The sequence below is a fragment of the Solanum dulcamara genome, chromosome 11 (genome assembly GCF_947179165.1).
Source record: "Solanum dulcamara chromosome 11, daSolDulc1.2, whole genome shotgun sequence".
Classification (NCBI taxonomy): domain Eukaryota; kingdom Viridiplantae; phylum Streptophyta; class Magnoliopsida; order Solanales; family Solanaceae; genus Solanum; species Solanum dulcamara.
In genome coordinates, this window is record NC_077247.1 from 62,568,079 (window position 1) to 62,689,039 (window position 120,961).

Consider the following 120,961-nt stretch of genomic DNA (forward strand, 5'->3'; position numbering starts at 1 on the left):
CCAAAGAGTATCACCTGAAGTGTAACATTAGCATATAAATATAAAAATCAATGTCCATCACGGCTTGTGCGGAGGCTTTTTTCGTAGGCCGAACATATTTGACAAAATGTCATAAATAGTCTCTTAATTATAGGAGTAGGTCTAAAATGGTCTCTTATTTATATACTTACTAGATTTAATCTTTTAACTATTTAAAAACTTATTATGTTTGGTCTCTTAATCATACACTTACCGATTTTAGTCTTTTAACTATACACTTACCGGTTTTAGTCATTTAAGTATTCAAATAGCTATCAGGTTTGGTCTCTTATTCAATTTTACACAAATTTAGGTAGATATTAACGGAATCTATGCCTCAATAAAATTAAATCATTAGCCCATTTTTTTAGTTATTTCTCTCTCTCACTATTTTTTCTTTAAACTCTTGTGAAAAGAACCTTACCTCAACGATTCAAAATAAAATTAATAAGAAATAAAATATAAGCCATAATTTTATTCAATAGAGGATATGGTGAATCATATTACTGCTACTAATGACTTGAATATATTAAAATTCATTATAAAAATGAAAAAACGAAAAAGGGCTTAAAATGCCTCAAACTATTGAAAATGGTTCAAAAATGTCCTCATTCATCTATTGAGCCTAAAATGCCCTTGACATCTACTTTTAGATCCAAAAATGACCCTTTCTTTAATGAAAAAGGGCATCTTAGACCCAATAGATGAATGAGAGACATTTTTCTACCACTTCTAATAGTTCGAGAGCATTTTAGGTCCTTTTTCATAATTAAAATTCTGTTAAATAAATTTTAATTTATAATTAATTTTAAATAATTAAATTGTAACCAATAGATGACCGCCACGTGTTTAAAAAAAATATTTAACTAAAATTCTGTTAAATAAATTTTGATTTATAATTAATTTTAAATAATTAAATTGTAACCAATAGATGACCGCCACGTGTTTAAAAAAATTATTTAACTAAAATTCTGTTAAATAAATTTTGATTTATAATTAATTTTAAATAATTAAATTGTAACCAATAGACGACCGCCACGTGTTTAAAAAAAATATTCAAATTAATTAATTAAAATTCTGTTAAATAAATTTTGATTTATAATTAATTTTAAATAATTAAATTGTAACCAATAGATTGCCGCCACATGTTTAAAAAAATTATTTAAATTATTTAATTAAAATTCTGTTAAAAAGAGCCTAAAATGCCCTCGAACTATTGAAAATGGTATAAAAATATCTCTCATCCATCTATTGGGCCTAAAATGCTCTTTTCCGTTAAAGAAAAAGTAATTTTTGGACCTAAAGGTGGATGCGAAGGACATTTTAGGCCCAATAGATGGATGAGGGATATTTTTGTACCATTTTCAGTAGTTCGAGGGCATTTTAGGCCCTTTTCTGATGAAAAAATTATTACTCGTGAGGTGTGGGAGATATTTATTTATATTTAATAGAAACGAATTTCTTATAGTGAGAATAAAATTAAAAGATGTATTCTCACATTTTTTGATTCCAAAATTTGTACTCCAAAGACTTTATTGAAGGGAATTTATTTAATTATTTAGAAGTTGAAATTTCTAAAATGGTAGATTTGCAACTTTTATTAGTTTTCTAATTTTGAAATTGAGCGATTTTATTATTCTTTTCGTTTTATTTTACGTAGAGAAATTTGAGTAATAAGATAAAATCTCTTGTTTTTTTTTGTATGAAAAAAAAATTAAAAAATTCGTGAGGATTATGCATCGTTAACCGCTTAAGAAAGGAACACATAATATTCAAGTCATTAGCAATAATAATATGCTTCAGTTTATCCTTCATTGAATAAAATTATGACTTATATCTTCTTTCCTCATTAATTTAATTTTGAATCGTTGAAGTTATTATTCTTTTCATAAGAGTAATTTGAAAAAAAAAGTAGCGGAAAGGGAGAAACAACTGAAAAAAGGAGTTAATGATTTAATTTCACGAATGCATGAGTTCCGTTAATATAAATTTAAGTTATTTGTATAAAAAATGGATAAGAGACCAGAATCTGATAGCCATTTAACTACTTAAAAGACTGAAACCTGTAAGTATATAGTTAAAAAGCTAAAATCGATAAGTATATAATTAGGAGATCAAATATGATAGATTTTTAAATACTTCAAAAACTAAATTCGATAAATATATAATTAAAAGACCATTTTAAATATACTTTTATAATTAAGAAACTATTTTCTCGAAAAATATTTCCACGGTTTCATGCAATAATGGAATGGTGCTCGATCTTTCCATGATTTAGATGACATGTCATTTTCCAATAATAACTGAAAGATGCCAAAATCAGAGATTATTGTAAAAGAAAATCCCCCACAATTCCCAAGATTTTAATTATTTAGACCACAAACATCCCTTGTTCAAGCCAAGTTGGACCTCGTAACCTAATCAGACAGGCTGTACAAAAGGGCCCTCTTATGGGCCATCTGTCCTTTTTCAGTCGGCCCAAATTCCAACACTTTCACCTTACTCCTCTCTGTTGTAAACCGAAAAAAGAAAGGATAAGAGATACTTTTGTATTTATTAGTATGTTCTTCTTTAACTCCCATCTCCTTTTGATCTTTTATAACAATAATAGTAACTATTTGATATGATCTCAGTCACTTTCCCTGAGAAATATATATATATTTTAAAAGAACTGTGTGTTTTAATTATCTTACTTTTAAAGAACGATTTGAATCTCAGTCTCAGATGATTTAACAATCACGCGCCGTATCACTAATCTAAATGCTAAGGAACAAGTTTCAACGCTGACTAGTGACTGAAATGTTTGTTTTATCGTATCTTTGAACATGATCACTTCACTTCTTCAAAACGAATTTAGTATTTAAAATTGAGGTGAGTCATTTGATTTTAAATTTATCGTATTTTTTAAAATTAAAATTAAGTATAAATTTCTGTTAAAAAAAAATAAAAAAATATGTTTGAATCAAAAATATAATGGATCAGCATATTTAAACCGAACTATTATATGTTCAAGTTATATGTCCGATACGGTTAAACATTTCTAGGTATTGTGTAAAAGTTCTTTTCATTGTACATGCAAATAGAGCTCCAAAATAGAAGGAAATTTCCAGTGGGGCTGGGTCTCTCAAAGACTAAAACTTGCAAGTACTATGAGATATAGTGGGAGTGTCACAGTGTTTTTCTGAGACACTGTATGAAAAGAGAACCGTCACCATTAAAGTCAGAAACCTCAGAAAACTTGCATTGGTCCCCTGTTTTTTCTCCTTGACTTTCTCTGCATGCATCACTAAATGCTTTTCTCATTTGTCAACTACCCTCCATTTCCCCTCATCTTTCATTTCTTCTAACTCCATCATTTACCTACACATCCATTTTATACTTCTTGTTTTTGCTTTTCTCTTCCCTAAGGGTTAATCTGTCCCCCCTCTTTTTGTTCTCTGTTTTTTTTTTCCCTTTCAATCTTGTTCTGCTCCCAAGAAAAAAGAACATTCCTTTAATTTGCAACTATAGGAGTATTTATTCGCAATTCTTAACGGGGTTTTGGCAAGACTGTAGCTGCATTAATTGTTCGGTAGCTCAATCTTCACATTTAAACGTTAATGCTTCTTATCTTCACTGAACTGGGAAAGGTCCACCCATGACATTTTTTATTCATTATTAGCCAAGAACGTAAAATGGGTTGCTTCAAGATTCTTGGAAATTTGGCTCCATTTTGAAGTCATTGTTAAATGGGGTTCTTCAAGATTTTTGTGATAGTGTTGGTTATTTGCGCTTTCTTCATAGAAAATACTCATCAGTTACAGTTATATGAAATTCAAGCTCTTCTTCAGTTGAGGAAGCACTTGGAATATCCAGTTCAGCTGGATGTTTGGGAGAATTACAATGGAGATTTTTGCAGCTTGACTTCAACACTTCATATGAGCATTACCTGTCAAGACAACTCTGTTACTGAGCTTAAAATTAAAGGAGATAAGTTGGTTAAGTTGAATGAATTTCATGGATTTGCAATTCCAAATGAAACATTATCTGAGGGTTTCTCCATTGATTCTTTTGTTACTACTTTGACAAGGTTAAGTAGCTTAAAGGTTCTTACTTTAGTTTCTCTTGGTATTTGGGGACCCCTTCCAGATAAAATTCATAGATTAGCTTCACTTGAACTTTTGGATATGAGTTCAAATTTTCTATTTGGTTCTGTTCCTTTTCAGATGTCAAGATTGATAAAGCTTCATACTTTGACATTAGATGGCAATTTTTTCAATGAAACTTTCCCTGATTGGTTTGATTCATTACACAATCTTACTCTATTAAGCTTGAAGAACAATAGGTTGAAGGGTCAGTTTCCTTCTTCAATGTCTAAAATCACAACCCTTACTGACATTGTTCTGTCACACAATGTGCTTTCTGGTAAATTGCCAGATTTAACGGCCTTGTCTAATTTGCTTTTATTGGATTTAAGGGAAAATCATTTGGATTCTGATCTGCCACCCTTGCCAAAGGGAGTTACCACAGTTCTTCTTTGTAGTAACGCTTTTACGGGTGAAATCCCAGTAGAATTTGGCACACTAAATCAACTTCAACACCTTGATTTATCGAATAATTCTCTCAGTGGAATGCTGCCTGCTGGTTTATTCTCCTTGTCAAGCATCAGTTACTTGAATTTAGCATCTAATGTTCTTAGTGGTTCACTTCCTAGCCATCTCAATTGTGGGGGTGAACTTGGTTTTGTTGATATTTCTGATAATAGATTAGTTGGTGGGCTTCCTTCGTGCTTGAACACTATTTCCGATAAGCGAATTGTTAAGGTTGGTGGAAATTGCTTGTCTCTTGACACTCAATATCAACATTCGGAGGGCTATTGTAAACAAGCGAATTCGGATAAGAAACGGATCACAGGAAAAGAAATAGCATTATTAGCGGGTGTTATTGGGGGAATTGTAATTGTTGTGGTGTTTCTGTTAGTTGTGCTTCTTATCTTCCGTAGAAGACCACATGTGCGTAGCATGGTGGATCAGCACATGCCTCCGAAAGTTGTGCAACCTAATACACAACCTTCTGAACTCCTAGCAAATGCCAGTGAGTTGATTTTGATTATTTTTTTTTCATTTTTAATCAGTTTGATTTTATATGAAGGAAATGTTTCTCCAGAAAAGCTTGAACTCAATCTTCAAATCCTCAGGAGTCATTTCTCAAGTGGCAAACACAGGATCACAAGGTGCCCCATCATATCGGGTGTTCTCCATGGAAGAATTGCTAGAAGCAACAGAAAATTTTGATCAGTCAGCATTACTTGGTGAAGGTTCAGTTGGCAAAGTATGTCTTCAAAACAATTTTTATGGTTCTCATTGACAGTTATTTATCTTGATGTTTTCCATTCCATGGTCACACTAAATTTTCTCTCAAAGTTATATACTTGCTTAAAATCTATAAAATAAATGAAGCAGGACATAAGTTTTCTCTGTTAGTTTTGCTGCATAGACCATGTCCGATGATGATAATGCACTGGATGCACAAGTTCACCAAAGTACAAAATGGATTTCGGAGTTACTTTTCTTTATTTTTCAAGTGCTTGCCTATTCGATTTATATTCATTTTGATGATAAAAACTGGTGGTCACCAGTAATATTTTTGTTCATTTGATTTGATATCTAGTGAACACATGACAATATTCATAGAAATATATAGAATGCCCTTAAAGGCAAAACTAGATAGTCTCATACTTTGAGTTGACATCTCTTCAATTTTTATTGACGTAAACAGGTTTCGGCCTTATTATGTCTTGCTTGAAAAAGATAATTATTTTCGTTATCAACAACTCCCTAAATATTTATCTCCATTTCAGATTTACAAGGGAAGATTAAAGAGTGGAGCTTACATTGCTGTAAGGTCATTAAATGTGTACAGAAGATACTCTAATCGGAACCTTAAACTACGATTGGACTTACTGTCAAAGTTTCGTCATCCCAATTTAGTTAGCCTTCTGGGTCACTGCATTGATGGTGGAGCACCAGATGATTCAACTGTCCCCAGAATTTTTCTCATTTATGAATATGTCTCTAATGGAAACTTCCGTGCTCATCTATCAGGTCAGCGATGTAAATCCTTTAGGATGAGCGTTGCATGTGTTTTGATGCTTGGTTGAAGATGGAAATAGTGTATGCACATATGGTGTGCTAGTTTGATTCTTTTTCTCCGATAAATGATTGGGATACCCTTGTTGATGAATCTCTATGGAGCATAGCAAGTATTTTTGCTATGTATGAACTTGAGGAAAGCTTCTCTCACTCTGCTATATCCAAGCATTAGACATCTTAATCACCATATTGATTTCACACATATATAGTGGTATTCAATATGCAATTAATGTTAGTCGATTGAGCAACAATGTAATGATTCATTTACATGAAGTTCTGTTGGTTGACATTGACATTCATACTGTGAAACTGTTGGACCTTTAATTTTTATCTTTATTTTTGTTGTTATACACTTTCATTTAACCCTGCATGTCCAATAAGCTACAGAAAATACAAGAGACACACCATTATGTGTTCAGCTAATCTTAAAACACTTGTACTTGCAGACAATAGTCCAAGAAAGATTCTCAAGTGGTCAGACAGGTTGTCGGTGCTGATTGGTGTTGCCAAGGCTGTGCACTTTCTTCACACAGGCGTACTTCCTTCTTCATTTAGCAACCGCTTGAAGACTAGTAATATATTGCTTGATGAGCATAACTTGGCAAAACTAAGTGATTATGGGATGTCCATTCTTATGGAAGAAAGTGAAAAGGTGCATATTTAAATATTTTGTTGAGGAAGGTGAAAATTCAAAATTTAGGATAGATGGTAATTTCTCATACTCAATATGTCTTTTTTCAGGCAAAAGGAGATGACGTCACCTCCTGGTATGAAACTCTTTACTCATATATTCTGTTGCGTGCCTTAGAAACTTCTTTTTGCTAAGCCAACTGGGATAGATTTTCCCAAATCCTATTTCAAGAATGTCAAATATATCTACTATAGCTGTTTTCAGGATATAGAGGTGGTGACATTTTATACTTGTGTAGGCATATGACAAAAAAGGAGGACGATGTTTATAACTTTGGTTTCATATTACTGGAGTCGCTGGTTGGCCCTTCTGTCAGTGGAAAAGGAGAAGCATTTTTGATTAATGAAATGGTATGAGACTGCTATATTGTTATGTATGCAACTCCTTTGTCATCAACAGTAACGTACAGTACTCTTCAGCAATTTGTTCCTTTTAGTATCCTAAACTTTCTTGCAATCTTGGATAAGTAACAATTTTTTTTATTGTCTGCAACCTAAATTTACAATCACTACTAATATGGATTAGCAGAACTACACAGAGTATTCAACTTTTTATAAGGTAAACCTTCTGATATACAAATACCATAGGAGAAAAGTTGAGCTTGTTATACAACAGTCAAAAGGCTTGATTTTTTCACTGGTGTGTTATATTGATATCTCTGGGAAATGACACTTGGATTTTCTCTTTGAATGACAGGCATCCTTTGGTAGCCAAGATGGTCGACGCAGAATTGTGGATCCAATAGTGCTAACCACTAGCTCCAATGAGTCTTTGTCAATTGTAATATCCATCACCAACAAATGCATATCTACAGAGTCATCAACTCGCCCCTCGTTTGAGGATGTTCTCTGGAACCTACAATATGCAGCTCAAGTCCAAGCTACAGCTGATGCAGATCAGAAATCTGAGTCTACTTCGCCATCATGAGCTATTTCAGAAGACCATCTGCATCGAATCAACGATATTTGGTCTTATAGCATGGGGGAGAATGTTAACTGATTAATTTCATGATGGTTGTGAGGAGTACCAACCGGTAGGCTCAAGTTTAAGCTACAGGTCCTCCCTCATTGTCTTTATTTTGCAATAGAATTGTAAATTTGTTGATTCTAGTAATAGGTCATGTTGACATAGCATAGGCCCTCAGTTTAAATTCTATCATTGCAAGTAGGCAATTGAACTCGTGGAGATCTAGATTCAGACAAGTATTTTAGTCATCATATGTTTGGTGAAACAGAAAAAATATGGATACCGTAAATGCAAGACATGTAAGACATTATGACTAGCTATGCCATCAATTTTTTTGGTGCCTGCTGTTTGGAGCAGTTGGTTGAGCGACCGGACTAATATAACCTGCACACAAAACTACAAAATTGAAAGGACAAAATAGGCAATATGATTATCAAATGGTAAGTTCCGAGTTCGTTAATGCCATAATTACCCAACGGAAAGAGGAAATGATTTCTTAGGTTCACATAATTTTAATTTAAAAAATATTGTTTTTAATATTATTTACACATCTTATGTTTTTTGTTTTTTTTATGGTAATTGCAACTAAAAATAACATTTGGAATGGACCACAAAATTAAATCTCTGCGGAATGAGGTGATAAATAAACAAGTGATAATGATTTTTTTTATGAACACCTACAAATTAAATAAAAAAATATGACTCTTTCAGATCTCTTATATATATAAATAATTATTATTTTTTTAAAAAAGAATAATAAATTAAAAATAAATTTGTAAAGCTATAAAGGGCTACAAAATCAAATCCGTGAATGAAAATTTTCATTTCTAAATTGAGAAAGAAAAGTTATGAGCAAAAAGAAGAAGAGGGAGGATAAATTAAACATTATTATATTAAGATAGGTCGTTGCAACCAACATGTATTGTGGTGGAGAAGTAGAACTGTTTCACGCTTAATTAGATGTCTCGGGTTGGAGTTTTAGGAATGAAAAAAATCATGTTATGAACACCATCCCGAATGGGCCCTGCAGTGCGCGATTTTGATTTAGTCGGAACTACATCGAAGGACACCGGATTGAAAAACAAAAAAAAAAAAAAAAGCGGTCGTTCTAGTACCAACAAGGGTCATATTTCGTTTTATCATTCTTTAATATGGACGTGCTACCAACTAAAATCTTGAACCCATTTACCAAATCTTCATTTTCCTATTTCGTGTTTTGGTGGTTGTATTGCGTAGCACAAATTTATCAATGTCCTCCACTTATTTTAAAAAAATTAAATTATATACACATTGTAATTAATATTTACATAACAATTATCTCACTTATAAGATAATTATCACAATTTGTTTTTACCAATAATCATCAATAATTGATAACATGAAAATGGTAATCAACCAGCTTGCTATATGCATTTAAATATATATTATAGGAAGTATATAGACTAAAATTACTTTTATTACATATATATTAATTTTTAAATATTCTAAACAAAATTTTTTACTTCACCATTAGCAATATTTTATCTCTTTATCGACTACAGACGATCGATAAAAGACATCTCTGATCTACTGATTTCACCTAAATTGAATTTTTTTAACACAAATTCGAGCTCTAAAGTAAATTGAGTGAGAAACTAAAAGAATATTTTTGATAAGGTACTAACTAGTATCTTGATAAACATACTAAGAAGAAAACTGTTATTAATTAGTATATAATTGTATATTACTTCTAGTAGTTCACACTATTTAAGAAAAATATTTAACGAAAAAAATTAAGGATTATTTTTTACTATTATAATTATTATTATTTTAAAACTATTTTACTAAAAATTAAAATAATTAAAAACTTCATTAACGAGAAGAGTAAATATTAAAAGAAAATCTCAGCAATTCTCTCAAATTTTAAAAGATTAACTACTAGGAAAAAATTCCATGATAGAAAGTACTCCCTCGTTATTATTTACTTATCAAATATTTTTTAATTTAATTTTTTTTTTTACTTGTTAATTTTGATAAATTAAGAAAGAACATTTTTTTTCTTCATATAGTTTTCTTAATTTATTAACATGGAATTAATATTTTTGAAAAATATAGAAAAGTAAATATATTTAAAATTCTTTCAATTAATAATAATAAAATAATAAATTTATTATTTTATTAATAGGTGTGTCAAGTTAAAATTTTATAAAAGAGAAACGAACGGAGCAGTATAATAAACTTATGTAAATAGTGCTTGGTATAGAGCTGAAACATGAGGAGTTGGCGTATGACCCCAATGTCGGCGGAATCATTCAAGCACGTTATACATCATAGCTGCACGCGCCTTGTCTGATACATTAATCCCACGCCCTAACCTTTTCAGTTCTTTAGCTGTATGAAACAAATAAATTTATTACTATCTCAATTTATTTTTACTTGTCCTATTCAGAAGGATTGATATAAATATGTATTCATATTTATTGGCATTTAGTCTTAAATTTGAAAATAAATAAATAACTAATACTAAAAATAAAATATAAAAAAGTTTTTATATCCTTAATTTATTGATGTGTTGAAACTTTTTTGTTAATGATGTTTGTTTTGCACCTTGTTAATTGCGAGTAGAACTTGCGTATTTTCAGACAGCCGGAAAGCACCATTCATTTTTGAGAACAAATCCATCAGCCTCCACCACAGACGTTTGCATTTTCCATGCTTATTTCTTTAGTTTACTTGCTTGTTTTTGTTGCTTCAATATTTCCCAATTTTCTATTAGAAAACACATTCTTCTCACTGCTCACTCCCTCACGGCCTCTGTCGGCAACCACTCCAATGTTGTATGCCTTTCTAGTCTCCTCAGTATGTCTCCAAATCTTCCAATTTTTGTGTATTAATATATGATTTTTGTGTGTGTAATGCTTCATTTTTGTACTCTGATTTGCTTTTTCCTCTTTTCTCTACTTAACTTGACTAATAGTTTCTATTGAGCTTCATTTCATACACATTTGATTTTCCTTCTACTTTTTTTCCGGAAAGAAAAATGTGCTCTTTTGAAGGCTGACAATGATATGTCATGAAAATACAAGCTTGATACTGTAATCACGTGAACTCATTAATTCTGGAAGTTCTACTCACCTACTCATGCTACTTTTTTTCTTTTTTTTTTCTGTTTTCCTTATTTATTGTGTTTAACAATATATTAGGCCAGTTTAGAAAAGATAGAATCAATGTACTTTGAGAAGGTAAACAAGTTAAGTTGGATTTCTAGCTAAAATATTTTTGTAGTTCAAGTCTCAAGAGTTTTGTTTTAGCCTTTGCAGGCTTTGTTATAATTCTACTGAAGACACCCATTTTACATTTGTGTTTCGGAAATCATGGTTTCGGGAGTGAGGGCGAAAACTAGGAAAGGTCCCTCAGTTCAAGTTGATTATCTAATTCATATTCAGGAGATCAAACCTTGGCCTCCCTCACAGTCCTTGAAGTCGGTTCGCGCTATTGTGATCCAATGGGAACATGGAGATAGGAATGGCTCTACTAGTCAAGTTGCCCCATTTTTAGGTTCTGGTGTTGGTGATGGAAGAATTGAGTTCAATGAGTCCTTTAAACTACCTGTGACACTAGTGAAGGAAATTTCTAATAAAGGGGGAAATGGAAACACTTTCCAAAAAAATTGTGTTGAGTTCAACTTGTATGAACCCCGACGTGATAAGACAGTGAAAGGTCAATCATTGGGAACTGCTATTATCAATTTGGCTGAATATGGTGTTGTTAAGGAGGGTTTGAATGTAAGTGCCCCTATTAACTGCACGCGGGCTTATAGGAACACTACACAGGTCCTTCTCTTCCTGAAAATCCAGCCATTTGAGAGGAGTCGTGTGAGCTCCTCATCCTCAAGTGACATTTTAACTAGAGAAGTGTCAATAGACCGTAATGGTGTTGAATCTGTGTCTACATTGACAAGCGAAGAATGTGCTGAGGAAGCTGAGATTGCCTCATTCACTGATGATGATGGTTCCTCGCACTCATCAGTTGCTGTTTCTTCTTCAGCTAATGGATCGAACTGTGGTTCACTACCACAAGGAGAGGTATAATGCTTACTTTTCAATCTAGTTTTGTACTCTGCAGAATGAATTCACCTTATGAGATACGATTTACGAATACTTCCTTTCTGTTTCTTCCAAATTGCGTGATGCAAGGAATTTTTTCAGTTGTGTGTGTTTGATATACACACTTTGTATAGGAGATGGGAAGTCACTCCATGATATCCCTCTCCATATTAAATTCAACTGTTCCTTGTGCACCTGTGCTTCACGTAATTTATGGGTAGTTAATGCATGGCATTGCCAATGCTGTAAACAAAAATACAAAATCCTGAGTAGCTTGACACCTAGGAACATTGCAGGATGAATCTGAGGGAGTGAAAAGTAATCCTGGACAACATGAAGATGAACATGTCCTACATTCAAAGAAAAAGTCTGCAGATTTGGATGAGAAGCAAGTGGTGAAATCATTGTCTGATTCGAAGGAAAGTTCATCTCACTCTTCAACTGATTTGTCTTCTGATCTGGCGTGGCTCTCAAGGAAAATTGGTGGTAGCGGTAGCAACAAATTCTCAATATCAACTGAGAGTGAAATAACCGAAAACTCTCAGAATCTGTATGTGATGACCAAACATGCTGAACCAGTACAACAAATGGAAAGAATACTGGTTAACCGTGAAAGTTCTGGTGAAATATATACTCCGCAAAGTTCTGAGGAAGGGAGGATCAATAGTCATCTAGATCAAGAAGGCTTTCAAATTTCACATATTACAGATGAGAGTATGAGCTTTATGAACTCAGCACGTCATTTCTCCAGCTCTGAGAATGGTTCTACTCCTGTTGGAAATAGGCATGAGGATACGAGAGCTGTTGTTTCCAAGAATGGTTCTTATGAAGGTGAAAACAGTGAGAGTTATCAAGAGAGGAGGCAAGAATCTTTTGTCCATAATAGAGAGAATTATCAGGAAAATGAACAAGTAAAAGAAATTGTCAAAGAGGAAGAAAGTGAGGATGCTATGAAGAATGACTCAGAAGAAATAGACGTAAATTCTACCGACTCTGAGAATGCTTCTACTCCTGTTGGAAATAGGCTTGAGGATGCGAGAGCTGTTGTTACCAAGAATGGTTCTTATGAGGGTGAAAACAGTGAGAAATATCAAGAGAGGAGGCAAGAATCTGGTGCCCATAATAGAGAGAATTATCAGGAAAATGAACAAGTACAAGAAATTGTTGAAGAGGAAAAAAGTAAGGATGCTACGAAGAATGACTCAGAAGAAAGTGACTTAAATTCTACTGACTCAGACAGTTATGGAGCAAAGAGTAGTATCCTGAATAATGAGAGATTAAAGCATGTAAAGTCAGTTAGGTCATCAGCAGAACCTAATAGGATAAACGGGTCTGTCAGAGGCAATCGCCTTTTAGCACAAGATAAACAGACCAGTGCTCAAGGTTTAGCAAACGGGAGGAAAGATCAAAAGGCGCATTCAACAATTCTTTTGGAAAGCAAACTCCAGAAGTTGGAGCAAAGAGTAAAGATGGCAGAAGGAGAACTGAGAGAAGCTGCAGCAATTGAAGTTGGCCTATATTCGGTTGTTGCAGAGCATGGAAGTTCCACAAATAAGGTTCATGCTCCTGCTAGACGCCTGTCGAGGTTCTATTTCCATGCTTGTAAAGAAGACTCTCTATTGAAAAGGGGATCTGCTGCTAAAAGTTCTGTCTCTGGATTAATTTTGGTTGCAAGGGCATGCGGAAATGATGTTCCTAGGTACTTCCTAGTTTCCAATCATTTTTTGCATCCAAGTAGAAGTTTTGTATTTTTCATCTCCACACACATATATGATGACAAATTCTTACTAGAACAAGTTTTCAATAACAAGTACTCCCTCCGTTTCCATTTGTTTGTCTGATTTTTACTTAACATCGAATTTAATATAGTAAAAAAGACTTTTGAATCTTGTGGTCTTAAACATGTCACGCGGAAAATTGGAATTAAAGAGTGGCCAAAAAAGGAAAAAAAGGTATTCTTTTTGAAATGGACTAAAATGGAAAGTAAGAAAAACAAATTGAATCAGAGGGAGTATTTTTATATGAAAAACGTAGCTGCAACTATTTGACAGTAGTCATCTCCAACACACTTTGCAGACCTGTGATGGCTTATCTCTTAGTCGTAAGTCCAGTACAACAAACTATTTTTCAAAGGCTTACAGCGTATTCTTATTTTATGTCTGAGCACAGGTTAACTTTCTGGTTATCAAATTCAGTGGTGCTGAGAGCAACTATAAGCAAATTCCAGCGGCAGCAGTGTTTTCCCCATGCTACTGAAACTAAGCTTGGAAAAGCTGTTTCCAAGGACAAGAAAAAGATATCTTCTCCACTTAAGTGGGAGGCTTTCTCCAGCAATGGTATTAGGGATGATGATTGTGAAAGTTTTGGCAATTGGGAGGACCCGCGTACATTTACAAGAGCTCTTCAGAGAACAGAAGCTTGGATATTCTCCCGTATCGTTGAATCTATTTGGTGGCAGGTCTCTCTTCCAGGTCCAATTGAACTTTAAAATAGAAGAATATATTATCCAATTAATTAATATGACTGCCCTTTTATGTTTCCAGACTCTCACTCCACATATGCAATCTGGTGCTGCAAAAGAAATCCGCGAAAGTATGCATTCTTTGATAAGCAAAGTTTATAGAAGGACAGCAAGTTCAGATAATGAAGAGCGTGGAAGTTATTCTTCAGAGCTTTGGAAGAAAGCCTTCAAAGATGCATGTGAAAGGATTTGTCCTGTTCGAGCTGGAGGGCACAGCTGTGGTTGTTTGCGTTTTCTATCTAAACTGGTACTAGCTGGCACATTGTCCTTCAATGTCTATTTTACCTAATTATTACATGCAATATTATTTGTCTGAGTAAAACTTCACATGCTTGATATTCTAAAACATTTCTATCTGGTTGCTGAGAATGTCATTCTTGTAACCAGATAATGGAACAATGTGTAGCTAGACTGGATGTAGCTATGTTCAACGCAATCCTTCGAGAGTCTGGTGATGAGATTCCTTCAGATCCTATATCAGACCCTATTAGTGATGCTGATGTTCTTCCTATTCCAGCTGGAAAGGCTAGCTTTGGGGCGGGGGCACAACTGAAAAATACAGTAAGAATTACAGTTAGATTTTGCCCGGTGAAATGAAATATTAGAGTTAAGATGTGATGATAGATTGCTACTTTCCTGTTGTTATGAAAAGTATTGTCACATTGCAGAAAAATTATATTTCATTAACCTTTTCTTTTATTTATCAAAAATAAATCAGCCACCTAACGTTTCCCTTGTTTTGTATCCAATAATAAAAAAGGGAATTTTCAAAACCAATCATGCCTCATTCAATTACAGACTTGTTTACCAATCTACAAGTCTATTATTTTTCCTAACTAATTTTTCCCCTATTTGTACATTCAACCCCTAGTTTTCTGCATGTGCATTCCAATGGACATCACGTAGATTTCATGGGCAATGTTTGTGAAAAATTATTATTTATCCTTTGATAGAGATTTAATTTTTTTCACGTGGATCACAGATTGGGAATTGGTCCAGATGGCTTACAGACCTTTTCGACATTGATGATGGGGAATCACTAAAAGATAGTAATGAAGAGAATGGGTGTAAAGAACTTGAAACCTCTGCAAAGTCTTTCTACCTTCTTAATGCATTGAGTGATCTTATGATGCTTCCAAAGGATATGCTTTTAAGCAGGACAATGAGAAAAGAGGTCAAACTCAGAACCCCAACCATTTGATCTATTCTTTGTTTCTTTCCCTCTTTAATATGGTGCTGTTTGTTTCTTCAGGTATGTCCGGCATTTGGTCCATCGCTAATAAGAAGGGTTCTTAATATATTTGTTCCAGATGAGTTTTGTCGTGATTCAATACCAGAAGCTGTACTTGAAGTTCTTCTCTCAGAGGTAAGCTCATCTATGTCTGTGTTCATCTTGCCAAGCTAGAGTTTCAGCTTTATCTTTAGAAAAATATTTGTTGTTTATTTTCCAAGCTGGAAATTGATGCTATGGTTTTAGCTGGAGTATAATGTCAAGCATTTTATCACGATGAAATAAGTCGTACAATTCATATCTGCTTTCACATTTTTCTTGGCTAGGAACCTTCTGAGGCCGAGGATGATTTTGTTACAAACTACCCATGCACAGCAGCTCCTGTGGCTTATATGCCACCTCCAATAGCTTCAGTAGCTGGTATCTTGGGTGATGGTTATACCTATTCTATGTTGACGAGAAGTGCATCTTCAGTGCTCAAAAAGTCATACACAAGTGATGAGGAACTTGAGCTATTGGATTCACCGTTGAATTTAATCATTAACGATGGCACTGAAGCTTCACAGTCTTTAGCAAAACAGAGTTCGATGCCAAAAAGCAGTGGAAGGCAGAGGTACCAACTCCTTCAGGAGGTTTGGAATAACAGTGAATAAACTGACTAGTTGTGGTGTTAAAAGATTGTTCTTGCTTGCATCTGAAGGAAGGTAGGGATCTACGATGAGAGGTATGATTTGTGGATATGAAAAGCACTTGTTATGTATCTTCATGTGTAGATATTGAAGGAGTTAGGTGTCTGTTGAAATGATTTAATATACTTGAATGGAAAAAAGCCCTTCCTCCTTCCATTTTGTGATTTAATACATTCTACTGCAAAGTTTTAACAAATTGTTGTCACAAAGGTTTCAAGTCATTTGATATTCTACTGCAAAGTTAACAAAGCAAAACACACTCAATAGATATATAGATAATAATATTTAACAAACCCTGTTTTCTGCTAGAAATTCATTGCTACTACATGGTTACACTCGTAAACAAGAATGAAACAAAAACTAGCTCTACATTCCCGCTCAAAACTGATTTTGATACTCATATTGCTGCACCTAATATACTTGCAAAAAGAATAAGTATCACATGACAATCAAATCAACATCCTGCAGTCAACTGTGTCGAACCAACTGCACTCATCATGTTCTGAAGTTGCAATGCAGCCAGAAGGCCTTGCCATGTTTCTGCAGGCCCTCCTGCTACTTGAAAATCGAGGAGTTTTTTCTGCTTCCTATAGTACTCTTCTAAGGGTTTGAACTTCAAAATAATATATACAGAACAATGACATGTATTAGTTGCCTTTGTAGTTCAATTGAGAAAACAATGAGTAATAACCATCCATGACTGTTACAATATGTCAGATAGATACCTGCTCATCTTGAACATGTTGCTTCTCTCTCCAGGCACCATCCATGACCGTTGAAGACATGAAATTACCTCTCTTGAGGAGTTGATCTTCACCTGAATAAATTCCATTGCTTCTATCACTCTTTGACACGTAACAATCGGAACACTTGAGATTCAGAACTAAATCTAAGATGAACCCGTTTTCACCCCTGCAATAACCTTCTTCTAGCCTCTTTGATAACAAACCAAAAATAACTTCTTCTGGAACAAGTTTTCCCTCATTCACAGCACTCGCTATCTTCAAACAACAAAATACAACCATAATCATTTCAAACAAATTATAGAGACAAAGCGTTGTGTTCCACTAATTTCCTTTTTAATTAGTCTTTTGGCAACTCTTTAATTTCAATTTTTCACGTAACGTGTTTAACACTACAATATTAAAAGACATTATGATGTATCTTTGAGTTCAAAAACACAAGATTCAAAAATGGCCTGTGGGGAAATATGAAACTCCCAGGAAATTACTCAGCATTGACATGGCCTGTGGGGAAAAAATAAAGGCTAAAGAAGAAGAGAAGATGGCGGTTGATTAAAAAAAGGTGGGAATGATGCTGAAAATGTGTAGGATTTACGTGGATGGCATGAATGACGGGAGTTGACCAAGAAATAGGGTGGATGTTTTCACTAAACTCGGTCCTATTACTCCTATTTTCTTTGAGCTAATCAGAAGCCAATCAAATTAGCCCGATTTAACCTTTTAATTTATTTTTATTTATAATTCTTTCATTTGAGCTTTTGGCGATCATTAAAGAATGTTATTAGTATGTATATATATATATAGAGAGAGAGAGCGCTTAAGACCATAAATTTAAAAATTAACTTTTTAAACACTAGATAAACAAATTCAAATAAAGAAATATCAGATTTCGTTTATTGCGAATCAATTTGACTATCTTTAAAATTAAATTGAATTAGATCATGATAATATTTGATAATTAAAATTTAAATATTTTTAGAAATTATATATAAAAATCACTATTCTCTTTGTCTTAATTTATATGGTACTTTTCATTTTTTGAGAGTCAAGAAGTTTAAGTTTGACCAAATTGCACATGAAATCTTCAATTTTTTTGAAATAAAATTTAAATATTTGTAAATCATTAAAAATATATTATAAATCACAATAATTGACGATTCAAAATATTTAAAAGATATATGAAAATTTTACCGTAAAAAATAGATTTAGGAAGTATGATTATAACTTTTTTCATGTTAATTTAATCGAAATACATATTTAAAATATTAATTAAAATCCAACTTTTAAAAATGAAACAAGATAACTTAATTGGAAATAACAGAGTTGGTGGGCGTGGGGCATGGTAAAAAAATTATAATCGCCCACTGTGGGGTTCGAACCCACGACCACCTACTGATCTAGACGGGCTTATTTAAAAACCTCTCGAGTTTTTATTATTTGAATAATCAGTGTAAATTGTATCCTTTCACGACCCCCCTCTCCTCAAAAATATAAAGAAGAACCTTTTGCCTGGTGACGTAGCGCCATCACAATCACAAGCAAGATATTCACTTATCTTTTATTAATTTTTTTTAGTTACTTATTTTATCCGTTTTATGTCTCTATTCAATTTTTTTCAAAAGGAAAAGTCACGTCCTTTCATGGAAACACACCTATCAACTTTATAATTGCCCATGCCATGACAAAAACAAATCTCAGCATAAATCCCTTCAAACCCAAAAATTGCTTCCCCAAATTTGCGCTAAAAAGGATCCAAAAACGCTTCCCAAATTTCCCCTACATGCCTATCAATCTCCTTCCTAATTTCCTTCTTCTTAACACCATCGTACCTTTGACATTTTTACCATTAAAGATCAGAAATTGTTATTCACAAATTACCGAAGACTGTTCGATTGATGTTGTAAGGTTTCTTATAGGAAAATATTTGTCCTTCACTTCGCCGGAGCATATTCCTAAAGCCATTCTGAAGGAATTCGATGTCGTTTTGAAGAAATTTTTGCTATTAACACCTTACCACACTGTAAGTATTGAGGCTTCTTTTATTTTATGGGTGATAACCATCTTTAAGTTTTGTTCTTTTTCTTTCATTGTAGAACTACGAGATGACACATATCTCCTTTTCAGGGCATTTACCAAGAAACATTTATAAACATTATTTACATATTTAAAATAAAATAAATATGGGCCAAACAACCAATAACATTGCAGCATGAAATCATTTGAATAAGAATGAAATGAAAAAATGCTCCTAATTAGTACTTTCTGTTCACTCAAAAACTCAATTCTTTTTACAAAATTGGTTAAATGAATAATGCAAATAAAAAGTAATTATCAAGTAAAAGGTTTCACTACATTACAACTAAAACTTAAACATCAATTAAAAAAATAATTGTAGGAATTTCCACAAATCATTTCAATCCCTGGGAAAACATAAATAACCCATCTCCACACATTAAAAACAGTTGAAAGCAACAAATTTGAGAATCGTAAGTCCAAACAGGCAGAAGAGTACCTACAATGCAAGTCAAAATAATGTTGACAAATAAAAATAAATGAAACAAGTACATGCACCAAGAGACCCACAATGAGAAAGATAACTATAAAAGGACCTGTGAATAAAATGTCAGCTAATTACCAGAGACTTTTCTTTTGAGAAACCTAATTAAAAAGGACTTTCGATATTGCACCAGGACTAGAGAGCCTAATGATCAAATGAGCAATAGATTGTGTGATAATATGCTTCTAAAGTCCTCTTTTCATACTCAAAATTGTGTTATTGAGATACTAACAAGCTTGCTAAAATGGATTGCGCATTCTGGAGATCTACTTTTTTTCTGATTTTTTAAATTTATGATTCAACTTTGTTTTCTTTTTCTCCTTCAAAGCATTTACATCGTGTTCTTACAACCAAGACATATATGGTTGTCTTAAAGATTATTTACATTTTGATTAACTACTATGCCCAACAATTTTTATTTAATATTTTTTTAATTTGAGCCAAGAGTCTGTCGAAACAACCTCTCTACCTCTTAAAGATAGAAATAAGGTCTACATACAACCTATACTCCCCAAACTTCACTTGTGAGGTTTCATTAGGTATATTGTTGTTGTTGTTGTTGTATATTTTTAATTTGAAAAAAATTGGTGAATTTTAATGTATGACCAGATTACAAGTAGTCTTGAGAGTAAAGGTGCAATTGAGAACTTAGAGACGAGAATCTCCAATCTGTAAAGGTAGTTATGTATATCTGTTGAAAATCGCTTATATCATGTAAGATGCAAATGTAAGTTCCTTGCTCTTATTAAATTGATGGAAGAAGATTTCTTATCAAGAAAAGGATAAATTCATGCAATATGTGCTGATCTTTTTTTTTTACATCTCTAGAGACAAGAATTAAGATTTGATTGACATGATTTTGAATTGTAATAGACTTATCAGCATAATTATTTCTTCTTATCTCAGGACCTAATGGTGGATAGGCTTGCAATTAATTTGTTTGGGCCTGTCCATTAAAGCCATCGCCACTTTCCACTCTCGCTGGAAATTCGATTGGCGAATTCAGTATGTAATAATTTTTTTTTTTTTTTTTTATTTTTTTTTATTGGGAACAGACCCTACACGAGGCTCCCACCTCTCGTGCACAGTCAGGGGTTGAGCATCACCCCCAAGCCTTACCATAAATAATCAAAATAAAATACAAGGAGGGGGACATAAACCTTACCTCCGATCCTATGGTGGTTCATAAGTCGGCTAACCTCTTAAGGTCGGCTAACTCATCCCCGATACAGAAAGAGACTAACTAGAACTAGAAAGCATTAAACCTGTGAGAGGACTCCTCTCGGTACAAATCAACTAAGAAAGCATAAATGAGGGAGACTCTCCCCTTCCATGAGAATACAAGAAAGTAGCCTACACTAGTCCTATTCAAGAACAAGTATACGAACCTTCTATCTCACATGGGTTGGGGAAATTCTTTTCATCTTTGCTTTTTTTAGACATTTCGTACCAAGTAGGTCCAAGGAAAATTGCAGCAACACCAATCGTAGCCAAGTTGGTAAAATTAGAGATAAACATGTTCAAGAAGGTTGTTTTATCCTTTTTAATCTTCTTCTCCTGAAGCTTGCCATTCCTATCTTGTCTAGCTTTATGTAGCCCTTGGTTTCTTGTGGAAGTTGTTGAAGGTTGTAGAAGTGTTGTGTATTATCAAGTGTATGGCTGTACTTAGATAATGTATCAGCTGGAAAATTTGCTTCCCGAAAAACATGTTTGCATTGGAAGTATTCTAGCAGTCGGACCAGTTGTTGGAGTTCATTAACGTAGTTTTGAATGTTCCAGGGTGGTTTGATGTCCAGATTCAGCCACTTGATCACAAGTTCCGAATCTACTTCCAATATTACTCTATTATAACCATGTTGAATGCACCAATTAATGCCAAAACTGGCTGCCTGCACTTCCGCTTGATTATTTGTTCCAACTCCCAAAGGAGAGGCAAAAGCATATATCAAATTACCCTTATGATCCCTTACTATTCCTCCTGCTCCTATCTTTCCTGGGTTGCCTATGGCACTCCCATCAGTGTTAAGTTTAACTATGTTAGGGGGGGTTTGAGCCATTTAACCTGGGTTACTTTTATGTCATGCTTACAGTTTTCTATCCAAATAATTAGATCTTTCCAAACTGGTGGCCATTGGATATATGGAAAAACTGTGGTAATAAGCATGTATATTTCTTTGATTATATTGAACTTCACCCTAGTAGTACTAGATTTCTTTCCTCCATATTTACTTGCACACCTGTTCTTCCAGACATTCCAGCAAATAAATATAGGGAGGGCTTGCAACATGAGTTTATGTACAGCATTGTTTGGTTTGTAGGTCCACCATCTCATCAAGATGTCTCTAATGGAGTTGTGGTCCTGCCTGATTCCCCCCCAGTTGGAGAAATATGTCCAGATGTGTTTAGCAAAGCTTCCAGAGACAAATATGTGTTCTATGTTGTCCAAACCAGGCCTGTAGCAGCATGAGCACTCTGCAGTTTCTCTCCCAAAAGAAATCAGTTTATCATTGGTTGGCAGTTTGTGTCTCAATGCTCTCCAAAGCAAGAATGAAGCCTTGAAAGGGATGTTAGTATGCCATGTCATCCTATCTATCAATGTCTTGTTTTTTTTCTTTCTCACATTTTCCCAAGCTGATTTACAAGTGAAATTTCCATGTGATTGCAGCTTCCATTGAACTTGATCTAATGTGTTTTGTTGGTACATGATTTTAGTATTGAGAATTGTGTGTATCATGTGTTGAGGGAAAATAAGTTGCATTACTTATTGGGAGAAAGGGAAAATAAGTTGCATTACTTAGCGTGGAACTATAATCACTATAATTATTTGTTGAACTCTAATTTTTTTTTGAAAATAGACAACAGGTAATAAACTATTCTAGCCTTGCTGATTTCAATCCTCAAGTAGCAATGATTCACCTAGAGGTTTGATGCATTAGAATTCAACCAAAGTCATTATGGGAGCCAGAAAGATGAAAGTCAACAAGCTAAATATCCTCAAGGAAGCAACAATTATGATACAAAGTTGTAACGTATTTAGGAAATGAAGAACTCAACTATTCTGAGATACATTTTTCTCCTTTGAGTCAATTTGTGGCATTTCATACTTTATGATGTAGCAATATCTATAAAGATTAGATAGAGTAGATATTTAATTAATTATTTTTGCTACTTTTTACCATTATTTCTTTGGATTAACAACCAATAAATGTATGAATAAACCTGATTTAGTTGAAGGAATTCTGTTGTCTTAGTGTATTTTATGTATCAATATCTATCTTCTCGATTTCAACAATAGATCATTATGCATTAATCAAATCTATCTTTGGAGGCGTTTACTTTACCAATTTGTATATAAGAGGTTGTAGAGCCGGTAATATGTGTGTGCACCAATGAAGGGGTAATAGTGTTGTGTACAAAACATATTTTAGAGTCTTGCATACAAAAATATATTTTAGATTTACAGTAAAACCTCTATAAATGCATATGCTTGAGCCTTGAAAAAAATATTTATTTATCGAGATTATTAGTTTATCGATAAATGCATAAAATATTTATTTTTCGATAAATAAATATTTATTATTTTAGAGAGTATTTTACAGTAAAATTCAAATATTTTTTTTCTAAAATAATAATATGCAAAGACTATTATTTAAATTTAGAAAACTAAAAAGTGTAGTCTTTGCATATTATTATTTAAATCTAGAAAAGCTAAACGAATTTAGTGAAGTTTAATATTTCTAATTGTATTCATGTATATAGAATATGAAGAGATTTTATGTTAACTATAAAAGGAAAAAGCTAGATGTTTAAAAATCATAATCCAAGTATAATGTCTTTTTATCATTTGAAAGACGTACAAAAATTATTTTTACCAATAAAATAAGAAACGCAATACGTGAGCATAAGAAAGAGAATCCAACTATTAGCCAAAAAGATTTGCAAGCATGGGTGAAACAAAAGTTTGATTTGACTATTAGTCAATCAACAATATCGCACATTTTCAAAAGGTCGGCAGAGTATTTATCAAATGATAAGAAAAATAGCAATGCCAAGAGGCATAAACTGGCAAAATACAATCAACTATAGAATCATATTTTAAAAAAAAATAGTTATTTGTCTAGTATTATTGATTGATTAAATATATATAAATTTTTGATGTATTCTAGTAATTATTATTTTATATTTTTTCTAAATTTTTAATTGTTATCTAATGTATTTAGCGAGAATATCACTTTAATATAAATGGCTAAAGTCCAAATCAAAAAAAATAATTTATTTAGCGAGATTATTATTTTATTAAAGTTTTACAGTACTATCTTCTCTTATGAATTGACCAGTCAATTAATAAATGAGTAAGAGCTTCGAGAAAAAATCTATTCCTCCTTTGGGTTTCTAGTCTCCTTCCCCATGACTTGGTACATTAGAAGCAGCTTGTTCTAGGTTTCTTCCCAATTTGTCTATTAAACCTAATCAACGGTACACACCTGAAAGTCCGTCTTACAATTTCCACCCGCTGCCTTACGCATGCCACACGGATTCTGCCACTCTCAATATACATATATAGGGTGTCAACAATTTAGTTCCTTACCAATTCTATTTGTCTTTTGGACAATCTCATAACACACCAGGACAATTATACATATTTTTTCTCTTGATTGATCATAAGACTAATTCATGGCAGAATACAAACAGCACCAACGCCTATTTGGCCGTTTTGATAAGAACAGAGACGGGAAAATATCAGCCGAGGAGCTTCAACAATGTGTCCACTTGATCGGCAAAGACATGTCGTATGAGGAAGCAAAGGCTGCAGTTGAGCTCAATGATTCGGACAATGATGGCTTGTTGGATTTCGAAGATTTTGTGAGATTAATTGAAGGTGGAAGCGAAGAAGAGAAGACGCACGAGTTGAAGGAGGCGTTCAGGATGTATGAATTGGAAGGATGTGGATGCATAACGCCTGAGAGTTTGAATAGAATGCTTGCTAGATTGGGAGAATCAAGAACAATTGATGAATGCAGAGGAATGATTTGCCGCTATGATATTGATGGCGATGGGCTCCTTAATTTTGATGAGTTTGAGATTATGATGCGTTGCTAGTAATACTGAGGGGTTGGTTTCTCAATTTTTCACGTTATTATCTCATAAAGTCGTCTTTCTTTCTGATTTCAATTTCCGAAAATGACTTTCTGAGATAATAATTATTAGTCGAGTAACCATTGAGAAATCACTCTATACTAGTTAGAGACCTAGTTGTTTGCCCTTGCTACTTTGTTTCTGCTTTCTTTGATTCTTCTATTCTTTCAGTATTTTGGTTGATCTGTGGATGACTCATTCTTTCTGTATATTTGTAACAGATTACACATATATATTTGTTATTTTTCTCCATTAAATCCCACATTTTGTGCTTGATAACACTGCCACTATGATCTGTAATATACCTTTCGTTTTACCTTTTGGGGTGTCCTTTGAATCAAGAACTTTTTATTAGAAAGTCGGAATATATTTGGGAGATGAACTGAAAATTGATTGATAACAGTAGCTACATAAGAAGATTACTGTTGATTAAAAGTAGCTATATAGTTGCTCAGTAAGTACATACTATTTACAAGTAACAGTAACAATAAACAGAATAAACTCTCTTCTCCTATATTGCCTTGAGTACATAGGACATAGGAAATCCAGAAATTATGACTCATAAAAACCTTACAACAAGTTAAACACCTGAAAAACTAGTCACTTTACACTTCACAAAAATCACATGGTAGTACTGGTGGCTTCAGCCTTGAACAAAGGTTTGCAAGAGCTTTCAGAGAGTATGAGTTGCTCCTCCCCTTCCAGTAATTCTTCAACCAATCTTGACAACTTCTCCACAATTTCACCAGCATTTGGTCTTAATGACGGCTCTTCCTCCACACATGCTCTAGCCAAATTTGCCAATGTCACCGCTGCATCAAATGAATAATTCTCTCCCAATGCACTGTCTACCCATTCCCTTAGCTCCTCTGCGTTCTCTGACTCCAAAATGACCTTTATTTTCTCAGAGAGTGCTACTTCATCTTCTCCTTCAGTTCCATTGCAACTACTTGTAGGTGTTTGGCCTGATAACACCTCAAGCAATATCACCCCGAAAGCAAAGATATCAATGCTCGGGGCAATGATTTCTCGTTTCAGACACTCTGGAGCCAGGTAACCTTTTGCAACATCATCTTCAACAAATCGAGACATGCCAAAATTACCAACTTTAGCCTTGAATTCCTCATCAAGAAAAATGTTCCGGCTCTTTATATTTCGATGAACATAAATAGGATCCATGATATGGTGCATAAATTGCAAGGCAGTGGCTACATCTAAACAGATCCTTAGCCTCTGATTCCATGTCAAGAAACAATCACATGAAGCAATGAATTGGTTTTTCATTGCTAGACCACCATGAAGCCAGTCCTTTAATGAACCATTTTTCGCGTATTCAAACACCAAGAATGAATCAGGGCCCTCTGTCACGCACGTCCCTAAGAGCCTAATGATATTCGGGTGATGATGAATCGCATCATTAAATAACCCAAAATCTACTTTTGATATACTGCAAGTCTCCATCTGTTTGATTGCCAAATTTTTACCACTGATCCGGCCATGGAATACAGAATCCTCGATAAGGTTTGAGGAATCTAATTCCTCTGTTGCCTTCTTTATCTCCTCAATAGTATAGGTCTCAACCAATAGCTTATGTGAGGTGGCATCAATAATCTGACCATCAAGATCATTTTGTGACCCGTCGAATGAAACTTTCTTTTCACTCGTAGTTCTCACACTCAAACTTAACTTTTGTAGCTCCGTATCTCCTTCCTTACGCGAATTATCCCTTTTCCTCTTGAGGAAATAAAACAGGAGAACTGCTGCAAGTGCGACAATTGCCACGAAGGCAACCACAGCAACAGCAATATAAACTCTCATCATCCTCATTTTGGACTTCTTTTTATGTATTTTGGATGACGCGATGCTTGCTGCTGGATATCCCAAATTCGGTTGCTGAGGTTTCGTGAATGATCCAAGTTTGGGTTTACCTGTTGAGGCATGATATGGTTAAGTAACTAAATATGTGCTTTCTAACAACTTAAACTTGTTACACAAATTCAACACGTTATCAGAGCAGACATGGGACATGTAAGGAGGCATGTTTAGACATAATATAATTAAAGTGTGCTCGCTCTAATTAAATGTAACTCACCTTCGAGAGGAATCAAAAGAGTTGAAGCTGGTGAAAGGCTAAAACTCCCTCCTCCTGATTTTCGATTGACGTCAATTATTCTTTCAGCAGTTGTATTGAAGCTGATTGCTAAAGCTGCAAGCGTATCGCCTTGCTTCACGGGGTATGAGAGCAAAAGTTTCGTCTGCAGACTAATTTCATCTGGAGAAGGACAAGCACATCTCAATGGAATCGACAATAGAATTTTCTCAGAGAGACCCCAAGGAGTAACATTTGGGTTTTTCTCCTGAATTGCTTTGCAAGTTGTTAAACCTTCTAAAGATTGAGCAATGCTGTAAAAGCTCTCACCTTTAATAGTGGTTTTCGTTATCTCTGATTCAAATAAACCACCAATGCATTTACAATCTAATGGAATTATTAAAGGCTGATCAATTGCAAGAAACTCTGTATCTGGAGAAAATCCATTTGCTTCTCCAAGAACGTATCGATTGATACCCAAATAAGAGCTCAGATTGAAAAGAGAATAGTAAAATGAATTAGTCCGAAGAATTGCAAATGTCCCACATTGTAACGGATGCACGTTACGGTCACATCGATAGCCAGAAGCAACTGGACATTTCGACTCGCAGCTTAGTAAGTCCTCTCCAAGAGCAGAAAGAGTAACAAAGAAGAAAAATAGGATAGCCCGAAATTGAAGATCGACTATCATAGTTTAACTAATTAAGTCAAGTGAAGGACCACTCTATGGCAAGGCATAAAAAGGTTGGTCTATGGCAGGGCAAGTAAATGAATATTTTGGATCTTTACAAATCGGCGTATAAAAAGGTAGAATATTTCGGACAAGAGTCTTGGATGCTGTAATTCTTGTTTATATTTTAGAAGGGTCTGCACTTGTTTGTGGCTACTTTTTGAGGTTGTTTGGTCGCTGGTTAGAATTTTGCAATTAGTTATGTATTTTTTGTAATATGAGTGTTAGTTATTTCATTTTCTACTCCTCGTAAGATAATATACATCAATTCTCCATAACTTATATATGTATTAGTTATGTGGTTTTTAAATTAAAAATCAAACATTGTATTAATTTTATAAATGAATAAATAAATACATAAGGGCCACCAAACTTAAGTACATTTTAAATGGCTATCCGTCATGATTATCCCCTCAACCACCTTCACAAATTCCTTTTGGTTTTCGAAACTTCTGTATTTATTTATGCGCATACATGAACTTGGAAAAAGGTCATCTTGCTTTGGAAGAATGTTGAGCAACAAATGAATCATGAATGTACATGCATTGGGGTAAGAAAATCAAATGAAAATCTGTTAAAAGTTTAGAAAACCAAGTTACTAGTAATTTAATGGACCAGTGGGGCGGTCGGGAAGACCCCTCGTATGGATAAATATATGTTTGTTATACGAGAAGACAGGGAGGGGGATATCTGATGGAATTTTTCTATATTGAAGAGTTTGACTACATGTTAGGGTATTAGTGTTGGAATGTATGCGTCCACTATATTAAGGGATCAAGTCCCTTTGAACTAAAACATAATAATAATAAGTAGAATACAGAAGTAATTAACACAAGATTTTTATGTGGAAAAACTCCTCGCTCAAGGGAGAAACAACCACTACCTGTTTCACAGAATTTCCTCAACCATTCTTCACTAAGAGGCAAGAGCAAAGTAATCTATTATAACCTACTGTAACTAGATGCTAACCCTCTCCACCATCCCCTGACTTTCTACAACTCTATCACAGAATTTTGAGCCTAAGCAATACAACTATCGTCCACTACACAACTACAGCTTAGTTAATATAGCCTGATCAATGTTTCTTTATAAGTTAGAAACTGATCTTACAAGGTTTAATTGCTCAAATACAATAACACCTAAGGAAAACTCCACTATACGTGCTCGATCAGGTCCCTTGAGTGCAGATATTGTATGTTGTTCCTTGAGAGAATAAACTGATAGATCTTTTTAATAATTCTCAAAAAGCACACTTGTTTTTTTTTTGAAAAGTTTCTTTTTAGTTGTGCAATGAGAGAAACCTCGACATCTCTCATTGGTGCAGTAGTGTACAGTCCACAGAACCAACAGACACCTTTTCACCAACCTGTCAGACGTTACAGCTTGAAGTTCATACGACCTGAACTCTCTATTAGTTCCCATGGTTTGTTGATCATCAAAATATAAAACAACAATTAGATTAGTAGCCAAGAGGTAATCGTGTGTAGTAGGTTAGTAGGTAGTTATGTGCTGTCTCAAAATTTGTTAAGTGAATATATATATCTTATCATAAATATATTATTTTGGACAAAGTTAGCTACTGAGTTCTCCTTTTTTTCATTTTTGTGGGGAAAATGTGGAAGAAGAAAGAAGGTGCACGTGAGACCACATGCCCACCACCATTCTAGATAAATAAATAAAGAAATGAAAAAGGCCCATACATACAGAGGTGAGAACTACGAGATCAGTTGTCCGAGTTCTGCGGCCGAAGGTAAAAAAAAAAAAAAAAAAAAAGGTTTCTTTTGTGATAGACCCACATGACCAAGCTAGTGCTAGTAGTAGTAATAACATGTATATGTTAAAAATTTGGAAAACGAGTTTTACTAATTCACTGTTCATGAAGAGCATCTCCTTCATTTCACCATCGAATTCCAAGTGTTACAAATATGAGGAATCAAAGTTATTAGGGGTCTCAAGTTGCTAAGTACTAAAATTAGTTCATGATTCGCGCAAAAATAACTACCTAGAGTTATAGCTCATTCATTAGCTTTTTTTTTAGCTTAGACTCATTTTGATCTGTTCAATTTAATTCATTTAAAAGTTAGGTTGCATATGTTATTTAAATTAATAGATGAAAATATTTTTTATCAATTGCATATGTTTTATATATTAGATATTGCCATAATAATAGGGAAAAAGTTTATTTCATAATTAAAAACATTACAAGAGTAATGGAACCTAACACTTGTAGTAATGGAAATTGGGCAGCTGAAACTATGCATCAACCTTGAGAGTCTAGTGTTCCTAGAAGAATGCAACTTAGGTCAAAACAATAATGACTGATTTTCATCGGAAAAATACCAACTTCAGCTGATGGAAATATATTGTCATCACAGTTTGTATCTTTTTCAACTCCATCTGGACAGGCTTTTCATAACTTTTTGTAGTGTCAGGCTGGCTAATTGGAGTCTATGCCTCCTAGTTTAAAATCGAGACGTTTTACCTAAGTTGAGAAAGCATAAATCAACACGATTTTTTTAAGTTCTGATTTCTGAATTTATTAAATAGAGTAAACTCAAAGGAAAATAAGCTAAAATAAAAAAATAAATTAAAGTTTAGTTAGCTATCATCCCACTCAGGAACTAGAATGTAATTTAATCATTTTGCAGTGTATTTGAATATTAAAACTTATAATGTTTGCAGAGTTATACTGAAGCAGCAGCCACATCAACAATTTTTTATAGGTCACATAAACGTCATTAACCTACAAGAATACAAAACTTATGCGCATGAAAGTATATATTGCTAATTACACATGTATCAGTTCAGCCCATGGATCCAAAGGGAGGGCCCATGTCGTTATAGGCTTATAGCTAGCCCACGGAAGTAAGAGAGCAGACCATGATAAAGTACAAATATTTTCTATGATATAAAAATGCATCTACCCTATTCTACCAACAATTAAGTATTAACTATTTTAATCCTGTTTTTTTAAAAATAATTTTCACTCACTTTTAATGACCGGGAAAAAACTAAGATAATCTTTGTCATATTCTAGTGGCAATGAAGGAAAGCCACATAGGACTAGTTCGCATCCAAGTATGCTGTTATTTATTATAAATATCCAAAATACACAACAACAACAACTAAAATTGAAAAATAATTGTCGGGGTTAAGAGTTAAGACAAATTGAATTGAACAAGCAAAAAAGAGGCGTGGGGTTCATCGTGGCGCTAGCAGGCAAAGGAATTGCCCGTTACCCAATTAAAAAAAGAAACGAACACGACAAGTTGTTTTTTTTTTTCCTTCTGTTGATTAATGAAAGCTCTGTGTTCATTTCCCATCACATTAAGCATCTTAGACACTGCTTTTAATTCAAAATAATTATCGTTTTTATTATTTATTAATTAAAAGGGATGTTTAACTATTTATTTTTATTATTTCTGTCTCAAGATATAAATATTTACTTTAGTTATTTATCATAATTGAGAAATCTTCAAAAACAATTACTCTTTTTATTTCAACTTTCATGTTATTTGGTTTATATTGACTTGACACACTAAAGTGTATATATATAATTCACTAAACTAACCTTATTGATGATTTGAAACTCTAAATCATGCATTCACCAGATATTTTCAGTTCTTTAAAATTTTGAAAGGCTTTAAGTGTAGAATACCACCAGGGACGGTTCTATGCCTTACAAAATAAGGCACTTGCCTTATGCCCTAAATTTGAGGGGTCTCATTTTTCGCAATAGTAAAATTATTATAGGTATTTTTTAAAATAAAATAAAAATTATATTGTCCGCTTCAATTTCTATCTTCCTCTACAAATGCTTTTTTCATGGGCATCTTCTATTCAAAAGGATCTTATTCAATTCAATAGAAACTTAACTTCTACCCCAATTTTTTTTCTTTTCAGGCTAAATTGTTTTTAGTTTGATATTCAAATTTATTTATTTTATTAAACTTCAAAACTCCATGTGAAGTTAAAATCAGACAAACAAATTAAAATAGAGGGAATACTATTTATAGAAAAAATAAAATTTTCCTATAAAAAGAAGATTAAAAAACAATTTTGTATCTCAAAATATATAAATTAAAATTATAATTTTGCATGTTTAACCCCCCAAGAAGAATAGACTTTCAATTAAACAAATACTAAATATTATTCAAAATTGACTTTAGGTCATCAAAGTGATTAAGCCGCCCGATAATACCGCGAGTCCACGACTTGGGAGTTCATCTTCTCATATATACATAACAAGGCAATTAACTAACTATATTTTATTCTCTAAATCTAAAGAATGGAAGACAAACAGTTTCTTTTCACTTGTTCCTCTACAGGTACATAGAATAATATAATTGAACTGCTTAAATATCGACATTTTGGTATTGTGGGACAAAGAATTCAAGAAGGACCATTCCTAAAAAATTAGAACAGGTTAAGGGATTTTGTGTGTGACTACAAAGTCCATGGTAACAATTAGATGCAATTGGAAAAAAGGAACGTGCATAAACAAAAGAGTCATTTTCAGTTTCTGATAAGTCGACGAGTTTCATTTTTAAAATGATTTTAATCAGTGGGTGTCAGCATCAAAGTTTTAAGTGTTAGCATTAGCATGGCACTTGCATCTTTTTTTGTCAATTTAGTCGTCTTAAATGTTGTCCCTTTCAAAGTGCACGATAATGACATTAACAGCCCATTACGTTTATCAATTGATGATCCAAAATTAAATCGACTCTACTAATTAGATGACTCCCCTTCCAAACTCACCAAGCGTCGAATATCCCCACAAAGTTTACCAAAAATACATTATAGTTGATTATATTTAAGACCGGAGTAAAATCAATTTTAATACTATTAAAAACTTTAATTTTATTTATTTATCTTATACCACTATCCACGGATCCATCGTTGAGGATGCTCTAAAAGCATTTAAAACAAATAGTAGCTTATATGGAGTATTACCTTTCATTTGTTCATTATCACTATTACAAGGAAAAATGATTGAATTGGGCCAATTTGTTAATGAACTGGTGATTTTCCCTTATATAGAAGAAAAGAATGGATAACTAATCAAATAAGTCGATACTGATTGATTGCGCTTGAAAATCAAATTAATGACATATTACACGTTAATTAGGTGCCGACGCTTAATTTGCCTCCAATCGGAATGGGTCACGAATAAAGAATTGATCATTTTCTCTCTAAACTATTAATTATTTCGTCTTTTGCATTTGTTTCTTTAGATTTAGGCTAATAGTACTTTTGGTCCCTCAATTACTTATAAATTATTATTTTAATTCATATGATATCTCACCAAATATATTAAATCTTCAATGAATTTAATTGTGAGCTTTTGGTCCCTTTGCTAGTAAATATTTAAAAATTTATCATAATTATTAATCTCTAAGTCCTATATCACAAGGATCAAACGTAAAAGTTACAAATAACTTAGCGACTAAAATACTAAGTTTATCCCTTTATTTAGTTTTTTGGTTATGCATGGCTGCTCCGTACTAGTTTGAAAAATCCAAAACATAATTTATTTGAACTTGCATATAGAACTAGGGGGTTTGCAAATTGTTAATAATGAATTGTCAATATTATCATTACCGATGAAACAGAAAAGTTGTCAATATTATACTACAGTTCCCTGTTTTAGCATTTTAGAATCCAGAACAAATCAACATATATAGTTGCAATTGGAACGAAAAAGAAACGGTCCGCAATTTATTTGAAAATGCATAAAAGGCCACTCAATTCTGGACTTAATTAATTAAAATGGACATTTCGCTGGGAGGTGAACGATAATAATGTGTGATTTAACCAAAAGAAAATACTGCACTAGCAGCGAGATGATTATTTTATTTTTTTAGAAAAAAAAGCACTTCGCTACACTAGTAGCGAGATGATGATAAAAAGAAATTAAAATCGCTAATCACTGAGCGAGATGTAAAAAGTATACGTTAAACAAACGACCATTATAACACACAACATTATCACTCACTTCCCAGCAAAATGTCCCTTTTGGTCAGCCCAAAATTGAGTGGCTCTTTATGATTTTGGAGGAAAAAAGTGAGTATTTTAACTCCGAACTCAAGAAAAACACTTCTATGTGAAAAAGAAAATATGCCAAAAAAGTGTTCAAATCTTGAGTTGTAAAATTTCCTTTTTCTATAAAGCTAAAGTTAAAGACTAATTATTAGGATGAGCAAAAGATTGGACTTGTCTTAGAGTAGTTAAAAACTTTTAATTTTGATAATCTTCATGTTCTTTCTGTTTTGTTTTGTGTGCGGTGGGTTTGGATGAGGATATAGAGTCAGTCAATACTGTCATTTCATTTCCCTTGTCAAGGAATAATAAAGTTCAGTAGGCAGGAGTATGTGTCATCAAAACTTATCTAAAATCTATTCTTTCTTATAACCATCTGCTAATAGAAATTTAGTGATGTGATTAATTTTAATTTATATTATATCAATAAATAGTGTTTCGTTATTATTGCTTGAAGTTTTAATATACATGTTTACATATAGAGTTTCGAGGGAAATCTCTAAAAAAAATAATTCTAACTTGTATCTTGCCGTGTGATTTAATACTTTAGAAAGTTATATTTGCATAAATTGGTAAAAATATCATTTTTACATATAAATGTTTTTGAATCTTTTGATAGAAGGGAAGCTTTAAATGTAGCTATAAAGGGAGTTCAAAAATTATTCTCTGTCACAATTTCAAATAATAAGCGCAACATATGTGTATTTTTTTTCAATTCCTTATTAATAATGATACCTGGCTGGCTGACGACTCCAATTAGAATTTCCTTTTCCTTTTTTTCAATAAAAATTAACTAGTTAATTTTTTGGTAGTTTTATTTTGAAAAATAAAACATCAAGCACATCTATTAATTAGTTTCGCAACCTTAACTATAATAAGGTAACTCTCAAATCAAAAGGCAATTCGGATTAAAACATTTCATCGCGCAATGGGAAAATAATTAGAATATGGATATGGTAGTTAAATATTTGTTAATTTCATGCGCGTTCGAGTTGTGTCTAAATATTACGCATGTTTTACACGGATAAAACAATATATTTATAGCGAGAAAAAGATAATCCAAGAAAGAGAAAATAATACTTCCACGAAATTTCATATCAGTAGTTTGGTTTTGTTTTTGCTGGTACCTACTCTTTGACTTGCCACATATCCCCATTCAATTATTTCAAGCCAAAGCATTCTGTATTTATGTACATTTTTCTTTCCAAAGTCTAGACTTTAAAAGTAGTTTGTGGTTCTTTCTAAGTTTTTTGAAACTATTTATGATGAAGAAAATGTACGTGAACACTTCTTTAATGGAGTAACCTTTTAAAGAATGCAAACAAAAAATAATAGAGCCAGGCATGCACACACCTTTTTTGAAGAAAAAAAAACCAAAAGAATGCCTAAACAAACTAATTCCTATCTCTTATAAAACAAACTAACTTAACAAATTAATAATAAAAAGAGACACTAAAAGAAAGAGAGAGTTGAGAGAATATCAGTGTAATGACAATCTTCAAATCAGTGTATGTATTACAATCTGCGTAAGGCTATTTATAGTCTGAAAAATTATGAAGATAAAGGGAGATAGCCATGGCAATTTGTCATTAGTGGGTCCCTTAAAGAAAGTGGAAGATCCACTACTTTTCTTTCATAACATTCTCCCTAGGATGTTCACGTGTAATGTGCCTCATTAAAAACTTTATAAGAGACAATATAAATAGTTACCCTGAACACTCAGAGATATTGTGCCTTGTTAAAAACCTGACTAGAAAAAATCCAATGGGAAAAAAACAAGTGAAGAAAAAAGAGTACACACATCTGGTAATACGCCTTGAGTCCTGCCTCATTAAAAACCTTACCAGGAAAACCCTGTGGGACAAAATCTTGGTTAAGGAAAAAAAAGAGTACAGTGCGTATTTTACTCCCCTGATGAAAACTTCATTTGATATTTTGGAGACAATGCATTCCAATCTTATATCTTAGCTTCTCAAAAATTGATGTTGGTAATGCCTTTGTGAATAAATCTGCAAGATGATCACTCGAACGAACTTGTTATACATCAATATCACCATTCTTCTAGACATCATGTGTGCAGAATAATTTTGGTGAAATATGTTTCGTCCTGTCTCTTTTTATGAAGCCACCTTTCAATTGAGCTATGCATGCAACATTGTCTTCGAATATAACTGTGGTACTTTGACATTATTTTTCAGGCCGCATCTTTCTTTGATGAACTAAATCATTGATCTCAACCACACATATTCTCTACTTGCTTCATGAATTGTTATTATTCAGCATGATTTGAAGAAGTAGCAACAATAGACTACTTTATAGATCATCATGATATAGCAGTTCCTTCGTATATAAATAGATAGCCTGTTTGAGATCGAGATTTATGTGGGTATGATAAATAACCTGCAACTGCATAACCGATAAGGTTTGCACAACCTTTGTTAGTATAAAACAAACTCATATCAATGGTACCCTCTAGGTATCGCAAAATATGCTTGATACCGTTCTAATGTCTTTGTGTTAGGGATGAACTATAACTTGCTAGTAAATTAATAGAAAATGTTATATTAGGCCTGTTGCGTTGGCCAGATACATATGTGCACCAATAGCATTGAGATATGTTACTTCAGGACCAAGAATTTCTTTATTCTCTTCTGGAGGTTGAAATGGATCTTTATCCACTTCAAGTGATTGAACAACCATTGGAGTACTTAATGGATGTGCTTTGTCCATGTAAAATCGTTTTAAGATTTTCTCACTGTAGGCAGATTAGTGGACAAAGACCCCGTCTGCTAAATGTTTAATTTGCAGACTCAGACAAAATTTTGTCTTTCCAAGATCTTTCATCTCAAATTCTTTTTTTAGGTATTCAATCGCCTTTTGGACCTCTTCAGGGGTTCCAATGAGATTTATGCCATCAACATAAATGGCGAGTATAACAAACTTTGATTTTTTTTCTTAATAAAAAAATATGGACAAATGACATCATTTATATAACCTTCATTTATCAACTACTCAATAAGGCGATTACACCAAATACATCCTAATTGTTTCAGACCATATAATGATCTTTGCAATTTGATTGAGTATATCTCTCGAGACTTAGTACATGCTTCAGGAAATTTTAATTCTTCTGGATTTTCATGTAAATTTTATTATCAAGTGAACCATAAAGGTAAGCTGTAACTACATTCATTAGATGTATTTCAAGATTTTTATGTACAACCAAACTGATGAGATATCAAAAAGTTATTCAATTCATAACTAGTGAATATGTTTCTTCATAGTTGACCGCGGGTCTTTGAGAGAATACTTTTGCAACAAGGCGTGCCTTGTATTTTACAATTTCATTTCTCTCATTTTGTTTTCGCACAAAAACTCATTTATAGCCAACTGGTTTTACACCTCTAGGTGTATTTTGGCATCTAGTGCCCATGATGAGTAGCCTTTTTCAGATATATCAAAAACAATAAATTCAAGTTTAGAGATATTAGACATTTTAAGAAAATAAAATTCTTACCCTTTTGTTAACCTTTTAAAATAGCTCGAAGTGATGAAGTCTCGTGTTGCTAACGTGTTATAAAACAAACGAACTTAGCAAATTAATAAGAAAGAGAGACAGTAAAAAAAAAAGAGTTGAGAAAATATCAATGTAATGACAATTCTTCAAATTAGTGTATATATTACAATCTACGTAAGTCTATTTATAGCCTGAAAAGTTATGAAGATAAGGAAAATAGCAATGGCAATTTACCATTAGTGGATCGCTTAAGGAAAGTGGAACATCCACTACTTTTCTTTCATAACACTATTCATATTTTTATTTAATTAATAAATAACAACAAAAATAAATTATATAATTTCACAAGTGAAATCTGTAGAATATAGAATATAAGCCTATTTTATTTCAGATCTTATCCTATAAATCCTCTACTCAACAAATAAATAAATTGGTAAATAGCAATTGTCTCTGCTATTCCTTTTCCTTTGTTTGACATTTCTGTAAATCTTCCACGCTATTAACAACGTTGTAATAAATAAATGACCACGTTGTGCGTGATCGATGCTTGAAAATAAAATTCAGATGAAAAAATAATCATACTGCAATATTGACAGCTGTGTGAGCTTAGGACAAACCTGAATATATAAATATGTCATTTAATTTTAATTTATCTCATCTAACTTTAGTTATATATAAATAAACACTTAAATTGTACAATTATGTGGCATAACACAGGTAAGACGTTACGTAGAATGGTCGCATCGAATGTGAATTGTCACTTCGAATGTCAAGTAGAACGCGTGTCAACTTGTTCAACTATATACAAATTTAAATATTTATTTATACATATTTAAAATTAAAAAATTAAATAAGCCAAAATGAAAAAGTACATTTAGGTATTATGCCAATTTAAATACTAGCAGAGAAAGGTAATTTCCATTCAGAAATGGGATTGGGAAGGGGAAGCACGTCTTTATATGGATCAGTAATGCAAATTAAATTGGTTGCATGGACTTTCACATGGCTATAGTATTTTTTTTCTTAAACAAATAGAGTCAATCATTCAATAATGATATGCCATTCCTCCATGCTGATACGAAGGAGAAGGTAATCATAACATTTTAGAGTAATGGATAAAAGTGTCACAACAATGAGTAATTAATGTAACACCTACACAATAATGCCTTTGTATTATGAGTACTTCATTGACAAATCAACTCTAAGAAGTATTGCCTTGATTCCATTCATATTATTTGTTCTTTTAAGATCGATGTTGCATTATTTTAAAGATTTACTTTAGCAATAATTTTTTTAATAATCTTCATTATATAAGTATTTATTCTCTTTATCTTAAATTTTGTGATATCTTTTTACTTATTGAAAGCTAATTTAACAAATTGTTCATAAAATTATCGGAATCTCAAAAATTAAAATAAAAATAGTATCAAAATTTTATCTCTCTCTTTGTTTTTTTTAAATAAAAAATGTCATACTCAACTAGCTTTTTACCTCCGATGTAGAAATACTTTATTCTTTCAAGAGGTTACTTTGTGAGATCGTTATACTGAATAAATTTGTTGACGTGTGCTAAACTAATAAGAAAATCAAACGAGAGTAATAAATAATTCCTTATTTTCAAAATGTCAGGTATTTGATAAAATGATTAGTATTATATACAAAATGAAGTAAATAATTTACCAAAAAAAATGATTCTGATTTCTAAATAGTCAAAAAATGCTTGTTTAGGAAAACTCAAAGCAGAATTAATTGGAGGGAGAGAATTCAAACACGGAGTTTTATGCCCACGTCAATTACAAACTTGCAACTAAAATCGAGACACAAAAAGTGGAATTCCAAAATTCCCCCACTATCTTTTTACATTATTCTTTTCGGATTCATCTATTTTTATTATTGAATTATGCTCAGTAGTTGGTTTAATAATAGCTCTAATATCTTCTATCCATAAATTAAAAAATTCGATTGTTATCAAAATGATTCTCTTTTTGTTTTTTCTTAACCTACCACGACATCTAAAGAATTAAAAACGTAAATACTCTATATTTCAGCATATTAGTACACGTTATGAACTCGTAAGAAAAGCCAAAACTCATTTAAATTATTTTAATTTATTTATCTAATTTTAATTATTCATAAAATTTTAAAAAATAACTGAATTTTTTGAATTAAATAATCTCAAATTAAAAATACATAGAATAGATCATAATATTAATTCTAAACTTTTTTTTATTAAGTAGACAAAAAATAAATAGCGTATGAGGTCGTAAGAAAAGCCAAATCTCAACTAAATTATTTATTTACAATAATACAAATCTTTTTAGGTAGGACCCACCCACTTTCTCCATTACAAATTACGATAATTTGGTATTGAAAACCTCCACAATTTTGATATAATATTTTGCTCTACTCTGTTGTCGACGGATTTCAACAATTTGTCCCTTCTTTGCCAAAGCGTAACGCCCCCTTTTTACTGCATTTTCTCCTTCGACTGACTGTCTTCTTAGATTCTCGCGGGGCAAATCAAGTGTTTTCTGTTAGCAATGGGTTCGTCTGCTTCAGTGCATAAAGACCCAAAATCAGCAATGAAGTTCCGTCTTGTTTTTGCTTCTAAAACTGACAAGCTCATCAGTCCTTCACCCATCAAAGATAAACCTCTTGATAATGCTGAAATCAAACTCCCTCATCCTCAAATCAAATCACAACGTTCACCGGTCGTACCCGTAACTAGTTTTAGCGACTATGGTACGATCTTTTTGCTTTACCTTTTTCGTTTTCCTGTCGGATTACTTTTTTTGGGTTTCCGTTTTTTATATATTTTGATGTTGATTTCACTTTCTATTCGCCGCTTTTGTGTGGGGTTTCTGGTGATTAAAAATAAAAAAAGGAAAATTGATGCTTTTCATGTGAAACACTTTTTCTGAAGTTCAAATTTTGAGTTAGTCTGATGTTGCGCTGCTAGTTTCTTCTATTTGTTAAGGAAATTGGTAGTCCTAATGAAAAATTATCTGTTTTTTCTTATGTTTTAGAAAATTATAGAGATGTTCTATTTGATCTGAAAGTCATGATTAACATGTTGATTTCTGGTACGATCATTCAACTAATAGTTACTGACTTTGAGATAATAACTGTAAGTTGGAGAATGACCATCAACTCCATGATTAACACAATTCCTGTTCAAATTAGTTGTTAATGAAACTGAGAAAATTACAATTTTTAATAATTTAAGTATGTTCTTTTTCTTTTTATGTCTGCTGTGTATTCCTTTATGCAATTACGGAAGATTGACTAACGAGCTATTGTTAAAATCATGTGTAATGCCAAAATTCTCTTATTGGTGGGGCCCATCTGCAGCACATGTTGTCGTGGCACTACTATTTTTTATTTGCTGGAGACGACCTCTCAAAAAAAGAAAAAAAGAAAAGAAAGAGACACCCTGTAGCTTAATGTGAAGAATTCAATAGAAGAGTCATTGTCAATATTCTTTATATTCAATCCAGATGGGTTTGTCATTATAAAAATGGATGTATAATATATGTGTAATCCATGTATAATACGTGTATAATCTGTGTATACCGGCTAGGACAAGTAGACAATGAATACTGGCTGCTATTTGTGTAAAGATCCCATTTTACAGGGAAAATTGGCTGCTTGTCTCATTTCATTATCTCTGCAAGCAGTGCTAACCTCAGTTGAGATTGGCATGTTTACTTCAGCGACTTTTCTTGTTTGGTAGCTCTAGTATAGTCCTCTAAGATTAGTTTCATATTGCCAATGGTGTTGCATGTAATTCCCTTCTAGTCATGTTTCGTTATGATAGTCGAGGGGATCTTTCATTGACTACTTTCAAGCTATCCGATGCAGCGCCTTGTTTTCTGGAATATTTGTCTGGTAATAACCCTCTCTATTTAAAATAAGTTTCTTTTGTACATCTTATGCCAATGACAAAATGTATTGCAGTTTTTTACTGCAAAGACCGATTGCCTACTAGTTTAGTTTGCTCAGAAGTTACTAATTAGTTCTGTTTCTTGTCTTTTTGAGATGGATGGATTTATTTTGAATGTGATGTGTTGGGATTGTGTTGGAATAATGATGAAAAGGACATGATCTATGCTTTCTTTCAGTTTTCTTCTTTTGGTTCTCTAGTATCCTCAAGCTGATTTCACGAAACAGAGCCCACATTGCAAAGCTTTCAATAAATTTATATGCCTGGGCGTTCATAGATGAATTGCGATCAAGTTTTTGTGCATTGGTCATTATAATTAGTAATCTCATGATACCTTTTGTCTTTTCTAATAGCCTGAGGCATTCCTTTGTTTAGGTAGCAAGGAGGAGGCCTTCTTTGATTCCCAGGCCTGGTTGGAGTCAGATTGTGATGATGACTTCTTTAGTGTTAAGGGAGGTGAGACAGACCTTCGATACATGATGCTCTTTCCTTATTCTCCCTCCATCTTTCTTCTCGTGTTATTATATTCATATATTTGAAAATGTCTATTGCGCATTTCAACTGAGTCACTAGTAACTATTGACAAGACAATTTGAGAAGACGGATTCTACAAAATCTGGTATGGAAGGTACATAGTTTTTGCTAAGATAGGGATCAAAGTGTTAGGAACACTTCTTATTCTTGTTGGGAGCAGCCACCTTCTATTTAAAGTTATCATCATCGTCATTAATTCTTATAATCTATCTGTCTTCAATGCAGATTTTACACCATCACTTGGAAATACTCCTTCGCATGGAAATACACCTGTGCATCGAGGTTTGTTGGCTAGTAATTTGCTAGGGAACAGAACCTCTTTTGGAGAAAGACCTCCTGTTTCTTTACCGCAATCTTCTCCAAGACATAAGAGGAAAAATTTACTTGAGCTTTTCAAAGAAAGCTCAAGAAACCAGAATCCCATTGAGCAAGATGCTGGAGACAACCAAAATGGACAGGCTGTTGGTCTACAGCTACCACCTAAATCCACATCTAGCACACCTTACGTGCTGGTGTCTAGCGGCAAGAGCACCCCCGCAGGAAAATTCAAAAGTGAGGCCAAATCACTGAGGTCAGTACAATGTTGTCTTCCCAGGTTGAGTGGAAGCTTTAGGGAAAAGAGGAAGAGTATTGAGTCCTGCAAATAGCGTTGGCTAATAACTAGAACCCGGCTTTCATAAGTTCTCTATGTATGTATGTGCAAAGTGCACAAGGAATTGTGCACCTCTTGAGATCTGCATTTTGACCCTCAGTAGCCAATGGAGCTTGAGGGCCATGAGGTCAGGAGTGCATTGGCACCCACTTACTGTGTATAAACTTATAAAGAACAGCTTTGTTAATAAATTAACAAGGACGTACTCTATTTATGTATATGTTTCTTCTCCTTTCCTCTGTGGTCTGATTGATATTTCTCTTTTTTTGATGAACCAAAAAGAACCTAATGATGTTATTTAGTAAAACCTTGCATTTATTTACATATGGTGGGACTTCCCTTTCCTCAGGAAACTTCAATTTTGGAATTTAGGACTACTAGGCATAAAAACTAGAAAGGGGCCTGGATGATTGTTCATTTCTTTGTACAGATACAAATAACAAAGTAGGGGGTGTAGCGCATGGATACTTAGTTTTGACGCTGTCATTTATCTTGTATCAGCATTTCAAAAAAATTGCACGTATTACTTTATATGTACGGTGTTTGAAGTTTGTCTTGACAAAGTTCTGCCAGTTTTCGGTTGAACATTGGCCATGTGTGGCTGAAGTTCAGTTATTTTAGCTTGATTTTAGCCATTTTGTCCAAAGTTAATGTGCATACGGCTGAAGTTCAAACAAACAGATTGCAGTCGATCTATTTTTGGCGGAACTTCAGGTAGAATTAGATGAACTTTACTCATGTAACTTTAGACACTGTGTCTGACGTTTAGTTTTCAGACACCACTATTTAAAAAGGCTGGTATAGGATAAATGTGTCAATATAGGCTATCTTGCAAAAAATTACCAAAGTAGAGGGTGCATTTCTCTCTTAAATGGCCCAGGGCGGAGGACAGTGAACACTCCCAAGACTAGGTTTTGAGGCCCAAAAAAGCTCATACCCATCAAAATTCAAAAAGGGAAAATGGTCCATTTTATGGTCCATCAACCTATAAAGTTTTTTCGAAAAGAAGCTTTTATCAAGTTAAATAATAGGGACAATTTCAAATATATATAATAAACTAATTAATTTACAATAGATATAGCCATATTTTATTTACATAAAAAATAATCAAAATCATAGAAAATATACGGTGATTATACTCTGACTATACAATATAGATTACTTATACATGAGCTATACACTGAATATACATTATGATACACTCAAAAACTGAATATAGCTTGACTATACATAAAATATACACTGACTATACATGTCTATACAACAAATGGTCCTTTTTTTTAGTAATTACTTTGGCCGAATGGCTACTGGGTGTAATTTTCCCTAAATAATATCTCATCACCATGTTCCTTATAATTTAAAGTCCTCAATTGTATCTGAAAAGGATTTCTCAATTTACCCTCTTTTGTGTAAAAGGGATTTGAACCAACAACAATATATTCATTGAAATTTCACAAGCTAGGTCTGAAGAGGGTGATGTGTACGCAATCTTATCCTTACCCGATGATCTTTCCCAATTTATTGCGTCACCCTTTCAATGGGTTTTTTATCTCCCTTCTTTTTTTCGTATAATATGGGCTGCCTTTACAGCATGCAACTGTTAAAGCCGAGCAACAACAATATACTCTCTCCGTCCCTTTTTAATTGTCATGATAAGATTTGACACAATTCTTAAGAAAAAATTAATTTGAATTGTCGTTGGACTAATATATCCCTTATTATTAATTTAATTTTTATCTATATATGTGCCAAATTCTAGAATAATTAATGCTAAGGGCAAAGTCGAAAAAAAATAATTCATTTTCTCTTGATTGTTTAAATTGATAATTATTTTGGAACAACCATTTTAATATACATGACAATTAAAAAGGGACGGAGGGAGTACGTTTTAGAATTTAAGTAGTCCTCACTCCATCCCAATTTAAATGTTTTACTTTACTTTTTGGTTTGTCCCTGTCACTTTCAATATTTAATAAGTTTTTCAATTTCAATATTCTACACAAATTTAAAACCACGAGATTTAACAGACTAACCTCATCTTTAATTCAAATAACAAAATTCAAAATTCATCATTTATTTATTAATTTTGTGTCCAATTAAATTAAAGCGCCTAAATCGGCACTTTAACTTAACACTTACTCATTTTACCTGAAATGATTTATAGCTAAGTGGAATTAGTAAAAGCTTACGTGCAGGCGCTATTTCCTAAACAAGTGGAAAACCTTACAACTTGCAATACTTATACCAGTCTTGAGATTATTCAGCTGAATTTGGGGGCATATCCAAATCCAAAGATCACAAATATAATATGCACATTATAAACTATAAAGCATAGCATTTTATAGCGGAGAGATTTCGCAAATAATTATTATAATAAATTTAATTAGGTTTTTTTAGTTATAATTTACATATTTATCGGTTGTAGTTATAGTTTAAGCTGCCTCATTTGTATAATTCGCGAATTTGTATAATTCGCAGGTTTGTATAATTCACGGATAATTGAGCAATTTTTGTATAAACTCGAAATAACGAATTTATACAAACACAAACATTTGAACTTTAAATAGTTATACAAATTATATTATACAAAATTACATTCTACAAAAGTTATACAAATTTCGAATTATACAAACTCGAACTGTAATTAATATTAAATATTAATGACAAATTATAAATTAGGTAAACTATAACTATGTTAATTAATTAACAAGTATATATTTACTTATTTGTGTTATTTTTCCTTATATAAAAGAAGCCAAGTAGATAATTTATAACATGTGTAACAAGGGAAAACGTAGCCCATGTGATACACAAATGCTGCAAAGTGCAATCCCAGTTAAGTCTATTAAAATTAGCTTCAAAATATTAACAGTAAAAAGAATTCTTTACATGTGCATGTCACTTAAAACTGTAACAGTAAATCGTTGAGCTTCAACATCAAGAAATCATCCCATTACTACACATCCCTTAGCTTGCATGTTGATGTCATCAGTTACGTTGATCGAAGAAGGCAACGTATAAAACATCCAAATTTAGTGGGCCTTCCAAATTATCAATTCTTAGTACAAATTACTGGCAACAGAATTAAGTGGCAGCAGAAAGGCAAAAAGTGACAAATTCTCCATTCTTTTTTAGAAACTCTAGAAATCAGAAACAAAAAGAACTGAGAAGAAGGCGCAAAAAGTTAGAAATCGTTTTCCCACCGCTCTCTGTTTCTAATTTCCATCTATAAATAATTTAGAAAGCATAACACAAATTACAAACACCAACTGAATATAATGATGTTCCACAGATTATTCATGATTGTGCTAATCTCAGTGTTTGTGAGTCATACAGCATTTGGTCATTTTGGCTTTGTTACTGATGATAATGCTGCAGCACCAAGTGACATGTGCGCCACCTTTGTGACTATTCATGGTTATAAGTGCCACGAATATGAGGTACCTAATTCCCTTGATTTCAGTATTACAACTCCCTGTCTTTTTTTTTTAAATGGCTTTGTCCATCAGATTTTTTATTTTATTTTTTTTGTGTGTGGGGGGATTTTCTTCAATTTATGAATTTTCAGGTGACTACTGATGATGGATACATACTGAGTGTGCAAAGAATTCCGGAAGGCCAAGTAGGTGGTAGCGGGCAGAACAGGCAGCCAGTTTTATTACAGCATGGAATACTGGTGGTAAGCATGCATGTTGCAATAACTTTTTAGGAATGGAAAAAAGCACTACACTCTATTAATCCAATATCTATCATAAATTTAAAAAAAATGCGTAAGTGTAACTCAGTCTATTTAGAAAGGTTATGCCCTACTTCAACAATTTACTCAATTGACCGAGAGCCTGTTTGGATTGACTTATAAGTTACTTATAAGTTGTTTTCAGTTTTTCTGAGTGTTTGGCTGATCAATTTAAAGTCATTTTGTGCTTAAAATAAGCCTCATATAACATAGGCGGTCTAACCACCACTTTGTAGAACTTGCCCTTAAGTTGTGGTGGCACCTTCTTGTCACATAGCACACCGGAAGCGAGTCTCCATTTCATCCACCCTGCCCAATACGGTGGGTGACATCATCGTCAATCTCCCCGCTGCCTTGCATGATAGACCCAAGGTATTTGAAAATACTTTTCTTTGGGATGACCTGGTTACCAAGCCTAACTTCCGCGCTAACCTCCTGAGGTGTCTCACTGAACTTGTACTCTAATTACTTTGTCTTGGTCCTACTCAACTCAAACCCTTTAGACTCCAAGGTATGTCTCCAATCCTCCAGCTTAGCGTTAACTCCACTACGAATCTCATTGATCAGGACTGTGTCGTCCGCGAAAAGCATACATTGTCGAAATTTACACTCGGTATATAATATAAATTTTAGATTCATGTTAAAATGTTTGTGTATTTGCATCTAAAAATGTGGCCTCTTGATCATAAAATAAGTATAAGTGACGAGAGACCTTAGTTTAAATTGCATATTTTCATTAATTTGTTTTTTATTTTTTAGTAAACAAAGTTAATAAATATTTATAATTGATGGAAAATAAGATAAAATAGTTGTGAATCTGCAAAACATTGCATGTTGTTTGGGTAGGTCTTGCTTAAAAGAGGTCTTTGAGTACATACGAGGGATTTTAATATTAAAAATGAATACATACAAAAATATATGTACACGTATGGTTAGGATTTCAGAATTAGACAAATTTGTTATTGCAGGATGGAGTAACGTGGGTAATGAATTCAGCAGAACAATCACTGCCAATGATTTTAGCAGACAGTGGCTTTGATGTTTGGATTGCCAACACCAGAGGAACAAGATACAGTCTTCGTCATCTTAATCTTCATCCTTATAATGGCGTATCTCCTTCAAATCTTTATTCTTAATCTTTAAAATTAATTCTATAAAAAATTATCTTATGAATCTAAAAATTGTGGTACACGTACAGGACTACTGGAATTGGTCATGGGATGATCTTGTAGCCCATGACTTACCCACTGTCGTTAACCTTGTCTATGAGCAATCTGGACAGAAAATTCACTACGTCGGCCATTCATTGGTAACTTCAGAAGACTTTCATAAAAGATATTCCCTCCCTCTTAATTTATTTGTCTGATTTTGATTTGACGCGGAGTTTGAATCTTGTATTGTTAAGTTAAATATATACTCCATATATAAAATGTATCAAAATGCCTTTTAATCTTGTAAAATTATACTTTCAACATTCTTTGATACCCTATTTTATAACTAATCAATTACTATATGGAAATTAATGCAGGGAACTTTGATAGCTTTGGCATCATTCTCACAAGGAAAACAAGTAGACAAGATAAAATCAGCAGCTTTGCTCAGCCCAATTGCTTACTTGAGCCATATGACCACAGCACTTGGTGTCGTTATGGCTAGATCCTTTCTTGGCGAGGTAATTAATTAATTAAGTGCAAAGTTAGGTCATCTTTTTAATTCTCTAAAATTAAACTTGATAACGATTATTATGTCAACAGATCACAACTATATTTGGTCTTGCAGAATTTAATCCAACAAGGTACGTAAATCTCTTATGACTAGATCCAACTATTTTTTTTTGTTCTTCTCAATTATAATTTATATTGATGACACATTTTGTTTTTCAGTGCACCTGTGTCTATTTTTATCAAGTCCTTGTGTGCTCAGCGTGGGATTAATTGCTATGACTTCCTCACAGCACTTACCGGTACTAATTTAATTAATTAAACACGTTCTTCAATAATTAACGAAGGATCATTTGCATGTCATCACAATTCTTAATTACTTTACATATGGATGCAGGGAAGAACTGTTGTCTAAATGCCTCCACAATCGATGTTTTCTTGAAGAACGAGCCTCAACCTACATCGACTAAGAATTTTGTGCATTTGGCTCAAAGTAAGTCCTCTTCAATAATGTGTACTGAGACGGAAAAATCAGGCTGAATAGACAGTTTTGGGAGTATTTTGCTGCCACTATTTGAAATAACATAGTTATTTTCCAAGGCAAAGATAAAATCTAGATAAAAATATCCCTAGCACAATTTGCTAGAAGTTCTAACTCGCGGATAGAATTCTTGCCTTCTTAGCTATAGAATCATGAACTCAAAGACTCTTTATCTTGAGTTCTCACTTTGACAAATATAAGTAAAATTTTGTCACTTTACTCTCATAATAAATGAATTTCAATCAGTCTAATATGACAAATATCTTTTGCGATTTTACTGTTATAATAATGAGTAAAGTTCAGTGATCATATGTAAAATTAATCCCTTAGTCATAGAACTTAATTACTCCACAAATCATGTTGCTACTTATCTTAACTAACTGCAATGATGAATTAAATGCAGCTGTTAGAGATGGAATCCTTAGGAAATACGACTATGGGGGCATTATCAATAATTTGGCACATTATGGTGAAGCTCAACCTCCACAGTATAATTTGGGAAATATCCCTCGAGACCTTCCCCTGTTTCTCAGCTATGGAGGCCAAGATGCACTTTCTAATACTAAAGATGTGGAGACATTACTCGATCTCCTCAAATACCACGATGTCGGCAACTTACATGTTCAATATGTCAAGGATTTTGCTCATGCTGACTTCATTATAGGAACTACTGCTAAGGATATTGTCTTTAACCAAATTGTCACCTTCTTTAGAAACCAACACTAAGCTACATATATTGATGGGAGTTTTTGTATTGTACTAGGTCAGTTTGCATGCGCCTTAAGTGTTAAGAAGTTATGAAAATTTTAAATATCTTCTATTTTCTTTCATAATGATCTTGACTTTGCGCCTAAAGGAAGATAAGATTAAACAGGCAGAATGTGGTATTACGATTTGAAAAGGGTCTTGCATTGGCCTAAAATGCAAGTCTTAATTTCAATCACCTACTAAATCTAATTAAAGTACTGTTGGCAAAATTCAATTTCACTTATAATTGGAAATAAATAGCACCTAACTGACACATAATCAAAAAGAGTAAAGTAGTAACTTAGATTAAAACCCAAGTCACCCAAAAATCAGGGGACCAACCACAATTATTTGCTTAGCATCCCCTGTCACACTCAACACGTAGTGGCTAAGATTCCATTTGGACATGAGTTCTTTTTTAAAATAACGTTTGGTTATATATTGGATTGATTTTATTTTACTTTTCCTGTAAATACTAGTATTTATTTTTTCAAACATCACATTTTTACGTCCAAAAGCCTTTGAACAGGCTTATTCTCCTATTTTCAGACAATCAACACCAAATAATGTAAACAGCAAGCAGAAAAATGTAGTTATAAATTAACAATGGTTATCATTCCATGCAGTGCACCAACAACTAGACTTATTACAAAAGAAAGTTGAGAAGTATAAACATTCTTTAGTTTCAAGCATTGTAGGTACCACCTACCAAATCAATAAGATGGCAATCATATATGTACAGCTGTTGAACTTCTCCTTGATTGCTAAACATTGAAGGTCAGGTTTATCTTTAAAAGACTAGCTAGGCAAGTGTGGACAAAATCAATTTGTTACCAATATGGAGTCTCTACGTAAGTCTTTGTTAATTTTTGTTATTGTGACGGTAATGATGCAGAAATATGCAATGGCTGCCCAACATGTTGTTGGTGGAAGCCAAGGATGGGATGAATCTACTGATTTCAATGCCTGGGCTTCTGGTCAAACATTCAAAGTTGGAGATACACTAGGTTTGTTATTTATTTCTCTTCTCTCCTTTAGGCTTTAACCAAAGTTTGGTAGAATTAAAGTTGCCAAATGGACGGTTTTTCTGTCAAAACTTAGGTTGCATTTCGATCGATCGGGTTATACTATTTTGATCTATTTTACCCACGAATTTGAATTTGGGCGTGTTGGCTGAGTTACTTAAAATGGATTAATTTTTTTCACCTCTAGTAGAAATTCTAATATTTCACTATTTCTTGCAGTATTTAGGTACAATCCAGGCCTTCACAGTGTTGTAGAACTGGAAGGTGATAGCCCATACAAGAGTTGTGATATAAGCAGTTCAGTGAATTCGATGAGTGCTGGTAACGATGTGGTTAAACTAAACAAGCCAGGGACTAGATACTTTGCTTGTGGAACAGCAGGTCACTGTGATCAGGGAATGAGGCTTAAGATCACAACTGTTACTGGAAGTGCACCTTCTAATCAGGCAGCTTCTTCCACGCCCAGCTCCTCTTCTGCAACTTCTCCTTGTTTTTCCACCGCGTTCTTCACTTTCATTGCTGCAATTTTGACTGTACAAATGGCTCTAGTATTCCTGTTATAAAAGACATATTTTTTGCTTTATTGATTCAATAGTTTGAATAATGTCGTTCATTTGTTTCTTCCCAGGAGAAGAAAGGTGTTAAGATTTTGACAGCAAAAGAAATATAAGTGACTTGAAAGATCAATATTTTATTGATCATAAGAAACTGATTATATACATCATAGCTTAACTAAATTACAGTAGAGTATTGCTAAAAATCTGCTAAACAGATTTTACTGCTCTCTGAAAATAAGGAACTTAACTAAAAAATAGCTAACAGACTTGTAAACAAACTAGAGAAGAGAGAAACAGCTAAAAACCGGCAACTTATTCTGCTGTGCACCTTTTCAGCTTTTTCAGTCCTACGTTATCTATTCTACCTTGAATTTAGGGCTTGTAGACACCTATGCACTCCAGCTAAACATTTGAAATTAACCTGCAGTTCTAGAGACAAACTGCAACAAAAGGTTTAGTTTTATGTAATTGAATTTTATATAAATGACTATTGATAGATCTTATAAAAAAATTCTGTCAACTTATTTACATGGTGAAGTTTAGGCTTCCTGTCGTTTACTTCTGCTGTATCTCTTCCTAAAATATTGGAAGAAAAGAAGGGATGATTGAAAATAAATCTACAAAAGAATGACCGTAGAAAAGTTCAGTGACCATTTTTGCTACTCTTAGACTTTGCCAGATGGGGGAAGAAATTCAAAATGTTGCAGGCCCTTAGGTCTTGTCTAGTCAAGATTCCGACCACTGGAAATACCTACAAGAGAAGTGAACACAAGTTAGTTATACTATTTGCGTTGCAAAATAAACGTAATAAGCTCTATTACTACCAACTTGTTTGGGACTGAGGCATAGTTGTTGTAAAGAATCTTATATACTCACCCCTGCTGCTTGATATTTGGGCACGATGATCATGTGTCGAAGCCCGACTTTCCTGAAAGCCACCATTGCCTTTGCTACTGACATGCTTTCCACCACTGTATGAGGGGTTGTGTTGATCAAGGGATGCAAATCAACATACATCTCCATTTCATCCTTTGTAACAGCAATATCTTCAATTTTACCCCACCTTTCTGCTAGATCAATCCATGTGAATTTCTCCTCTACTTCCCATTCTTCTGTTCTCCTTCTCTCATTCAAGAACCACTTTTTCTTGAGTACCAAAAGAAGGTGAGTTCTTAAGACAAGTCCATGCAATTCGGGTATCATGACTCCGTCTACAACAGGGAATCCATTGTGTGTGGTGTATTTTAGAACCTCTACGATTCGTCTCACTTTCTCAATTCCCTGAAGTGTAACTACAGCTGGCTTTACATCAGCAAGCTCACCAACTGTGATAATCCTCATCCATGCCTCAGGATGTGCTTCCAAGAAAGGTAGACCTTTTAGTTCCAAGATTATTTCATAGATACTTGGGTTGAAGCAGTCTGCCACGCTTTTACTAATTAGAAGGACAAGCATTGTTATCGGCAGAAGAAGAAGATTGTTTGTCAGCTCAAGAAATATGACACAAACAGTAACTGTCATTCTCATTGAACCAGCCATAAGGGAAGCTGCTCCAAGAACAGCATACAACCCTTGATCAATTTTTGCATAAGGTCTCATGGCAATGCCAAGCAAGCGACCATAACCTGAACCCATGAAGACGATTGGGATGAAGATACCAGATGGCACAGCAATCCCAAAAGTAATAACTCCCAAGATGCAATACAACAAAAAGAAGATGATAAGTGATATGACTTGAAATTCAGTGGCAGTGTTTAGGGAGAAAATGTTTCTGATTGCGTCCTCCTTTGTTGTAAGGAGAAGAGTGGCCAGATCATTGTAATAACCGTTTGGGCAGTTGAATTGTTTGAAGTTTCCGGTTTCTCCAGTGCCAGGACAAGACTCTGATAGGGATGAATCACAAAGCTTGCATTTAGCAAGAAAAGGAAGTCCATATATGCAAATGGAGGTGAAGAGGGAAACACTTAGAGCAAGAAGCAGCTTAAGTAATTTTCCCTTCCTGCAAGATAACAGATGGATCAATGTTAGAGCACCCATATTTAGAGTTCAAAAAGGTACAATTTGCATCAAATGGTTTAACTTTTGAGAACAGAGTTAACAGATGATAACTTGGGAATATGAAGGAATTTTTAACTCAATCGAGAGAGCTTACTCGTTAATGAGATTATAGAGCCTGAGGACCTTGTGGAGGACATGATTGTAGAGGCTCCCAAGGAGACCACCAATGACTCCAATAATTACAACAGGGATGATGTCCACAACATGGTACCTCACAATTACACCACTCACATCAAACATAATAAGTCCTCCTCTTCCAAAAAGTCCACAACTACCAGATTTGCAGTATTCCATGAAGACCCTTAGTACTACCACAACAACAGCAGTGCTAAAGAAAGTTCTCCAGATGAGGGCGCTTCTCCACCATGTTGCCACTTCCTCTAATGCAAATAGAACGCCAGCCACTGGAGCATGGAAAGCAGCACAAACACCTGATGATGAGCCATATGTGATGAGATCTCGCTTGTCCCTATCATTGTTAAAGTAACGGAGCCAATGCGAACTAAGTTTGTAACTGTCTGATCCACCTTGACCTAATAAAGAAGCAATGCAACTGCCAATGTGAATCAGTGGCTCTTGTTTCCCAAGATCTAAGCCAGCTGAAACTGCTCCAATGCTTCCAATGATCTGTGAAGTTGCATTGAAAAGATTCAATATTGTTTAGTAGAAATTAATAAGAGTTTTGGAACATTTTTATATGCCCCTGCCTGAATTTTTGCTCAAGTGATTGAACACCTACACCATTCGAGTCGTGCTAGAGGGTAATTGGGAACACTCGTGATAAAAATCAGTATTATTAATAGATGCACCTTAACAAAGAGTGTAGTTGCTCCGAACATATTGGGAGTGTCTACACCATTGAGATAGGCTTTGATTTCAGGAACTCCAGGACCGGCAGCCGTAGGTGCAAAATAAACAGTGAGAAATGCAGCTACCAATGTCAGCAGAAAGTTAGCACCCGCAAAAAATGCAAATCCCATAAGGTACCTACATAATTGTTTTATGAAATGTTAGTTGTCTCATTGGAGTTAGTAACATAATTGTTCAAAATCATCAAGTAATTAAATGTCATTAGACCAGAGGAGTTGCTCGGGGTAAAAACAAAATCAAAAATAAATGTCATTAACCTTTTTTCATCAATATAGTTCACAGTAGAGCGAAGTTTGTAACCAGAGATATTTTCGATTGAGAGACTGATGAAGGTGGTCACACCTCCGGTAAGAAGGCCGACTAGTAATGCCAGTGTCCATTTGATAAAGACATACTGTAATGTTTGAACTCTGGATCTTTTTCTCCAATCATGCTTGAAGAGATCATTCTCGTTGATCCTAAATCATCAGAGTCACATAAATACACAACTGACATGACATGTAAAGACAACTAGTTAAATATTTCTTGTAAAACAGATAAGCTTTAGTATGTGTGATTGTTCTTACTCATAATCCAAACTTTCGATGTGGGAGACCTTAGCTCCCACTATGGCAACTGAAGTGGAGGACAGTGTTCGGTTCCTCTTGAGCAGAGAGTAATTGCTCTCTGTCTCTCTTTCTTCTTCATTATTGTGTTGTCCCTCCATGTCATTTACTGTTGCTACTTCTGCAAATTGATTTGTCTCCTCCATTAAACAAATACCAGAAGTGAAGCTTGTCTAGATATATACTATATACTAGTTGCAAAATTCAGATATTGAAGCAGACGAAAAGAACAAGAATGGATGCAATTCTTTGTGTTTTTTCAAGAGAGAGATAAAGGAAACGTGATCTAGTTGTTTAAGTAGTGCTTCCAATTTACTACACATTTGTTTGACATTCAAATTTCTAATTTTGATCCGAAGAATATTAATAATCACAATAATTAATAACTTAAAATATTTAAAAGACATAAAAAATAATTAAATTTTTTTTATTGACTCTCGAAATTCAACTATATCATCCTAATTTTAGGACGGAGGAAATATAATTTATATCTTCGTATGCTTCTTTGGGTGAGAAACGAGAATTAACATGGATAATCATTGCTATAGATTGGAGACTCTTATTGGTTTTTTTTTTTATTGAACAAATTAAATGTGACTAACGATTGATAGGAACATATTTTGGGATCAATATTAAATTGTAAATGTATTTTAATAAAATTTGAACCTAGTCAGCATGATTGGCTGGAAGATTTTTTGGGTATCACTAAAGAAATTATTCATCTGACATGTTTCTATTACTTGGTCCATTCATTATATAATATGATGACAATAAGGTAAATTAAAGGCATTTGTGTTCGGTAATGAATACGAGAACTATCCATATTTGATCTTCCTAAAGGTACACCCCTTGAAATTTGGATGGTCAATGGAGAGTACGTTTGGGTTGATGTTCGCTCTTCTTTCTTTTTTTTTTCTACCCCTCTCGCATTTTTAATCTCGTAATAATTCGTATTATGTGAAGCGTCTAACGTATGGAAAGGTATAAAAGTGAGTGTCATTTTAATAGGAATTAGTATGTGACAGAAATTACTTGTCTTGATCTGCATGGACACATGGGCTTCACCACTTCAGAATCTAGGAACTGTGTATTGTCAATTCATCAACAATTAAAATGTGTCATGATTGGCGTTCACCCATGTTATCTCTTTCAATTCGACAGGGAAAGCACCAATCAATCAGAGAGCTAAATTCATTTGGCTGCTCCTGTACTACTCTTATACATGCTATACAATATACTGAAGATTAAAAATTTAAATTATCATCAGAATTTAGAAATTGTGTATTGTCTATGGTTGGTGAAGGGGTTAAAACTTAAAAGGTAACAAATAAGACCTAAAATTATATGGAAGGAAGTAGCTATAGTCTCAAAAGACTTTCAAATGTTTGGTATTGATACAAATTTAGCTAAAAATATGACATAAAGAAACAAAAAAATGATTTAGATAATAGCTATTGGTTGAGGATATAATACTCCTAACGCATTTTTTGATTTTATTTTATTTGTTATGATGATGATATGATATGAGGTTAAATGATGAATGAGAATTTATATAGCCGATTCTAACTTACTTATGATTGAGACATAATAATAATAATAATAATAATAATAATAATAATAATAATAATTGTATTTGTATATAAAATTAAATCCTTTAAATAATTGATGAGCATCATCTTTATTCGCATCACAAATAGCATATTTTGTGTTATATGCGTTTGAAATATATTAGGCATGACATGGGTATCATTCTAACGTACTAACTAGGGGAGCCCCCAATGTACGAACGTGTTGGATAGATATATTAGATTATATCCACTTACATGTAAATCAAGTTCAAAAAATAATAAAATTATGTTGTTGTCCACTTATCTCCACAAAAAAAAAAAAAAAATTGTGTGATTCAGGATTTAATACAAATTTTAATCCTCCACAAAATTTTAACAAAATCATCCTCTTTCTCCCCCAACTTGCTCGTTTAGACCCCACGAATAATGTTACAAGTTTCATAGGAAGTTTGTTGTAGATTGTTTGGATGGTAATTACCTGTTTTATTGTATTGTCATTTTAAATGTAATTAATATTTATTTTTGTAATTATTCAAATTTTATTATATCTTATTATTAAAGCTATGAAATGATGAAAGTGTATTTATGTAGCGATTAACTTAGTATTATCACATCATTATTATTATTTTCTCATTTTATCTTTACGTATTATTTAATAATCTTATTTTATCTTTTTAACTCTATTTTCTTTACAATAACTCCACATGCTCCCTACTTTTTCTTTGAAATATTATAAGCTTCAATTGTTGGTATTGGTATGTGGCATTTTAAAATAACAAGAAATGATATGATTTATTGAATATTGTATTCATCAAAATGATATAATACAATACATGATGATGTGATAGGTAACAAACATCCAACAAGCTATTTATACAGAAGTTCTATAATAAGGAAATATTTATGTGGTTTCATGTGGAGACTCGAAACGTCAACCAAGACAAGTAGTTGTTGGATCAGATTTTCCATATCCACTTCCATTTTAATTTTCTTTATTGTTCCTTTCACCTCATTTAAGTTTTGTCAATTCTTAGATTTTTTTAATCGGATTTTATTTGAATTTGCATCACACAAAAGAAAAAAGGAAAACGAGATTTGGAGTTTTATTCAAGAAAATTATATTATATGTATATAAAAAAAGGAATTTTTGCAACATTATATATTGCTTTAAATAACTTCTCTTAGATTTTTTTAATCGGATTTTATTTGAATTTGCATCACACAAAAGAAAAAAGGAAAACGAGATTTGGAGTTTTATTCAAGAAAATTATATTATATGTATATAAAAAAAGGAATTTTTGCAACATTATATATTGCTTTAAATAACTTCTCTACTGAACTGAAAACCTATTGATTACCGTTTTTTTATTTCATAAAGATAAAAATAAGATGTGTGTACATCTTCTTCTTTATAGACTCCACTTATAAAATTATATTAAATATGTTATTTTTTCTATATTTTCCAACCACCCCGAACACACACACAAAAAAAATGTTTAACAATATTATGTCTTGGATGGCCACGTTTGCAAGCACCCAATATCCTAATCTCATTTGTACTGTTACTGGCATCTTTTAGTTTATTGCAACAAGATAATGGAAAAGATAAAAGTTTAATTTTTATATGAGATGACCAAGAATGCCAGCCCCCCTCCATTTACTTCAAATTTTTAATGCTATGATGTGTCGTTTATTGATGGGAAATGATGTTTTAGTCAACGTACGTATCTCCAAGGATACTGGGGGCATATAACACGTCAAACATTATTGTTTCGACCACTATTCAATTTTACATAAAATAAAATAAAATACGGTGCGGCATGAAACATTGGAAAACCTATTTCCACTTTCATTTCCATGTTCAAAACGAAGACTTTGCATTACAACGAACAAGGGAGTTTTTAAAACAGAAACGTGATCATCAAATCATTGTTGATCAAACAGCAATGCTTGGGTTTCTGAACTAAAAATTATTTTTCTATATGTTTCATACACAAAGTTGCGCGCTTCTATAATTATTTTTCTATATATAAATAGATAGAAGGTTTTTTTTTTTGTAACTCACAAGATTTAATTAGATGTAGTAAAGATGATATAATTTCTTTTGATTATATTAAATAAATTGATTAATGAAAAGAATGAAGGAAAATAATTTTAAAAAAAGGAAAAAAAGATAAATATGAATGGAGGCCATAAAGGGGTGCCACATCACCTTGTCTATGCTCCTCCTTTATATATACTAGTTTTAGGCACGTGCGTTGCACATGTGTCCCATGTTAATTTGTGTCGATTCGTTCAAATAATATACTATACATTCTATGAAACACATTCGTGTAATGAGTAATATAAAATGTTTGTACTTCCTTTTTATCTTTTATCTATTTATATACTACTAAATAAATAGTTGTGCTTCCATTTTAGTGGAGCTCTAAACTGAATATCTATTTTCTGGCGAGGAACTATATATTATAACTACGAAAATTTTCGAAAATGAATAAGCTAGTGAATGGAAGTTGCAACCCCGTCAAAGCAATATTTGGAAGAGTCCTATCATTCCTAGAATATCAACATTATAAATTATAAATCTATCAACAAATCTGTGTTTAATATAGATCAATTAAAAAGGAACATACCTGATAATTTTGTGCTTTCTTCAAATGTTTCTTATAATGGTGAAGACTTAGTGCATTTCCATTTATAAGTTTTTTATTTAAGATAATAAATAGGAGAATTCAATAACTTTTAATAACTGAAGAAAACCAAAAGAGAATTTATTGGCTCTAAATAAATTATTTCATATATATTAAGTAATTTTTTTTAATATAAACATAGAATTTAAGAAATAACTATTAAATTCCATCGAATTCGTAAGTTGTATATGGGCTCCACCCCTGATTATCATATACGAATATCAAAAATAATATTCTCAACAACTAATTAAAAAGAAGATGCTCTCCATTCAATTAAAATTCAAGCAAATCACTTAATTCCATTATTTCAAAAAGTAAAAAAGACAAAAAAAAATCATGATTTATAGTAATTTAAAACAAATCACATAAACCGTGACTCTCAGTCATCTATCTTCTTTTCACCAACATATTTCAAAGTGAACAATATAAAAGACAATAAACCTTATATGCACTAATCAATTGTATCTTTTTGTCTTTATTTATCCCTTTTCACCTAACCTTGAAGCACTTGTTTGAACCATAAGTTTCTATATTTACAGTAGTAAACAATGTCTCTTTGTATTTATTTGATAATTATCATATGAATTTGGTTAATGCTAATTAATAAAATATCCAATGCAGCTTTTTAAATTCTTCTCCTTTTAGTGTACTGATAATAGAAAGTTATAGGAATTAAAAGATGTAACTGAAGCTGGATAAACCTCACATAAATATGGAGGCATACGTTTATCATGATAAATTATGGGTAAAGGTTTTAAAATAAATTAGCTACATTGAAATACCAATAATTCTAATAGATCGATACACCCTTACATATTTTCTTAATAACTATTAGTTAGAATATTATCTTTTCCTATTCCAACTATATCATTGATTTGGTCCTCTAAGTATTTACTGTTACAAGAGTAATATTTATGACGCAATCTTTACTCATAATATCATGATAATCAATTAGATAATTAACTGGTCACTTCGTAACTTACAGATGAATATGGTCACTTTGTGACTCTTTAGCTTGAAATTAAGTTAGGAGGCGAAAAGATTGTGAAAATATTTTGATTAATTAATAATTAATTTATTAGATATTTTATAACATTTTGAATTAGAATAGGGGTATTACGTTAGGAGATGGAAAGGCTGTAAAAACATTTTGATTAATTAATATTTAATTTATTAGATATTTTATAACATTTTGAATTAGAATCGGGGTGTTACGTTAGGAGATGGAAAGGTTGTGAAAATCAGGGTAAGAACACTAGGAGGGGACTCGGAACACTTCCCAGTGGTGATGGGGTTACATCAAGGATCAGCTCTTAGTCCTTTTTTATTTGCCTTGGTGATGGATGGATTGACGCGACAAATTCAAGGTGAGGTACCATGGTATATGCTTTTCGCGGATGACATAGTCCTGATCGATGAGACTCGTAGCGGAGTTAACGCTAAGCTGGAGGATTGGAGACATACCTTGGAGTCTAAAGGGTTTAAGCTGAGTAGGACCAAGGCAGAGTACTTAGAGTGCAAGTTCAGTGAGACACCTCAGGAGGTTGGCGTGAAAGTTAGGCTTGATGCCCAGGTCATCCAAAAGAGAAGTAGTTGCAAGTATCTTGGGTCTATCATGCAAGGCAGCGGGGAGATTGATGATGATGTCACACATCGTATTGGGGTAGGGTGGATGAAATGGAGGCTCGCTTCCGGAGTGCTATGTGACAAGAATGTGCCACCAAAACTTAAGGGCAAGTTCTACAAAGTGGTGGTTAGACCGGCTATGTTGTATGGGGCGGAGTGTTGGCCAGTTAAGACTTCTCATGTTCAAAAGATGAAAGTTGCCGAGATGAGAATCTTGAGATGGATGTGTAGGCATACCAGGAGCGACAGGATTAGAAATGAGGCTATTCTGGACAAGGTAAGAGTGGTCTCGGTGGAAGACAAGATGCAGGAAATGCGACTGAAATGGTTTGAGCATGTGAAGAGGAGAGACACAGATGCCCAGTGCGGAGGTGTGAGAGGCTGGCCATGGATGGTTACAAAAGAGGTAGGGGTAGGCCAAAAAAGTATTGGGGAGAGGTGATTAGACAGGACATGGCACAGTTACAGCTTACCGAGGACGTAACCTTAAATAGGAGGGTGTGGAGGAACCACATTAGGGTAGAAGCTAGTACATAGTCTTGTTATTCTTTCCTATTCGTAGGCACATTAGCGCATTACAATTTCGTGTGCTCTGATTTCTGTTATTTCTGTTATTATTTATTACTTTCTATACTTTGGTTACTCTACTTTATCTGTGACGCTTTCGTTATTTATTTTTCCCATATCATTTTTAATTTCTTAGCCTTATCTGATATCTTTTTATGCTTTTATTGAGTCGAGGGTCTCCAGAAAACAGCCGTCCTACCTTGGTAGGAGTAAGGTCTGCGAACACTCTACCCTCCTCAGACTCCACGTTGTGGGATTTCACTTGGTTGTTGTTGTTGTTGTTAATATTTAATTTATTAGATATTTCATAACATTTTGAATTAGAATAGGGGTAAAATAATATTTTAACTTTTAACTTTATAGCTTCCCACTTTTAGTATTATATGATATGATATAATGATATATAGATTCGTATATCTTTTTCTCCATCTTTTAGGTTTTTCACTTCATTTTTTTCATAGATCATGTGGTTAATCATCACAAGAGAGGACATAAAAAGGTGATGTGATAATTACATGATTATCACTTGGATGAAGATCATAAATATATTTTTCACATTTTTTTCTTGTGTTATAATAGCCAAATACAATTTCATCAAGATTAAGAAAGAAGTTTGATGGCGATGAAAGATTCATCAAAGAAAACGGCCACATTAATTTGGTACAAATTCATCAAGATGAAGAAAGAAGTTTGGCTATGCGGATATCCTTAACAAGTTGAACCAAGGATAAAGAAGACGAATAGAAGTGAAGACAATTATGATCTGCATCCTTAGAGGGGATGTGGAGAGAAAGCATTTTTTGGGAACTGAGTTGTTTTTGGGGCATGTGCAGAAGAGGGGTGTCGACGCCCCAGTTAGGAGGTGCGAGCGGTTGGATTGGGGGCTATGCGGAGGGGTAGGGGTAGACTGAAAAAGTATTGGAGCAAGGTGATTAGACAAGATATGACACTACTCCATATCATTGAGGACATGACCTTACATAGAAAAGAGTGGAGGTCGCGGATTAGGATAGTAGGCTAGTAGGGATAGAATAGTGTCTTGCCATGTGTAGGTTTAGGGTGGTCGTAGGTCTAGGTGTGCCTTCATAGCTGTGTTGCTATTGCCTTTGATTATCGCAGTACTTTGCTATAATTATAGCTATTGTTATTGTTCGTTTCTTGTAAATTTTGCAATGCATTTTATTTTTATTTTTATCTATTTATTTATATTTATTTTATTTTTTATTTTATTTTATGCTATATAGATTGTTTTTCTCTCGTACTTGAAACTGTCACTTTTGAGCCAAGGGTCTTTCAAAAACAGTCTCTCCACCTCCATGAGGTAGTGGTAAGGTTTGCATACATTTTATCTTCCCCATACCCCACTTGTTGATCAGATGGATTTTGGCATGATTGAGATGTTTCTTCTTAAAATAAGATTGAGAGTAATGTATTCCAGAATTTTGAGACGCGATTGAAACAAACAACTGAATTCATAGGTAGCCTGCTCAGAATGTCCATAATTATCTCCTCCATGAACCAGACAGATATGCAAAAAACGAAGAGCAAATTAATTAAGACGGAGGAAGAAAGCTTATAATTAATGCTTGCTCCATGGAAAGAAAAAAAAACATACATCAAGTGATTTTATTTATGACTATTCCCTCTATTTCATATTAAATGAATTTGTGAGGCAATGTACACATATTAAGAAAAACATTCAAAAACATAATTTGAATCATATTTTCCACCATTGCTCTTTGTAAAATCATAAATATAACTTTGCAAGTATTGTGATTTATTTCATAGAAAATATACAACTTCAATAAATGATAGGTATATGGAAAAAGTTTCAAAAATCTATCTTGAACTTTGAACAATTCAATTATTTTAAACAATGAAAAATCCCTCAAAAATTCACTTAATATGGAATGGAGGGAGTATTGTATTAGAATCTCCTAGTTGAAACAAAGGATTCCTTTCCACATTCTAATAGGAATGTTCACGTTTAATTAACCTCAATAAATGAGCTATTGAGATGGAGCAAAAAGCTAACACGGCTTAAAAACAGATTGATAAACTGAAGAAAAGATAACGAGTTCTTAAGTTTGATATGTAGTATCTTATTTACTTTTCTTTTCTTGTTTTGTTAGCTAGTTCAATTTCTCTAAAGAATCTCCATTGAGCATGGTCATTTTGATCAAAAGATAGGCAAGAAAAAGAAGACAACTTGGAGGATGACATTGCTAGGAGCTTTCTGGCTTTATTTGGAAAGAATTGACTTCTATTATATTTATCTTTAGAGCAAAGAGAGGATTCCCTTTTATATTGTTATGATAGAAGTTTGATTGTGAGTTTAGTTGAGCAACAAATCTATTTTGTATGGTAGCTGTGCGCTTTATTAACTAGCTAGTAACCGTCGAAGTATTCCAGATGTATGTATAACTCTGCCAAGTTCATAATGTAAACCAAATCCATTTTGTATTACTCTAGTTTTGTAAAATTTAAAAAAAAAAAACATGAAAAAAGTGTGTTCAAGCAAATAACAATATAGTAAGTAATGAGAGCCATAATTGTTTAACATTTAGATGGCCAATTACACACCCAATTTATTCACCCAGTTTTGGAGAGATAGACTCTCCGTATAAACAATATCATCCTCATTAATGGTAACTGCATCAATATCATCATAATCTAGAGGCCATATTTGATTGCTTAATCCAAATGATCCAACAGATATTATCCTATATACAAATCTTGCATTGTTATCACATCTAATTGAAAATAGAGTAAAACTTGATCATCTGAGAATGTATAAATCGGTATGACTCTATATATTCCGGTGCTTGGTGTAGTGAACAATTTCATCCAAGAATCTTTAATGTCTTTCATTACCCATAAATTAAAAGCTTTGTCATCCTTATAATAAACACCAAGCATTCCCCCCAACACTGATACGCCCACATCAACTTCAACTTCAACTCGGGACCTAGATAGAGTGAGCACACGATCTCTGGCAATGGTATCTCTCGGTACACCTCAGATGAAATATTGAATGAAATCACACACAACTTTGATAAGATACCAAGCCAATGAAATGCTCTAACTACAAATGCCAAATATTCCCCACCAGACAACATAGAACAATCTTTTCTACCTGGTGAGGAGGTTTCCTCAATAATTCTCCAGGAACCATTTATCAGTGAGAATTTCGTTTACGCCATCCACGGACATGTCCATCCTAAAGACTTTGTAGTCATTATTAATAGAGTCATAACCCAATCCATAAGAAGATCTCACATCATCATCATCATTATCATTATGTGTAATCCCTACAAAGAAGTGATTAGTTTTGAAATTGTGGATTGTTTACGAATAGTTGCCGTAAAAATGATCACCATTGAGCTGAAAGTGGAAGCCCAAATTAAATAATATTACACTTTTAACGCCATTTGAAAAATTGAAACACTTCCAACGCATGAAACAAAGAAACAAGAATATCATAAAGATTATTACACACATTAATAAGTTGCAGAAGATGTCATTGAAACACATACAATATTACAAAAAGTCAGTTGAATAACAATGTGATGGTCAATTGAAATGCATGTATACGTAAATACAGATTCAAGAGACTGTAATACAGACACGAGAAGATAAAAATGTCCTAGAAAGTCCTCGAGTATTTTCTGATCTCATACATTATTGATGAAATTGAAACAAGATCCTTGTTCAAGGTAGAACCACCATTTATCCTCTTTATACAATCTGAAAGCCTCGTATAATAGAGAAGAAGTTGAGTTAATGCAGCTCTTAGAATGTCCATACCACACAGGAAATTGCTAAAAGAAGTAATCACATCATTGTGCATAAGCTCAATGGCAGCTTTCCATCTGCTTGCAAAGTCTTTTACAATTGGCTCGACTTCAGCAATAGTTATAGGTCTTTCAGTGCCAGTACCTGGATCCTCAGCTGCAATAAGATAATAATCAGGGCATCTGAGAAGGTTTGAGACAAATTGATATACATAGCATTAACACTTACACCCTCTCGTCTTTACAAACTTGATGAGATTGTTAAAATGCTCCAACAACAATTCTTCCTGCAATAACATCGAATGTAAGAACAAACCGTTCAACTGAAGTTTATAATTGTTAAAAATGCTAGAATACTTGTACAATCAAGAAGAAGAGGCTTGAAAATTATTCAAGAGCTCTCCAACTGATGTTGATTCAACGTTGATTACAAATCCTACTTATTACATCCGCATTAAGAAAACTCATTTAGGAAAAGGCATCCACTATTTGGGATTGCAATCAACACCAAATATTTCTCTTGAACTCAAGCACTCGCAACAAATATAGATGCGCTCAGTGTTATTGGTTCGTTCTATTTCAAAGCTGATGTTTACTTGAAGAACATAATGAATTTTATTTTCCAACAGATCACCTAAGTCTACTTCACCACCTGACTGAAACTGACAGTCAAGCAATTACAGAAAAAGTGGGCTTGGTTTTGTCAGAGAAACATAGCTATAATTAACTCAACAATCTCGGAATGCAAGAATTGAATTGTGTGCTCACCACGAATATGGCTGTGTTATTCTTTAGAAGCTCTTCAAAGTGCTGCTGGATTTTCCCACCATCTGGACCAGCTTCCTAGAAGCAAATGAGAGATTATTTGGTGTTTCATATTCTCTAGCATTAAATGTTAGTATAATTTAGACTTCTAACTTGTATAAAATCTGCTGCTAACAATTGCATCAAATGTTTAGATAGGAAACAGTCAATATTGTTATGCTTACAGTTAATGATTTGCTAAATTTCAGAGTAAAGTAATTAGTGTCACTATCCAGATTTGCAATGTAATAAGAACACGAATCATGACTTCCGTATCTCTTTTCATTTGACAGACAAGAAAACCACAGAAATTGTCAGATAGACCCCCATTTTCCTTTATAATTCATCTTTCTTTCGTTGGACACGTATCCAACTAGCATATGAGCATTACCCATATAAATCCACGGCAATGACTTGCACTTTTCTTGATTCATTTATTGTTTATCAGAGAATAGAAAACTATAGTAATTTCTTACCTTCAGAACCGATATTATCATGTCATAGTTGTTTATAAGGAATACTGTTTGCAACTTTTGTTTAGCGAACATTTGTGATAGCTTGACAAGCAAGTCATCAACAGCCATTCTGAGTCTCTCAAGATTCAGTTCAAGCTACAAAAATTAGCAGTAAGTATTAAAGCCAGTCTGGTGCAAGTACACCACAAAGTAAAAAGTGGACCTTCATATTCTCCAACCTGGCCATCTTTGTATTCTACATTAAGGTGAATAAGGGAGGCAGAAAACTCAGCATAACGCCTTATGACATAATGCGGGTGAACATCATCTTCCCAGAGAGTCCTGATATTGGCATTTCGCAGGCTGTGGAGGTGCAAGTCAAAGACCATCTTGAAACGTGGCCATAAAGCAATATTGACCTGCCAAGATTCATTAAGAAACAAGTGGAAAGCACAGTCCATCATAAAGGAAAGATAACTACAAGAAAACATTTTATTTTTTATTTTATTTTGGTTCCAATGTCATCATGTTGAACTTACTAAAGACCTTAGGGGTGGATCGTTTGGTTGGGAACAAGTAATCTCGGGATTAACCATCCCGGGGATAAGTTATTCCACCATGTATATGGGATAAGTTCTCCAATCACTACGGCAAAAATGGAGGGATAAATGATCCAAAGACTACCTAATACCTCCAACCAAATGTGGGACAAAATAATCCCACATTTTATCCTGGGATTATTATACCTCACACAAAATGACTCCTTAAGGAGTTGTGTTACATTTATGTTCACCTTTGTTGGAACTTTCTATAATTATGAATCATAATTCCTTTTTTTTAATTTTAAAATGGTCCACCTGAATATATTCTATTAGCAAGCTGTTTAACTCTCTTTTGTCTGATGTTATGTAGTCCTGCCAAACATCATGAGTCCCAAGATGAAATTTTATATCCCAAATTAATAATATTATATACTTTCAGAACAGGAAACCCGGCATGCCCTAGCTATGCTTGTGCAATTGTCCTTTTTCCACATCACAGTAGCAACAAATGGGGGAAAATATAAGGACATACATGATAAGGCAACAGATGAATAAGTATCTGGTGAAATTAACAGTGCTTTAAGTTCCCTTGTAAACAAATAGCTCACATGCATGTGCAAAAGGCGGGAACATGGATATTTGTCATTGATGTTGATGACTTAGGTGGTAAAGTGAATTAGATGATACATACCTTGTCTAAGTATGAATCCAGGCATGGAATTCGGCGCCTGGACATTACAAGCTGGGAAATAAAAGCAAGCATTCGATAAGAAAAGATTCCAGCAATAATTAAGGGTCTTAACCAAACATTTGATGTGAAGTTCATAAACAAAATTTGGCATGCTATTGGACCATCACATGTTCATTAAACACATGATTCCTCAATGAATTTTCTAATAATCAAATACTTTTTTAAGCTTTAAAAGATTAGAAGGAAAAATTAAAAAAAAAAAGGAATATATGACATATTTCATTTACTTTTCATCTTTGAGATTGTCTCCCGTCGTGTAGCATTTTTACCTCAGTACGCTTCAATTATTATTATGTTTTCTTTTTCTTTTGAGCTAAAAACTAAAACTTCATTGAAATACTTTGAATTCCACTAATCAAATTTCTTTAGCAATATGTATGAGTATGACTAACTAGTATGAAGAGGATGATAAGTGCAACAGTGATATGAACTTAAAGCTCAAGTGGGTAAGATTGTTTTAACTTGAACAAGTTTGAAGAATCTAATGTAATTAGTTTTGTCATTTTAGCATTTCGTAAGGAATTTTGGATATCTTTTTGTCTATAGTTTAGAGTCTTCTAGTGTCTCCCAAATTTTGCAGCATGCAGTACTTTAGACACCAAAATAATGAAAAAACTAGAGCAAGTTTGACTTAGTAAAAGCTGTCAATCAACTAGTAAAATCAACCAGTAATCCTTGCTTTTCGAAGTTGCTGCCAAACATTTACTACAGTTATTAGAAAGATCTAGTTTCCCTACTATATTTTCTGCAATTTTTTCATAAAGCAATGGCATATGAATCTGTTGTGTTTAAGACGGATTTGAATCAACAAAATGTTGTAAAACCCAATCATATTTCTTCTGTTCTTCTCCCCTACACCCTTTTTCTCCAGTTTATTTTTTGTTGTTGTTGGATAACCGTGATCAAGTGAATCTTGGAACTTTACCCATACGCAAATTTCCTCTTATAGGATTTTAATACCAGCTGTGTTTTCTTTGAAAGGTAATACCAGAACAGAAGTTTAGGGGTATACCTGGTGCTGGTGTATGATGCGAATCATGAGCATTAAGCCAATTGCATCAAAACTATTAGGAAGAATTGTACCGAAATGCTCATCAATTACTGAAAACGGGCCTGATATCACACAAATGTTCTTCATTAATCTCATTGAAAATCCAAGAATTTGCATTATTCCTATCAAAATTAATATTTGCATATTTCAGCATGTGTGAAGAAGCTTTAGTGCTCTGGGCTGCCCTTTTTATATTTCAGCATGTATTGTAGGTGTTTGAAAACTATAATAATACAGATTGGGAGGAGGAGATCTCTACTTAATTTAACGAATTAAAGACAACATGAGATTAGGTTGATAGTCCGGGGAACTGCATATACAACTTCTGTTAAGCAGGTTGATCTGGAGTTGTCAAGATACTTTTGAAATCTGATTTTTATTTACCAACAAATACTTTAAGAAGCACAATCATGACATTCATCTGCAGCAAGGTACATAAGGAAATGTTCATTCTGACTCACTACTTTCCATACCAGCAAAAATATCATGAAACATGGTCTGTTCTCCAAAGAAATCATCACAGAAAAGGTACCTAATCAAATAAAAGGAAAAAGCACGTTAATACATATTTAACAAGGAAAGACACCACTCTGTTAGTAAGAAAGCTGCACTGTTTCAAAGTGAATTACAAATCAGGCATGGTATTCAAATAGAGAATATCGTAGAGTACTCAGAAGAAGCAGTATCCATGAGCAGCTTGTGCAAACTCCTGAAAAGGACCTCATACGGGTATTTTTTTGAGCTGGCTTCAGCAATATGTGGAATTAATGGAGGCTCATCAATCTCCTGAACACAGTGGAAAGTATATGCCATAAATACTTTCATCTAATCATCATGAACATTGCTACAACATTTCTCGTATCTCCTATGAATGGGACCAGATCAAGAGTTAATAGAAAATCGAATAAGTATATAGTTGATTCTTGGAATAGATAATTCAACCACTTTTACTTGGAGTAGCATTTTTTGTGCTAGCAGAGCATAAGTAGTGGTCTTTGTGCAACACAAGAAAAGGCCTTGATATAATGGGATTATTTGGATTGTCACACCCTCTAGCAGATGGCATCAAATTGATTATAAAAGAGCCTTATTTCACCAAGTAGGGCTGATTTCTCCTTTTTTTAGAATGGCTCCCATGACTAATATATTGAAATCTGGTAGCTCCAGGTCTTGATGAAATTATATAGCAAGTTCTTACAGTAATATGTTGCATACATTCAATTGCCTTGATACTTGGACCAATAGATTGAAAATAGGTCAGTGAAGCAGGTATTAAATGATCTACCCATACATGTTCAATTCAGGCTAAAGTTTGCATAGAAATGTGACATGGAATGAAGCCAGATGCAACTCTTATGGTTCTTGGAGCTACATTTGCCTTAGTCTTCATAGAACATTTCAAAGAGAACTTCCTCCTTAACAAGAAAAAGTAATACTTAAAAATATGACATTTTTTATATGCATTTTTTTAAAAAAAATGACAGTGTACAGAATAAAAAAATGCAAGAACCAAAGCAGCACAGGATATATGATTTTCAGTATTAGATAGGTTCCTTCAGTTACATGTCATCCTTGAATACTTATGATTTATAGAAAAGTGTCTTCACCTTATCTCCATTAAGTATCTACTGTATAAGAGGTGCTAAGACCATACACATCTGAAGCTAGGTCTGATGAATTAGTCAGTAGTCATAGATATTCATTCCACTCATCAAGCAATACATCCTCCAAATGCACTATATCAATGTTTTCAAACTAAAAAGTAGTTCTACCAGAGTGAAATTTACAGATACCTTTATACTTGAACAAGCACTAACATTCAATCAACCACAAAATTCGTAATCTCTGCACTCTGCAGACTTATACAGAGACAATCTTTTTGGTCATAAGATCAAGGCTTAAGGAAAGAAGATGAAGACCTTGAGAATGTTTATCCTTTCTCCAAGAGCAAAAACTGCAGACCTGTTCTTCAATGGTTCTCTTCCTCTGGAAAAAAGACCTGTGCTTCTGGTCTCAACACCTATCAGATCATTAGATGTTGCTATATCCAACTGAAGCTTTTCTAAAGCTTGAATATAAGCGCGGAACTGTGCACTTAGAACCTGGGACACAAATTTTCGCTTTAGTATTCATGAAAGAGCACAATCTCTTTTTTTGAGACTGGTAACAGTATGTATATATTAATAAAGCACCACGGCAATGAATGCCATATGTACAGGGTAGGATAGATCAGTTGATCTACCTTAGAACTACAAAAGACCTAACATGTCGACCAAAGATTCTGTGTCTTCTAAATGACTTTCTTTACACCAAAAATGAAATGAAAGAGCACAATCACTTGTTAGCCAAAAAGCATATCAAGTCTGTTATCACCTGTATATGTTATAACTGTGATTGATAACATTCTTTTAGAGTTTACGTGATGAAAGAGAAGCTCCAATACTAAATATAGCAATAAGTTATAGCAACCCAGAGTTATGATAATAGCTTAAGACTAATTAGACTAAAGGTATACCAAACATCAGGCAAAACACCAAATTAAGTCATGTAGTCATGTCTTTTCTCGAGAGATATAAGGTGTTTTACCCGCTTATATACAACACGGAAAAACATTTAGACCTCAATCCTCATACACAAAAATTTAAATTTTGAAGGATGGGCACCAAAGGAACAGTCAAGTTAAGCACTCATGGACCTTAAAAATATAAAATTCTCTTTAGAACTTGCACGTCAAGAGCTACCACATCGATCTCAGTGAGTTACATATCTAAGAACTCAAAATCTTTACTATTGATCCATCAAACATCTAAGCTAGCAAAATTATCCAAAATGAATTAATAAAGTAAAACTTCACCTTGTTCATTGTGTCAATATATGCAGCTCGAACCTCAAGATACACCTCCTTTCCATGCTCCTTGAGGAAGGAAAGGATATACCTGTGAAATAATTGCAAATATACCTTCAATTGCATGTTTGGATAAATCCAGAAATTGAAAGGTGAAAAGAAATTAGAAGGAAGCATTGAGGCTGATGATCATCATAATCTTAAGTTATGGACCTCCTAAGAAGAACTCATCCTGCTTAATATCATTTTAAGTGGACCACAATAGCAATAAAAGGTATTGCTCCCCAAAACACCAGGATAGCACAAAATTTGAGCATTGTTTGTACATATATTTTTTATTTTTACGAAGTTTTTCACGAACCTGTTTGTTTTAAAAAGGAAAAACCTGTTTGTTTAAGTTTTTTTCCAAACAGCTTATTCAAGTTCTTCAAAAAAAATCTGTGGAGAGCAACATTGAAGCACCTTTATTCTTCTTCCACACACAAAACGCTCATTAATTTTCAGTACTCAAAAAACTGCAACTCTTTAACCATGTCTGCTTTTTGAAGATACCTTCTTTTAACAGACGGCTAAGCAAAAGGAACGAAAGAAGTTTCTTAAAGTGCCAAAATTTCGTCGGCATTGTTATATAAAAGGTAAATTTGTTGAGAGAATCTCCAACATCCTAACAGCTGACAAGAAAATAGTAGCTAAATAAAACAATACTGCAGTTTGGAGCACTAAAAACCAGTGGCACATGTACCTTGCCCCAAGCAGTGTCACTGGACAATCGCTTGATCGGAAAAATTTACTAGATACGTATAAGCAAAACAAATATTGGGTATAAATATGAAAAATGACACCACTTGTTATTCTAGTGATTTATTAATTTGTTCACTTCTTCAAATGTTGATACCGCTTACGAAAACTCTTGTGTACACCACAGCTAAAAACCAAACAAAAAATGTTGCTATCTATGATATGTTTAGCGGGATACTTTATATCAACGGTTCTTCTCGGATGCTGTCATTCAGGTAAATGGTAGAGAAGGAAATACGTTGTGAACAAACAAATTAGCTAGTCATCAGTAGTCAGGAAGAGAGGAATGAGAAATACAATAGATTCCCTCCGTTTCAAATTGTTTGTCTTACTTTCCTTCTTAGTCCATTTCAAAGAGAATGTCTCTTTCCTTTTTTGGTAACTCTTTAACTCCAACATTCCACATTGCATGTTTAAGACTATAAAATTCAAGGGCATTTTGGTACATTCCACATATCTTTAATTTAAGACACAAGATTCAAAATTCTTCTTTACTTTCTTAAACTTAGCGCCAAGTCAAAACCAGACAAACAAATTGGAACGGAGGGAGTATAATAGAAACCAAAAGAAGATAACTCACTTATATTTTAGGAGGACACTCTGCTGAAGGATCTGGATATTAGTTTTGGGTTTCCTTAAAGCGTATAGCTTCTGAACCATGAAATCAAACACCTAGAAGAGGAACAAGAAAGTGGATTAGATGTGACAAAACTCTTCTTGCTTATATAAGACTCTTCTTATTGGTGAACCAATTACGAGTCAAACCCCCAAAGAACAAGCATATGCATTAAGTACAAATAATAATTAGGCATCATTTATCACCTTATGAGGGCACAACTTTGTCATGGGATGGCGAGTGCATTAAAAAGAACAGTGTGAATTTGATGCATCGAAATCCTAGAAGATACATGTTTATTTCCATTTTCCAGTTAAGAAATGTAGATTAAAGTGTTTGAGAGACTGAGCCAGACAAGGAGCTTCACATAGACAGAAGGTAGCAATGAAAATTACATGCAACTAATACTGATGCAAATTCAGAATACGATGCAAAAATGCTTAAAATTTTGATAATAATATAATGATAATAATAACCTGTAGAATTAAATTGGAGGGCAATCCATTGAACAGTGAAAGAAGGATACTCAGAATATAATGGTGAAATGTTTCAAATCTTGATAAAAATAAGAAGTCTGTAGTTAAACTGGGAGATACTCATTGAACAGTAAAATAAGGATCCTCAGAAAAGAAGGCGACAAGAAAACTGAAAGCACAGGTATTACTCAGAGAGTCGAGAGCAATCTCCAGAGAAGAATAAGTGTTACAGAACGGAGCAGATTGAATGAGAGATTAGATGCAGACTGGAAGGAATCCAGGAAACACAGAGAAATTTTAGCGGAGAAAAAATGTTTATAGGGTGAGGGGGTACAGCAAAGACACAAATCTTGAGCAATAGCAGGATGTGAAGCAAACAGATGAGAACTAAGGATGTTATTGCTGCCTGAGATTGGTTTGGTTGCTTGCCTGGATGTATTTTTTTATCAACATTTTTCTCCTTTAGTACAATCTTTTGGGTACTGAGATAACATCCTATTCTTTATGAGTGATGATACAGTTTTTCACTTTTTGTACAACTGGTATTCTTGGCTTATTGGTTGAATTGGATGTCAATGTAACCTTGCACAACTTTTTTTAATTGAAAATAAATCGGACATTTCTCGATTCGAGTGACATCCTTGCACAGGGGACATACTAGTCTTCTCATACTGTACCAATTTTATTCGATATCTCCGAAGAGATTAGCCTTGCACTTCGCATTACATACCTCGGACACTCGGCATACACTAGACTACGCGGCATATACATACCTTGGAGACTGCTTTCTGCCGAAGTTTTTCTAGCTCAGGCTGCACATCTTTTAGAGCTTTTGATGTTTTAACTGTAGGATCTGCATCTGCACACTTCAGCTTTTTACTCAAAATCTCAAGGGTCCTCATATATTCCTCATTAACCTGTAAACATTTGATTTAATGTTGCATGGCAGGTTAGAAGCCATTAGAGAAGACGGCTTTCAAATAAGCAATTTTTGAAGATTAAACATCTGACAGAATGATGTAATACACAGAAAGAAAAAGATCTAATGTATTATATTTTCCAAGGTTCAGAAGAGTTGATGATTATTGTTTTTTATTTTTTGAGAAGGAAGAGCTGATGATTAACTAGAAGAAACTTTCCAAACAAAGCCCCATTATCAAATGTAGCAATGTAATACCAGCAAAGCCAAGACCAAAAAAGGAGGGAAAAACAAAAGAAGAAGTGAGGAAGTTTGTCCAGCGTTAACAGTCAACTACCAGAAAGAACAGTGCTTTATGGTAGATTCGTATGCCAGGAGGGAGAAATGATGGAAAAAAGAAAGAAGCGAGAAAGTACAGTGTTAACAATCTACAAAGACTACAACCAAGAAGATGACTATTCTATTGTAATTTGATAAATTATTTAGCAGCGCCATGTAAACCTTAAAAGTTAAATCAATAGTCACTTGGAAGAAAAGAATAAACCAAGCTACTACATAGTCAATCGCCCCAACATGTCACATCATTGCCTTAAAATCATAAGAAAGACTATGGCAACCCATTCACCCCTTTCTTCCTCTACTTGAACTTCAAATTTGCCATTTTCCCTCATTGTTATTCTTCTTGGAATAGATATAGGATACAATGTAAGAATAAATATGAGGAACAAACAAATCAAGGAGCCAAAAGCACCTCTTCATCAACAATTATGTCTATCATCCTTGGAGGAACAACAATATCTTCAACAAACTTTGCCAGTTTTGACTCTGCCACCTGCAAAATAACATAACCATTTAGCAAGTACACTATAGACATTGGAAAGTATCTTCCTAGATCAAACACCAAGACTCAAATACGATTGTCATATCAAGTATACTGGACCCACAGCACAACTAATTTGCGCTAACATCCATCTAATAAGTCTAAGAAGAGGTACCTCATGAAAAAACATAAAGAAGAAGCGAAGTGTCTATGAGATTAAATTGGAATTTTGATAAGTGTTTAAAACATTTTATTGAACTGACAACAGCACTACGGATGTGCTGAAGAAGCTTTACAAACAGTGCAAGGCACCGATCAGATCAATGATATCATCCATATCATGTACAAAAGAAGTCTACACCAAAAAGCTAAGAAAAGGATGGTTCTATTCTTAAGAATGAAATTAAATTGAAATTCCCAGTAAATTAGGCATAACTGTGAACAGCTAATTTGGTGAGTCTTTCAGAAGTTCATAAAATCAAATCGATATCAGATAAAATAGGAAACGGTATTCAGCAAATTTGAAACGACGCATGCTTTGATCCAAGCACATAACAGTAGCCACACCTACAAAGATGGCAACAACAACAGCAAAATGAATATATGCTTTCATTATTCATTATCTTTAAACTATGCACCTCCAGGTGGCAATGATCATTCACAAAATGTACTATAAGAGATGAGAATTCTGTTAATTGGATAAGGGTAATCTACCAAGAGGTTTTTCCATTTCCTTGGTGGAGATGAGATTTAGACAGACTTTTCAATTCCAAAAAGCTGAAAGGACATTAAATCAATGACTAACTTAGGATGATTTCTTTACTCTAGCATTACTATTGTAGCACATAAATATTGTAGCTTTTAATACACTGAAATACAATTTTTGGCCATAAAGCTTTCGGCAAAATTGATAGGATTTTCCTGAAAAATCCAGTCAACTCGGCAAGCAGATAAGTGCAACTTGCTAAAACGCATTTCTATAGTTTGGCAAAATCCAACATACAAGATGTATACAATAAGCAGCAAAGCCTACGGATCCTCATTGGTGCACCCAAAGGAAATAAGCGACATAAGGCTACTCCTCAATTTTACAAAATTCATCTCTATGCCTTCAAAAGCTCTCCTATTATTTTTCTCCAAACAATCCATGCCGATTTGATAGAAATGTGACTCTCCACAAAAATACCCAATGATCCACACCTATTGGAATATTCCATAAGCTTCAGAAGTGTATCAAAATAAAATATATTCCTCTAATTTTTACGTAGGAGTTTTCAGTTCCTTCAAATGCTTTTCAATTCCTTTTTTCCCATATTGTCTATGTTAGTGAAAGAGACCACCAACCACGACCGATTACTCATACAGTCTTCTACAGACAATAATGTAAAAAGTAAGATAGCTAGAAATGTAGAAGATAAATAAAATGGTCAATAACACATGTTCGGACCAAATAATAACCTCTTCACATATGAAATACAATTGGTATTCTTTATTCATTGAGACTGATAATTTCACATATAAACATTAAAATACATTCCAAGAATAGCCGTCAGTATCAACATTACTTCAAAATTAGAAGGTAGCAAATAATCTACAGATGTAACTTACATGAAACCAAATAAAGAAGCCCGAGCTTAAACTATAACAGTAAAGGAAGGTCCATCCATTAACAATAATACCTTGCGATTCTTCAGCCTCAGTCCCATATCCATAGACTTCTCTTGGAGAATTTTAATATCTGAACTTATGGAACCTATCTCTGCCTGGCAGATAAAACAGTGAATATCAAGTTTTAATGACAAAAGATACAGGCAAGTTTACTTTTAAGATGTTATGTAGTTTTTCTTTAATTTCTTCCATTTTCTTCTTTGTATGGTGAGGAAAGGCAGAGACAGAGAAATCCTGATAGTGATTTTGCCCCAAAATAAAACCACAATATTACTAACGGTAACAAGTCGACCTACTTTTACCACTTATCAATCATATCATCTCCGGAACAAAGAAAGTTAGAAGTCTCAATCATAGCTGATTTTCTTAAGCAAGAAAAAATTGTCATCCAGTTTAACATGATATTGATGGAAAGTACCTGAAATCCACTGAGAAGAGTCTCCATTTGGGATAGAATCATGTCGCAATCACGAATTTGATCATGAAGTGAGACGAGATTATCACTTTCCTTTATGTAATCCTGTTATTTGATAAAAGAGCACATATCATTATAATGTCATTATAACCAAATTTACAAGGCACTCCCCCAAGAAACTAGCACATAAGTATGAAATAATTGTATTGTATTGTCGTTATACCCAAGTTCATTAGGCTTCACATGAATTTTGTTGTGACAACGAGATTTATTAAGTCTATTTATGAAAAGAAATATGATGATTGACTAAGGATAAAGAGAAAACTGTAAACTACAGTGCAAGGGTATTTACAAGCTCGATGAAATCGGCAATGGTTTGCTGCTAATCACAGACCAACATCAAAGAAAGAAACATTTGTGAATTTCTGAGGCACATGAGAAATGAGTGAAGACAACTGTCCTTTATGTGTCCCAAGTTGAATTATACATACACCTTGAGTTTTTTAGTGCAGGTCAAGAGAAAAAGTTGACCATGCCAGGAAAATGAAGGCACTAAGTGGAGAAAACAATTACAGGAGAGTAAAGAAGAAATAAGACAATATGGCTCTTGAACCTAGAAGTATTGAAAGAAAAACTGAGCATGGAAAGAAATAAGAGAGCATTTGAAAGGATAGAGAATGACTACGTACATTTGAAGAACAGGCGCTTTTTCTAGTTTCTTTTATGCACACTGTGAGGTTCAATTCATATAGAAGACAGGGTGTCTTTCATGAAGAATCACATTATGTTGTAAATTAGCTTTTATTTGGTGTACTGCTTGCTTGTATACAGGAGATTTTTCTGTTATTAATAAAATTATTTATCTAATAAAAAAAGAACCGTGAAAGGGAGTATGTCAAAGAAGAAAATAATGGAGAAGGCAATTGCACGGGGGAATGGGAAAGCTGGCAAGCTAAAGAGATTAATTGGTGACTAAGGTCCAAATACTTATGGATTCAATATGGAGACAAGAGTGAGGTTCTTTTAGAAAATTATTAAGGCAAGAAAGAAAAAGGTAAATACTGCTGATAAATGATGGTGGAAGGGAACATGCTAGAAGATGCAGATTTATTGATCCAGTACACAGTTAAACAAGGAAGCCCTTGTACTTGTAAAGACTTTTGTTATTAGCAATCACTGGGTACCAAATTGAATGAAAATATCTTACATTTCTTTCAAATAATAAAAAATAAATAAAGATCTAGAACGCAAAATGCATGATAAACCTAAACGTCCAAACTGGAACAACTCAAAATCCCAAGTTATGAATACAGACAAAACAGTGTTCATGTATTAGTACAACAAACCTGGATAGAATCCAATTCAACTTGCCGCAAATTATTTTCAACGCCTTTAGTGTATTCCCGCAATGTTGCACCTTTAGAAAGTATGTTTGCAACAACCTTTGCATACAAATAAGGCAAATATAGACCCAATATCAGTGTCCCCAAACCTATCCTCTCAAAGGGGATAAAAACTGGACTAAATTGTAACAAATATTGAGCTTTAATCGGAAATAGATTCAGCTGTTACTACGAAGGAAGAGACATAAATGTATGATCTTCTTACATCATCAGCTTGACATTCCTGTAACTCTTCCTCGAGTCCCTCAAGGGATATATCATCACTGGAAAGAAAGAAGATGAATATCCTAAATTTCACCATATATGGAGGATCGAGAATGAAGACTTACAAGCATTTATAGCAAAACTAGTCCATGAAATGAAACTAAACCTGGCAGTTTCATCATCAACATTCAAATCGCCAACGAAGGATCCCAAATCCAAGAAGGGTTTCTGCCCATTATTAACATTGGCCGAAATTCGCAGATGTAAGGCAACACAAGGATATGAAAATGTGGATAAACTAAAGCATGAAATTTCTGGAAAACGAGAGAAACAACTATTTACCGGTGTGTTGCCAGCCACCTCCACCATAGCAACTTGAGCAAACCAACAACTTTCTACTGATCTGCAGCGTACAGCTATCTAAGAGTAAGCCAGATCAAACATTTCTATATTCAGAACAAAGAAGTTTCTCTGAAACCTGCTTTGTGATGATGTTCTGGAAATGATCTACGAGGTTTTCACGAGTTTAAAGAGACTGTTCCGACTTCTTTGTGGCCAGGAAAGGGCACAAGCTTTATTGCATACAGTACAAATACATTGAATGTTACACGGGTGATTTTGTCAACAAGACCATTTTTTATAGGTTAAAAGCCAAATATACCCCCAACTTTCAAAAATAGTGTGCATATATCCCTATTGAGACACCAAAGCCATTGCCATCCAAAAATGTGGATGGAACATTTGTATCGTTGGCACTAACTCACGGACACGTGTTCTGATTTAGTACATCTATCTAATTATTTACTTAAATTTAACCCAAAAAATAAAAACAACTCAAATTAAAGATTTACTTAAATTTAACCCAAAAAATAAAAACAACTCAAATTAAAAAAGACTCACCCAAATAATTATCTAATCCAACCACTTACTAATACCCTAAATAATATACCCACAGCAAATCACCTCATCTTTCTCAAAACTTAGCTAAATTTCTACAGTGTAATAAAAAAAAACCATCAAATTCCTACCAACACGGCCCTTTTTGCAATTGCAGCTACCACTAAAACAGTGGCTTTAGGCCCCAAAAAATAAGGACCTCCAAAGAACCAAAAATCCCCCAAATTTAGTTCGCTCAAATACGAAAACATACCGAAGATACACAAAAAAGAAATAAATTCGACCGATTAAACGAAGAACCAAAAGCACTGAGCAGACAAAAGATGAAGGAGATACATACAAATGTTAATATTAATTGTGAAGCACTGTCAATAGCACACACGGAAGAAACCTAACCACCTTGTTTGGATGCTTGTTTCCCGTATTGCGTTGTATTGTTACTTGAAATATAATATTTATTTTAATTATTATTTAAATTTTATTATATTATATTATTTAAATTTTATTGTATTATATCATTTAAATTTAGTAACAACAAAAAGATTCATTTTATTAAAAAAATTCAAAACTATAATCAATAAAAGAGATTTAAACATTTATGTTATTATGTAACATACAATAATTTAAATATATTTATTTTTGTCTTACTGTTAATTAAAAAAAATTATTAAATTATAATATATTACAATATTTTTTTAGAATTTATGAGAATAAAATATATTTAAAAAGAATTAAAGAAGCATAACTCACGTTACTAAATTTTGACTTTAGGCCGCTCATTTTATTGAGCCTCCCTTGATTGCAGCTCTAGAGAAATTTCTTTCAAGGTAACAGTACTCCATAGATTAATTTACGCATCCAAAAAGAAAACATTGTTCCATTACCCACAACAATGACGCCTATTACATAGTAGTTATACAATGCGCATAAGTCAAGACTCAATTATTTTTTCTGAAACACATAGTGTAAATATCAATATTCCTAATTCCCCTAACCCTAGAATCCATTATTTTCTTAATTTCAATAAAGTCTCGAAATTCTATATAAACAGGGGATAATATCGAAAAAATTGTAAGAAAGAACCACCGATAAACCTTACCACAAATCAATCTGATCACGAACAACACCAGCTAGAAATTGGAGCAAACATGATTGATCTCGTCTCCACATGGTTCAAAATAATATAGAAATTTAGCTAAGATTTGAGAAAGATGGGGTGATTTGGTTTGGGTATATTATTTAGGGTGATTTGGTTTGGGTATATCATTTAGGGGGTTAGTGATAGGGTGGATTAGATAATTATTTGGGCGGGTCTTCTTTAATTCGGATTGTTCTTATTTTGTGGGTTAAATTTAAGTGAATAATTGGGTAGATGCACAAGATTTAGTGTGAAGGATGCAAATGTTTCACTTTCTGGACGGTAGAATTTTAATGTCTCAATAGTATAACGGATGATATACGCATATCATTTTTGAAAGTTCCTTTTTTTATAAAAAATACAGGTGATTTTGTAAAATACTCTGGAATACAGTTCAACAATTAAGGGTAATTTTTATTATTATTATGAATTTTATTATTATTGTTATTGTTATTATGTAAACATGGGCTTGTACCAAAATAGATTTGTATTATATATGTACATTTAACTTATTAAAAATAACTAAGTGAGTTCTTAATATACTTTCAATTGAAAACGTATAGCAATTTGAATAATGGAAATTCGCATGGAAATCATTTGGTTATTTGGTGCTATATAACAAAAATATCTTGGGTATAAAATACTTTTTATTAATCTGATGAGGTTAATTAAATATTACTGATTTAAGTATGAACCTAGTACACATTTTATGATCAAAATTACATTAGTTATGGAGAGGAAGATGTCGAGGAGTTGTTAATTCGGTGATCCAACAAGTACTGGATAGTAACATTAAACTTATCCAAAATAACTAAGCAAGTTCAAAGTGGATAGTTATTATATTTTTATTTGAAAATGTATGGCAATTTGAATATGAAACTTTGCAGCGAGAGTTATTTGATTATTTGCTGCTGTGTAACAAAAATATCTTGGTGTTATACTTTTTATTAATCTTATGGGGTTAATATTACTGATTTAAGTGGAAAAGTAGTACATATTTTATGATTAAAGTCGCACTAGTAATGGAGAGGGAGATGTCAAGGAGTTGCAAATTCGGTGATCCAACAAGTATTGTTTTACAAAGTCACCAAAATCATTGAACATTCATTAGAGAGCATATACAAACCAACTAAAAAGTCTAACAAATTCAACACCTCATATCTAAATTATTGATTAAATATACAACACTAAGACCCTATCAATATTCATTTTTTTTGGCCAAGCGTTTGGAAAGTCCACTTGAAAAAAGTGGGAGAAATAAGAAATTCGCGCCTTAAATTTTGTCCCACGACCTCCCGCTCTGGCGGCACCGATGAGGCGGAACCATCCCGCTCTGGCGGGATGGTGTGACCTAGTCAAGTAAATTTCTTGCAATTTCTTTTTAGTCATAATTAACGACGGTTCAGATCGTTACAAAAATAGTAAAAGAAAGTACCTGATAGCGTTGAAGAGACGAGAAGAGATCTGAAATTTTGAGATTGAGATTTAATTCTCTCTTAATAGGAAAAAGATGTACTCATTTGGGCCTTTTTTTTTAAAAAAAAAAATGGATTGAAATAATTTGGAGGGACAACATAGTGAAATTACATTTACCTCCTAAACCTTACCGTAATATTATGGTTGCCAATATTTTCTGTCCAGCTTTAAGAAATCTGGAAATCTTCAATGGGGTGTTGTTTTAGGGATTTTCCCCCTTCGTTTCCTTCGTCCTATATCACCTCTGGTCCAGATAGAAAATAACAAAGGAGTTTATTAAAGGTTATTCTAGAAATCGTCAAGCCTTTGACTCTTTTTTAAAAATTATTTTGGATACGCATGTGCTTTATTATAACCATTACATGACTTCAAGCTTCTGGCTTCTCGTTTCTCATTAAAAAAATCAAACATTGATTGCCTTCGCTAATTTACAGATTATTTATAAATGAGGTTAGGTAGGAAGCACCGTTCCCTTGCTATGCGTTATGTTCTCTTCATTATCTTCTTCTTCTTCTTCATTTCGAGAGTTATTGCACCTGAGTCGAGGTATTATTTAAGAATATCCTAATATTAGCGTACTATGACTCAATGACATTTTGTACGATCAAAATATCAAAGATAAAGATAAATTTAATTGTGTCAACCAAATTTTTCAAAATCAATTAAACTCTAATGAAAATCCTACCGCAAAGCAGCATTTATTTAATTATAATTAAGTAAATTTAAAGCGGAATGATAAAAAAAATCCTAAAAACAAAATTTTTAAAAACATATAAATTAATTATTGGTATATTTTTTTAAAAATAATATAAATAATTTCAAATGGCACTTTTTTCTCGATTTATGTGATATTGATTTTTAATTTTTTTATGGTTTTTAAAATTTAACATTGATAAATATTGTGATTTATATATTTTATGTCATTTTAATTAATATGTATTATTTACTTTGTTCCATTTTATGTCGCATCAAAATTTTATTTGTCTTTAAAATATTTTAGATAATTAATTATTGTGGTTTATAGTGCTTTTTACATATATTTCAAATGGTGTATGTTACCCTCTCTGTCCCAATTTATGTGACGATGATAAAATTTCAAGAACCATTTAGATTTTGTCTGTCTTTTAAATTTTTAAGTTGATAATTATTGTAATTTATTATGCATTTTACATCATTTCAAATAATATATGTTACTTCCTCTGTCCCAATTTAAGTTGCTAATTATTGTGTTTTATAATACTTTTTATATAAAATTTTGAAATTGCTAATCACTGTAATTTATAATATTCGCACTTCATTTTTTAATATATAACATATTTCAAAAGAGTAAAAAAAAAATAAAAAATAAATAAAAATAAATATAAGTAGACACATCAATAACCGTTGTCTGCTTCAAGCAATTGAAGCAGGAAGGGCAATCGAAAGCTGCTCAAACAAGAATGCAGAGTTATACTCTTATATATAAGTACTAATACTAATGATTCTTAGTCTTGGTGAAGTTTAGTTTTTAGAGGTGTAGCTTAATTTTAATATTTTCAAATGGGGAAATTGACCCTATCCGTTTCTTCGTGAACATAAATTTCGATTTTTAGATGCGATTTATTGTATTTATTTATTCAAACTCATGTTATTTATTTTTTTGTATTGAATTTTGCTTAAAATTCTAATTAGTAGAGGTTTCATGTCGTTTGAATTTAATGGCTACATTTTGATTGTTGTAACTATTATCTTAATTAGGTAGGGGAAATGGGATAGAGGACTACAAAATTGAGAATTGAATCCTTATTAGCAATGTAAAAAATTTAAGTAGTCAATCAATTGAACTACTAAGATTTTTTTGATTCAATAATTACAAGCGTTCAAGTAAGTTAAAATACTTAAATTTGTGTAAATCAAATCCGTATAATTAAAGTTTATCATTTTTTTAATCTTCTTTTAATTAACGTGCTTCCACATATTTGCTTACTATTCTTGCTAATTTATATACGGTCACTTGCTAAGCCTTCTACTATCATCGCGTGTTTTAGATGGAATAACATATTGTTAAGTCAAACTTTTTAATTAGCACATAGCTAGCCATAAAGGACAATCACTAATAATCACCAATACAAAAAGCAAATACGCCTATTTTTTTTCTCCTTACATTAACTCAACTAGAGAGCTTTAGAATTTAGTTTATGTGTTCTAATACAACATGTTTTTTCATGTGAAGTGATAAAACGCATATTATAATTCATTTGATATTGCATATAATTTAAGAGTAGATTTAATTTTAACACTAGGGCATCAAATATCACATAGAAGTAAGTTTCATAATTTTTTAAAACAAAAGAACGACTCAGTAGACATAATTAAGTTAAAACTTAAGAGTTACTTCTAGCAATTTATAATTGAAAATTATGCTAATGAAAGAAAAAATTTACAGCAGAGTAGGACTTTTTTGAAATTCCCAGAAGATAAAGAGGCTTGTGTATAACATAGAGAAACATCAGGGACGTCTCCGCAATTTAAAATATCTATCAAATACATATACCTGGCAATAATTCACGACGAGGGAAAATGGCGGGAAAGGAGGACAGTAGCAAAAATACGGCACCGAGTTCGAAATCGGAGAAAATGGAGGACGAGAAATCGGAGGTATCATGGAGGAAAGAAGTTGACGCGAATCTCAAGAGGCTCCATTCTATGCTATTTGGAGCAGAAGTAGCTCTCAAAAGGAAGGATTTCAGTTCCGCAACAGTACTTGGACTAGGACTCATCGGCTTCCTCGATTCCCATTCTCATTCAGACGTCGACGATGCCTTCATCCGTCCTATTCGTCGTGAAGCCCTGTCAATTTTCGATTCTGCTCGGCGCTCCCTCATTACTGAATCCGATCGGTACACTTCGTTTCTATTTTAATTATGCAAAATACAAATATATATTTGTAATTTCTATAAATGCTAGTAAAAAGATATTCAGAAATTGATTTCCGAATCACAACCATAAATTAGATGCGCTGAATTTCGTACCCCCGTCATTCGTTTAGACGGACTGTAGTATTTGTATTGTATAGATTAGATGCTTTCCTGCACTCTAAGCTACTTTGAGAATAGAGACTAAAATGAACGCGTCAATTTGGAAGTTAATTTCTGACTTCAAAAAGTATTTTGCTCTATTTTGATCCAGCATACCTGTTTCTTTTGAGCAATCTTTAATCAAATTTTCTGTTAGCCTTCCAAAAGCTTTTGAAATATCTAGGCAGTTTAGTAAAATTGATGAGAAAACATGAAGAATGATGTGATTCTATCTTTTTGTCAATCTAATTTTCTGTTAGCCATGCAAAAACTTTTCAAATATCAACGCAGTTTAGTAAAATTGAGGCAAAAAGATGAAGAATGATGTGTTTCCCTTTTTCTTTTTAGTCTAATTTTCTGTTAGCCTTGGAAAAAGTTTTGAAATATCAGCTAGGTTCAGTACAATTGAGGCGAAAACATGAAGAATGATGTGATTCTATTTTTCCTTGTAATAGAATTTTCTGTTAGACTTGCAAAAACTTTTGAAAATATCAGCATGCTTTAGTAAAATTGAGGAGAAAAAAATGAAGAATGATGTGATTCTTTTTTCCCTCTATTCTCTTCCATTTTAAAAGCCATTATTTGTCAAATGAACCAACAGTAAGTTGGTCCATTCTAAATAAAGAGTCAATTGAGGTATATTGTGATTTGACTTCAGTGAACTATCCTCTGAAAAGGATACCTTAATCCATTTGCATCATTCGTTCTTTTCTCACAGCTCGAAGACAAACAGAATAGTACAAGTATTTCCTTGGTTTGTTATTCTTTTCTTTTTTTACAATTCAGAACACGTGAGAATCATTTTGTTCATCATTTCACGATTCACTCGTATTAGCAACATAGATAATTCGATGAACCAATATGTTCTTAGATGTTGAAGATGCTGATCTTCGCTACATTTCTTCAGCCACGCCTTTGAACAAGCAGGGAGAGATCCAGGCTGCATATTTACCCAAGGAAAAAATATTAACATCGAGAAGATTAAGCAGTCTAAGTACTTTCTTTCTCTTTGTCAGCAACATGAAGGCACAGCTATAGATGAAGAGGTGCGTGGACTAAATAATTTATTTATTTCCTTTTTCTTTTCTATCACCAACACTGAGAATCCTATTTGCATGCTGCTTGGTTTTTCTTTGATTTTCCCTTTCTTTTTAATTTGCTACATCTATAAGAACTTTATTCAAGTTACTTTCCATTGCTTGTGAATAAAGAGTGATCGTTTTGAGAATACGTGATCATTTGATGTGTATTATCTTGCAGGGAAATCAATTAAACAGACATGCCAATGTGGGTAGACGGACCTTGATAACACCTGCACACACTAGTCCAAGAGATTTCTCCTTGATGAAAAATAGAAGCTTTGCAAATGATAGTAGCCCAGAGGTTCTCCCGTTTGATAGATTTCACTCAAAGCATAGCTACCCAAAGCATCAGGCTGTGGACATTAAAGATGAAGAGGAAGAAAGAACCTCTGTCAATGGTTCCAAAACAAGACGGTTGCACAGGGAAAGCAGTGGCTCTAGAGATGAAAACATTTCATCCCCCTTGTGCACTGAAGAAGCTGATGCTTCTCCAAATGGATTTGTCACTGCTAGAACAAAACTGGTACCTCTTTCAATTTCGTGGAAGCTTCTAGAGTGTTGAGTTACGTAGGTTATCATAGCTGCAAACCTACAACTTTCTGAAACAATATGTTTTAGGTTTTTATTTTGTCTAATCAAGACTGTCTGACTTGTTTGCTTTAATGCAGAGAAAAAGAATTCCTTGGCTGACAACCAACTTATTTTTTGTTCACATTATTCTTTCTTTTTCCCTTATTCTTAATCTAAAAATGTTATGTGAAAGTCCACTCAACAAATATAAGGGTCTGATTCACAGTTCTTGATTCCCCAATTTAAAACCCATAAGTACTCAGGTGGACCCTTCCCCAAGGAGGAAATGAGTAAATGCAATGCGATAAAAGCTTTTCCTATTTATCAGAAACTTTGTATGCTATATAAGGTAAAATTTTAGATTAAGAGTAAGAACAGTATATTTTAATAACGACCAAGAAGATTGGTGTAACAGGAGAGAATTTTGTGGACTTAGATTTTGATAGAAGAAGACAGTTGATCAACTCCATAAACCCTAGGGAGTGTGCACCATTGCAAGTTAAAATGTTTTTCAATCAGTGAAGTATTTCCAGCTTATTGCTAGTGTAAATGACAGTGTAATGTGCATGCATCCATGATTCCAAACATGAATGTCATAGCTGTTAGAAAGTGTATCTATTGCTGTAAACATATACATCTTTTCTTGTAACTGGTTATGTAAAAAGAGACCGTTTGATTTTAAAAAAGGAATTATATGATCTGACACATGTGTTTTTTAAATTGAGCAACAAATATGAGCTGTAGTATCAATTTTCTTTGTTTATTAAGGACTGCTGTTCTTGAAACTTCTCAGATTTGTAAATCTTTTGTTTTGTTTTGTTTTGTGTGTATGTCCATTCTGATCATTTCATGCTGTAGGAAATGGACACAAGACAGAGGCGAGGGTTGAGTAGATCACCAAGTGCTTCAATCTCCCCACAAAACGATAACACCTTGATGAACAAAGGTTGTGGAGTCAGGTATAATTTTCCACGCCGTGGCATACGGGGCAATTTCATTCCTCCTATCAGAGGTAGTGGCAATAATGTAGGCAATGTTACTTCACGCAATGCTGGGAAAGGAGAAGATACATTAGATGATTCAACAAGGAGATGGTTAGTTGACTTTTTGCTTGTTTTGTCTGAGTAGAGGTCTAATTTGAGCTAACTACGCTATTTAATTCAAGTTCTATTAGCTTAGTCCATTTCACAAAAGATGATTACAAGACGATCTATAAAGGTGGTTCATAATGCGAAATGCTTGTCCTAATTCTTCATATTCTGTACCATTCAGTTTGGAAATGTTAGTTGGTCCTGATGGTGAGCTTCCTGAGAAATTGAGGAATATAGAGCCTCGACTTATTGAACATATCAGCAATGAGATTATGCACCGGGATCCCAATGTGAGATGGAATGACATTGCTGGCCTGGAACATGCTAAAAAATGTGTGACCGAGATGGTCATCTGGCCATTATTACGTCCAGACATATTCAAAGGCTGCCGATCTCCAGGACGAGGTCTTCTTCTGTTTGGTCCACCAGTAAGTTCTTAGTCCACCTGGTAAAGACAGGTTTAGAAGAAGCTGTTTTCGGTGAACTTATAAATCTCTCATGCTTTAGGGAACTGGCAAAACAATGATAGGGAAAGCTATTGCTGGCGAGGCAAAAGCAACCTTCTTTTACATATCTGCCAGCTCTTTGACAAGCAAGTGGGTATGTCGTATTATTGTTTATGTATGTTACTCTTTGAAAACTGAAATGTCCTTGATCCCTTTTCTCGAAAGAAAAGAAGGATGAAACCCCCAACTTCCTGGAAGATATCTAACTATTGATATGAATCGCAATAAATAAGGTAATGGGGACGCCACTGTTTTTAAGCTATGAATTCATCTCTTTGATCTCAAATCTTACAGGAACAACAATCTCTTTTTAGGCAGCATAAACAATTTACCTTGCGCACCATTTTATAGTGAGTAACTAGGTTTATGATATGAAACACCAAGTGACATTAAACTGGAGATCTCCCAAGTCATTTGGAGTTTTAACTGATATAGCTGTAAAATTTCATGTAATTCACACCTGGGAATTTGATAAGAAATGACAAGGAAATGTAAGGGATTGGGCAAGAGTGCATGATAGTTGGAGTTTTGATTAGGTCTTATTTGCAGTTATTATAGGTAGTCTAAGCGAGTTTAGTATTTTGCTTGATCTGGATTACTATATCTAGTGCATGAGACTTGCGTTCCAGCTATCTTGTTCTAGATATCTATTTAAAGGTGATGGAACTATCTTGGCAAATGATTTTGAATTCATGATTGTAGATTGGAGAGGGGGAGAAGTTGGTGAGGGCACTTTTTGGAGTTGCCAGTTGTCGTCAGCCAGCTGTTATATTTGTTGATGAAATAGATTCTCTGTTGTCTCAGGTATTTAACTCTCTGATACTTCAGTGTAAAGAGAAATCTTTTCCTTAATGCATGCTTTCTGCATACTGAATGGGATGCAATATTTTGAAAAAGTGCATATCTTGCAAATTGCTTGCTTCCTTCCTTTTCTGACAAATGGAAATGTTATATTTAATCAGAATTGTGGTTGAGTCATGTACTGACAAGGAATTTATTTCTCTTGTCAACTGCTTAGGTAGCTGATATAGAAATTGGTATGATACCTACTTTTGACTCTCTACTGATATGGGAATTTTGGCATTTTCAAAAAAATAGTTTAGAATCATTAGGAAAAAAGGAACAAAAGGGCGACCAACAACATAAAGAGAAATGATTTATAGTAGAGAATTCAGTGTTCTTACTTGTGATTTTGGAATGAGATAGTTGTTGAAATCCTCTCTACCTCCTCGAGGTAGTGGTAAGGTCTGCGTACGCTCTACCCTCCCCAGACCCCACTGAGTGGGATTCCACTGGGTATGTTGTTGTTGTTGTAGTATAGTGGTTGAAAAGTTGATAAGGCTGCAGCACAAGTTAGAAGGTAAGCATCAATCATGCATGTACACGTGCATATTAAGAATATATTTTTACCTTTTGGCTGGACTTTACTTCTCCATAAGCTGATTGCCAAGTAGGGATACAGAGAGCTTTCTAAAATACTTTACATGGTTGCAGCGCAAGTCAGAAGGTGAACACGAATCTAGTAGGCGCCTGAAGACACAATTTCTGATCGAGATGGAAGGCTTTGACAATGTGAGCGAACAGATTCTTCTTATAGGTGATTTCTGGATCCCTCTACACTTCAGCATGTTAAGAGAGAAGCAGATTCCCATTTAAAAACCATGTAACCAGTTCCAATCACAAACCTATGCCAGTTAAAAGTTCCTTTGTTTGCTCAAGAGGTGTGCGTTGTGGATGAATCCATGAGGTGTACTTTTGTATACTGGGCAATTAAATGAGAAATTTCAATCTGCCAGACTCCTTTTTACTACAGAAAAATCCTTAATTTAGTTACTTGCAGAAGAAAATTTGATGGTATCATTCATGGAAACAGGTGCAACAAACAGGCCCCAAGAACTTGATGAGGCTGCAAGGAGACGGCTTACTAAAAGACTTTATGTTCCACTTCCTTCCTCAGGTGCAAACTAGAGCCTTTTTTTTAAAAAAAATAATCAGGAATGGACTACTGTGACCATTATTATTGACCATATCTCTTGGAATGCAGAAGCAAGAGCTTGGATTGCCAAGAGTCTATTGGAGAAGGATGGGTTGTTTAAGCTTTCAGATGACGATATTGTTTCCATTTGCAAATTTACGGAAGGTATTCACAACTCATGTTGCTAACTTTCAAAAACATCAACTCCCATCTGATGAGGCTGTAGTTTTCTCCATCGTTCCTATTTTTTCTTTTTTCCTTTTATTTGTGAATTTCTTATTTATCATGTTTTGCCTAAATTTTCAGGGTATTCTGGGTCTGACATGAAGAACTTAGTGAAGGATGCTTCCATGGGTCCATTGAGGGAAGCTCTCAGGCACGGCATTGAAATTACAAAGCTAAAGAAGGAGGATATGAGGCCAGTAACTCTTCAGGTAATTTGCTGGCACGCAAAAACAGCAAAAGTTAGATGCTGTAAGGGAAACAAAAGAAAAGAACTAGCTCAGTTGCATACTAGTCCGTAATTTTCTCATCACATCATTTCAATATGTTGTTTTGCACAGGACTTTGAGTGTGCGTTACAAGAGGTAAGGCCTTCTGTGTCTTTGAATGAACTTGGTGCATACGAGAACTGGAACAAACAGTTTGGAAGCCTAGCACTTTAAGAACCAGAGGTATGATTACATCAGAGAAAATAATGTAAGTTGCATGACTTTTACATTTGTTGTGAGAGTGCTAGCAGATGATCTATGGATTTCACTTTTCATGTCAGCTACACGAGGGCTATATAAATTCGTCTGCCACCTAAATGACCCATCCAGATCAAGAAGAATTTTCCAATATGCCAGACAATTTAGGTATTTTGCAGCATTAGTCGATGTCAATTGTTCAGTTTTTTGTTTACTTCTTCCGATAGCTAAATCATTGTCATAATAGTTGTTAGCCTACTGGGACTTGTTCCTCTTGTTAAAGAGAAAAAAATTTAATGTTTTTTTACTTCAGGTAGAAAATTGACGAGGGAATCCTTTGGAAAGAACAAAAAATTGTTTGCACGAGCAATACATATTTCTCTTCAATCGTTGCAAACTTAAATCACTTCAACTGAAAATTGAGTTTTTTGTGCATCATCCTTTGTGTTTTGTCGAGGAGCTGGAGAAGGAAATACAAGCCATAGATGAAAGTGATGTCAGTAAAAGTTAATAGGGCATCATGGCCCACGCTATATAGGAAACTGATACAACAACAACAACCCAGTGAAATCTCATAACATGGGATCTGGGGAGGGTAAAGTGTACACAGACCTTACTCTTACCAAGGTAGAATGACTGTTTTCGAGAGCCGGCTATATTGGAAACTGATATTTGTAAAATTTAGTACATATAAATAAATATCTAATTATGCGCCTAGCTGCCCGCCAGGAATCTGCTTCGAGATTGGTAAGGTCAGCACCCCTGCAGGCCGCAGATCTGGATTAAACAAGTTCAATGTGTTTAAATAAGTCAATAAAGAATTGCGTCTACTTTGCACTTCTTGCACCAACAATAATATAATTTTTTATGGTATCTGGCTTGATTACAATTTAATAACCAGTTGTTGCCAATGTAAATCTTGAAAATAGTTTTATAGCGTGAAGATAACGCATGCGTCTTCCAACTTGATAAGAACACAGTTATTAAAAAAGAAAAAGCATTGCAGTTGATGCAAGCTGTAAATATAAGAGCATATTCTAAAGCATAGAAACAAATTTATTTAACAACTTAGGTAGAATGGAAATCAGATTGATTTTTAACTCTCACCTAGTAGGTACTTAAACCTTCGAGACTTGTATCTATATTTTATTTGATATTTTTCCTTTCCTTGATTCCTTCCAATTGGTACCAAAGTTAGAGTTCTGTACCTTCTTATTGGTATTGTAGTCTTAGCATGCGGCTATACCTTTCAGTTTTATGTAAGTATACCTTTTTATACACATTAGTTATTTGATTACTCGGGATAACACATGTTTCAAGAAGGGACTGAAGAGTAGAAAAAACGAACAGAAAATATGCCACAAAGCACTTTTATCTTCTAAAACAAATTTCTCTAGGTACATCCTAAAGACAATGAAGGATTTCAACTTCTTTGTTTCTTTTCTTGTCTAGTTAATTTTTTTCTCACAAACTTCTTGGTTCCAGCCATAGTGTAAAGAAAAGATTACATAGAAAATAAAATAAAAATTAAGGATGAGAATTTTTTTTTGGCTATTAGAACCTTTAGACAAAGTTGAGATAATCCTTCAGAGCCATCCTTGAGGATGTGTGCCAGTGGCTGCCCTATTCAAAGTAATTGATCTCTTCATAGTAATTAGGAGGTAAAACGAATACATATTTCACTCCCTGAGTTGGATACCTTCTTCAATTTATTTTTTTTGATTTAATCCGCAGGAATTAAAGCCAAGGTAGGTAGAAAATGAAAGCTCTGTTACAAAAATCAATTCTTTAGAGACCTCGGCAATAATGCAGGTGGTTGTTGGAAGGAAAACTCGTTGGAGCATGTGAAGACCATGCAAAGAGACTTAGGGATCATCTAAATGTATTTAGTTTTATGGACAAAAATCTTAAAACCACCAGCCATATGAGCTGTTAGGATTGGCAAAAATACAGGAGGATCCGAACAAGCTGGTCTGATTTGGAAACGCTTCAATATTGAAGCTACAACATACTTCATTTGAATAAAGGCCAATTCTTTCCCTAGGCAAACTCTTGGACCTGCTTGGAAGACAGGAAACTTGTACAAATTTGATGCCTGCTCTGCTCCTTCATCTTCTTCTGAATCCTGCATCCATCTCCCTGGTTTAAACTCTAACCTGTCCTTCCCCCACAAGTTTTCCATCCTTCCCATACCATAGGGGAAGTAGGTCACTCTATTGCCAGCTTTGATATGAGTACCATCTGGCAAAATATCATCAGCAATCGCATGCTTTGAATCCCATGCAACTGGTGGATAGAGTCTCATTGTCTCACAGAGGCAAGCTTTCAAGAATTTCATCTCTCTCAATATCTCATGCTTTGTTAGCATTTCGTCTTCTATAAACCTTAGCTCCTTGGAAACCAATTCATTTTCTATCTCAGGGTGGAGAGTCAGTAGATAAAACAACCAAGTCATTGCCGCAGATGTTGTGTCTCTTCCTGCCATAATGAAGCTTATCACCATGTCCCTGACTTCCTCCTCATCAAAATTTTCTGCCAATATCATTTTTGAAAGAAGATCTTTGTTGGTCTCTTGCTGGTTTTCTCCTTTGATCTTAATCTTTCTCTCACGGATGATATTAGCGACTGATGAATGGATTTGATCAATGGCTAGTCTCAGCTGTCTTTCAGATCCAATATTTAACCATCTTTTCACCTTCCATATGGCAAATATTGGAGCAGCTCCTCTACCAGCAGATATCTGTGAAGCCCTTTCAAAGGCATCTAGCAGAGGCGAAAATGGAAGAGAATCACTGAGGCAACATGGATCAAACCCCAAGGAAACTTTGCAAACCACATCAAATCCAAGTCTTCTTAACAAGTCTTGCAAGTCAAAAGCTCTATTTTCATCCTCCATTAAGTCCAACATAGGCAACAACTTGTTCTCCACCTCTTCTTTGAGCGCATTCACAACGTAATCTCTCAAACACCTTGCGGTGAACTCATGGCTAACCATCTTGCGCTGTTTGTACCACATTTCTCCATCCACATTGAATATACCATTTCCAAGAAAATCACCAAGAATTTCATTGAAGGGCTTGCCTTTAGGAAAATTGTCAAAGTTGGATTTGAGCATGTACTCTACGTTGTGTGGATTAGCTGTTACTATGGTCCTCCGCGCACCTAATCTGTCTATCACGATTGTTTTTGTTGGCGACTTAGAAAGAAGATGAGTGTACCAATCTAGTAGACGATACCGGTTCTTGTAAAATGGAATCAAGCAACCTATGATGGGGTAAGTTGGGGGTCCGGTAACGCCTCTAGCACCTTGCTGAAATTTGTCAACTATGAAATACGATAGATATAGAATTACTGTTAGACAAAAGAATGGAAGAATGAAAGGGTATGTGGTGAAAAGGGAGAGGGTGACGATGACCATGTCTTACAATTTTTAAAAAAAAGAAAACTGCTCGACGTATACATATATGGGTAATAAACTAGATTAGTCCATATATAATATAATATGTATATACACACATGTATAAGTAATTCAATAGCTGTTATTGATCTGTCTTTTGGAATATTGAAAGACGAGTAGGTGGTTCCAAGTCTTCACTTGTATGCTTTTCTTTGAAGCATTATATTGTAATTGCTGCTTAAATGCGAATGCAGTTGTGTAGACTCGGAATATAGCATTTGTCCATTGTGATTGTAAATTATGAATTGTATTTTGATCATGCATTTTCATGAAGTCACATAAAAAAAAATAAAAAATGAAGTGACGCTTGATCGTCCCACTATTTTATTCGAAGGAATTTATCTTTTTACTGTATAATATTTCTTTATTACCGCATTTTCTTACGGAAATGTTCAGACAGCAAACGTTTGTTATTTCTGAGACAACAAAATAGCATGTTCTGGAGCACCTATATTTTATCTCCAAATTTATAGTACCTTGTTTGTGGAGGGAAGGAAAAGGAAGGGAAACCGGAAGGTCGAGGGATTTTCTTTGTTTTGGATGGCAATCAAAATGGAAAGGGACCCTACCCCCTTCAACTAGAATATTGTTGACAAAATGAATAATTAAGAACTCCCTATTTTCTACATAACTCTCCTTAGGCCTTTGGTTTCAAGGTAAAAGTGTATCTAGTAACGTGTGGACTAGACATAAATCTAGCGGTCTGGCTAGTGAGTTCGATCAAAAAAAAATAATTTATTTATATTAAAAAAAAAATTAAATACCATAAATTTGAAATCCACGTAGATTGACAAATTCATAATCTATCAAATTTCGAACGGTGTCTCCTTGGGTGATTTCTCAACGGCCAACAAAACATTTAATATTGTTTCAACTCAAAACACCACATTGAACGGTTTTGTTGCTATTCTCAATCTCATTCAAACCACAATATAACCGTCCCCACTGGACCCCAACAGGAACCTCCCCTATAATGTTGTGTCAGCCAATTAATTAGTTTTGTACTTAATAGATATAGACTAATGCTCCACAATTTTGACATTTATCATGATACACAGTACATGCCACTTTTTAGCTCCTTTTAAGGCAATATCACTCAGAGAGTTTAGCCAAAAGTAGTATATAACTATGAATATTAATTGAAGATAAAGATTCACATTCAATCACGGGGGATAAATCCAACGGTTATGAGTCCATAATTTATCCTTGAATAGACATGTGAAGTAGGGAAAGACAAAACAGTGATGTCGGTATGACTCTTCTTGTAGTTGTCTACAGCTAGTCCTTCGGCTTCATTTTGTTTCAATAAAATGAAATCATGTGTTTTATTTTTAAAAATACATTAATCGTCCCACTTTAATTTGAATACATACATGCAACTTATTTGTGGTCTGTGTTTGAATACGTAATTAATTTGAAAAGTAGCCAATTTTTCAAAAAGTACTTGAGGAGAGAATCAAATCTTTCCGCTTCTATTAAACAACGAACCATAAGCGCTTGTTTCAAATAAATAAGAACTTTCGACTTCCCACAAACTAGTCTAGCTGGATATATATAGGTAACCAGAATCAGAGATTGCTAACAAGCACCGAATCTCATGTGATGTAATTCCTAGTAAGTTCGTGTTACCTGTACTGTAGGTATGAATCATTTGCTTAATTCCATTACCTTTACTAAATTTACGTTGAGATAATACTACTTTCAACTTTCCTATTATTCATGCATAGATTTCCAACTTAACTGTTACAAATTCGTGAATAGAATTCCAGGTAACAAGTGGTCAAATCATCCGATGCATCTTAGAAAACGTACAGCAAAATATATTGTTAGATGTGCATTTATCTTTTATCTTTTGGTTAACAATAATATTCTTTTAATCTTTCAGTTGACAATAAAGTATTACTATTAGAGGAACCTTATCTTTTAGTTAGATATAAGATCTTATCTGTTAGTTTGAGTTGATCCTTGTCTTGTTAATTGTTAATAAGAACTGTTGACTTGTTTAGGGCTTCCCTTATTCTTCTATAAAGAGGGCTTTGTCTATTTTGTCTCGAAGACTTTACTAATGCAAATTGATTTGACATGTGTCTATCTTTCTGTAAGACCCTAAGGTTTGAGCTAGGCGTATGGGGCTAAGGCAGTGGCAAGGGCTTGTGCATTGCCCCTTGTCAGCTGGCCGATGTTGGCAGAAAAGCAATGCGCGGCAGACATGCCTATGGCATGGCAGGCAAGCAAAGGCCAAGGGCCTTGAGTGTTGGCAAGGCTTGGCAAAGTCAGTGGCAATGAAGGCACATGGCACCAGGCGGGCATGTGCATGAGCAGTGGGGTTGGCGTTGGCCGACATGCGTGTTGGCATGGGCGGGCCAAAGCCAAAAGCTGAGGCAAAGGCAAGGCAAGGCAAAGCAAGACAAGGCAAGGCAGGCCAGTGGCAGGAGCGTGGGCTGCAGATGCGCGCGGGCGCGTGCAGCAGACAGACTTGCAGACAGGCGTGCAGACAGGGCACATGGGCGCAGCATGGGCGCAGCATGGGCTCTGGCAGGCGTGCAGATTGTTTAGTATTTCCCTTGTACCCCTTTGTAAGGTGCTGGCACATGTGCCAGCACCTCCCCTAGTTGGCTAAGGCTGCTGGCTGCTTTGTATATATATAGAGGGAGTTTGGATGGGCAAAGGTTAGCAAGAGTTTTGTGAGAAAAGCTCCTTAGCCTTCCAAACTCCTTGAGGTGATTCTTTTGTATAAACTGTGGAGAGTTATATATAGAAGTTGGGCAGTTTGCCTGTACATGCTTGTGTTGTTGTTGTGTATTTCCGCTGTAGTGTGTTTCCTTTGTGTTTGATATAATCTTGTGTCAAACGTGTGTTGGTTGGCTGAAGTTAGCTTGCGAAGTTGACTGCCGCGCGGGTTGTGATCTTGTGAAGGAAAAGAAAAATCACCCCCGTGACAACTGGTATCAGAGCTACGTTCGTTATACACTACACAATGACTGGCGTGGGAAACACCAAGGACAGAGTTGCTGCTGTTGAAGCGCTCTTGGGAATGGCTGAGTTTGCTGAAGATGAGACGACTGTGCTGCGTCGTCTTGACAGCTTGACCACAGAACTTGCTCGGTTTCGGGAGATCATGAATGTGAGACTTGCGGAAAGTGATGATTTTCGCGAGTCGACCTTGGCTCAGATTGAGGAGCTGAAGAGAGAGAACGAAACCTTAAACCTGGAGGTGGTGATACTCCGTAGGGCGATGGCGGCTGCTCCCCAAGCAGGCCATGATACGGACCGCTCGAAGGTGAAAATCCCTGAACCTAAGCCTTTCACTGGTTCAAGATCGGCAAAGGAACTGGAAAATTTTCTTTGGGATATGGAGCAGTACTTTACAACTGCTCGCGTTTCTGAGGCAGACAAGTTGGCCATCGCGACTATGTATTTGTCAGGCGATGCCAAGCTGTGGTGGCGGACCAGAGATGCGGACGACCTAAGTGCTGGCAGGCCAAGGATTGATTCCTGGGCCAAACTGAAGAAAGAGATGAGGGACCAGTTCCTTCCTAGCAATGCTTCCTGGATTGCTAGGGACCGATTGAAAAGGCTGAAGCAGACGGGATCAGTCAGGGACTACATCAAAGATTTCACGTCTTTGATGTTGGACATACAAAACATGTCGGATGAAGATAAGCTACACAACTTCATCTCAGGGATGCAGGGTTGGACCCAAAACGAACTAAGGAGGCAGAATGTGAAGGACCTCCCTAGTGCAATAGCTGCTGCCGATTCGTTGGTAGATTTTCGCACAACTCATGTGTCTTCTGAAACTTCGTCAACTTCTTCGAAGCCAAAGAAGAAGACTGACAAGAAGGATTGGAAGAAGGAGGAGCGGAAAGGAGGAGCTGACAAGGGCAAGGCTGTTGCTGATGCTGGAAATGTGAAAAAGAATGTTTCAGCAGGGGACAAGGGCTGCTGGACTTGTGGCGGTGCTCACTTGGCCAGAAATTGTCCCAATCGTGAGAGGGTCAATGCCATGCTTGCTGGAGGTGCAAACAGGGATGAAGGTGGCGGGATTGTTGCTGCATTGGTGAACCCATTGGGTTTACTCACCAACATGACGATGGTGAATACCTTGGGTGAGTCTTCAGTGAACCCGCATTCCTTACTGCTGCATGTTGAGATGCTGGTTGAAGGGAAGGTGGTGGTGGCAATGGTGGATACCGGAGCTACCCACACCTTCATTGATGTGAAGCTTGCTAGACAATTTGGGCTGAGATTGACAAAGAGCCCAAACTTCATGAAAATTGTTAACCAAGTTGCCCAAAAGATAGAAGGCATGGCATATGATGTCAAAATCAGTGCTGGGCCTTGGGTGGGAAGACACAGTTTGATGGTGATTCCATTGGGGGATTTCGACATGATCCTTGGAATCGATTTTCTGCGGAAGAATTGCTTTGTCCCAATGGCACATTTGGATGGAGTAATGGTGATGCAGGAACGGATGGCTGGGTTTATCAAGGCTGTACATCCGCATGTTGTGGCGGAGAAAATGTGCAAGAACAAGGAACCCGTGGTATCTGCTATGACTGTTGAAAAGGGACTAAAGCGAGGTGAACTGACTTACCTTGTTGCTGCGGTGGAGGCAAAGCCAGATGTGAAGCTGAATGTGCCGGATTGCGTGGCAGCAGTTTTGGGGGACTTCAAAGATGTGATGCCCCCAGAATTGCCAAAAATGCTGCCACCCAAAAGGGATATTGATCACAAAATCGAATTGCTGCCAGGATCAATTGCCCCAGCACAGGCACCCTATCGTATGGCCCCTAAGGAGCTTGCTGAACTGAGGAAGCAATTGAATGAGCTGCTGGATGCTGGGCTGATTCAACCTTCAAAAGCTCCTTATGGTGCTCCTGTTTTGTTTCAGAAAAAACAGGATGGAACGATGAGGATGTGTGTTGATTACAGGGCTTTGAACAAGGTGACTGTGAAGAACAAGTACCCTGTTCCGTTGGTGCAGGATTTGATCGACAGGCTGAGCAAGGCAAAATGGTTCACCAAGCTTGATTTGAGGTCTGGCTATTGGCAGGTTAGGATAGCAGAGGGGGATGAGCCAAAAACTACATGTGTAACTAGATATGGCTCGTATGAATTTCTTGTTATGCCGTTTGGGTTAACTAATGCCCCGGCAACGTTTTGCAATTTAATGAACAATGTCTTATTTGAGTATCTTGATGACTTTGTAGTAGTCTACTTAGATGACATTGTGATTTATAGCCGCTCATTAGATGAACATGTTAGCCATCTAAAAACAGTATTGTCTAGGCTTAGGCAATATAAACTCTATGTGAAGATGGAGAAATGTGAATTTGCACAGCAAGAAATCAAGTTTCTTGGTCACTTGGTGAGTCAGAATCAAGTGAGGATGGATCCAAAGAAGGTGCAGGCAATTGTGGATTGGCAGGCACCTCAGAATGTGAAAGATTTGAGGTCTTTCCTTGGGCTGTCCAATTATTATCGCAAATTCATTGCAGGTTACTCAAAGAAAGTTGCTGTCTTGACTGATTTGCTGAAAAAGGAGGCAGTGTGGGCATGGTCTGATAAATGTGTTGGGGCGTTTGAGTTGCTGAAGGCAGCCATTGCTTCAGAACCCATATTGAAGCTGCCTGACTTTGAGTTACCATTTGAGGTGCATACTGATGCATCAGACAAGGCTATAGGCGGTGTGCTTGTGCAGGAAGGCCGCCCTGTGGCCTTTGAAAGCAGGAAATTGAATGATGCTGAGCAGAGATACTCTACTCATGAGAAGGAGATGGTTGCTGTGGTGCACTGCTTGCAAACGTGGCGTGTGTATCTGCTAGGAACTAAGTTTGTTGTCAGGACGGACAATGTTGCTAATACTTATTTCAATACGCAACCCAAACTTAGTCCTAAGCAGGCTCGTTGGCAGGAGTTCTTGGCAGAATATGACTTTGTGTGGGAGCATAAGCCAGGAAAGTTCAACCAGGTTGCTGATGCTCTGAGTAGGAAGCAGGTATTGGCTGCTATGTATTCAATTTCCAGATTGGAGTCTGATTTTGTTGATAAAATTAGACTGTGTGCGGCAAATGATTCATTATATGCTAAGTTAATGAGTCAAGTGAAAGACGGGACAGTGCGGAGGTATTGGATCGAGGACGATCTGCTCCATTTCAAAGGGGGGAGAATCGTCGTACCTCTAGGCGGTGGATTGCGCAAGGAGTTGCTGAAAGAGGCGCATGACACAATGTGGGCAGGACATCCGGGTGTTGAGCGGATGTTAGCTCTACTGTCGCGTGGATATTTCTGGCCAAAGATGGAAGATGACATAGAGGCGTATGTCAAAACTTGTTTGGTTTGTCAGCTGGACAAGACTGAACGCAAGAAGGAAGCAGGTTTGCTGCAGCCTCTTCCAATTCCGGAAAGGCCATGGTTGTCAGTTTCTATGGACTTTATCAGCGGATTCCCAAAGGTAAATGGCATGGCATCGGTGATGGTTGTGGTAGACAGATTCTCAAAGTATGCTGTCTTTGTTGCTGCTCCGATTGTATGTTCGTCAGATGTTGCTGCAGATTTGTTCTTCAAAAATGTGGTTAAGTTCTTTGGTGTGCCAGCAGATATCATCAGTGATAGGGATACACGGTTCACAGGTCGGTTCTGGACAGCTTTGTTCAATATGATGGGGACTGATCTGAAGTTTTCAACTGCGAATCACCCTCAGACTGATGGGCAGACGGAAAGAATTAATCACTTGTTGGAAGAATACTTGAGGCACTTCGTGACGGCCAGTCAAAGGAACTGGGTAGACTTGCTGGACAGTGCACAATTCTGTTATAATTTGCACAGGTCGTCAGCTACAGAGATGAGCCCATTTGAGTTGGTCTTAGGCAGACAGCCTATGACTCCGCTAGATGTTGCCAGGCAGAAAGGGCAGGGAAAGTGTCCTGCTGCCTACAGATATGCCAGGGATAAGCAGGAAGTGCTTGCTGAGGCGCAAGACAGTTTGCGCAAGGCCCAGAAACGTATGAAGAAGTATGCTGATCAGCACAGGAGGTCGCTGGAATTCAGTGTTGGTGACAAGGTGTTGCTGAAACTTACACCTCAAATCTGGAAGCAGATTACAAGTAAGTTTAGGCACCGTGGGTTGATTCCGAAGTATGATGGACCCTTTGAGGTGGTCCAAAAGGTGGGTGAAGTTGCTTATAGGTTGATGCTGCCTGAAAGGTTGAAATTGCATCCAACCTTCCATGTGAGTTTTCTGAAGCCATTTTATGATGATGCTGATCCGGATAGGAGCCAGGCAAAGCGGGCGCCGGCTGTGGTGCGCACACAGTTTGATGCCCAAATTGAGAAGATACTGGATCATCGGGTATTGGGCGTCAAGAAGAATAGGCGGACAGAATTTCTTATACAGTGGAAGGGTAAGCAGGAGGCCGACGCTACTTGGGAGAAAACCAAGTCACTTTGGCAGTTTGACAATCAGTTGGAGGACTACCTAAAAACAGCCTCAACGAGGACGTCGAGTTCAACGGGTGGGGGTGGTTTGTAAGACCCTAAGGTTTGAGCTAGGCGTATGGGGCTAAGGCAGTGGCAAGGGCTTGTGCATTGCCCCTTGTCAGCTGGCCGATGTTGGCAGAAAAGCAATGCGCGGCAGACATGCCTATGGCATGGCAGGCAAGCAAAGGCCAAGGGCCTTGAGTGTTGGCAAGGCTTGGCAAAGTCAGTGGCAATGAAGGCACATGGCACCAGGCGGGCATGTGCATGAGCAGTGGGGTTGGCGTTGGCCGACATGCGTGTTGGCATGGGCGGGCCAAAGCCAAAAGCTGAGGCAAAGGCAAGGCAAGGCAAAGCAAGACAAGGCAAGGCAGGCCAGTGGCAGGAGCGTGGGCTGCAGATGCGCGCGGGCGCGTGCAGCAGACAGACTTGCAGACAGGCGTGCAGACAGGGCACATGGGCGCAGCATGGGCGCAGCATGGGCTCTGGCAGGCGTGCAGATTGTTTAGTATTTCCCTTGTACCCCTTTGTAAGGTGCTGGCACATGTGCCAGCACCTCCCCTAGTTGGCTAAGGCTGCTGGCTGCTTTGTATATATATAGAGGGAGTTTGGATGGGCAAAGGTTAGCAAGAGTTTTGTGAGAAAAGCTCCTTAGCCTTCCAAACTCCTTGAGGTGATTCTTTTGTATAAACTGTGGAGAGTTATATATAGAAGTTGGGCAGTTTGCCTGTACATGCTTGTGTTGTTGTTGTGTATTTCCGCTGTAGTGTGTTTCCTTTGTGTTTGATATAATCTTGTGTCAAACGTGTGTTGGTTGGCTGAAGTTAGCTTGCGAAGTTGACTGCCGCGCGGGTTGTGATCTTGTGAAGGAAAAGAAAAATCACCCCCGTGACACTTTCCCCTATCCTTTCTTTTTCCTTGGTCTTTATGTGATGGGATCATTTCTCAACTTGTCTACTTACATAGGAATGCATCCCAAACTGATTATCTCATCTCATCCTACTTACACCTTTTCTTTTTGGAGGGCACTACATCTATTTTGTCTCATGTATCATCCACAATCTCCTTCATCAGTTTAACTTTGGGTTGACTCATTAGTTTCGTCAAATAACAGAGACACGAATCTAGCCTCATTATGTGTTTACATTGCGCAACCTATTCATAACTACAATAAACAAGCACATGCTCAAAATGTTCTAACCAGCTGTGTTTGGAACCTCTCCTTGCTTTCACTTCAGTAGTTCCGTCATCCCAAAACTCAACAAATAATTCGGAGCTTGTCCAGATCAAACTACAAAGGAATATCGAGAAATACATTCTGGGGAAGAAACTAACACAATTGATTGTCAAGATGCAATCACCTTCAAATTATTGTCATTTCCATTGTTATTTTGAGACATCAAGGAAACATGTTATTTTCATTTTAATCTAGGGAGAAACATACAACCATGTTATTTTCACTTTAAGCTAGGAAGATACAAACCACCATGTTATTTTCACTTTAAGCTTAGGAAGATACAAACAATTATGGTCTGTGATGCTGAATACTGTCACCAGCTCAACACATGAAACACAGCCTAAAGATTTGCTTGACCAACTCGGACTTGAACCCGATGCCATGAGGTGTTCAGGATTCCTCTCAGATTCCAGACAGAATCTACGCTTTCAGGTTGAACATTTGCAGATATATCCACCTATTAAGCACAGAATATTAGCTGAGAACGGAGTAAGAAATTCGGCAGAGTGATGTAGTAAAATAACATGAGAAAGCAACTTCTTAATGCATGTAGCAAATTATGGGGCTGCTGGATGTGCCATTGTATATTTTACGTTATAACTACAGTCCTTAGAATACTAGAAAGAATACTTGACTAAAGTCTAAAACTGATCCTGAAAACATCTCATTCTAAAGATAGATTTCATCAGAAATTGTTAAAAGTAGTTGAACCTTTTTTCTATTAGAGCTAAGAAAACAGGCAAATTTTACAGATAACTAGTTACTTACCGCTTTAGCAACTATTTCCGCACTCTGTGGAATATTTGCCTCAGCTTCAAAAAAGACCCATGCCCATCTGTCACTACTTGAATCATCAGCAATATATGGAATACCAGTTCTCTGGTATCTGGTGGCTTCCTCCCAAGTTTTACCACCATCTATAGACACGTCTACCCTTTCTATGCCACGCCCACCTCCTGATACTGCGTACCCCTTGATGGTTATCTGAAAACAAATACCAGCCACTAGAGCAACCTAATGAAGTACTACAATTGTCTATGTACGGCAGTACAAAACAAGGCTGCATAACTGAACCATGCAACTCCGGTGTAAACTCATTTACACGGGTATATGTAAAAGTGGCCATTAAAGAATAAGTTAAATATCAAGAAATGCTTGAACACAAACTTTATCATATTAAAACTGACCTTTCCATGCTTTATAACACTCACATCCTCCAGGGAACATATTGCGCTCTGTAACCAGAAAAGGGTATAAAGTAACTGTCAGCAATTGACAAATTTTAAGTTGTATGCCATGTTGGTAAACAAACGGAAAATAAATGCTAAAGTCAGGCCACATCAATCAATCATTTGATCAACAGCCAGTTAGCTGGTTGGACCATATCAGCTCTGGAAAATAGACACTCTTAAAAGTAATCACAAGGCTTTCTACTTTCTAGAACCATCATGTAAAGAATTCTAGTAACACCATATCTCAGGGACAACAATAAAAACAACATACCAGTGGAATCCTCTCACAAGTGAGGTTTGGGGAGGGTAGCATGTACGTAGACCTTATCACTACCACATGGAGATAGAGAGGCTGTTTCCGAAAGACCCTCGGCTCAAAAGTCACAGCCCCAAGTAAGAGAGAAACAATATATATAGAATAATGGCAAAAAAAGAAAAAGAGATGCAAATTTTACAAGGCAAGAACAATAACGATAGCAAAGTAATGTGATAATCAAAGGCAATAACAACACAACTATAATGGCATCCCTAGACCTACGAACAACCCTACACCAACATAAGGCAAGACACCATTCTATCCCTACTAGCCTTCTATCCTAATCCGCAACCTCCACTCCTTTCTATCTAATGTCATGTCCTCGGTGATATAAAGTAGCGCCATATATTGTCTAATCACTTCTGCCCAATACTTTTTTGGTCTACCTCTACCCCTCCACATACTCCTCCTCTGCACATGTCCAAACCACCCCAGTCTCGCTTCTCTCATCTTGTCTGCCATAAAAGTCACTCCCACCTTCTCCCGAATAACCTCATTTCAAATCTTATCACTCCCAGTGTGTCCACACATCCATCTGTACTTATTACACAAGAAAAGAGAAGTTTTGACATAGTGTTATTGCAAATCATAAACCCGGTTGTAATATTCTATCAAACAAACTAGAACACATGCATCGACCATTTAAATCCAATTGTCATTTCCAACTAAGTGTTTCTCAACGAACTCTGTGTGCGTATATGTATGCATATATGTATGCGTATATATATATATATATATATATATATATATATATATATATATAGAGAGAGAGAGAGAGAGAGAGAGAGAGAGAGAGAGATCAAACTAAGTATTCTTTCGACAAAATATGAGTTAAAACTGGAAAAAAATGTATTTGAAGTTGGAAAATAAAGTTTGCACAGTTAATTTTTGTGAGTGGAAGTGAAGATTTGAGAAACTTCACTTGAAAATCAACATCAACCAGAATCCAAAACTTCATGGCCAAACTTCAACTTGCAAATGCTTCTTCAGTATTTGCAAGTTAAGCTATGGGCCAAGTGGGTCCTAAGCGTCTCCAAGGTCACCTGGGAATAATCAGGGGCGGTAGTCCTTTAGCCAGTTGCAAAATCATGAAAAGCAGCATAATGGACAGCTGCTTCAATAATTTTTGGAAACATAATGAATTCTACGTCATCCAAATTAACTGATATTGACTTAGTTCCACATAAGTACATAGACACCGCATAACTTAGAAAATTTGGGTAACGCAATCCACAAGTAATTCACAAATTTCATACAAAGTACTATTTATCAAGTTATTATGTCCGAATAAAATGACCAAGGTGGTGCTTGCTTCAAAAAGTCGAAAAAAGAGTTTTTGCAAAGATCTCAAAGGATTTTCAAATATAAGCTTCCAAATTTTAGAAGCAAACGCCACCCAAACCTGTAATCTTGAATTCTCAGTCTACCTATTTACAGGATAGATAAGTCTATATACAAAAAATTAAAAGAACCCCAATGAAAATATACTGATGGGGAGAAATTTAACCAATTACCTGAACAGGGAAGTCCATCTGCGGTCTCCTAGTAGACCAGTTGATGTTATCCCAGTTCACTGTTGGTGGAAACATCTTGTAGTCTTTTTGCATAAAGAATCCCTGTCCAACAGATATTGTGTTAACAAGTTTAAAAGAAAATGTTTCATCATTCGAAGTTACTAATACAAAAATAGCAACCTGGCATTCTTCGGCAATGATATTGATGGAATCAAGCCACTTAACCGAACGAGCACCTATCACACCAGGGACAACCACACGCAGTGGAAAGCCATGATCCCTATTAAGTGGCTTCACATGTGAATCCAGTAAGGTTAGTATAGCATATTGCGTGTTGAGCTATCAATTTATCAGGTTATAAAAGGAAATTGCAAGGGTAAAGGGCTGAAGCAGAAGTTTCCAAGCTGACACTCGAAATGCTAGTGTTCTCATTACCAAGATATCGAGTGTAGAAACAAAATTACAAAGATAATTCTAGAATAGCATGCTCAAAATACCCCCAGACCTCACTTTGTTTGTGGGATTACACTGGGTATGCTGTTGTTGTTATGCTCAAATATCAAAATACCACTTTTTATTAAGATGGTTCGACATGTAATTAGAAGTATAATTCTCTGCCAATCAGATATCACCCTCTTTCTTCCAATTGATTACTGTCTAATGGACTACAACCAAATAGATGACATTAATTTAGGTGAAAATAAATCTAGGAAGTCATCCCCAATTGAAGAAATAAACTCACAAAAATCCGCTCAACAAATTTGAAACACAGAATTAACCAACGATACCATTTGATATTTATAATAAGGCACAGCATTCAATACACGAGATTACAATTGATTGATACACTGAAAGTGACTATAAAATCAAGTCAATCACACAAATTTAACACAATGCTCATCCCTTAATGAACCAGACAACTCCACAAAGTTAGAACTGAAGGACAATCCCATTTGAATAGTTTGTTATATTGGATTTGAAAGTGACCAAGTGTGTTACGTTATGTCACATCAAGACCAAAAAATAAGAAGAAATTCCCAACAGTTTCAAATAGGATTCTTTGGTTTGACTTTGAACCAATTATAGAGAAACTTATATACTGCATTATTTAATATTTAACAAGGGAGAATACAGATCCATATGAAACTTGTCTTTTTAAGTGTACAATAGGAAAGTTATACAGATTACAGAGAACAGTCTATGTGGGTTGCTTAAAGCTTTTCATAGAGTATAATTTGTTTGAATAATTTGTGTTGGAAAACTGGATATTATGTTGAACGGGCTAAACAGGCATACATCAACTTAAATAACAGATAATGCCAGTTTAATCATTTTGAAATGTAATTTTATATTAAACATAGGTAAAGCAACTACATTATTGGGAAAGCTGAATAAGGAATATAGCAAGCTGATATAAGACCAAAGTCGCAACAACATCGAATGTAAAGCATACCATCATTTTAAAAGACAATAAAAGATGAAACTGAGAAAACAAACATATTTAATAAAGTTAATGACAAAGATTTGTATTACCTTTCCATTCATTTCATAGGCGAGCAGAACATCAGCTTCAGGATTTGTAGCCTGACTCAATGGAATTGATGCCTTATAAGGACCTCCATTTTCCTCCTAGAATCAAAAGTATGTTGCTGAGCCAGGGAAATTTTACAGCAAAGTATATATTTCTAGTAAAGAAAAGTAAAATAAGAAAAAAGAATAAAGAAACAACAGTCTTTATCAAGGAATAAGATCTTCTACATAATCACCTTACACTTGTCAATGCTCACAAATTCAACATGTTTTCCTCCAGATTGTGTGATACTTGTCAAATAAGGTATTCCAACTAATTCGAGAACATCTGCCAATTTCGCTCCACCCCAAACAGCTGAAATGCACAACAATGTAACTAGTTAAATATAAAATTTATTTATTTATATTAAAATGAGGCACCAAACAGATTCTTCTCAAAAAAAAAATCCGGAGACAAATCAACTAGGAAAAGTGGTTTCTGGTGGAGGGAACAATGTATCAGTATAACTTAAAATTCATAACAACTATTTGGCAGTTACCATAACCAAACCTAACTCGTGCCTCTGTCATCTCTTCCAAATTTATGCTCAAATATCTTCTTGTCATTTCTCCTCACACCCTACCCCCTATTCTTTATTCATTTTTTTATTAAAAAAAAGACGAGGAACCCTGAACTGAATAAATAATTGTTCCAATGGAGCCTGCTCTTCTACCTTGGATACACGACCCAAAGCATTATTCTTTTTATTACCAAAGTAAATAACCATAACAAATGCAGATAGCGAAAGAGATCAATCCGTGGTTAGGAAACATTAAATCCTATATATATTTTCTACCAGATGGATGCAAATGGTTTAATTAATTCTTTACCATATTCACAAGATAATGAATTAGAATAAAACGTAAATTCTTATACTCCTTTCACACAATCATTACAAGTTCCACAACTTATTATTCCATCTGTCCCAATTCATGTGTCATATTTTGATAATTTGACTCTTTTATTATACAAGCACCAGGGGGGGAATACTGAAACAATAATAGAAAATTTTGATACAGAAAATACCACATTTTCCAAAAATCATTCAAAAGAAGACTATAAACAGAAACATCACACATTACAGGAGTAGAGTGAATTGGATTACTCTAGTACAATCTTTGGTTCCTATGTTAAACAGTTGTTAAATTTTGATGTCCCAAGTCTCACATTTTTCTTAACATTAGATCCCTAACTCTCTCAAAGGAATACAAAACTAGGATATTTCTTAAGCTCTGTGACTAGTCATCCAGTTTTATTTATATCTGGTGCACATAACCACTTAACTATACGTAACAAAAAGAAGTCTTCTATTGGACAACTGCAACTTATTATCCAACTAGACATACTTCATATAGGTAATGTAAGGCACATTTAGCATCTGAATAATGAACTTATTCTAAATTGATACTCCCACCATCCCAAAAAGAATGTTACCTTATAAGTTTAAAATTCCTCTTTTGCCCTTAATGAATTGATTTATCGTCACACAAATGTCTAAGGTTCGTTTTAGACCACAAATTTCAAAAAACTTTCTTTCTTTCTAAAACTTTGTGTCAAAGTCAAATGGTGCCACATAAATTGAGACAGAGGGAGTATTATATAAGCTCGTTAAGTTTTTTTAGAAGAAGTTCAATGAAATCTCTTTAAGTGCTAATAATAAACAAACCCATCATCTGTTATACACATGACTAGAAGCATAGGACCTGATTAAAGTTCTTCAAATGAACTCTTTCTCTAATGAATTATTTCAAAAATTGATTTCATGGGTCAAGGACATTACAATTACATTTAGTAAAGTCATACTCACATGAGACACTAACTACTTCAAGGAGAACTTACCGAAATATGTGAGTAACAAGCAAACAAACTAGCAAGTCAATTAAATTATAAAGCATCTTGAAAGCAGCAGCGAGACATGTAAATATTTAGGAAGTGAAACCTCTCAGAAGTAGAAGAAAAAGGGAACAACCCATATAAATCAGTTAAAGCAATCGCATTTACCAAGTCTTGTATCACAAGAAGTTAAAGTAATATGGAGGAGCAACAAAGGGGGCTTGATGGTGATCTCCTTTTCAATCCAAGGATGGAATATAACATAGATAAAAACTACTGTATGTGTATGGTAGCGTAGTAAGTCTACCAAGCAAAATTCCTTTAATTCTATTATATTAGTACTAACTGTTCTCGACTTAAATAGAATAAGCATAAGCAGAAATTTAGCGCACTCTAATAATCTTCAAATTGTCTTTGGCTACTTAGAGAAGAGTGTGAATACATGATCACATGTAGATAATGAATGGAAATGGAAACTTCCTATCATAAAAATGTTGAACTACTGACTTCTCCATCCAATCTAGTTTATTTCTCAAGTTCTCTACAGTAGTTTATGAGAACTAGATATCAGACCAAGCATTTAAAAGATGAAAGCACTGCAGGTTTAATCAACTTACCATTTCCTATAGCAGCAACATCCCAACCAACTCCTTTCACTGTTCGACTCTTGCTCATAGCAGTTCTTCTGTTACCAGCACACTAGAGAAGAATTAAACATATTAGTTTTTCAAATAGCTGAACGATCAATATTTGTGCATATTCCCCTGGTGAGAATTTTATAAGATATGACCCAAAAAATTCTTTCTCAACTTTATCATTTCCCAATCCACAATTCTCTCCCAGCAACAAACACAATGATCTGGAGCCAGAGCATGAGAATTTACCTGTAACGTGGCAGTAACAGTATATTTTGGAAGCTTCCTGTTGTTGTTTATAAGCAAAAAATACATCAATTATTTGAGTGAATTACATGAAAATTGAAACACTAATGTAAAGGAGTCTGCAGTATCCTCACCAAATATCCTTCATAAACAAATCTTTGGAATTTTCTATAAGACCACACAGAGAAACGGAATACCTGAAGAATGGCCAAGCACTATCAGCAAGAAAGCTCTAAAAAATAACAAAACCATGAAAGGATTTTACAAAAAAAACAAGCCAAGGTATAAAACCTGTCTATGTCATCCACAACTGGTATGGGTCCGTGGTTTCTCTTGTAAAAGAAATCAACAGGAGTGACATAAGATGAAATTAGAGCTGAACGAGTTGGCTCAGCATTAAAGGGTTCCTACGACAAAATTAGACAATCGGCAATTTCCGTAATGATTCGATCAGAAGACAGTCTTAATCAATTAGCAGAAAATCGCAATAGAAATTCCACTCACTCTCCAAATTTTAGGGTTCAGATAATCGTTCAATTCGAAAACTAAATTGCAGCGATCTTTACAGAGTTGTGGCAAAAGAATAAAGAAAAAAATGAAAGTGTATAGTGTAAGTGTGTAACCTTGGCATTAATTTTAAGGCAAGGATGGCGTGGGGGTTCTCGCGAATAATCGGAGGGTCCTTTAATCCCAGGCATTTCTCACTTGTCAGTTTCCTTTGCCGCCGGCTTCACTGTAGTCTTGCTAGGGGTGTGTGTGTGAGAGAGTGCGAGACAGATTGAGGGAGATTTGTACAAATATTGAAAAACAGAAATGCAAGGTGTCGGGTTCTTCCCCGAATTTTGCGTGTAGTCGGGTCCTTCTCTGAATTTCGAACATCGGGCTGCTTGCCTTTTTTTATTGGAGCGGCCATACTACCTGACAAATTTGGGGCTAAGAAGAAAAGTATTGGAAATCAAACGGTGCGGTGTGACTTCTGATGTGGATTATTGTCGAAGTTGCCGCGGTGGATTATTCTTTATCTCATTTAACTATGTCTACATGTCGCTGCCAGCCAGCTCATTGTTTTTGGCTTTTACTCCTTTCATTCCATGAAATTTCAACATTCAAAATAATTGAATTATTTAAAATTTAAAATAAATATTTATCTTTTTTTTATATTTATTTTTTTATTTATTAAGATTTTATATTTTTTAGAAAATAAATTACACTATTTATAAAATTATATTTATAATTTTACAAAAGATAGTAGTAAAAAATATAATTTAAATAATGTCTTTAAATATTTTTTTTAATATATATATATATGTATTGTCTGATAAATTTATTTAATATGGAACGAAGAGAGTGATAAGCAAGCAGTGTCAAATGAAATAAGGCTGAAACAGGTCAATAATTTGATATTTATGGAGTACTTATTCTTAAGGAGTTGAAGGTAAAGAAAAGCTTCGGATTATTGTTATTCTTGTCCCTCGATTTGAATTCGGGTTTGATCAAATAATTTGATATTTATGGATCAAAAGTTTTTATCTTTTTTCGTAATTTAACTTTTAAATTTTTTCATGCAGTATTTTAATTTAAAATTTATAGACCGTTTTTTAGAGAAAAAGTTTAAATATGCCATTGAACTTTGATAAAATATTCATTTATGTCATTCGTTAAAAGTTTAATTCATCTATCCTATTGCCGTTTGATAAAAGGCTCATCTATGCCATTATTTTTAACTCCAATTTTGCAAAAGCATCTAAACAACTTTTAACACTTTTCTATTAAATTTTTGAATCAAATATATTTTTTTGCTTCAAGAACACATGAAGAGCACCAAAAATTCAAATTAGCAACTTCTTCAATTTTTTACAAAATCACCTCAAATTTCAATAGTAGCATATCTCCGAGCTAGATATCAAATCACTTGAAATTTTGAACATAGACATAATGAACTTTAAAATAGTGTTTTTGGGCTTTACGTTCAAAATTTCAAGCAATTTGGAAACTTTAAAGAAATTTTATGTGTCTTTTGGATTCAGTTGAATTCAAACTTAAAAAATATTGAGTTTTGATATCTAGCTCGGAGAGATGCTATTATTAAAATTTGAGGTGATTTCGTGAAAAATTGAAGAAGTTACTAATTTGGATTTTTTGTGTTCTTCATGTATTCTTGAAGAAGAAGAAACAAAAAAGTATATTTGATTTAAAAACTTCAATAGAAAAGTGTTAAAAATTATTTAGGTGGTTTTGCAAAATCGAAAATAAAAAATAATGGCAGAAATAAATCAAACTTTTATCGAATGACATAATCAAAATTTGATGACATATTTGAGCCTTTTTCATTTTTTAATATTACAAATTTCTGAAATAATACTTTTGAACAACACTTTTTAATAAAGACGGTTGTTCACGACAGAAGCATCTGTTTTATAAAAACACTTATGCGATAGATTGATTTTAGAAGTTTGATCTATAAATAAATATTTAAAGTTATTTTGTGCTTAAAAATAAGCCCCAATAAATAATTGAGTTTGTTTAGATGAACTTATTTTAAATAACTTATAAGTTAAAAACAACTTATAAGTCCCAAAAAAGTTGAGTTACACCTATTTTTTTAAACTTATAAAGAGTTTTCAATTTATAAATTATTAAAAATAAATTCATCTAAACAGACTCTTATAATTATTTATTAAACCTTATTTTAAGTGTGAATTTTTTTTTATAAATAACTTATAAGTCAATCCAAACACGTTATTAATCATATGGTTAGACAGAGTAGTTTATATTTTATTTCGAAGGTAGTTTTGAAACATGGTTCCGCCAAAATGGAACTCTTCAAAATGAGGGGATTCCATTACAGGTACCTCTGTACTATCACCTATGGTCCTCATGCTCCACCATCGCGCAATCCTCCCCACCTTTCTCTCCTAGCCGATCAATGCACTTCACTGCACCAACTCAAGCAAATCCATGCTCAAATGATCATCAGGGCTCGTATCGAAGACAATTATGCCGCAAGCCGCTTAGTGTCCTTCTGTGCTCTCTCAGAATCAGGCAGCCTTCCTTATGCCTTAAGACTTTTCGACAGTATCAACGAACCCAATTCATTCATGTGGAACACTCTCATAAGAGCTCAAGCTGGTAGCTCAAATCCCCGACAAGCCTTGCTTCTTTATGTAAAGATGCGAAGACTTTGCGTTGCTCCCGGTAAACATACATTCCCTTTTGTACTGAAAGCTTGTTCCAACTTGATGTGTATTTATGTTAGTAGACAAGTGCATTCTCATGCTATCAAATTTGGGTTAGATTTAGATTTGCATGTTGTTAATGGTTTGATCAGGGCATACTCTGTTTCTCGTGCATCAAAGGATGCGCGACAAGTGTTTGATGAAGTTCCCGAGAGAAATTTGAGTATTTGGACGACGATGATTTGCGGCTTTGCTCAGAATGATAGGTATGGTGACTCTATTCAGTTGTTTGAGCATATGCTGGAGGATGGAATGGCGCCCAATGGAGCTACCTTGGCTTCTGTGTTGTCAGCTTGTGCCCAGTCAGGTAGTTTGCAATTAGGAGAACAGATTCACGCATATATGGAAGAAAACGGGATAGAATTAGGAGTGATTCTTGGAACGGCATTAGTGAACATGTATGCGAAGAATGGTGCCATAGTAGAAGCAAAGAAGTGTTTTAGTGGTATGAGAGAAAGGAACATTGCCACTTGGAATGCAATGATCTGCGGTTTAGCTGTCCATGGACATGCAAAAGAAGCAATTAACTTCTTTAAGGAGCTAGAACAACAAAAAGTGAAGCCAAATGAGATTACATTAGTTGGGGTTCTGTCGGCATGCTGCCATGCTGGATTGTTTGACCATGGTGAAGGAATATTTCACTCCATAAAAGAGCTGTACCGTATAGAGCCCAAGATTGAGCATTACGGATGCATGGTTGACATTCTTGGGCGTAATGGTAAACTGCTAGAAGCTGAGCAACTCATCAGAGGAATGATTTGGAAGGCGGATGTGGTTATCTGGGGATCCTTATTACATGCATGTCAGAACCATGGAAACATAGATATTGCAGAACGAGTTGTGAAAGAAATTCTGCTTTTGAATCCAAATAGTCATGGAGTTTATGTTGTCTTATCTAATATGTATGCAGAGGCTGAAAGATGGGAGGATGTGGTGAAACTAAGGAAGCAGATGAAGGAAGGAAGCTTAAAGAAAACGCCCGGTTGGAGTCTTGTGAATGCCACTATATGATTTTGCTCAGTATTTGTAAAATCTTTTTCATCAACCATCACTAGGAAGATTTTGAATCTTTTTGTGATCAATGACTCTTTAGTCTCTAACTATATATTTGAAGGAGATCACACTTCCAAATTTCTCGACTACTACATTTTGGGACCTGAATGCCATCATATTTGTGAGAAATAAAACAATCGGACAAGTTTCTTTAGGTAGTCAGGTGGCTTGGACAAAGGCGAATGTCAAAGCAAGTCTTACCTGAAACATGAACTTTTGTTTTTCTCAATCTTTATTGAAGCTTGCTGGAAGTACCAAAGGTGACATAACAGCACCAGCAGGAGAATTCATATTAAGGATGTTCAAGGTGGTCTTAATTTTGATCTGAAATGGATCTCTTCTTTCCTTTTTATATCGTTTTTCCAAAAGTGCTGTATGGAGAGTGTTAGAATTATGCTTTTAAACTATAGTAATTTTATTTTACTGCTTAGTTTCTGAATAAATCCAAGATAATAGTTGATTAGCTAGTTTTTTCTATTTATTAGTAATTAGTTTATTAAGATATTTTGCACAGATATTCTAGGCTAGTTTATCATTATCTTTTTACTTTTTTTGTTCTTATAAATGTAGAGTCCAAAAAAACAATATAATATAATTCTCTTTTGCCTCATTGCAATATTTTTCTATCAAAGTCTTTCTCTGTTATTTTCTTAATTTCTTTATTGAAAAACCAACATTTGGTATCTAGAGTTTTTTTCTTGAGGGACCTGTGAGTGAAAAAATGAATTCCGAAAATAACTTTCCACGAATGGCTCCTCTTGTTTTTGATGGTGAGAACTATCAACTATGGGCTATGAGAATGAAGCCTACTTGGAGGCTCTTGATCTTTGGGAAGCCGTGGAAAAGGATTATGAAGTTAATCCGTTGATTAATAATCCAACTGTGGCCCAAATCAAGAGTCACAAGAAAAAGAAAATCATTAAGTTCAAGACAAAAACAACTTTGTTTACTGCTGTTTCAACAACTATTTTCACGAGAATCATGACTCGCATATCACCAAAAGAAAGTTGGGACTATCTGAAGAAAGAATATGCTGGAGATGAAAGAATACGAGGAATGAAGGTATTAAATTTAATGAGAGAATTCAATTGCAGAGAATAAAGAGTCAGAAACAGTCAAGGAATACTTTGACAGATTGTTTGATATTGTTAACAAGACTGCTAGGCACCGAATTTAAGGATTCAAGAAATGTTGAAAAAATTCTTGTAACAGTGCCCAAAAAATATGAAGCATGTATAACTACTTTGAAAAACACACAAGATCTGTCCAAAATTACCTTGACAGAATTGTTAAATTCTTTGCAGGCATAGGAACAAAAGAGGCTTATGAGGCAAGATGACATGGTTGAAAAAGCATTAGCAGCCAGCCACAAAACTCAAAGTAATGGTAAACTCTTGAAAAATTACCCACCTTGTCAGCACTGTGGCAAACATGGACATCCTCCATATAAGTGTTGGAAGAGACCAGATGCATAGTGCAAGAGTTGCAAATAACTTGGTCATGAAACTGTAATTTGCAAAAAAAATAATCAAAAAGATGAAGCAGTTGCCCAAGTCACCACTGAATAAAAAGAAAACCACTTATTTGTGACAACCTACTTTTCAATCAAAAAGTCTGATTTTTGAATGATTTATAGTGATTGTACAAACCATATGACATATCATAAAAATCTTTTTAAAGAGTTTGTGTCTATGAAAAATAAGAAACTCAGAATTGGAAATGTTGATTATATTCCTGCAAAAGGAAAAGAGTCTGTTGCAATCAATTCAAGTTCTGGTACAAAAATAATTGAAGATGTTCTTTATGTGCTTGTTGTTAATAAGAGTTTATTGAGTGTTGGTCAGTTAATGAAAAAAGGATTTAAATTATTATTTGGGGACACATATTGTCGGGTCTTTGATTCCACTAAGCAAGAGATTTTACAAGTTGAAATGAGAGATAAAAGCTTCTCATTTAATCCAACAAAAGATGCACACAAGTCTTGCAAGACAAAATAAATTGACAGATTTGTTCATGAGATCAATTCCAGCCAAATCTAAAATTTGCAGTTCCTCAAACAAAGAAAACTGTTGGAATTATGCTTTTGAACTGCAGTAACTTTATTTTACTACTTAATTTTTTAATAAATCCAAGTTAATAATAGGTTAGCTAGTTTTTTCCTATTTATTAGTAATTAGTTTACTAAGATATTTTGCAGAGATATTCCAGGTTAATTTATTATTATCTTTTTATTTTTTTGTTCTTATAAATGTAGAGCCCAAGAAAATAAAATAATATAATTCTCTTTGACCTCATTGCAATATTTCTCTTTCAAAGTCTTTCTCTGTTATTTTGTTAATTTCTTTATTGAAAAACCAACGGAAAAAGAGGGAACACTACTCTTTTCTTTATTTCAGATGACAATATTCTTTCACCGCTAACAGCTATTTGAGTACAAGCCATTAACAAGCATGTGAAAGGAGATTTTTTTGAAGTCTTAAGTGAACAGTGTGTCCACTGCAGCTTAAATTTATCTTATTGATCGAAAAGAGAACTGTTAGCAGAAACGTGAAAATATAAAAAATAAGGAAGAATAATAATATTTAACATGGTTCGGATCAGAATGATCCTATGTCCACCAGAGAACAACTGTCTTTATATTAACAAAGAAATGGGAGAAATCTTAAATACAACTAAGAGAATTGCTCTATCAATTATCTACTCTTGTAATATATTTTGCAAATGTCTTAGAATATGAGAAGACAAGAGAGAAATGTTTTTGAGGTGTGTTTCAAATGAATTAAGAGCTATCTATTTATAGGAATAAATTCTTGCTCTTGATGTCATCCATGACATCATATTTTGTCAAGATGTTAAAGTTTATCAAACTTTCACCTAATTTTCACCTATCAATTTGTTATATTAAGACTATCTAGAATTTTATCAATTTTAATAAATCTCCACCTTGACAAAATTCTCCATTTTCAACTTTCTTTCAACAACTTTTGATTGTGTTTTCAACTTCAACTCTTTCAATCTCCACCATGGTTTGCGTTATGAGCATGCGTATGAAAAACTCCGATCAAAACTTCTAAGCTTACTGGCCAATCCCGTTGTAAGAAACAAGAAGGATCAAACCTTTGTTGAACACACTAGCTCCACCTAGCAGTTGTTCTCCCAGAGTTCGCATCAGTTGATGCATACTCTCGCCAAGTTCTTGCAGCGTGCAAACTTGGCAAACGGGACTATTTTGGTCAGCATGTCTCCAACATTATCTTCAGAGATAACCTTCTCGACCTTGATAGCTCCCTCTTCAACGACATCTCAAATGAAATGGAATCTGACATCAATATGTTTGGTGCGCTCATAAAATCTTTGATTTTTAATCAAATGAATAACATTTTGACTATCACATCTTAGAGTTGATTCCAGCTGAACCAAACTCAATTCTGCCACCAAACCTTTCAACCAGATAACTTATTTCACTGCCTCTGTTGCTGCCATATATTCTGCCTATATTGTTGACAAAGCGACAATCGATTGTAAAGTCGATTTCCAACTAACGACACTACCAACGAGAGCAAAGATGTATCCAGTTGTGGACTTTTTTCTATCAAGATCCCCTGCATAGTCAGAATCCACATAACCGAGAACTGAAATACCTTCACTTTTTCAAAAGGTTAGGCCAACATCATAAGCTCTTTTGAGACATCTCAATATCCACTTGACAGTTTCCCAATGCCTCTTTCTTGGATTGGCCATGTACCTATTTACCACACTTACAGATTGAGAAATACCAGGACGTGTACACACCATAGCATACATAATGCTACCAACTGTGCTAGCAAAAGGAACTTTTGACATATGCTCCACCTCATTCTCAGACTGAGGCGTTTGTAACTCTGAAAGCTTAAAATGAGAAGCTAACGGTATACTTATAGGCTTGCTCATCTGCATATTGAATCTTTTAAGAACCTTTTTGATGTACCTCTTCTGAGAAAGATGTATAACACCATCTTCTCTTGAAATCTCCATTCCAAAAATTTTCTTTGCAGCTCCCAAATCCTTCATGTCAAATTTCTTACTCAACAGTTTCTTCAAAATATTTATCTCTTTGATATCATCAGCAGCAATAAGCATATCATCAACATAAAACAGTAAATAAATCATAGCATTACTAGGCATTTTCTTGTGATACACACATTTATCAAATGCACTCCTCGAGAATCCATATGTAGTTATGAATGCATCAAACCTTTTGTACCACTGTTTAGAGGATTGCTTCAAACCATACAAAGACTTCTTCAGTTGACATACATGATTTTCTTTTCCCTCAGCTAGGAAACCTTCAGGCTGTTCCATATAGATTGTCTCTTCTAGATCAACGTGTAAGAAAGCAGTTTTGACATCAAGCTGTTGAAACTCTAAATCAAATTGTGCAACCAATGCTAGTAAAACGCGAATTGAGCTATGTTTTACGATTGGAGAGAATATCTCATTATAGTCAATTCCTTCATTCTAACTAAAACTCTTTCCAACCAATCTCGCCTTGAACCTAACATTTTCCACTTCTGGAATACCTTCTTTCTTTCTGTAGATCCATTTGCATCCAACTGTCTTCTTCCTCTTTGGCCTTTCAAGTAAGACTTATGTCTCATTTTTTCTGAAGAAACAACATCTCCTCCATCATGGCTAACCGTCATCGTACATCATCTTTGCAAGAAGTTGTTTAAACATACGAAGGGGGCTCGAAGTCTTTAATCTTTTCTTCTACAACTACAAACACATATGCAATCAGATTTGCTTGCTCTATAAGACGTTTCAGTTTCCGTATCTGCCTTTTGTCCCTTCTCTTTACAATTGTGTATGGTTCATTGACACCATATTCTTCAAGATCTACATCTTTTGACTCATCAACTTGAGTCTCTTGATCCTTTTCCTTGTATGCTCCACCGGTAGCTCCACCTGCCCGTTGTTCTTGTTTCTTGATAACTCCACAAAAATTTTATGAGTATCAAGTATAGAGGATTCATCAAAGGTAACATCTCTACTAACTACAAATTTGAGTAAAGATAAACACCAAAGTTTGTACCCTTTTACTACATCTACATATCCTACAAATATAGTCTTTTTAGCCCTTGGTTCAAGCTTTCCTTCATTAACATGATAATAAGTCAGACACCCAAATATTCACAGGTATGAATAATTAGAGGGTTCGCTTGATCATACCTCATTCGGAGTCTTAAAGTCAATCGTTGATGCTGGTGATCGATTGACAATATGAGAAGTAGTGTGAACTACTTCAGCCCAAAACACTTTGCACATTTTGGCTTGTAAAAGCATACAACGAGCCTTCTCAATAAGAGTTCTGTTCATTCTCTCGGCAATTCCATTCTACTATGGTGTGTGCCTGACCGTCTTATGTCTTACGATCCCATGAACCTTGTATAAATTATTGAACTCTTCACTGTAAAACTCCAAGCCATTATCTGCGTGAAGATGCTTGATTTTTCTCTCCATTTGATTCTCAACCAAAATCTTCCATTTTTTAAATGCTTTAAAAGCATCACTTTTTGCCTTCAAGAAACGCACCCAAATCTTTCGTGAAAAATTATTAATAAATGTGAGAAGATACCTCTTTCCTCTCTTCGATGGAAGTTAAGAGGGACCCTATAAATCTGATGCAATGCTCACAAAATTCAAGTGTGCTGATTTTCTCACTATTCTAAAGGTTGCATTTACTCAACATCTCCAGTCCTCATGCGCTCATATGGCCCAGTCTCATATGCCATAATCTTGTCTTGTCATCATCAGATAACTACTGCACTGTAGATACATTAAAGAGCCAACAATGGTGTTTCCTGCTAGTGTGCAGAGGCCATCCTCCAACTTGGCCCTCAGCATGACTAAAGAACCTTTAACCACCTTCATTATACCTCCATCGCTCATGTATTTGTAGCCTTGATTATCTAGAGTACCTAGGATTATCAAATTCTTCTTCAGATCAGGAACATGACGGACTTTTGTAATAGTCCTCACGATTCCATCGTGGCAGCGAACCCGAATTAAACCAATGCCAATTATTTTACAGGTTGCATTATTGCTCATTACTATAGTTCCTCCATTTTTCTCATAATTGCTAAACCAATCTCTTCGGAATGTCATATGTAGAGTACAACCAAAGTCTAACATCCATTTGTTGTCATAGACTCCACTATTGCATGATATTGTTAATACATATTCATCATCAGAATTATGTACCTACTTAACAATGGATGCACTCGCCTTTTCTTTAGACTTTGACATAGGACAATCTCGTTTAAAGTGTCCCTTCTTGTGACAGCTCCAACACTCCGCATTCTTCTTGTTCACACGAGATTTTGATCTATGCTTTGATTTGCTCCTTCCTTGTTGCCTAGTACGACCTCTTACAAAGAGCCCATTAGCTTCATCATCTTTGTCTCCTTTAAAATGCCTTCGCACATCACAAGAGTTAAGTGTTTGCCGCACTTACTCAAGAGTGATAGGCGTCTTGCTATACATTATTGAATTCTCAATATCACGATATTTTGAAGTCAATGAAAATAGCAAAGCACATGCAAGCGTCTCC

General features: G+C 34.5%; 14 protein-coding genes and 1 non-coding gene across 18 annotated transcripts; 8 read left to right on the forward strand and 7 right to left on the reverse strand.

Annotated features, from left to right (window-relative positions):
- The first annotated feature begins 3,084 nt into the window (after positions 1 to 3,084).
- On the forward strand, positions 3,085 to 8,146 carry LOC129874335 (probable inactive leucine-rich repeat receptor-like protein kinase At3g03770). Of its 2 annotated transcripts, XM_055949594.1 has the most exons (8): positions 3,085 to 5,091; positions 5,195 to 5,328; positions 5,858 to 6,101; positions 6,596 to 6,801; positions 6,891 to 6,916; positions 7,079 to 7,190; positions 7,369 to 7,398; positions 7,537 to 8,146. In XM_055949594.1, exons 1-8 carry the CDS (start codon positions 3,747 to 3,749, stop codon positions 7,765 to 7,767), a joined length of 2,328 nt encoding a protein of 775 aa, XP_055805569.1. In that variant the 5' UTR covers positions 3,085 to 3,746; the 3' UTR covers positions 7,768 to 8,146. The 2 variants fall into 2 exon arrangements, with proteins under 2 accessions (XP_055805569.1, XP_055805570.1); XM_055949595.1 differs by lacking the exon at positions 7,369 to 7,398 and having other exon boundaries at positions 3,090 to 5,091.
- A 2,355-nt stretch (positions 8,147 to 10,501) lies between these two features.
- LOC129872296 (uncharacterized) lies at positions 10,502 to 16,486 on the forward strand. 2 transcript variants are annotated; one of them, XM_055947230.1, is made up of 9 exons: positions 10,502 to 10,644; positions 11,097 to 11,870; positions 12,188 to 13,590; positions 14,061 to 14,349; positions 14,435 to 14,659; positions 14,800 to 14,973; positions 15,395 to 15,586; positions 15,665 to 15,778; positions 15,970 to 16,486. In XM_055947230.1, exons 2-9 carry the CDS (start codon positions 11,160 to 11,162, stop codon positions 16,294 to 16,296), a joined length of 3,435 nt encoding a protein of 1,144 aa, XP_055803205.1. In that variant the 5' UTR covers positions 10,502 to 10,644; positions 11,097 to 11,159; the 3' UTR covers positions 16,297 to 16,486. The 2 variants fall into 2 exon arrangements, with proteins under 2 accessions (XP_055803205.1, XP_055803206.1); XM_055947231.1 differs by having other exon boundaries at positions 11,106 to 11,870.
- A 41-nt stretch (positions 16,487 to 16,527) lies between these two features.
- Positions 16,528 to 17,464, reverse strand: LOC129872297 (probable adenylate kinase 7, mitochondrial). The gene is made up of 2 exons (XM_055947233.1): positions 17,058 to 17,464; positions 16,528 to 16,945 (listed from the first exon to the last, which is right to left on the reverse strand). Exons 1-2 carry the CDS (start codon positions 17,361 to 17,363, stop codon positions 16,787 to 16,789), a joined length of 465 nt encoding a protein of 154 aa, XP_055803208.1. The 5' UTR covers positions 17,364 to 17,464; the 3' UTR covers positions 16,528 to 16,786.
- Positions 17,465 to 24,081: 6,617 nt separating this feature from the next.
- LOC129875213 (putative calcium-binding protein CML19) lies at positions 24,082 to 25,047 on the forward strand. The gene has a single exon (XM_055950660.1). It carries the CDS (start codon positions 24,307 to 24,309, stop codon positions 24,730 to 24,732), a length of 426 nt encoding a protein of 141 aa, XP_055806635.1. The 5' UTR covers positions 24,082 to 24,306; the 3' UTR covers positions 24,733 to 25,047.
- A 27-nt stretch (positions 25,048 to 25,074) lies between these two features.
- On the reverse strand, positions 25,075 to 27,718 carry LOC129875212 (protein LYK2). Its single transcript, XM_055950659.1, has 2 exons — positions 26,861 to 27,718; positions 25,075 to 26,696 (listed from the first exon to the last, which is right to left on the reverse strand). Exons 1-2 carry the CDS (start codon positions 27,546 to 27,548, stop codon positions 25,390 to 25,392), a joined length of 1,995 nt encoding a protein of 664 aa, XP_055806634.1. The 5' UTR covers positions 27,549 to 27,718; the 3' UTR covers positions 25,075 to 25,389.
- An 11,741-nt stretch (positions 27,719 to 39,459) lies between these two features.
- On the forward strand, positions 39,460 to 42,507 carry LOC129874568 (uncharacterized protein At3g27210-like). Its single transcript, XM_055949870.1, has 3 exons — positions 39,460 to 39,885; positions 41,462 to 41,542; positions 41,846 to 42,507. Exons 1-3 carry the CDS (start codon positions 39,684 to 39,686, stop codon positions 42,265 to 42,267), a joined length of 705 nt encoding a protein of 234 aa, XP_055805845.1. The 5' UTR covers positions 39,460 to 39,683; the 3' UTR covers positions 42,268 to 42,507.
- Positions 42,508 to 45,550: 3,043 nt separating this feature from the next.
- LOC129872796 (triacylglycerol lipase 2-like) lies at positions 45,551 to 48,977 on the forward strand. The gene is made up of 9 exons (XM_055947678.1): positions 45,551 to 45,712; positions 45,841 to 45,951; positions 46,977 to 47,117; positions 47,207 to 47,317; positions 47,537 to 47,680; positions 47,763 to 47,803; positions 47,892 to 47,971; positions 48,067 to 48,162; positions 48,614 to 48,977. Exons 1-9 carry the CDS (start codon positions 45,551 to 45,553, stop codon positions 48,934 to 48,936), a joined length of 1,209 nt encoding a protein of 402 aa, XP_055803653.1. The 3' UTR covers positions 48,937 to 48,977.
- Positions 48,978 to 49,601: 624 nt separating this feature from the next.
- Positions 49,602 to 50,690, forward strand: LOC129875060 (mavicyanin). Its single transcript, XM_055950483.1, has 2 exons — positions 49,602 to 49,964; positions 50,202 to 50,690. The coding sequence occupies exons 1-2, from the start codon at positions 49,796 to 49,798 to the stop codon at positions 50,543 to 50,545; spliced, it is 513 nt and encodes a 170-aa protein (XP_055806458.1). The 5' UTR covers positions 49,602 to 49,795; the 3' UTR covers positions 50,546 to 50,690.
- Positions 50,654 to 54,326, reverse strand: LOC129875058 (chloride channel protein CLC-a-like). The gene is made up of 6 exons (XM_055950482.1): positions 54,034 to 54,326; positions 53,725 to 53,925; positions 53,407 to 53,584; positions 52,692 to 53,224; positions 51,416 to 52,538; positions 50,654 to 51,290 (listed from the first exon to the last, which is right to left on the reverse strand). Exons 1-6 carry the CDS (start codon positions 54,216 to 54,218, stop codon positions 51,183 to 51,185), a joined length of 2,328 nt encoding a protein of 775 aa, XP_055806457.1. The 5' UTR covers positions 54,219 to 54,326; the 3' UTR covers positions 50,654 to 51,182.
- A 9,676-nt stretch (positions 54,327 to 64,002) lies between these two features.
- Positions 64,003 to 78,696, reverse strand: LOC129872212 (vacuolar protein sorting-associated protein 52 A). Its single transcript, XM_055947112.1, has 20 exons — positions 78,427 to 78,696; positions 78,251 to 78,312; positions 78,086 to 78,143; positions 77,824 to 77,919; positions 76,481 to 76,582; positions 76,074 to 76,157; positions 74,326 to 74,406; positions 73,429 to 73,572; positions 72,144 to 72,235; positions 70,775 to 70,856; positions 69,840 to 70,022; positions 68,591 to 68,706; positions 68,394 to 68,452; positions 67,882 to 67,982; positions 66,810 to 66,860; positions 65,816 to 65,995; positions 65,598 to 65,732; positions 65,086 to 65,160; positions 64,547 to 64,604; positions 64,003 to 64,474 (listed from the first exon to the last, which is right to left on the reverse strand). Exons 1-20 carry the CDS (start codon positions 78,451 to 78,453, stop codon positions 64,170 to 64,172), a joined length of 2,091 nt encoding a protein of 696 aa, XP_055803087.1. The 5' UTR covers positions 78,454 to 78,696; the 3' UTR covers positions 64,003 to 64,169.
- On the reverse strand, positions 73,261 to 73,360 carry LOC129875355 (U6 spliceosomal RNA). The gene has a single exon (XR_008763153.1). It is a non-coding gene; the product is annotated as a U6 spliceosomal RNA (small nuclear RNA).
- A 5,440-nt stretch (positions 78,697 to 84,136) lies between the features above and the next one.
- LOC129874171 (ATPase family AAA domain-containing protein FIGL1) lies at positions 84,137 to 92,527 on the forward strand. Of its 2 annotated transcripts, XR_008762844.1 has the most exons (14): positions 84,137 to 84,474; positions 85,559 to 85,697; positions 85,912 to 86,256; positions 87,162 to 87,397; positions 87,576 to 87,822; positions 87,902 to 87,994; positions 88,603 to 88,704; positions 89,395 to 89,497; positions 89,774 to 89,857; positions 89,945 to 90,040; positions 90,182 to 90,309; positions 90,439 to 90,549; positions 90,648 to 90,732; positions 90,878 to 92,527. XR_008762844.1 is itself a non-coding variant. In XM_055949416.1 (13 exons), the coding sequence occupies exons 1-12, from the start codon at positions 84,155 to 84,157 to the stop codon at positions 90,538 to 90,540; spliced, it is 1,995 nt and encodes a 664-aa protein (XP_055805391.1). In that variant the 5' UTR covers positions 84,137 to 84,154; the 3' UTR covers positions 90,541 to 90,549; positions 90,648 to 92,527. The 2 variants fall into 2 exon arrangements, 1 of the variants encoding a protein (XP_055805391.1); XM_055949416.1 differs by having other exon boundaries at positions 90,648 to 92,527.
- Positions 92,422 to 94,138, reverse strand: LOC129874172 (cytochrome P450 94B3). The gene has a single exon (XM_055949417.1). The coding sequence runs from the start codon at positions 93,980 to 93,982 to the stop codon at positions 92,441 to 92,443; it is 1,542 nt and encodes a 513-aa protein (XP_055805392.1). The 5' UTR covers positions 93,983 to 94,138; the 3' UTR covers positions 92,422 to 92,440.
- An 8,708-nt stretch (positions 94,139 to 102,846) lies between these two features.
- On the reverse strand, positions 102,847 to 111,036 carry LOC129874776 (sulfite oxidase). The gene is made up of 12 exons (XM_055950129.1): positions 110,707 to 111,036; positions 110,375 to 110,490; positions 110,218 to 110,280; positions 110,087 to 110,123; positions 109,820 to 109,901; positions 107,566 to 107,684; positions 107,333 to 107,428; positions 105,980 to 106,090; positions 105,800 to 105,901; positions 103,925 to 103,972; positions 103,506 to 103,721; positions 102,847 to 103,194 (listed from the first exon to the last, which is right to left on the reverse strand). Exons 1-12 carry the CDS (start codon positions 110,779 to 110,781, stop codon positions 103,078 to 103,080), a joined length of 1,182 nt encoding a protein of 393 aa, XP_055806104.1. The 5' UTR covers positions 110,782 to 111,036; the 3' UTR covers positions 102,847 to 103,077.
- Positions 111,037 to 112,854: 1,818 nt separating this feature from the next.
- LOC129873620 (pentatricopeptide repeat-containing protein At5g66520-like) lies at positions 112,855 to 114,461 on the forward strand. Its single transcript, XM_055948748.1, has one exon. The coding sequence runs from the start codon at positions 112,897 to 112,899 to the stop codon at positions 114,328 to 114,330; it is 1,434 nt and encodes a 477-aa protein (XP_055804723.1). The 5' UTR covers positions 112,855 to 112,896; the 3' UTR covers positions 114,331 to 114,461.
- The last annotated feature ends 6,500 nt before the right edge of the window (positions 114,462 to 120,961 follow it).

Coding starts and splice junctions, on each gene's coding strand:
- LOC129874335 (XM_055949594.1), top strand. CDS start 3,747: ATGGGGTTCTTCAAGATTTTTGTGATAGTGTTGGTTATTTGCGCTTTC. Junction 5,092..5,194: donor TGAACTCCTAGCAAATGCCA/GTGAGTTGATTT, acceptor TCAAATCCTCAG/GAGTCATTTCTCAAGTGGCA. Junction 6,917..7,078: donor GGAGATGACGTCACCTCCTG/GTATGAAACTCT, acceptor ATACTTGTGTAG/GCATATGACAAAAAAGGAGG.
- LOC129872296 (XM_055947230.1), top strand. CDS start 11,160: ATGGTTTCGGGAGTGAGGGCGAAAACTAGGAAAGGTCCCTCAGTTCAA. Junction 14,350..14,434: donor TTGAATCTATTTGGTGGCAG/GTCTCTCTTCCA, acceptor TTATGTTTCCAG/ACTCTCACTCCACATATGCA. Junction 14,974..15,394: donor GGGCACAACTGAAAAATACA/GTAAGAATTACA, acceptor CGTGGATCACAG/ATTGGGAATTGGTCCAGATG.
- LOC129872297 (XM_055947233.1), bottom strand. CDS start 17,363: ATGATTATGGTTGTATTTTGTTGTTTGAAGATAGCGAGTGCTGTGAAT. Junction 16,946..17,057: donor AACATGTTCAAGATGAGCAG/GTATCTATCTGA, acceptor ATTATTTTGAAG/TTCAAACCCTTAGAAGAGTA.
- LOC129875213 (XM_055950660.1), top strand. CDS start 24,307: ATGGCAGAATACAAACAGCACCAACGCCTATTTGGCCGTTTTGATAAG.
- LOC129875212 (XM_055950659.1), bottom strand. CDS start 27,548: ATGATAGTCGATCTTCAATTTCGGGCTATCCTATTTTTCTTCTTTGTT. Junction 26,697..26,860: donor TCTTTTGATTCCTCTCGAAG/GTGAGTTACATT, acceptor ATGCCTCAACAG/GTAAACCCAAACTTGGATCA.
- LOC129874568 (XM_055949870.1), top strand. CDS start 39,684: ATGGGTTCGTCTGCTTCAGTGCATAAAGACCCAAAATCAGCAATGAAG. Junction 39,886..41,461: donor AACTAGTTTTAGCGACTATG/GTACGATCTTTT, acceptor TCCTTTGTTTAG/GTAGCAAGGAGGAGGCCTTC. Junction 41,543..41,845: donor CTTCTTTAGTGTTAAGGGAG/GTGAGACAGACC, acceptor TCTTCAATGCAG/ATTTTACACCATCACTTGGA.
- LOC129872796 (XM_055947678.1), top strand. CDS start 45,551: ATGATGTTCCACAGATTATTCATGATTGTGCTAATCTCAGTGTTTGTG. Junction 47,318..47,536: donor ACTACGTCGGCCATTCATTG/GTAACTTCAGAA, acceptor AAATTAATGCAG/GGAACTTTGATAGCTTTGGC. Junction 47,972..48,066: donor CTTCCTCACAGCACTTACCG/GTACTAATTTAA, acceptor ATATGGATGCAG/GGAAGAACTGTTGTCTAAAT.
- LOC129875060 (XM_055950483.1), top strand. CDS start 49,796: ATGGAGTCTCTACGTAAGTCTTTGTTAATTTTTGTTATTGTGACGGTA. Junction 49,965..50,201: donor CAAAGTTGGAGATACACTAG/GTTTGTTATTTA, acceptor TATTTCTTGCAG/TATTTAGGTACAATCCAGGC.
- LOC129875058 (XM_055950482.1), bottom strand. CDS start 54,218: ATGGAGGAGACAAATCAATTTGCAGAAGTAGCAACAGTAAATGACATG. Junction 53,926..54,033: donor ATCGAAAGTTTGGATTATGA/GTAAGAACAATC, acceptor CTGATGATTTAG/GATCAACGAGAATGATCTCT. Junction 52,539..52,691: donor CTCTATAATCTCATTAACGA/GTAAGCTCTCTC, acceptor GTTATCTTGCAG/GAAGGGAAAATTACTTAAGC.
- LOC129872212 (XM_055947112.1), bottom strand. CDS start 78,453: ATGGTGGAGGTGGCTGGCAACACACCG. Junction 74,407..76,073: donor TGAGGCTGAAGAATCGCAAG/GTATTATTGTTA, acceptor GTTATTTTGCAG/GTGGCAGAGTCAAAACTGGC. Junction 64,605..65,085: donor ATAACACAGCCATATTCGTG/GTGAGCACACAA, acceptor ATGTTATTGCAG/GAAGAATTGTTGTTGGAGCA.
- LOC129874171 (XM_055949416.1), top strand. CDS start 84,155: ATGGCGGGAAAGGAGGACAGTAGCAAAAATACGGCACCGAGTTCGAAA. Junction 85,698..85,911: donor GCACAGCTATAGATGAAGAG/GTGCGTGGACTA, acceptor ATTATCTTGCAG/GGAAATCAATTAAACAGACA. Junction 86,257..87,161: donor TCACTGCTAGAACAAAACTG/GTACCTCTTTCA, acceptor TTCATGCTGTAG/GAAATGGACACAAGACAGAG.
- LOC129874172 (XM_055949417.1), bottom strand. CDS start 93,982: ATGGTCATCGTCACCCTCTCCCTTTTCACCACATACCCTTTCATTCTT.
- LOC129874776 (XM_055950129.1), bottom strand. CDS start 110,781: ATGCCTGGGATTAAAGGACCCTCCGATTATTCGCGAGAACCCCCACGC. Junction 109,902..110,086: donor CTGTTACTGCCACGTTACAG/GTAAATTCTCAT, acceptor ATTCTTCTCTAG/TGTGCTGGTAACAGAAGAAC. Junction 107,429..107,565: donor TGAGCATTGACAAGTGTAAG/GTGATTATGTAG, acceptor TTTTGATTCTAG/GAGGAAAATGGAGGTCCTTA.
- LOC129873620 (XM_055948748.1), top strand. CDS start 112,897: ATGGAACTCTTCAAAATGAGGGGATTCCATTACAGGTACCTCTGTACT.